At 28.6% G+C, this 105,859-nt stretch overlaps 1 protein-coding gene across 1 annotated transcript; it reads right to left on the bottom strand.

Moving 5' to 3' along the window:
- Nucleotides 1–17,091: 17,091 nt before the first annotated feature.
- On the bottom strand, nt 17,092–99,755 carry LOC129985285 (uncharacterized). The gene is made up of 5 exons (XM_056095261.1): nt 98,723–99,755; nt 94,508–94,676; nt 75,311–75,498; nt 31,742–31,928; nt 17,092–18,967 (listed from the first exon to the last, which is right to left on the bottom strand). Exons 1-5 carry the CDS (start codon nt 99,071–99,073, stop codon nt 18,189–18,191), a joined length of 1,674 nt encoding a protein of 557 aa, XP_055951236.1. The 5' UTR covers nt 99,074–99,755; the 3' UTR covers nt 17,092–18,188.
- Between the last annotated feature and the right edge of the window lie 6,104 nt (nt 99,756–105,859).

Raw genomic sequence — 105,859 nt, 5'->3', positions numbered from 1 at the left:
TCATGTGTGCTATTCCATCGCTTCGATTTGTCAGCAGTGTCTGGAGCAGAACGATCATCAGTTTGAGAACATGCGATAACAAGACAATAGAATGATATTTGTAGAATCTTTTACATGTTGAAAATTATTCGAATTATAATAAACCCCGAATTTACAATTATTTAAAGTGTGTACACATTTTTTTGCGACACCCTGTATTTATATTTTTTTGTCTTGGTTCTTTTACAAACATATTTTTTTAGCATAATTTATATATAAAGTTTTAAAAACCACAAATAAAACATACGATTGTTTAAAAATACACTAAAATTTATTCATGATTATAATTCAGATTTTTTTAAATATCACAAAACTATATCGAGTGAAAATTTTAAGAAAAAAAATAGAAAAGCGATATAAAAATGTAATTGTGAGAAAAGATCTCTTGTCCCTTTCTACAATCCATGAAGTATTCCTTCATCCACACAGGCTAAATTGAGGAACTGAATAGAGCAGGAGAGTAAAATAGCCATCAGAATACAAAAAAAAAAAAAAAAACTATAAAGGAAGGAGAAGATAGCCTTGATTACTTAATGATACAGTTGTTACACTATAATATAATAAAAGATAAAAGTTTGAGGACATCTGAAAACTCTGAATAGGATAAAAAGAAACCCTGAAAGAAAAAATTAATATCAGAAAATTCTTTAAAGAAGATTGAATTTTCTTTCAGAAAAATCCAGCTAAAATTCAGATTCTTTGATTACGTTCACAATGCAATGTATTTTTTAACATTTTTTTTAAATAAAAAGTTAAAGAATTAGCACGATTTTATTAATATCTAAAAAATAGAGAACTCCCTACGAAAAATCTGGCGGTAAAAATGGAATTTTAAAGGACAGAAGAGCTGATGAAAAGACTTTAAATAAATATTCAATTTGGAATTCGTATTCATCAATTTGTCATCGCAATTATAATATTGTAATTTTCCTGAATTCATAGGGACTTTATAGTTTTTATAGTTTAATTTCCTCCTAATATTTGTGATGATTCAAGAATTTATAATTTTGTTTCAACACCTTAAGTTTAAATTAAAAAAAGTTTTTTTTTAGTCTTATTATTTGTAATCAATATTGTGGAATCTTATTATCGATAGTTCTTTAATCCATTACCAGATGTCGCCACTCATATGGATATAAAATTTTAATTAATTAAATAATCCCAATTTAAGCACAGAAATTATAAAAATTTTGTATTGTCTTAAAATTTACTGAATTTCAAAGCTCTACCACATCAAAATATTCATAAAAAATTCATATTATAATAAAATTCCATGTTTAGAAACACGGAACCATTCATTTTGAATAAAAAGCTAGCAGAAACAAAAAGTACTGAATAACTTGAATAAACAGAGCCAGAATTTTGTAGTTTTATTTTTTTTAAAAATTTACCCATGACCTTTTAGTTCAAAATACAAACACGAATTAAAATATATAAGTCTGGCTGAGAAAGCGTCTTTGTTTTGATAATAACTTCAGAAGAATTTAAGAACGAGTTTTTGAATTGTAAATGAATGAATTACCGAGTTGACTATCATTTTTTCTTGTGGTTTTGTGTCTTTCACGCACATCTCAGAAACCAGTTGTTGAGATTTAGTACTGATTTCATTCGAATATATCAGCTCTTACTCGCTATTTCAAAAATGTGATTTTTATTTTGTGTACATTTAAATCAGGTTGCAAGTGGCAAAAAGGTCACATTTTATTGTAAGTTAATATTGCATTCATATTTTCATCTTAAAAAACACTAAAATGAAAGAATTTGAAAACAAAATATTATACGTTTTTGAAATCATTTATTAGTATGCCATTAAAAAAAAGGACTATTTATTGCATATATTTATCTTAAGTTGACATTGAAAATATTCTTCGAATAAGAAATTTTTCATAAAAAGCGAGACAATTGTTTTTAGAACTTGGGTTTTTCGAAATGGCATGATTTTAGCATGACTATTTTAATATAATTCAAATAAATCACATTTCTTCAGATATAGATAATTTTGAAATTCTGGGTAAAGTATGTCAAAACAGATCATATATGCTTTTTCAGCAATATGAATAATAAAACTTTTCTTCAAGATTAATAATATAAAATACACTCTTTCCTGCCTTAATGATTAAACGGACAAAATCTTTCTAATACGAATCTCATATCCGAAACAACTACCCAGATAAATGGGTATGATTTACACCTTATGAAATTTCCACCGATGAGCATCTCAGATATGATGATGAAAGTGGCATGGCGGTTGGTTCTCGCCACTGTACTGTATATAATAACAATGGGAGATTGGCTATTCTCTAACGATGACGGGACAACCATCTTACGGGAGGGTTTATGCAGTGACCGGTAACGGTTCTGAGGACTAAACCATGGCTCCTACAAATGCTTTCACTGTTTCTAAATCAGTCGATTTTTCTACATGCCTTAAGGCAAGGCGGGAGTAGTTAGTTTATGGTTACACCTTATAAAAATAGCTGATGTAATCAATATATTTATAAATGTTAAACTTTTCATTTTTTTAAAATCTAAATTTTAATATACAGTTAAACAATATTGAATATATAATGTTCGCGCCTTAATTTGTATGGCCTGTTTTTGATAAAATAATTGCGATATATTATGTATGGATAAATATTTTTAATTAGATGAACAATAAATCAAGTATTTGTCATGACGTTCTGAAATTTTGATAAATAGAAAATGGTAATTCATATATTGTCATCCTATTTAATTATAAAAGCTTTTATGAATAAAATATCTATAATGACATCAATTGGAATTGAATGTAAAATGTAGTAGCATTTTTAAAACGTTGATACAAAAGAATACTTCCCCTTTCATGATTGCAATATATATTTAAAATCCATGAAAAGTTAAAGAACTAACATGAAATCTGTTTTCAAAGAAAGAAGTCATCTCATCCAAAAATAATTTAATGAGATACACATGTTTAATCAGAAGAATTACAATATGATAGTTTTTCCAAGCTTGTTCTATCTGTCTTATAATATTAAAAAAACATTCACTCGTAGAAATGTAATGTTCAAAACATATATATATATATATATATATATATATATATTTAAGGTTATTTCAAAATATGTGAATATAAATACAGTAACTAAAAGGATAAAAAACGTTGTTAAAAATTATACTTAGAAATTTATCAAACATTTTTCAAATTGCACTGAAATAAAATTGGTCTCATTGCTTATGTGAAATAAACATGTTTATATCTTATATGAAATAAACAGGTGAAAATTGGTACTTAAAATTGGTGGAATAATACTGGCTTTGATATCGAAGATAACTTTTTGAATATTAAAAGGGTTTGGAAATTGTTTTTAAACAATAATATACATTGAAGTTACTGACAAAGATATTCGATTAAATTTCAAATGATAGTCTCATTAAAATCTTGAAAATAATTTTCTTAGTGAGTATTTTTAACTCAAGAAGATTTAATATGCCAAATTTGGTAGCTTAGAACAACGGTCTACCCTCTAAAGCGTTGTGAACTATTTTTGCATTATGCTATTCCCATTACGCATAATCCTATTGTACTTGTAAACCACGAAACGAACGAAAATTGTCTCCCTAAAACTTTTCCCATATTCTCTAATAAGGTGTTAATCCCGAATAAAATTTTTTTTACCCTAGACAAGGCTGTGAAGATCATGAATACTCATATTTGTATTTTCAGTGTTCCAAAGTTGTGTGGTTAGTAGCATAGTAAAGAAAACTGGCGCTTGTGTATTACTTTTATATAGCCTTGGTGTATAATAATTACCAAAAACCAATGTACCGGAGTTCTGGCCGACGGATGTACCGGAGTTCTGGTCTTCCCCGTGATCTAGGCGTTCCGGGTTCGAGTCCCGGTTCGGGCATGGTTGTTCTCTTCCTTGTGTTCTCTTTGTGAGGTGCGTGAAGACCCCCCTTCCTTGTAAAAGAGGGTTGTGCAAGCGAGTGTGTGTGTGTGTGTACTATCTTCATTTGAGATAGAAGTCAGACTTCTGCCCTCGGTTGCTCAGGGGTCTTTGGCATCAGAAGCTACTGCGCAAAAATTTGGTTTAAAATAGTCTCATGACGAAGAAAAAAAAAGATAGGGGTGAATCTAAAATTTTTACTGAATCTATCGTGCGACCATTGGCGAGTCTTTGAGAAAATAATCGTTGTTATGTAATTAATATGATAAATACACAAATACCTGAAAACTGAATATGTATTTTGGATGCCATCTTACCAACCATTTGTAACCAAAATTTGGCATAGAGTTACAACTGTAGTCATAAAATCACAATCCTAATTTAATTTATCTGTCATAATGTTTATAATTTGTCGCATTTTCATGAATGCGAGTGTACAGATTGACAAACATTCAATCCTTCGATAAATTTGATCCGGATGTATATTTTAGATCTAAACCCGTACACCAAATTTCATATATATAGCTCGTTACGTTTTGTAACTTTCATTTTTGAATGACTTTCTTTGAAGAAGAGATCTGAAAATTTGGTGCACAGTTTCATATATCAAATTTCATCCATCTTTTCAAAGTGTTTTTAAGCTATCCTGTTCATGAATAGCAAGACATAATTTCAAAAATGTGCCTTTGTGGACTCAAGGAGTTTTAAATTCGATAAACATGGAGGTTCGTCAAAATCTTGAGTTCGAATTTTTATGACGATTTTAATACTATCTGGAAGACGGAGCTTCTCCGGGTAGTGTTTTTTCTTTGTAAAATCGTGGGGTTTTTTTTTGAAGAAAATATTTCGATACGAATCACATACTGATTATACATGAATATTTTTCAATATTACCTGCATTTGAAATGGTCTTTTAAATAAATATAAAAAAAACACACATGAAACCTCTTAATTTAACATGCTATTCGAAACCATCTGCTATATTACATTATAAGTTTTACAGTTTATCTATATTTTTGAACTTGCACTCAGTTTTACCATTGAGAAATCGGATCCTAGATGGCGCTATATGACATTGTCAGCATGAGAGCGGATAAAAAAAGGCTCTAATATTTAATTATAATTTTTTTTGTGTGCAAAATAGCATATTTTCAAGAAAGATACCTATGTAAATAAACTTAAAAATCAAAAATATTAAATATAAATAATTAAATAAAAAGTAAAGCAAAAAGCTCGACCCGAACCGAAGACCCCCAACACCCGCGCCATTAATGATGTTCCGACCAATACGCAGCACTGCATATATTTCGAAGCGGAAGTTGAATATACTTATTCTAACAATTAGTTAAAAGTTTTTTAATAAAATAGTGTTTTTTTTCAGGGAAGGCACTTATATAAATAAATTTAAAAAACAAAACCTTATCTAAATATAAAATTTGATCCAAATTGTTAGATCCTATTCCCAGATACACGAAATAAAATTTTATTTGTACAGGAATTGCTCGTCTAAATTTATAAGATATAACGAAAAGTGAAAACAAAAATAAAATGCGGTAAATTAAACAGTTGAAATTTAAAAATCACATTCCATCCTTTCTATCATTTTAAAAATATATTCAGACATCCGCATAGCTTTTGCATACTATGTAGTAAAAGATAACGAAAGTCAATTAAATTAAAAAATAGCCGCCACCCAAGAGGTTCATAAAAGTTAAAACCTTTATTATTTTTTTTGTGCAAATTCACTTCCCGTTCAAACAGGCTCACGTGCCGCCACAATGTAAATTCACTGGAAGAAGAAAAATCTTTGCCACGGGGCGATTTAGGGCACTGACATGAACTGGCCCCGGAGAGTTGCTGAAATTCTCTGCTATTTTTTAGCCGACAGTGATCAATTTTGGCAGCAGAGATCGAGAGAGAGTTCAAGGCAGTTGTTCAACAGGTAGCAGGCCCAAGAAAATCTAGAAATCTGGGGAGGCTGAAAAAGGAGTGATGGAATGTGTCAATCGCCGTTGTGTGGCCAAATAAATAAAAATGGCATCACATCTTCTTTTTCATGCTCATGTAGAAATAATGATTATGGATTACCTGAATAATGAGCCAATGCGGTAGATCTAAAATATAGTCGAAGGATCTAGTAGATGAAGCTTATTTTAGTTACTGGAGGTGTTCTTCCCGATGAATGGAGCAGCAAATGATGATATTTTTTTTTATAGATAAAATATATTTTTAGGAAAAAATTACTCTCATTAAAAGACCTATATTAAAACAATATATTGTTTTCACAAAGTTTTATTTAAATGTTTTCAAGTTTGTGAAAAATGTATGAATTTTGCTATCAGATGTAGATTCCTTAGTTAGTGTTTTATTATGGATTACCTGAATAATGAACCAATGCGGTAGATCTGAAATATAGTCGAAGGATCTAGTAGATCAAGCTTATTTTAGTTACTGGAGATGTTCTTCCCGATGAACGGAGCAGCAAATTATGATATTTTTTTAAAAGATTAAATATATTTTTATAAAAAAATTACTCTAATTTAAAGATCCATATTAAAACAATATATTGTTATCACCAAGTTTTATTTAAATGAACTTGTTTCAAGTTTGTGAAAAATGTATGAATTTTGTTATCAGATGTAGATTCCTTAGTTTAGAAGATAGAGTTTTAAAACTTTGAATAATTATGCATTCTGCATGAAAGTATATTATTTTAATATTTTAATTTGTAATTATTAGTTAATTACTTAATTAAATTAATTTTAATTAAGTATTTGTGATACCATTTTGTTATGAACATGGAAATATTGGATTCAACAGTCCGTAATATTAAAAGTTAGCAATGTAAGTTAATTAGTATTATAAGCAATGCAAGTTAAGAAGTATTAAAAGTAAGCAATGTAATCATACAAGCTAAAGGCTAAAAATCAGAAAATAATTAAAACAAATACATTACTTGTTAGCACGATGATAAAAAATTTCTATAAAATTTATTTTTTTAATTTTTTGTGACAAATATGGAATTTATATGAGCCTTGTATCATTTCCTTGAATAAAAGAAAATATGAGAAAAATGCTTAATTTTGCCTATCCTTAAACTCAGTAGTTTTCATTTGTAAGATTTAATTTTCTAAGATTAAGATTCTAGTGTTTAAGATTACGGTGATATTTAAACATCTAATATATATATATTTATTTCTTAATTTGGCTTCACTTTCTTCAGCTATTCAGTTATGTAATACAGACAGTTAAATAATTATTAACAAAGTAATACAGTTTTTGTATTTAAAACTATTACTATTTACTTGCCTTGATTATATTAAAATTAACATTTTATCATTTTATTTCAATTTTTATGCAATATTTGTTAATTACTTCATGCCTTCATGTGACTTGTTTTGTCATTCCTAGCTATTCCCCAGCCACTGAAATCCAAAGGAATTTTATTTCATGCCTTCATGTGACTTGTTTTGTCATTACTAGCTATTCCCCAGCCACTGAAATCCAAAGGAATTTTATTTCATGCCTTCATGTGACTTGTTTTGTCATTCCTTGCTATTCCCCAGCCACTGAAATCCAAAGGAATTTTATTTCATGCCTTCATGTGACTTGTTTTGTCATTACTAGCTATTCCCCAGTCACTGAAATCCAAAGGAATTTTATTTCATGCCTTCAGGTGACTTGTTTTGTCATTCCTTGCTATTCCCCAGCCACTGAAATCTAAAGGAATTTTACTGACTACAGAATATCTTCTATTCACTTCTCTAGATTATATTTTTCTGATATATTATAGTGCTTCTTCTACTGCTGTGAAGGTAAATTAACAATAATGACGCAAGCTACCTTCTAGATATTCATACAGAAAAATGATTATCTAAACTCATTTCAATTAACGATTTAATCGAAGATAGTTTTCTATTAATTTGAAAGTTTATGTCAAAATAAACATATTGTTATAATATATTATATGTACTCAGTTTTAGCGATCTTATTAAAAAGTAATTGTATTACCTTATTAAAAACAACGATGGTCAAAATTTTATATTAACAATTTTAAATTTCAGCTTCAAATATGGGATATTATTTTGATTTCAGTCTAATCCGGTACATGCAAATATTTAATAAATTTATGGTAAAATATTCAGTAGTTGAATTTAATATCCATAACTCATGCGTAAATAACTTTTACATGTGGTCCTTTTTATTTTTATTTTATGAAAGGGGAAGATTGAAGCTAAATTTTGTCGATAATGAAACACAAGAGAAAATTCTTTAAAAGTAGTTACAGTTCAACAAACGTCAATTTTGAAAACTCCACTGACAACAAGACGGTGAAATCGGAGCCGAAACAACAAGAAAAATTTATGAACTCTTATCTATGTGAGTTGGGTATTTAATTGAATTTTAATTATTTTTATGTATTTTTAGATTGTACATAAATAATTTTTACTGTCCAAATTAATTATAACTCTTAAAGTGTTTAGTTAACCAAATACATGTGAGGTTCATAAAAGTTTAATATCGAACGCTAACTTATTGATATGAAAATACATAAACAATCATTTTTATTTTTGTTTATTCACAACCTAATAGTCTTCCATTGTTCACCATGAAATCTTCATAAAAAAAATAACAATTCAATTTATTGACATGAAATTCATTAAAATCTTTCCAATACTTAAAAAACCGTGAGAAACATTTTAATTATGCGTTTTATGCTAGAAAGTAAAAATCTAATTAATTCGACGGGATTCAAAAGCATCATTAAACAAATGATTCTTAACTTATTTATTTAAAATGAAAATTATTATGCTATTAAAAATACTCTAGAGCAGAAAATTATTTTATCGACTGCAGTTTTATTATTAAAATAAACTTTTAATTGGTAAATGATGAAAAGATGTAGTAAAACTTTCCTGTTGCACATACTAATTAGGACATATAGAATATGTTTCTGCATTCTTAAATTTTTTTTAATTAATTAAGTTAATTTTTTAGAAATTTATTTTAGTTATTACTCAAAAATTTATATACGAAAGCAGGCTTACAATTCTCATGTAAGGCATTGGAGTTAGAGATCTATAAAAATAATTCAAACCCCGTTACTTCTAAGGGTTGAATATATATTAGTATATAAATACCTGAGATACATACCCTTAATATTAATTGCTATATAAATATTTAAAGTAAGAAAGTGTGTTGAAACCAAGAATTTAATTTCTAAGACTCTTTAAAAATTAAAATATCTCCAAATGATTTTATGATATCCAGGCCAAGATAGTTTTTACAATTCGTTATTTATAGCTTAAGAAAATTAAGCAAAATATAGTGACTGATATACATTTTTAGTATGGAATATGAAGGCAAGGCAGCCATTTTAAACAATTATTTATAATTCCATTGAAGTATAAAAAAAGAGCAGTCGAGGTTTAAATGAATTAAAAACTGATCATCAAAATAATTTCCCAATTGCAATAACATAAGTTAGACTTTTATTCTTAAACTCTACATATGTATTAAATTTTGGTTTTATATATATGCAGAGTTGGTTATATATATATATATATATGCGTCGTTTTACTCTGAATAAAATTTAACTTGATTGAAATATGATGAAATATTGAAATTGATTGAAGTATAAACATCATAGAGTTTTGATAATAAGGAGAAGTTATGCTATGAAGGGAATCATAGAGGTGTATGGGACATTACTTATTTCATTCTTTTTTTTTTTCCTATAAAACTAATTTACGAACCCTTACTATCTCAAATATTTTTTAAGGTTTTCTATTTTTACTTGTAATTAAGATAAGATTTTACATTTCTTTTCATATGACATTGTAATTCTATGGATGAAAAAAATTATTACCTTATTGTCTTAAACCATAAATTCATATTTATAAATTTATAATAAAGAACTTCAAGGTAAAAGTTTTAATTAATCATTTGCAATAAAATTTGGAACTATTCAAGCTTGATTGAACATTCCATTAAATAAAATGTCTGACTACGGAACTCAGTTTTGAATTTCAAAAGCAAACTTTGAAGAATTTTGAAATTTACCATCGTCGAAAAGATTTGGAATGTCCACTAAAATTTTATATACAATATTTTTAATGTATATCACCCACAATCTTTTAAAAATGAAAGAAATCATAAAAAATTTTTTACTAGCATTATTAAAGGAATTTCACCTTTATAAGCTTTATTTGTTTATTGACTTTTCAATCATAATGATCACAGCATTTTCTGATTTGCGCATACATCAAAACAATAAATGCGTTTCGTGCTGCCATCTTTTGTGAAACCAAAGAACAAATTGTAAATTTCTTTTTTCGAAGAGAAACATCATTATTATTAACTATTAATTTTCTAAATGTAATGTTACATATTTATCATAGGCATTCTTTAAAAACAGTACTAATATTTATTTTTTTAATAAAGGATGGTTTTATTTGGGTATTTAAATGAGTAAATGAATAAGCAATAAATTGATATACATTTGGATTTCCGGTTTGAGATTTTGTTAGTAAATAATGTGTAAGTCCTGTAAAACGAGAATCCCATAATTATATAGTTGTATTATATTGTCAGCTATGTGGCGTTAGAAATAGAAAAAAAATTCTTGGACGAATTACTTACTAGTTTGTTGAACAACTGAATTTAATTTAATTAGAAAAAACATTTAATAATTAAGCATTTATTAACAGTTTTCGAGATTTAGTTTGTGTGTTTTAAAGCTTGAAATTTTAAGAAATTTTTAATTTTAAAATGCTGGTGCATTTAATGTTGTTTTATAAATTGTTTCTTACAGATTTTATAGATTTCTATTATTTTAGCAGTTTCTTAAAAGCTTTCGATGAGAAGAAAGTTATTGCAAACATCATTATTGAATGATTCTTATAAACACTAAACTCCCATTTTATTTGGAAATGATCAAACTGCAGGTCATATTTAAGAAGTTGTACCTTAAAATTATATTCTTTGTCCTCAATTTTGCATACAGTGCAGGATTCTTGTCTCCCAATTTTTACCTACAGAGCAGCATTTTTGTTTACCAATTTTTGTATACAGTGCAGGATTTTTGTATCCCAATTTTTGTATGCAGCGCAGATTCTTGTTTCCCAATTTTCGCCTACAGTGCAGAATTCTCGCTTCCTAATTTTTGCATACAGTGCAGGATTCTTGTTTCCTAATTTTTGCCTACATTTCAGAATTCCCGTTTACCAATTTTTGTACACAGTGCAGGTTATTGTTTGCCAATTTTTGCATACAGTGCACGCTTCTTGTTTCCCAATTTTTGCATATAGTTCATAATTCTTTTTTTTTAATTTTTGTACACAGTGCAGGTTCTTGTTTGTCAGTTTTCGTATACAGTGCAGGATTCTTGTTTACTAGTTTTTGCCTGTAGGATGCTGCAATACTCTCCAAATTGTGTATTCGTTGTTGAAAGATAGGATTTGAAGGCTTGTGTGTGCATTTGGGGAGTTCCAATGAAATGCCTGAGAAATTAATAACTGTATGTAATGTTACTACTGATCATCAGTGATAGTGGAACCTAAATCTCTTATTAGCAATAAACTTTCTTGAAAAGTTTCTCTTTTTAATCCCAATTCTTTCAAATTCCATAATATTTAATCTTTCGAAGGATTAAAAAAAATCAACTTATAAAACGCATGATTGAAGATTAATCCTCTGACAATAAAATATTTTACACCTGAAGAATTTAACCTTTAGTTTTTCCCGCATTAATGTGTGACGATGTATACCTCCAACGACCCTCAAGAGACCTGTGTATTCTCCAAATCAGTTTCAGGACTTGGGTCGCTGTTTGTTAATTCTTGTGTCTTCATTGAGAGCTTAAAATTGCCTTCTTGGCTCATTTTTTAACAAAATGCATGTAAAGAATATTTATATTTAATGGTAATGTAAAGAATTTTCCAGTGAACTCCCAAATGTTACTGTCTTTTTTTAGGTTGATTTCTAGAAAATGATATTTGAATGTCAGTTTTCTATCGAAAGTTATAGTAAGGTATTTTATTTCATTAATCCAGGGCATGTTTTTTCTACATGAGGCTGACGAATGTGGAGGGTAGTATTTCCAGAAAAAAGTAGCTTGATATGTACTTACTTTACTTATATAAGGAATATTTCAAAAAATTAGATTTGTTCTGTTCGTTTTTCTCATGTACTGCACTAGAGTCTGGAACGTTTCAAAAAATAAGAATATCTTTATTTTAATAGTTCTACATAGTTCTACTTAAAATAAATTCAGGTGTGATTTTTTTTAAGCAAATGTTTTTCATTTTTGGAAAACTGTTTTTTTCCTGTAAAATATATTTTTTACTACCCTTTTCAAATTTATATATTATTTATATTTTACATGTATTCATTTTACAATGCTAATGAATGGTAATTCGTAAAAAAATTTGGAAATTCATAAAAGAAAACTTCTTTGAATAAGCTAATTTAAATTAATATTAACATTAAATAAAAATCAAGAACAATTGCCCACGAAATCTCTTGCTGCTCAACAGCAACTGAGGAGTGATGGGACACTTTATCACATTTTTTTCAATTTTAATAATTGTTGAGAAAATTGCATTTTTATAAAATTAATTTGCTTGGAATATATTCAATGAGTATTAAAGATTTCTTTGTATCAAATCTTTAATTAGAGAATTGTTTTCGCGCACTACAAATAATAAGGAATTCCATCATTTGAAGAGGCACGAATTTAAAATTATTTTAAGATATTCGAATTAATTTCTAAGAATATTATTATTTTATTAATATTATTTTATTAAAATTAATTATAATTAATTTATTATAATTTTATTAAATAACAGTTAAATATCCAATGAAACAATCTTATTGTAAAATGATAAGAACAATTTTATATAAAAAATAAGACACATGCTGTCTCACCAATGCTTAAATTATTAATTGATACGTCTTTATCTTTTGAACCAAACATTTAAAAGCTCTCCTCGCTATGCAAGCCCGAACATTTTTATCCTAAACTGATCGTCAACTTGAAGACCAATCAAAATTGGTAAGTTGTAGAGTGATTGGTAGAATGGACATTCATTTGTCCCTTTTCTATCTCTCCAAAGTATTTGGATTGGTCACTACTGTTCTGTGCAGAAATAAAAAGGGTAAAAAAATAAGGCGAGGTCTTGAAAACAGAATGAAGGAAGTTTGACAATAGAATTACTGAGAAAATCGGAAAAAGTATCAGGAAGATAATAAGCAGAATAGAGAATCGGAATAATTGGAAAATGCGCAGATTTGTCTGGTATGGATTGCTATCTGAATAATGAACATCAGACTGCTTATCAGAGCTTTTTTTATTATTATTCCCTGTATTGCTTACTCATTATACTTTGAAAGTCAAATTATTAAGCTGTTTTAGCTATCTCAAACTTTCGATCAAAAAAAAAAAATCAGGAAATTAAAAAAAAAATTCAATTAATTTTAATACATTTTAGCAAATAAAACTTAAAAATTATATATTACTAGTATTTATGTAAAATATATGCATGAAAATTGTATAAAATCCAAAAACTTTAGTGAATTTAATTGATGTGAGATATAAGACTGCATCTCTTAAAACACTATTCCAAATCAGCAACAACAATTTGATGCTTAAACTTTCGCTGCCACTTTAAATGGAATTGAATCCATAAGATTATTGCTTATATAGAGTATCCCAAAAGATCGTTTCCTAGCAATTTTGACATAGAATTACAATTATACAATCATTATAATTATAAAATCACATATCAAAAATCGTTTATTTAAGTCTTCAATTTTTTGTAGTATTATTTCTATATGCCTAAAAATGTAAAGAAGGTTAAATCTTTGAGAGATTTGATTGAAATTTTGATCAAAATCTCAATTTTAGATACAAAACTAAAACAGATTTCATTTGCTTAAATTATTATATATTTGAATGATCACGTTTACATGAATGAAAAGTATAGACTAACAGACAGTCAGCCACTCGTTAGATTTGTTTCAAAATTTGATATGATACATTTTGAGGCCGCGGTGACCTGGTGGTTAGGTCTCGGCTTGTGAGCCATAGGGTATCAGGTTCGAGACCCGATTCCACCGAAGAACCGTCGTGTAAGGAGGTCTGTTGCACGTTAAATCCGTCATGCCAAACGTTCTCCCTCTGGTGTGGTGTGTCGTGGAGAGGGGGGTGCCAGCTCAGGTGTCGTCCTCGTCATATGACCGCGGTTCAAAATTTCGAGGTCCGTCCCAAAATAGTCCTAGTGTTGCCTAACAACAGGACGTTAATATAACTAAACTAAACATCTACATTTTAGATGCTAAACATGTTTGGAAAATTTTAGCTATCTAGATCTTCACATTTTGTAGTTATTGTGACTTTTACCTGGGTAGTTGAAGAAATTGATCTCCTTTGAATGAGTTTTGTTCAAAATCTGGTAGAATTCGTTCAGTATGGTGAATAGACTATACACAAAATTCCATCTGTTGATCTAGCTCAAACCGGTTTTGAGTTATCATGTTCAAAGAAAGACAAACATAATTCCATAAATGTGTTCTTCTAAAATTCAGAGAGGTTTGAAGCGTGGTGATTCATCAAAATCTCGTTTGAAATTTTTGACGATGACAATACTTTTTTTTTTTTTTTTGCATATTTCATATATGAGAAAGTAAAATTACTTGAATGTAGTGTACAATATTAGATAAAGCGTTCATTTCATACTAAATTAGATGTACACTACATTGGATGAAGTATACAACACATATTTAATATGATAAAAATTGAAACAGCAACAAAGTCTGATTGTCCAGGGTGCTTTTAAGGGTCATCATATCAGAAGTTTTTGGCAAAGAATAAGTGGTCCTAAAAAGCAGTGGGTATTTAATCTCACCCTATTGTCAAAAGGCATGAGCTCTGAGATAATAAACATAAATAGCGGCTCTTTGGCTGGTTAGAACTCTGTTAGTATGATAGTTGAGAAATTATTGACTACAGAATTATACGTTGATTAGTCCTCAATAATTATGGACAACATTTTTTTTTCTCACTATTGTGTATTTATTTTTTCTAATTTATTTCTTACATTCCATTTTTACATTGCTTCATTTTTTACTTTCGGATTTTTTGTTTCTTTGTATTGTTTGGCATCCTGAAGTATCTAAAGATTCAGCTGAAGAGGATTGATTTTGCACTTTGGTGACTAAAGATTATTTTTGGTGCTTTCTAATTGAACGGATTCACAGCGACCCGTCTCTTCCTATCTGGCTTCTATTTGAATAGGATTTGGGAGCTGTATGTCTTTTGCGCTTGTGACGCTTTGATCTATGACAAAAACAATTTGTTTTAACATGCATGGACAATTCTTAAAGATCTTTTTCTGGTCAATCCTTTCTAACCCCTTCTATAAATACGTAGACTCAAAGATTCGGAGAATATTAGCTGAACGCTTGAATCGTGATAGACAAATTTTGCGAAGTTATTTCACGCATAATTAATTATCTTTTTAAAGTACGGTGAAATACTGTGTCTTCTCTTTTTACCAACAAAACTTTTCTCTCGTTGATTTTCTTTTATACCTCCAAAGTATGACATTTTTTTTTGTTCAGTCAGCAATATGAAGAAAATTACGGGATTCATATTTGGATCGTCTTTCCGCTAGTCGACTGTGCTCAAATTGATGCAACAATATCACAGAAGTCTATAATCATGTATAAAATTCAATTTAATAAACTTGTTACTCTTTTGAGTTAAGTATTAATATAGATAGCTCATCTGAATAACCAATTGTCATATTCATTAATATTAATCTGATTACTCATCTGAATAGTCAACCGATTGACTCAGTTTTAAGAAATTTGATACACTTTACAACTCTACTTATACAATCATAAGACAAATTTCATTCCTTTTCTTTATTGATTTAAATGAAATCATTTTTTCTATTCACACGGTCGAACAGATTGGCAGATTTTTTACTTATTGGTCTAAAATTTCAGTGTAAAGTTCATAAAAGGAATTGCTTTATAGATTCCAAACAAGCAATTCTGTCAATAGTTTTAAAGCATAGCTTTGTTCCTAATGCTTATCGAATTCATTCCATATCTTTCTATTTGATGGTATCTGAGTATGAAGTTTAGGGACTAATTTACTATCAGGGTTTATTTTAGAAATCACTTTTAAAGCATTCTTTTCTTAGCCAAAGTCTTTCTGTTATTAATGTATTAAGAAAGTAATATGGGTTTAGTTAGTATCTGAGGAAGACTAAAGATGGCAGCACAAGCTCTGACCTTTTTCTATTCTAGATTTAAATGTCCGTGAAGGGGGAAAAATTAAAAGTCAAGGGGAAAAAAATTAATGTTTTATGCTCGGAAAGTATTAGATAATTCAGAAATAGATATAGATATTTTATTAGTGATTTTTGACTATGCTTTTGCTATTAGTTTATATATGGTAATAACGTTGGCAATTGATTCATTAAAGACTATATATTTCATAATTTTTTTTTTATTTTCTTTATTTTTTCTTATGGATAATTCATGTTTGAATATAAATTTTAATTCAATATCTATCTATCTACATCTTAAATTATAGATGTCCAAAATGAATATGAACGAAAAAATTAAAATTACTGCAGAATTGAATTTATAAATAAATTTCGATTCTATTTGATGTTTTTATTTCTTCAAAAATTTCTGATTGGTTACTGATCTTAAATATGTCTCCAATAATTTAATTTAGATCTAATAAAAAGATTGTAATATTGTTAAAGGCTTATAAAAAAACTTATTAAAATTTTTCAAGGAAATCAATGTTTACATGATACACCAGGAATTCCACCATGTTCACATAAACCATGAGCTCCGATGAATTTTATTCAAAATAATTTTCGTATTGTTTATCTGCTGTTTGTTGTATTACGTCATAGCGGAGAACAGGTTGACATTAGATGACAAATATATTTATTTGTGTCATACGATTGTTATGAAAATTGTCTAAACTGTCGATTTATTTCGTTTTCCATCCATTTGTAAGCCACAAATGGATGTAGTGTTAAATGATGACAATTAGCTATTTAGGCAATAAATCACACAAGATATTAACGTCGGTTTCTTTATTATGTAAACAAAAAAGAAAGGTAACATTTTAAAAGATATTTCAAAAATTGTGAACTTGCTTCCATCGGGCAACAAAGAAGAAAAAACATTTAATATTTTTTAACATCTTATTTTCACTCAATCTCAAAGATCTTAGGATTATTTAAACAAATGCAAAGATAATAAATACTTTAATCCAACATCTTCATCGAGTGAGAGAATAATTAAGAATAAGTCCAAATAAAGAATAATTCTTAAAAAGAAATAAAGATAAAAAAAATCTTAACATAGAATATTTTATTCTTTCTTCAATCTTTTTAAATGTCCAAACTATGTAACGACTTGGAAGGAAAATAAAGAGCAATAAATGCACTTGACACCAATCTGAGAAACAAAGAGCTCCGTGGAGGCAAAATATTATTGCATTCATTACAAAACTTAATATGACGATAGAGCACTATAATTCTTTTCAGTGCCACTGTGTCCAATAAGAAAACATGGCAAACATCACGAAAATCAATGGCAATTTGGCTCCCTAACTGAGATGGGGACTGAACATATATGGTCAGGTTAAATCTTAGAGAGTTCATGATAGTATTCTTGTGCAAAGTTCTAACTGTAATCTGAACATTCTTTATTCTTTTTTTGCGAAAGAAAGTTTTCTACGAACAATTTAAAATCTGTTTCAGCCAGAGATTTGTTTTCTAGTATAAATCACATAATTATTTGATCGTTTTATATTCTCATACCCTGTAAAATGAAATTTAAGGCAAGACTATTCAGTTCAAGATTTTATTGTACACAGCCTTTAATATCTTCTAATTCACCTAATGTAAGTACCTCTGCACAAAATAGCATTAACTCCTTATTCATTAGCAGAGTCATGGTCAGATGAATAATTTTCTTTATTCAAAGTGAACCAATAATCTGAAGACTACATTCACAAATAAAGACCACTTCTTCTCATTTTGCTGTTTTATAATGGTAGTATCAAATCCATATTCAACTTCAAACAGCTCCAAGATCTTTTCGTATTCAGCATCAAGATGTGTATGAACATCTCTGATGGACAATTTTTCATTGTTATAGTGTTCGAAAAATGGAATAAAATCACAAGTATTCTGAGTAAATTACTCTTTGCTCAGAAATCACATTATCGGAGCTCGCATCTGTTTCTGAATCCTTATCACACCTGAAGAGCTTCTTTTCCACTCTACTAATGTCGCTGGCAGCCACTCGCCCTCTTTGATCCACCCTCTGACGAATAATCACGCTCTGAACACTATCAGCATCTGATGACTCTGAAGAAGTAGACCTGTCCTCAAAAGACTCCTCCATTGGCTCATTACTTTCTGATGTCACCACGTCATCTCTAGCAACCGAGGATGGATTCTCATAGGCTAGAATGATATTGATCATGTTCTTGCTGATTGTTTCTGACGGTTCCTGCTCTGTCACCAAACTGCAGTTGCAGACACTTCCATCCGTATCCAGACTTTCTGCGAAAGGTGTTGGCGTGTCGCAGCGTCTACCCTCTTGCTGTGTTCTGGAAGGTTCAAAGAGAGCGAGAACGGAGGGTCTACGAAATACAAAATCGTTGACGGCATTCGTGGTGACGGAGTTGAAAGACTGACCAGCTGAAGAGCAGGACGAGAAAGGACTTGAGAAAGATGTGGTGGAAGAGGGAAGGCTGAGTAAGGTCGTGTACCCCGCGCTTCCGTAACCTTTTCGAAGAGAATCCACGTCCAAAGGCTGCAGGGACTGCAGGCTGGGCAGGTTGGCAGGGCTCCATCTTAATCGCTGGGGGAAAGGAGGAATATGATAGGGAGCAAAAGGAGGGAATCCAGCTTTAGTGTTTTCGCCAATTTGCATTCGGAATCCACCATGATCTGTAAAAACACAAGTCTATAATTAGAAGATTAGCACTGATTGAAAAAAGGCTGGATTAATGATTCTTATAGTCAAGGACGCGTTCCAACTTCGAATTAGTTAATGGGGATTCTAATACAAAATAGGAAGAGGAGATATATGGCAAAATTAGCATTCAGAAAAAATTAAAAACTGAAATCAAAGTAAAAAAGACACATTCTGTCGTAACAAAAATAATATCATTACAAAATTAAATATATGCAATTAACACAAAAGGCAATTTTATATTAATTCAAACTATAAAATTCAATACAACATGAAAAACTAATGAAAATGGCTTCAAATTTGACTAAATTTGATAAGAATTTTTTTTTCTAAATTTTATATACTGAAAATTATAGCTTTAGAAAGTCTGAATTTTTTCCCCAACTAAAGCTTAAAATCTAGTTCCAGTTTCAATAATGGATAAAAAATTCCATCTTAAAAAAAATTGGAATGAAAATGTTACCTTATTATACTTTTGTCATGTCGTAGCTCAGTGATAAGTAAATTTCAAGTGGGATTTTTATTTTTGCATTTAAAACATTTCAAAAGAGTCTAAATTATCAACTTATTTTTTAAAAAAAATTTTACAGTTAATGTTTTTATCGGAAAAATTAGTTACATTGCAATTCTCTGAAAATATTTTGACATCTTTTAAATGTCTTGGTACAAAGTCATATTATGAGTACTACATGTAGTAAAAACAGTTGGAGTGATCTCCTGAAAAATTTGTTGCCTATACTTTAATTAACCCAAATTATCGCACCCCCGAATACCGCATTTGGTAAGTATCTGTGCAAGTTTGAGGTTCGAACTCGCAACGTTAGGGCTCATAGCCGAATAAAAAAGCCATTAGACAAAAGTGTACACTCCCTTCCGGACGTTGTTATCTGGCTTATGAATTTACCACCACAAAACTCCCCCACCAGGGAGTCGGTGGAGTTTATCGTGCCAGTTATGGCGAGCGATGAACGTGATTATCGCGCCAAGCGTTATAAATTTCATTCGTCTTGCTCAAAGCGTTTTTGAGTTATTTTTGCCACAGGCAGATTGAAAAATTATAAAAAAAATTGTTTTTCGAATTCAGGGAAATTTAACGAGTGGATATTCGTCAAAATCCCGAAATTTAGAATTTTTTGTTGATGACAATACTTTTTCTACATTCCGTATACCAGAAAATAAAAACTAGCTGGTCTATAGAAAATGAAAAAGAGAAGCGATTCATTAAAAGTTTATGGTTAAAATAAATTAGAGGAAAAATATTAAACGATATTTGAACTTCTAATTTGAAACATTGTACCATGAAAATGTTTTAGTCTTTAATTTTCTATCTTTACTTTGTTAATAAGAGGCTTTTATTCACATTGCAGCTGAAAAGTGTACAAAAAAATTTATTTAATTTAATTGAACGCATATGAATATGAATTTAGTCAGGGAAGTAATGAAAAGTATCATTTTGTATACAATTTACTTTATATTTCCAAATAAATTAATAAGTAAAAATAATAATAATAAAATATACAAAACTGCAGAAAAATTAAAATGAAATCTGCGATCGTAAATTTCAAGTTATCATGTGAGAACATTATTATTTTTTAAGTCATTATTTGTCTTAATTAATTTAAGTCATTAACTAGTTTAAACCGGTCTGAAACAATCACGAGCTGGCAAACAAAGTTTTGGATCTCGACCGATTTTAAGATGAAATAACAGCTGTGATGTCATAGTTCTACGTCAACCTTTTAAAAATGCATCTGCTGTCAAAGAAGCATCGTAATTATAAAGCAATACTGATAAGAGCAGGTCAACCTTTTAAAAACCCATCTGCTTTCAAAGAAGCTTACATAATAATAATGCATTACTGGTAAAAGCAGGTAAAAAAAATATATGCTATTAAAAAATGAAGATGAAAATTGCCATTAATGCTTTATTCATTGCCTACACGATTTTGAGCTTCAAAACTCCCTAACCAGAACAACATCATGTTCTCACATGATAAAATGTATAAAAATTGTAGAAAAAATTGCATGGAGTGAAAATCAATAAAACCACTAAAAGGCTTAGAATATTAAAGTGGTATGTAAATGGATTTTAGTGTAGCAATATATTCCAAAGCTATTGAGGAAAACCATTGCCATTTCGATTGATTCTTAGTTAGAAATATGACTAAAATATTAAACTTTTCTCTTTTTTTTCAAATGATGCTTACAACACAATCAATGACTACTTGTTTGATTAAACAGCTGCAGATCCAATAGAGCATTTTAAATAGCGTTTGTTGCGGATTGTGCATAGATGGCGCTTCCACCATGAGCGTTGAACTTTGTTGTTATCATTAATAAATATAAAAGAATCTCCGAGTTTTGGAAGTCATTCATCAGGCACCTCCAGTGAACACACCTACAATAGTATTCATACATATCGTAATTTACAGATAATGATAAGCCTGACATGATAACTGGGTACTAGTTATAATATACGAAAAATTTCAGATTGCATTTAGAGTTTTTACTAGCATTTTAAAAATTATATTATATTATATTATATTTACGACATTGAATTCACTATGAGTTGATAGTCGCTGGAATAGACATAGACTTTAGCATTATCTCAAACGTCAGTATCTTGCCGTTGCTCACTATTTTCAATAAAACTTATCTTCAACGGAGGCATTTAGAAATTATTTTAATTTGGAAAAAATTAATATTTTTCTATAATTAAATTTTTTAATTTTTTTCTAAAATTAATATTTTTCTATAATATTTATATATAATATTTCCATTATTCTGGTATTATATAGTTTTCTTTGGAAAAACTCATAAAAAAAAGTTTTTAATTATTTGAAGTTTTATATTAATTAATAAAATGTATAATAACGTAATTTAAATTCTATGTTCTAAGAAAATAAAAATTAAAAAAAAACGAAAGCTAAGTAATTCAGAAAAAAATTAATACTCGCCGTGTACTTCGCATGTTAAATAATTCTCAATTAAAATTCAAGACCTGGTCTGAAGTATCATTAACATTAGGCCTCTAAAATTCATGGCATGAATGCAAAGTTTTTGATAAAAAAATTCAAAATTTGTAATCTGCTGAGAAACGATTTAATATGCTTGGAAAACGAGAAACGTGACAAATATAACGTTCCAACCTGCAATTTAACAAGTAGAAAGACAGCAATCTAATACCACCATGCTACAAAATGGTGATTACATTTTAACACTTAAAAAATAATGTCTCAAGATCGGTGAGAAAATTCAAAGTGGTATCATTTTCATTGATTAAGATAATAGTTATAAAAAATTAAAAAATAAAACTGTAATCTTTATTTAAATTCATTATCTTGACACGTTATAGTTAGTATAATATTGGAATAATTTATGTATCTTTCATTCTTTTGATCTGAAATGCTATAGATTAATTTGTCCACATAGAAAATTGTAATTCGCAGAAGGTTAAATAAAAAATGCTCATTTTAATTTTAGATTCCAAATTTTCCAAAGTTAAAGCAAGTATCTAGACTGCTACTCCATCATCAGACATTAAGTTAAAAATTTAAATGGGTTGCGTATCTCTTGTAAATTTTTTAAATCTTAAACTAAGGAATAACAAACAATGAATACTGACTTTTAGTCAAAGGTTTAAATTACCTATTATTATCTCAAGTAATTTCAGATGGTTCAAAACTGGTTGTTTATAAAATTTAAATGAAATTTATACATATATATTTTTATTTTTGAACTAAGGCAGAAAATAAGTGTGGGTAATTGTGTCCTACATCAGATATTTTTATTTTAAAACTTTGTTTAATGCTCTTGGAGCAATGTAATCTTTGGTTTTGAGTGAAAAGTATTTTCATATTGATAAAAAAATACATTTTATTTATTCTTAGTTTTCATTGTTAAGTCTTCCAGAAAGTCACTTTACATATCAATAATGAAATAAGATTAAAAAATCTCTTTTTAAAAGTCCTACACAGATGTATTTCAGGGCTCTGAAACTAATAGTTCAGTAACATGAAGGGAAATACTAGACTTCGACTGAATGTGGGCTAAACTAGAACAGTTACCTAGCGGAAGCGACGTATACTATATCAACTGTGAACAATCAATTTATAGTATAAACAATTCGAATTTTTTAAAAAAATATCCTGAATGCAAAGCATACAAAATGAAAGAATTGTAGTCGTCAAAAAATTCAAACTCCAGATTTATAACAAATCTCCATGTTTCAGAACTTTCTGTGGCCAAAAAATATAGTTAAAGTCCGTTTGTCTTATGAATACCTTGTTTGTTGCCTGTGAAACCAATTATTAAAAAACGTTTTGAACTAAACAGATTAAATTTCGTATACGGTCCCTAAATCAAATTTGTTAATTTTTGACAAAGTTCGGAGGAAATTTAATTTGAAGAAGATGCCGTCCGCTTGTCCGTATTTAAACACAAATAACTAAAATGAAGAGATCAAAATAAATAAAATCTGATGAATTGAATGAAATTTGGTTCAGATTTTTACCATCTAAATGAGTATTCTATTTTGGAAATATTTTCTTATTTTGATTCAAATGAAAATCCATTGAATACTTCACTTATCTATGTATACCATGTAATTTTAATATTGACTTATAATCGTTATGAATTTTTGTTTTTTGCTTACAGCTATCAAAATTCGATAAATCGGTACACGTATGGCATACGGGAAAACAGTCAAGTGGTTAAAAAAAGGATATGGAAGAAAGTTTGGAGAAGACCATTCCCATTGATTTGTTTTTAGAATTAAGTTATATCCGAGGGTCAAAGAAGCCTGTATTTATGATTTTTAAAAGTTAAACATAGATTCATGAATATCAGTCTCACCAAATACCAAATAATCAAAATCAGCATCGGGTAAAACTTTATATAAAAATTAGGTAAAGTATATAAATTTTCAATAACGTATATGAGTCCTTCTTTCTCTTACCCATCTCCAAACCATGCATTTTTTTTGTTGATTTTAATTTAATTTGCATACAAACAATTATTAAATAGTAGGTACTAATACAAAATGGAATAACAAGAGGTTTAATTTTGGGATATCTTCAAAAGAATTAATTTCAGTATATCGCATACAAATAAATATCAGTTTAATTTAAAAGTAAATTTTAAACAAAGTGGGAAAAATTATAAAAACATTTTAAATAATTTAAATATTCTAAAAATAAATAACTAAGACAATTGTCTTGCAAGACAGTCAGCTAACTAAAAAACCACATTTATCTGTTGCAAATTATAAAACATAAAAATACCACAAGAATACTTTTCTGGAATTTTAACTATAGTTTCATTTCAATAAATTCAAACATATATATTATATAAATCAGATGAAAGCATAAAATTAAATTATTCTAATAATATTGCAATAATAGTAATAATAATAATATATTCCAGGCTTCGGAGCGTGACAAAGTTCTTAGGCTTTTAAATTGTTGCTTACGTTGCTATTTGATGTCTGCCCTTAACAAACAAACACGAAACAGAGTTTTACGAAATGTTTGACCAGAATTAAACCAACAACTAAATCCAATGCCTATGGAAAACTGACGATCTTTTAAACAATTGAATAATAGGTTTCTATTAGTGAAGATTATGAACACACAAATTCTACCTGCCCCTTCATTTCTCATACTAAATAATAGCTCCGTTAATTGGCGCTATTGTTCACTGCGGTGGAAAGAAAAGATCCGTGGCAGGACCGCAACTAACACGTCCTTCACATCCCACTAATGACGTGAAAGGAAACGAAACATCCACCCAGATAACCTAATTCTTATCCATTATTTCTAAGAAAGGATGTTAGTGGCTAGACCTTAATCCTGAATCGGTAACTGTCAATGATTGCTTGGATCAAACAGCAATATTTGGGATGCATGTGTGAAACGGTATCCACGATTCGAATTCAGAGTGCACGTCAACAAGATTGAGTATTTTCTTTGCTATCTTATAATCACTTTTTTTTTCAAGAATGACCTGGTTAATTAATTAGGATATGTGACTTGTAGGCAGATGGGGATTCTGTAGGTGGAAAAGAAAATTGGTTCAAAATAAAATAAGTATGGTAGGGATATTAAACATAACAATTGGAATTAATCCATTGCTGTTGATTAGAGAGGCAAACATGATACAAATCAGAGGATTGGAAAACAATAAGGCTATAAACACTATAACAGGAACCAATATGTTATTATCAATTAGATAAAAAATTTGACTACTGGACATTTATCTTTATTTATTTCATCCTCCTCTGAAAAGATGTTTCTTAATGAATTTTTATGCTTATAATGATGAAATTATACTGATGTTTATAATGCTCAGAGCTAAATATCTTACCTCTAAATGGGATGATAGCCTTATTTTTCAACCACAGATGAATTAATGTCAATGGATAAGTTCAATTGATATCAAAAAAATAATTTTGGTTTTACCTCAAGCAAATTTATTGAAAAATTATACTAATTGAATAGTATGAATTTTTTATGTATTCAGTCACATAAAAAATTCAATTTTTAATGACAAAAATTAGGCTGCGCATTTAATTAATTTTAAATTAAAATTAATTTCAAAAAGCTATAAATGTAAGTATTTATGCCGTACTACTACATGATTTTAGATCAGTAAATAATTGTTTTGATTAAATTTTTTATCTGATACAAATTAAAAAGATTGCCAATATCGAAGATATACAATTGTATATATCTATTAATTTTATTAATATTCTTAATAAAGTTTAGCAAAAATTAAAAATAAATCCTCAGCAATAAAAAGTTGTTTTAATAAAGTGATAAAATGGAAAGTGGTTTTAATAAAAATTTTTTTAAAAAATAAGAAATAATGGTAGGGTACATAAATTACTTTTTAAGGAAAATACTTTTAGATATAAATATCCTGTGCGATAATTATAATGTTTTTAGAATGAATTCTTGTTGTGAAATTTTTGAATAAGTATCATTTAATTGTGTTCTTTCAGTTTTACAGGTTTATACGATTTTACTGTTAGTTAAAAAAATGCCATTAAGATATTTTTCACCAAAAAGTGCATTAAAAGAATTTTTATTGAAATTTTCATTTATAGATGAGAATATAGATTCATATATAGATAAGAAGTATAAAAAATAAAAATGTTACATTTTTATGTATTTAAACAAAGCATACTTCCTATAAAATCATTATTTCAAGCATCAAACTATATATATATATATATATATATATATATATATATATATATATATATATATATATATATATATATATATATATATATATATATATATATATATATATATATATATATATTAGCCGCCTTTGGCGACCAGCCGGTTCGCCAATCTTAATGTTCGTTTAAATTTTAATAATTAAATATTTTATGCAATTCCTACTTTAATAGCTTCTTCATCAAAATATTTTAAAACTTCAAATTTTGATATATAATTCACTCATAATATTATAAACGCCTTCAGTCATAACGTAATATGTATCTCTCTAATTTTCTGTTAGTTCCCGTAAAATTTATACTTCAAATTAAAGTGGAAAGGATTAATCTGCAATTAATATAATAATATTTTTTACTGAAACAAAGTATTTTTTTGGAATATGATTACTGAAAACAGTCACTGAGCGTTTAAACTTTATGGGAACTAAAGAATATCTTTCCTAATTTATGTAATATTTCAAGAATTTGTCAACAAAATATTCTCAGATTCATCATGACCAGAACGATTAATTAACAATGTTTAATTTTAAGTGCATCAAACACTAAGGAAATAAAACGAATCGTTTAAAATAATCGGTTGAAAACAGGTTAAAAAAACTACTTAAAAATCGATGTACTTAAAACTATAAGCGTATACAAAAAATATATAACTAACATAAATACAATTTAATTACAAAAACATGCAACTAACCTAAAAATAATTTAAATCATCCGTTGATAATGGTTGTCATGTCAACAATCAGAACACAATGCGCATGCGTGAATTTTCAACGCCAGTTACGGAACGCAAATGCGTGAGTTTTTCTACGCCAGTTGAGGTAACGCTATGCAGATTAGACATTTTTAATTTCCTTTATTCTGTTTTATTTTAATTCAAAAGTACTTAAGAATGAATCCGAAAGATCGATTAATTAACAATGTTTAATTTTAAATGCATCAAACATTAAGAAAATAAATAGAATCGTTTCAAATAATCAGCCGAAAAATCTTAAGCCTAGCCTCATGACTGTTGGGGAAAAAAACTGGGAAAAAACCGCCAAATGAGTTAGTTGGAAACTAACTCATTTGGCGGTGGCTAAAATGAAAAGATCTTTTTGGCGGGAAAGTTAGTTTTTAATTAATAATTAAAATTCTAATTAAAAATTCAAAAAAAGGACTATCCTATCTTTTAAGTTAGATCAAACTGCACAAGGTGTGCAAATTTGATTAAAATCGGTTAAGTAGTTTAGGAGTTCATCGCGGACAAACAACGTGACACGTAATTTATATATATATATATATATATATTAAGATATATATATATATATATATATATATATATATATATATATATATATATATATATATATATATATATATATATATATATATATATATATATATATATATATATATATATATATATATATATATATATATATATATATATATATGCGTTAAAATACTTTATAGCTTTTATGACTGTGAAGTTTTTACTAAAGAAAAGTATTTAAATAAATTTAATATCTGGAATATTTAATCAAATTAAAAATATGTAAAATCTAAGCATGTTTTCTATAGTTCATGTAAGAAAAAATAACATTAGTTTAGATATGATTCATGCAACTGTAGTGAAAAGATCTGGTTCTAGAGTTTTGAAATTACATTTGGAAATCGAAATAACGAAATGACGGCGGGATTTTTTTTTTTTTTTTTTTTTTAAATATTGTGGTAGATTGAAGAAAAAAAAATGCTCCACTTTTCCTTTGTTTCATTTTAGTGGCATGTTTCTCCTATAATTAAAATCTAATTGAAACACTATAATAATGTTTTCTAGAAGATAATCGTGTCAAAAATGCTTTGATTTTGCTGATTTGCTCATTTTTTCACTGGCCTAATTTCAAAGAAAGAATTGATCGAAAATGAAACAATCATTAAAAGATAATTGATTTGAGCTTTTGATGAGCATTTTAGAATCATTCATTCTGTTGTTGTTGTTACTTATGGTGCATGTACAAGCAAGCTAACGAAGACAGCGATTTAAGCCGAGTTTGTACAGTACCTTCTGAGTGTAAAAGCCTCTGAGCACCCGAGGAAGAGGTCTGATTTCTAGCTCATATGATGATACTCACACACTCGCTCTCACAATCCCTTTTTACAGTGGGTATTAAAGACGACGGCGTTAGTATGACATATATTTATTCTTCACAATAAGTAGACGTACAAGCATATAAGTAGTTTTAGAATAACAACAAAACAAGGTGATGCCACTCAAGCTAAAAGTAATTATACAGAATTGTTTGCTTGCTTGCTTGCCGAAACAGTGGGGTTCTTTCACACACCTCACTGATAGAACACAGCAGAAGAACAACCACGCCCGAACCAGGACTCAAACTCGGGACGCCCAAATCACGGGGAAGGCTCGCAATCCCTAGGCCAGGACACCGGCTCATTTGTTCTTTTTATAAAAAACAATAACTGATGGCATTTTTTTTTTTCATTATTTCACATATATTTTACAAAACAGTCATATATTAAAATATTTCAAACGAAAGCTAATGATCAAATGGCATTTAAAATATAATTATATTTAACTCCTTATCATTTAGTAATTATTTAGAATTCATTTTTACAAACTAAGCAGTCAAAAAATATTAAAGTTTAACAGCCATGTCCTTAAGTTTATGGATAATAAAGAATCTGGAACAGTTCTTCAACGAACTGTTTAAAAGCATAACATTAAAAATCATACACATGTGTTATCTTGCTGTCATAACTTTCACTGTATTGTTAAAAAGCATTTAGGAACAGTTTTGCGAAACAATGACAATGATTCGAACTTCCGCTACGAGAAAATGTTTCCACAATCGCATTCCGAGCCGCACCTACAATTTGATAGAAAATGGAAAAATAACCTAGCAATGAAGCAGACGGAAGTTCTGTTACGGCATTGAAAATAAGGAAGTTGTAGATGAATAATGAAAAAAAATGAGTACAATGTCGCCATTTTCTTTATTTATACTGATAAACAGCTAAACGAATTTGGTGACAAAGCTTGAAATTTAAACAAAAGACACTTGAATTTCGAAAAGACGTATTTTTTATGAGACGTATATGTTTGAATGAAAGTGTTTGTTATATTGCCACAAGAAAAAAAAAATATACTAAGTACTTCCAAATTACATTTCAATTTCTTCTAATTTTTCAATTCTTTCCGGTTTAGAATAAAGTTAACTTGTTGTTTACATTAAAAAGTACTTTTGCTAGTTCTAAACGAGTTTTGTATTTTCTAAGAGAAAAAAAGTTAAAACAAATTACCTGCATCGAGTTTAAATTATAAATGAATCAGCAGTTTGTAAAAACAGAACATCAGCAAATCGAAAATTGTGTTAAAGAACTACACGAAACATGGGTTAAGATCTAGAATTCTATTATTAGTTATAAAAAAGAAATGAAGATCACTAAGCATTCAATAAAATGAAACATTATTTACAAATAATTTATTTAAAAAGTAAGAAAAATAAGAAGTTTATTATTTATCACTTTATTTATTATTTTGTAGTTCATAGATTCGGTTTTCTTAATTCAGTTTTTTTCTGTCGATTAATTGAAGAAAAAGTATCTTTATTCATCTCAAATTCCAGCACTAATGAATGATTCTTTTTTCGCAGAAAGTTGATAGCAGTGAATGAAAGCAGAGCGTTTTCGCAGTCGGATGCGATTTCTTTTTCTTTTCTATCATATTTTTGTTATTCTTTTCCGCAGTTGGATTTTTTAAATCGCATTATTTAATTTTATTTCGAAACCTTTTTTTATTTGTATAAAAACACACAAATCTCTTCTTCATTTTTCCTTGCACTCCAATTTTGGTGAAAGCAAAGTCGAATGGCGTATGTTGAAAACTGTGATAAGCTTCCGCATCTGAAGAAAAGACATTATGAGTATTAAGATCTCGGCTTCGGAACCGGAGGGTTTCAGGTTCGTGACCCGATCCCACGTTGTGTTAGGGAGTCTGTTGTACGTTAAATTCGTCATGATTAAACGTCCTCCCGCTGGCGTGGTGTGGTGTGGAGAAGGAGGTGCCAGTTCAGGTGTCGTCCTCGTCATCTGACCGCGGTTCAAAATTATGAGACCCGTCCCAAAATAGCCGTAGTGTTGCCTTCCAACGGGACGTTAATATAATTAAACCAAACCAAATCAAAGCGGGTTAAAGAGAATACATATTATGAAATAAAAGCGAAAGTATGAACCTTATTATGGTGTTAATGATTAGTAAAAGCACGCGATTGAATACTTTGCTGGATGGGTTTGAAATCTTTTGTATCAGTTAGAAACATTATAATAAATTATATTGCAAACTGAATTAAAAATAGTATTAAAATTGACGAAAAAATGGTTGGAAATAGAATTGATGTCATCAGAAAGTTAACTTTTGAAATTTAAGATAATGGAAAGATCATTTTTGTAAAATAATCGTTTTGGAAAATATGAATAATTTTTTTTAGCATGCCATAGCGATTACCCACTTAATGCCAGTTAAACGTAATTTTGCGCTTGAATGCACTTTCTGTTTGAAGCTGCCTTTATTTTTTAAATGTCTTTTATATCATCATTCTTCTGATTGATGAAACCTTTTGGTAACACGGTGATCCCTCTCTAAAACATTTAAAATACGTGCTCTTTTAGCTATCTTCACAGACCTTCATAGAGTGGGAATCAACATAGTCCCGCTTTTATTATTCTTATATCTAGAACCGGAACCCACAATTTCGAGTTCTGAATTCGCTGCATCTATGAACGTAAAGATATTTTATTTTATATATTATTTCAATCCTTCGCAGCAATGAAATTAAAGCGAGGAAAGAATTTCTATTCAAATCTTGATTGAATGCTTGAAATCAATGGGGCTAGTATTTTCAACGATTTATTTTTTATTCAACGATGGCCACTTAAAAGTGCTATCGTGTTGTTGTTGTTGTTTCTTATGGCACTTGCCATGGACAAGCCCGCTGTTACGAAGATAGCGGATTTAAGCGGTTAAGGGAGCGTCTCTTGTTTTTTAAATAGCGCCAACTAGGGTCAAGAGTACGACTTTGCTACTCACGCATCATTCATTCGCTTGCACAACCCCTTTTAACAGGAGGGCACATTCACACATCCCACAGATAGAACAACAATCATACCCAAGCCGGGACTCAAACCCAGGACGCCCAGATCACGGGGAAGACGCGCTACCCCTATGCCAGGACGCCGGTAGTACTATCGTTGTGATGCTGACAGTTTTAAGAAATACATGGGAAGTTTTTTCAAGATAGAAAAATAAATATTTAAAAAAAATCATAAATATCTTGGGAATTTAATGATAAAAATTAAATATTGAAACCTAGAAGGAAAAAAATCAGTAATTTGAGGACTTGGATGATCTAATATGAAGTATATAATAATCTTCCTAACAAAATATTAACATTATAAATTACTAAGTCATTATAGAAGACATTTTTAATAGATGAAAGCAGCGAGATTGTTACCTGAAAGATGCCTGTAAATACGCCCCGACTGTCTGAGCATATTTCTGAGAGCACTTCTGTGAGGCATATCAGCCAGAAGCAGCACACACGGCACCATCAGACCCTGAACAAGCCGTAGCCATACCACACTGTTATCCAGCCATGCGGACCAGAAGGTAGGCACAGCCATTCCAAGTGTCGTCAAGACCTGCGAAATACAAACGAAATAAATTAAAATGTATACATAAATATATACATATTAATCAATTAAATTTATTACTAAACAGGAAGAAAACAAAAACAACCGGAAGTTGAAATCTGTTAATAGGGAGCAAATATAATGGCAATATTTATATAAAAAAATACAATCCTTGCAATTTTAAATCTTCTAAAGAGTATCTTTATCCCATGTATCTTTTTAATTGAATTTGTTTTTAAATTTAAGTATAAATCCTAAATTTAATTAATTAAAATTACGGATCCAAAATAACTTCTATAACTTTTATCTCTATTAGGTAGGTGTTTGTTTCGCTATAATATGGCGTCAAGGTCATGTGGAAACATGCAACATTTTAGCTGTTATCTGCTGAAGACTATAGTTCGATTAGAATCTGTGGTGTGAAAGTCGTTTTGAACCTTTTAGTAATATTTTTGCATCTTTTTCAATTAACCAAGAATTATATCACTTAATTAATCAAAAGTTTCCTTTTTCTATACGATAAAAGAAAGAGAATTTTGTATCACTGGATCGATGAATCTCAAGAATAGACAAATGATATTTAAACATTATTAATAATATGAATATATTTTTTTATAATTATGAATAAGTGTTACCAAAGTCAATTTAAATGAACTAAATAGCAAGAAAAAAAATCCACAAATACCGATACGATATTTTTCAATAGATAGCAAAACATAAAAAAAAGGTTCAACAGGTATATTGTAAAAAATTTGTTCTACAATCTAACACTTATGATTCATTCAGTGTCATTTTACTTTTTATGAATATTAGCCTAGGTGATTTGTGTGGTGGTTATGTGACTTCTTTTTTTAAAAATCAATATATCAAAAACATTTAAATTCAACCCATGATACAGGATGTTTAAATGAAAATTGTATCTTTTCTCTTAGAACAATTCCACTTTTTTACTAATCAGATATCAGCATTCTTGTTAAAATTTGACAATTAAAACTATTCTCTGCAAACAAAAAATTGATGTTTTAGTATTTTATGAGCTAAATTATCAATTAATCAACCAGTTCGATACAGTTTTGATTCATTAAAAAGCATCACTTTATAGTGTATTTAAAATGTAACTGATTTCAAAATAAGATTAACTGATTTTTTAAAACTTGTTTTATTTAATGTTTCACTCCGTTTGAGAAAGCATAAAAAAAATTGGATGAATTTCATATTAATAAAATCATAAAAGTAAATTATGAGTAATAAAGCCTTTTTCACAAAATCAAAACATTATTATTGTTGTACGCTCATAATGTGTTACGATAATGAAGACTGTTACTGTATTTCATTAAACTAAAAGACTGATAAGTGATTAATTAGATTAGAATAAAAAGTTTTAGATCCTTCCATTCTTAATTCATTAATTGTGCCTTAATATGTTTAACCATTAAAGTTGAAAGTAATTAAACCCTAATTAAGAGAGACTCGATAATGACCTCAAAATTGTTGCAGGAGTAAGTATTGAATTTAATTACTCTCATTGTTTGAGAAATAAGAAAGAATATTTAGAAAGATGAATCATAATTATTTTATTAAGTTTATACTTGAATAATTGCACGAGTTATTTTAATGATAACTCTTAAATTAAATAATAAGCTAATTAAATTATCGTAAACAAATTGATTTCAAACTTATTAAGATGATTGTGAGAAGTATGAAAAGTTTATAAAATGCAATTCGAATAAAGGAAGCGAAATAAAGGTAAGAAATGAATATAAATTTCATAAAAGAATAAAATAAATATAAAAACATTCTTAAATAATCATACATATGAAAACTAATTAGCTTTTATTGATAAGCAGAATAAATGACTAATATTGTTGATGATGTCGTGTATGCGTTACCACGGAAAGGGGGTGCAGGAGCTTCCGAGGGTAAAGACCCCTGAGTACCCGAGGGCAGAAGTCTGACTTCTAGCTCACATGAAGATGAAACTCACACATTCGCTTGCACAACCCTTTTTTTCAGGGGGCCACATTCACACTCCTCACAGATAGAACACACATGAAGAACAACCATGCCGGAACTGGGATTAAAACCCGGGACGCCCAGATCACGGGGAAGATGCACTACCCCTATGCAAGGACGCCAGCACTAATATTGTTTTTTAAAAAAAGTGCATGTTTAGGAAAAAAGTGCTTTGTTAATGGAAGAAAAGGCATATCATTCATTTTAATTTAAATCTAAAAGCGGATTATTCTAATGGAAGAAAATGCGTATGATTCATTTTAATTTATTAATAACGTAAGCTGATTAACTAAATATGTTTTGCATTCCAATGCATTCGCACAATTCGTCACTTATAAAAAATTGCAATTTTTGATTTTTGTCCTTGTATTTTATAGAATTAGGAATTCCTTTACAACAGATTAACAAACTTATACAGGCTTATGTAAAAAGACCATATATTCTGAATATTCTGAAATAACCAAAAACCAAAGCTGCATTTATTATGTCAGAAAATCGTATTTTTTACCTTTGAAATTAAAAATAGCATGAATAAGCACATAATCATTAAAATTATTCAGTATTTCTAGCGTCATTCCTAAATTGTCCAAAAAATATCCTAAATTACCTTAAAAGCAGCACAATAAAAAAAAAAGTGAAACGAAAATAGAGACCCCCCCCAAAAGACCCTTCATTTTTGACAAAGAATCGCTATTCAGAACAAATATGAGACATCTCTTCAAAGGGAATCTTCTTCTTTCGAATTTCGGTAAAATAATTGACACACTTTTTCAATTCGATACAAACAGTGGAATATACGGAAAAAATCTGCACCTTTTTACTTTTTCGATACGTAGTATAGAGAAAGTATAGTAATCGTCAAAAAATTCGAACTCGAGATTTTGACGAATCTCCACGTTTTAGGCCTCTATAAGTACAAAAAACACATTTTCAGAAAATATCCTTCTCTCTGTGACAAAGATAACTCAAGAAGGCCTTCGATGTTAAGGCTAATCGAAGGCCCTTCCGGCTGTTCGATTAAAAGTTAACACGATAACTACAAAACTAAGAGAGCTACAGATAAAATTCGATACACAGAATTAAAATCTATAGTTTAGACACCTATCAAATTTTGAGGCAAATTCAACAAGACATTGACCATCAGTCTGGTTGTTCTTTTAGAAACTTGTAAACACGATAACTCAAAGAGAAATGACTTAAATATATCAAATTTGGCATGCGGTGCTGTAATTATAACTAAAATTCTGTCAAATATTTGTTTTAATCAGAAAAACATATCTAAAACAGAAATTCGATTTTCGGATTCTATCAGCCTTATGCTAGGGATTAATCGCCAAATAACACGCCAAGAATGACATGATAGATTCAGTAAAAATGCTAAATTCATATCAAAGGTGAATATTTGTAATTATCGTACTCTAATGCTATGAAAAACATTCTCTGGGATAATACATTGGTAAAAGGGAATTTTAGTGTGCACCTTGCTGCGCCAACAATGCCAAGTCGCCAATAAAGATGGCGGACAAAATAAACAAATACTTCCGTTGAACAGTTACGGTTACCATTTACCGCCATATAATTAGGACTTTTACTGATGAGTATTTTTTTTTAAAGACTGCCCGGTGCCTTCTACAGATGCCGAAGGCACCGGGCAGAATTTTTTTAACTTAAAAAATACATCCTACGGCTTCGCTAGCAGTGGGAGCAGGAACCTATTAGCTTCGATAGGACATTGATCATAAGGACTGTGTGGATAACAGAAACAGTACATAACCAAAAGAAAAGAAAGGACGGAGAAAGAAGCAATCGGAACATTCTCAATACAAAATTTCAAACAAGCATCCTTTCCTAACTTCATCAACTCGTATATATATATATATATATATATATATATATATATATATATATATATATATATATATATTATTCAACCCACCCTTCATCCATTCTACAGGTTCGAAATGCTCCCGACATATTAAATTATGAAGGGAACCAACCGTTAGAATTACGAGAACTGCGAGAATTCTATTCTATTGCAGTTGTCTTTTAAAGTGAGAATGCAGACGATTGTTTAAAGCGCATACTGACAATTAAAAATTTCAGAAGAATAAATATTTTCTGTTCGTATACACATTAAAAAAAAGAAAGAAGAAAATAACTTTTAATTATAAGCCTAACTTTCTTTATTTAATAAACTTTTAATCATAATAAAGAACAAAATTAAAATCTTTAATCGATATTTTTTTAATATTTTTAATTTAACATTTTTCACAATATAGTTTTAGTTTATGTACAACTCAACCATTGCAAAAAGTAGTAAACAAAACAACATTAGGGTTGATAGATGAACGTTCCGATGGGTTACAATATTGGCGATAAACTCGGGGGCACACTATTCTTCACTTTATCCAATACATTTATTAGTGTGTATGCAAGGAATATTTGGGGAGGTCATTCCCGCTGGTTTTAATACGTAGAAAATAATCGAAATATGGAAACGATTTGAAGCTCCTTTTCATTTTTGGAACAATTTTCATTTGGAGAGACAAAGAGTCGAATTTTGGGATTACGCCATCTAATCGGGGATGCCTAATCATTTAAATGATGTCATTAAATAACGACAAAATGACAACGCAACATGGGTTCATTCACTTCCATAATGTTTGTACGACGTTTATTTATCAGAAAATTCCAGGCACAAAAAACATCGGCTTTTCGAGCATTGCTGTGACACTTGTTGATTCGTTGATGGACTCTTAATTCTAATGCAATTCTTTGCACGCATTTTAACAGCAGAAGAAAACTCCTCTCCAAAAATTGTCGCTTTCATTATTCCGAATCGAGCAAAGCAGGGCAGATCAAAATTTACGATATTTCTACTGCCTGGATAAAATAAAAAGAGGTCATTGCCTCGTTTGGAAGTCACTTGCATGAAATAAACCTAAAAAAGCCTCATGCGGTGGAATAAATAAATAAATAATTCATATCATAAAAAGTGACCGCACGAAAAGTGTTTATTTCAGTTTTATTTAAGGAAGTCGTCCGCTCTGAGGTGGAATTATGGATGATCTAGAACTTTTTCTGAATGGAGAGTCTCAGGGTCTGAGGTCAGAAAAAAATGGGCTCTTAAGAGCAAATTATTGCCCATTAAATTTTAAAGGATCAAGAACTGTGTGGCACTTCTCTCGTGCAAAATGTTTTTCGCTTGCCTTTAAACACTGTAAAAATGTTGAGTGAAATTGTAAATTTGTTGTTTACAGGAAAAACTTTCATGTTAGGTTTTGAAAGAAATAAACTGTTATATTTTATGTGGAATGAAGAAACAGGAACATAATAATGCGTTTAGAAACGAATTATTGCTCAACTAATCATGGAAGACTGGAAAAATGCAAATTTTATTCCCTTGTTGAGGATAATTGTGGAAACATTGCATGAAAATTATAACTTTGTTTTTATTCGAAAGGGAAATTTCATATGATTTTAGATTAAATACATTGTTATTATCAGAAATCGTGGAATTGCATAAAAATGATTCATAGAGCAAATTCTAGACCATTAAACTCTGAAGAATAGAGAAATTTGTAGCAAACAATCCCCACTTATTTAAAGTTAGGAAAACATTGATTGAACCCCAACTTTGTTATTGTTTACATAAAAAATCTATAATTTTAAAGAAGAAATCCATTGTTTTTATAATTTAAAATAAAGATAGTAAATATATTGCCTCATAGATTTAATAATAATCCATTAAAAGGAGAGATAGTAAGTTAAGTTTCATTTATAGAGAAAATGTTATTGTCTTTCTATAATAAATAATAAATATTATGAGATAATATAAGGTTTATATTGTTGGTAGAGAAATACTTTATATTAAATTTTGAAGAAACACGGTGTTTGTAAGTTGAAAGAAAGAAGTTGATCGCATAACATTATCATTCGTACAAATATTAAGGAAAATAATTTCATAATAATAATAATGCTTTCGTAAATTCTTGCCTTACTTTATAAATATATATATATATTGGTTTGATGAGTACTGTATGAGTTTTAATGTTTATTTGGATCCTCCACTGTTTCAATTTATGTTTAGATTCCCTTCGTAAAACATATGTATCTCCCATACACACGATATCTAGTAAATAAAACTAAAAATGTGTTTAGATAATATTTTTGCAATACTTTTAAGTTAAAAAATTATAAATCGGGAAAAAATTAAATTACTAGGATTACCTTCTTTAGTATTAAAGACAGGCTTAGATTTCGTTGATTTGATAATTATTTGATGTAAAGTAGAATTCAAAATTTGATTACTTAAAGTAATGAACTCAAATAAATATTATTACATTTTTAAGTATAAATGTTTTCTTTTTCTTTTACATTTCTATTAATAAATTAGATTAGTCACATGATAATATTTATAAGCTAGTTAGTGTCTGTAAATTGTATGACAAAAAATTGTTCAATACATTTTGTAGGCAGATTGTTGGATCTATAGTAGTTGGATATATAGTATTATCAGATTATTTATATATATCTATATATATATATATATCTCTCTCTCTCTCTCTCTCTATATATATATATATATATATATATATATATATATATATAAAGGTTTTCGAAATTGTTGTTAAAATGTTTTTCCGCAATAACAAAAGCTTATAAGAAACATTTTACATCACTTTAAAATTTAAATAAAAATTTAACATTTCACTGAAACTAATTTTATTTAATGAAATATTTTTCAAAATTAGCTTTAAATATAATTTTAAGACAATTTATTTCCTAAATTTTCGGAGAAAAAATTAAATATTATTTTCCATTGTAAGCCTAGTATGTATATATAATATTACTATTGGACTTTGTTTTTCTGCAAATTGTTACGCGCTGAACACATAGAGTAATCAAATCAAGCGATATGAAGGAAAAAAGCAATTAATTACGACTTAAACACGAATAAGATACCTTGGACAAGTCATTGTAATCTCCATTAGTTTATTTTCACTGATATTAATTATTTACAAAATTAATTTAATTTAATTATTTACACAAGGGTTCACAGAAAATTATGTTTATCTGATTTAAAGAAGTGTATTATGAAATAAAAAATAATTTTAATCTGAAAATATAGTTGTAAGACTAATCAAAGGGGGTCTTTATAAAGCGACAACTTTTTTTTACGATCAATTTCCATTAATTTTTAAATGCGTTTTGCGCAAGAATTTAAACTTACATAAATAACAATTTTGAGTTAATTATTTATTTACTATATCTTTGACATGAAAATGAACTTTTTCAATGTAGAACTATTAATTAAATAATTAATTCCTTCAAAATAGTTAATTTTCATTGCGAAATAAATCGGAAAATTAAGTTTTTCTATTATTTTTACATCCATTTTTTATATTTGTTTAGACAGATTTTTATTGCAGGTTACATTTATGAAAAATTTATTGTTCGCATTAAAAGTAAACACAGTGGAAATAAATTTCATAAATATTTGCTCTGAATTATCTTAAATATGAATTAAAGTCGAATTTTTTGCCAAAAATTAAAAAAAAGCATAGTCTTTAATAATAAGCAAATATTTTATACTTAAAAAAATGCTTGTTGTTTAATTTTGTTAAAATTCATTTTCATTGCATGAAAAATTTAAAGAAAAAAATCTTATTTTGAAAACTACAGATTAAACTGACAAAATCTTAAAAATGTTTTTAAATTATATGAATTTATTATGCACGCTTATTTGGCGATTGTATTTTCATAAATATGAATGATTGTAAGAGAAAAGAAATACGAATCAACGGGAGTAGTTTTTTTCAAAACTTTCTAATAAATTTATTATGATAGGAAACGCGATATCGTGTTATCCTTGGCGAGTTATTTGGGCATTGATCTTTGGCATATCCAAAAATCGAATTTGTATTTCAGACACGTTTTTCTGAACCGACTGAAACAAAAACTTGGCACAAAACTGCTCTTGTAGTGGCAAAATCCCATACAAAATTTGATATACTTCAGTCATTGAGTTTTTGAGTTATCGCTTTTACATGTTTCTGAGAGTACCTACCAAGAGGCAATGATTAATTCCTTATTGGATTTGTCTCAAAATCTCACAGGTGTCTATATTGTGGACATTAAATCTGTGTACCAAATCTGATCTATCCAGTTCTCTTCATTTTTGTTGTTATCGAGTTAACTTATATTCGTGCAGCCATACAGACGGACTTCCTCTAGACAGATTTTACTCAAAATTTGAGAGAAATCTGCGAATTGGGTGTAAAGACCGTATACCAAATTCTAAAAGTCTAGCTCAAATCATTTTTGAGTTGTGTTTGTCACAAACAGACAGATAGACGGATATTTTCCAAAAATGTGTTTTTCGAACTCTTGGAAATCTAAAACGTGGCGATTCGTCGATACTTCGAGTTCGAATTTATTTGACGATTACAATACTATCTCCATACTATGTATAGGAGAAAGTAAAAAAGGTCAAGTTGAAATGCATATAATTTTATAAAATTCTGTTATGTAATACGACAAGCAACAAATGACAAATGCTTAATACTTTCCAAAAACTAATTAATTGAGAGTATTTAATGCGAAAAAAGGATATGGTTTCATTTACTTTTTGTTTACTCATAATTTTGATCAGCTTTTTTTTATTTTTGTTACTTATCATATTTATCTTGTTTTCGAATTCGCTTTTTTAATCATTTTATTGGAATGCGAGAAATTAGTATTCCTTTCTTCTACAAATCGGTTCTGAAAATTCTAAGTAAATTCCACGTGAACTTCATTTAATTTATTTAAATCATGCAGATTTAGATTCCAAATCATAAGTTAATCTTTTAAAAAAGGAAAATTTGCTTCTGGGCTACTTGCAAGAATTCGCTTTCAATCTGACAATTATCTTTATAAAGAACAAGAATGAAGTAATGTTTGCTTGCTATAAAAAAAAAAAAAATATATTTTGGATTTTGTGAATTCCAACGTACTTAAGGACTGAAAACAAAATAAACAATTGTATATTTAATTTAGATTTTACTTTTTTAAATCTTAATTGGCACTGCGACTTTTAAATGCTTTAAAAATATTCAACATAATACCTCCCAGGCAATTATAGGGTTTCATTTAATCTAACTCAGATGGCAATTCATTTTTCTAGGCAGCAATTATAAGTCACTAACCTGAAGAACTTACTTTAAATCTTCTAACCATATCCTGATCAATCATACAAATGATCAGTATTAGAACTCTTCACGTTAGGATGTATTATCCATCATCATTTTTACCTGTTGAATTTTTCCAATAACTTTTTTGTCATTGTTTGTCAAAGGTCTTTGACCAGTTACAAATGAAGTTATGAGTTAATTTAATTGTTGTCCAGCAGTTAGAAGGACTTTTTTAATCCATTCAATCAAATCAGGAAATATTTTGAAGTCTTTATATAAGGAAAAAATATTAAAATACCTAAGGCAAAACTAACCAGTTGGCATTTATATTTAAAAAGAAAAACCGATATTTTATGACTGTAGTAAAGTACACACACACACATTTATGTAGATAAAAATTGAAAAATTGGTAAGAGATATGTTAGTTTACATCGCGATACAAGAGCAGAAGAGACATATATTTTTCCCTTCAATCATTTTACTATAGATGATCAGATGAGGAAATAGGTGATCATTTTAGAATGAAATTAGCATAAGCTAATTTAAGATAAAAATTTGGAATTTTTTAAGATTCAAATTAGATTAAGAGATATTATTATATATGTGTTCCAATACATATTAATTCCAATGAAAATTAATTGAAGGAAATAATATGTTAATCGATTTCCATGATTAATTGAGTTATGTAATCATTTTCCATATTAATCTTCACATCAGGGATAATTTCCCCCTCTGTTTACAATCTTCTAATGTATTAATGAAATTACCGTATGAAAAACAAAAAGCATGAATTTATTTGCAAACAAATTTGAATTTTCTTAGTATTTTAAAAAAAGGAATATTAAATAAAAAAAAGGATCTATTTCGGTTAAAATATTTAACTTCTCACAAATAATACGACTCTCTCTGCATCAAACTTCTCAAATCAGAACTTGATATGTAATTAAAACATTGGCTATATGTTATATCTTTTTAGGAACTAGAGAGTCTTACTAAAATGAACCCAATAAAATGAGTTATATATATAATGTATTAGTTGATGAAAATAGAATAGCAAATAAGATTTAACTATCCACTTCAAGCTATTTTGCCTTAGGAAATTCATATCTTATGCATTTTTATTGAATTAAACAAATGAATAAATAAATAAATGTAAAAAATTATTTTGATTTAAACTTATTTATTACATACCGATATTTGAGATTTTTTTTCCACCACCATTGGTTGCTACATTTTTCTTTATTTGCTAGTAATAAATAAATAAATTTTTAAAAAAATTCTTTTTATATAAACAATTCTTGTTGATATTGTTTATAGTTAAAACCAAGTTCCGATTGAAATAATTTCTAGGAAATCTGCTCTAAATGATCCACCTAAGACTGGACTTTTTACATGACAAATTTATTTACCACAAAGAGAAAAATGAAGAAGACTAATTGGTGGTGTTATCAATAGTACAATTTTTTAGAGAAATTATTTAAAAAATTATTAAATATGAAACAAAATTTTAGATGTATTTTCTTTTTGATTCAAATAAAGCCAAAATCATAATTATAAAATTTTTTAATGAAATAAAAAATATTCTTAGTTCTTTTTAATTTTTTCGTAAAATAACCTGTATAGTAATCGTCTCAACTTTCTTAGTGTTTTCCATAAACCTGCTCATAAAAACGCAGGGCATTCTAATTTTATTCCATTTTTAAATCGATACATATTTATTTAATGTGAATATACAGATTCGAGACCGGCTTATGCAGATCTGTTGTTCAGTATGAATGAATATGACTACTGAGTCAACTATTTACATCATTCATTAATTTTAAGCGGTATATAATTATATAATTGCCTTTAAGCCTCATACTTTGCTAAAAGCATAGAAAAACAATTTGATCATTTGGATTTTAAATTTTAACTTTAATTGCATCACATGAAGCATCTGCCACATTATTTTTCAGTTTGCAAACAACTTAAAAAGTCAAATATCTTCTTATGGTAGAGATATTGATGAACTATCATGAAAATAATTTTCCTTTTTTAAGTCATTCGAAAATAAAATATTTTTCGCTTTCAACGGCCCAGTGCTTTAATTTTTTTCACATATTCTATTAATAATAAAGCTAATAACCATATATGTGGTGATGGAACGGGACAAAACTGAAATATAGAAAGTGATTACAGTCCCCTTTCCAAGTAGATTAACATTCATAATGAGATGAAGCTATATTGACTTAACTTATAATAGTCTTCACACTGGGTAAAAAACTTTCAGATTCAGCTCGTAAGGAAAAGTTAAACTTCATATAGAACTCCAAAATAGAGAGTGATTACAAAGTCCTCTTTCCAAATAGATTATTTTCATAAGGTGATGAAGCTAATGGCTTAACTTATAATAGCTTCCATACAGAAAATAATTTCAGATCCAGCTCGTAAGGAAAAGTTAAACTCCATATAAAACTCCAAAATAAAGAGTTATTACAAAGTCTTTTTTCCAAATAGATTGTTTTCATTAGGTGATGAAGCAAATGGCTGAACTTATAATAGTCTACGCATAAAAAAAAAAACTTTCAGATCCTGCTCGTAAAAATACTTAAGCTCCAAAAGTTAACTCTAAAATAGAGAGTGATTGCAAAGTCCCCTTTCCAAATAGATTATTTTTGTAAGGTGATGAAGCTAATGACTTAACTTATAATAGCCTGCGAGCAGAAAAAAAAATCTATCAGATCTAAACTCGTAAGGAAAAGTTAAACTCCACGTAGAGCTTCAAAGGTTAACTCCCAAATAGAGCGTGATTACAAAGTCCCCTTTCCAAATAGATTATTTTTATAAGGTGATGAAGCTAATGACTTAACTTATAATAGCTTACATACAGAAAATAATTTCAGATCCAGCTCGTAAGGAAAAGTTAAACTCCATATAAAACTCCAAAATAAAGAGTTATTACAAAGTCTTTTTTCCAAATAGATTGTTTTCATTAGGTGATGAAGCAAATGGCTGAACTTATAATAGTCTACGCATAAAAAAAAACTTTCAGCTCCTGCTCGTAAAAATACTTAAGCTCCAAAAGTTAACTCTAAAATAGAGAGTGATTTCAAAGTCCCCTTTCCAAAAAGATTATTTTCGTAAGGTGATGAAGCTAATGACTTAACTTATAATAGCCTGCGAGCAGAAAAAAAATCTATCAGATCTAAACTCGTAAGGAAAAGTTAAACTCCACATAGAGCTTCAAAGGTTAACTCCCAAATAGAGCGTGATTACAAAATCCCTTTAACAAATATATTACTTTCATAATGAGATGAAGCTAATGGCTTAACTTATGATAGCTTACATACAGAAAAAAAACTTTCAGATCCAGCTCGTAAGGAAAAGTTAAACTCCATCAGACAAATTTTTGGCTTGAAAAATGTCACTCATGATCTCGATGCAATTGAATTCTCCTATTCGAGGTATGCTCAAAAGTGAATAGGCTTTTTTATTCCCCAGATACTTGTTAAATGAATGGATATCCAAAACATAGAGAGCTGGATCATTCATTCTTGCAAGAAACAATCTTATACAATGAAAGAATGAATAACAATCCTTCGCTCGAAAGAAAACGTGAGGAAAAAAGGATATCCTTGCCTTGGGTTGAACAAAATGTTTGTTTTGTTCCGGTTGGGTGATCCGTCAGCCTTTGGATGTAATAGGAAACCCGAGTGAAGAAACAGCAGACGCATACCTTCGAGTGATACTTTCCAGTACAATCTGCCGTGAAGTGAGGACAAGGACGTAGAGAGGCCAATCAAAGGACATAAAGGCTTTCACTTTTCAATAGCACTTTTTTGTGATAAGGCGATAAAGGTGATAAATTGAAACATTTATCGCTTTTTCTACTCCATACAGCGAAATAGTTGGAGAAGCGAACCATGAACAGTATATACATCCGTCTAATTAAATAAATTTTCTTGGAACAGAAAAGAAGAAATACAACTCGATGTGTGAAAGAGAGCCTTATGTTTGAATATTAACCTTTCGTTTCAATTTGGAACGAACATAAAATATTTTGGAATTGCTCCGTCACTTAGAAAATGGGCGTTGCTTTATATTAATTCTTTTCTGGATTTAGAGATATATATGTATCTATATATGTGTGTGCTTGTGTATGTGTAATGGCATTTTTAAATCTAATTTAAATCTTAATTAATTTCCAAATTTTTATCTTAATTTAGCTCAGATTAACTTCATTCTAAAATGATTCCTATTTCCAGATTTGATTTCTCAATTTTTATTTAATTCTTCACACGTTTTATAAAACTGCTGACTTCAGCATTTTCTCACGCTTCAAGTGAAGGAATATCAATCTCTAATGCTTGCAACACCCTTTTAAAGATACCTAAAATTCCCTTTCCTAAATCGACACGTGTCAAAGAAATCCCTATCAAAATCTGATATTAAAATGATAATGATGCTTTTCCCGCGTTACCACGAAAAAAGAGGGGAGGGGTGCAGTAGCTTCTGAGGATAAATACTCCTAAACACCCGAGGGCAGAAGTCTGACTTCTAGCTCATATGAAGATGACACTCACATCCTCGCTTGCACAACCCCTTTTTACAAGGGGAGGGGGGGGGGGCTCTTTCACATACCTCACAGATAGAGCACAGGGTGAAGAGCAGCTATGCCCGAGCCAGAGCTCTAACAAGTACATGCATGCTAACAAGTACATTACTAACAAGTATATGCATATCTATCAATATTCTCTATTTCATCTTTTTTTACAGCTTACTCCTGAGATTATCCCTGGGGGATTCCCTAGCAAGTCTAGAAACACTGTTTTAAATTATTTTTAAAGAGCCTATATCTGCTAAAACAGAAAATTCTTCTTAATTAATGAAATAAAGTCAATTCTGTTAGACTATAAACTTAACTACTAATGTTTAATTTCATTTTGTATTGCATCATGATATCGTGCCCTTTTTTTATAAGATGGGTATTTAATAATAAATTGAAACACGCTGTGCACTTTTTACATGAAATCACTTGAACATGATTTGGTTATCTGTTTTCTGGTCGATTGGTTAAATTACTGCAAAATTTAATTCACTTTAAAAATTCTATTTGAGTTTGATATTAACATAAAATGTAAGATATTAACAAAAATTTGCTAGATATATTTTCTAGCAGAGAGCATAAAATTAATATTTTTTACCAATAAAATTCTATTAATTTAATTTATTATTAACTATACAAATGAAAATTATTCATTTTTCATATTTCTTTTAAAACAGATTAAGAAACAATTCAAATCTATTCCAAGATAATGGATCCCCATTTCTCACTCTTTTTTTTTTTTTTTTTAAACATTACCATCAATAACTGTACTTAAATCTCTTCACCTTTGAGAATCTGAACTAAAAAGCAAACTAATAACTGGATTAAGCATTTGAAAAAGATTTTTAAATACTTTGAAGAAATATATTAAGTACATTACTAACCAAAAGATTCTAAACCTAAATGAAGTGTAAGATTTTGTTTATTTTTTTACAACACAATCGAAATTTCTTTAGAAAATATAACAATCGTGCATTTAAACATGCTTCCTTTTAAAATTTCAAATATAAATATTTAAGTTTTATTAAAAATATTGATATAATAAATAATGATTATATTTAATTTCCTATTAAAATAAAAATAATAATTTTAAAAGTAATGAAAAGAATGATGTGTTTTAAATAAATTTAATATTAATGAAAAAACGTAACTTTTAGTAAAACAGCCTTTCTAATTTTTAAAATTAATTTGTTAAATTATATGTTAAGTTAATTAGTAAAATAATTAAGGTAGTAAAAATGATATCATTATATTTTTTTCAAAAAAGAAATGAAAGAAATAATAAGTAAAAAATTCTAATAGAATACTTGAATGAATTCAACATGGTATATCATAAAAAAAAAATCCAGCCTTGCAGAGCTGTTTTCAAAACTTTTTAAAAGAAGATAAAAACTGCTTGAGCGCACAATTTTCTTCTTTCAAATCTATAGATTTCCTTAAATTAAAATCTTTCTTTTCTTTAAACCCGAAAAAAATAATACCCCGAGGTCTGTCTGGACGATGAATTTCTTCAGAAGGGAGAAGGAAAAGAAATCTTTAAAATAAAAATAAAAAATCAAGGAAAACATCAAAATAATCTTATTTAACTGTCATTGTTAGCAGAAAATTTTCAAAACCCGAAAAGAGGGAAACAGTCTGAAAACTGTTTACCTAAATTTCATTACTTTAAACCGCAAAAAGAAGAATTAAGAGAAATTTCCTTACAAAAATACTCTATTTTAGAAAGAAAAAAAAATCTAATTATTTTGAGCTCCAGTTCATTCACTTTTTTTTGTTGTTGTATGAAAGAAAAGCAAACGCAATCTGCTTGTCGTGAATTTAGTTGGACTTTTGCTTCATTTAACCTGTAAATATATTCCGGGATGTTGTGGAAATGAAATGAAATGAAAAGAAAAGAAAGCGGCTTGCACCACAAATTGTTATTCCAACTTCTACTAGCAATTATTTTCATTTACAAGCAAGTGAAGCGGAACTGGATAAACGACTTTTGAAAACAACGCATGCATAGCATATACTTTTCTGGCATGTCAACTTCAGAGATAGCCCTCCTTCAATCTGCCAAATGTGCAACCGAATCGAAAAATTTAAACTAAATAAACTTAAAAATTCATTTGGAGACAGGCATTATATTTTGTTAAGCGGATACGAAAATAAGGTGTGTCTATTTCGCCAGATGTTTAAGGATTTAATATGCGACTAAGATTTCATTTTAAATCTTTTAGTTGCATCTTTTAATACTGCCATGTTATTTAACTTTTTCAAGGGGATTTTTGAAATATTTCGAAATTTTTTTTGAAGCATATCAATTTAGGGCAATAAAAATTATGGGCAAAAAATGTTTTTGTTATTACTTTTGGCGCTTGTACAGACGAAGACAAGCCGAGTTTGCGCAATAGCTTCTGAGGATAAAGGCCCCTGAGCACCCCAGGGCAGAAGTCTGACTTCTAGTTCATAAGAAGATGACACACAACCCCTTTTTACAGGGTTACCCCTTTTTACCCCCAACCCCTTTTTACAGCGCTCAGATCAAGGGGAAGACGCGCTATCCCCTAGGTCAGGACGCCGACATGGGAAAAAAATGTAGCTATATATCAATTTAAATGATTTATAACTGAAGTTATATTTCTAAAGACGATATCTATAATATTCAGAGAGTAAAAATATCTAAGACAGTATCTATAAATATCTATAATATCTATTAAATTAGATGTAAAATCCACCTGTTCATTGCGCCATGAAGGAAAATTGAATTTTCATCAAAACGATTTATGTTGGTGGTAAACATATTAGACAATTTTTAAAGCACTGACTAAGAAAAAAGAATTTTTTTTAAAAGACAAGATTGCAAAGAACTGTTTTCTCTTACGTTAGAGCTGTTTAGATTATATGACTTAAACAGACTTCAATTACCATTATCTATCAAATATTTGCATTTATATTTAATATCAAGACCAGATGCCAAATTTTATTTATCTACTACTCTGTATTCTCTAGTTTTCGTGTTAAGAGTAAGTCAGTGGATGGACAGAGGAATACATTGATAAATTTCTACGAATAAGTTTAAAAAAAATCACATGTTAAATTATATCTACCCAGCACCATTTATTCCTGAGAAACTACTTTCTCATGAATATGGCCAGTATTTTGCATACCCTTTTCAATTTTCTAGAGTCATAAGCGTATCTATCATCTTAACGTATTGATTGGCGCAGTTTGGCCTATCTTGGCGCATAAAACAATAACTTACTCACTCATGCAAATGGCCAGGTGGACACACAGATTTATTTTTGAAGAATTTCATTAGAAATTTGAAACAAATTTTTAATTTTGTCTAGAGGATCAATTAAAGAATTTTGTACTGCCCTCTTGTTCCATTTTCGATGGACTAACTCCCACATTATAAATAAGTACATTACAAACAAGTCCACATTATAAACAAGTTCACATTATAAACAAGCATGATTCCCCAAAAACTGATTTTTTTTTTCTCGAATTCGATGTAATCTAAAGCATCGAAATTTATCAACATTTCGAGATTGCTCTTTTTTTATCATTAAATTGCTTTCTTTTCGAATATTTCATGATCAAAAAGCAAAAAAGGGAAATCATTTATTTTTCATAAATTATGATAAATGTATAGTTTATACTCAGATAGTTTTCGGCAGACGATTGTATAATAACTAATACTTTCCACTAAGGAATTTATTTTAAATTTTTTAAAAGAGTAAATGTTTACAGCTAATCAAATTAACTCACTTAATTATCGTTTCTTAAGTTCTCTATTTAATGATAGAAATAATTCATCTAATTTTAGAATGAACATCTAATATTAAACCGTAATATTTTGATTTACATCTATGTACAACAGAGAATTAATGATAAGTTTTTCGTTAACTAATGACCTATAACATGATTATCAATTTGCATTGATTTTCCCTGATTGCTGCAACATTTGCTTCTAGTAACAATACTATCTAAATAATTAAATTTTATTTTCACTACTGCCAGAAGTAACATTAATTTTGTAATAAATTATCACTGTAATTGGAGGTTTGTAGATATCGGCTCATTGATCAGATTAATGAGGCCATGTAATTTATCTTAACATTTTGTTTAGATAAATTCGTAATTTATCTTAACATTTTGCTTAGATAAATTCGTAATTTATCTTAACATTTTGCTTAGATATATTCGTAATTACTCTTAACATTTTGTTTTATCTTTAGTATTGCTTAGCAAAAATAATCAATTCAAATGAAAAAAATAATGAAAACGGCTGCATTATAGATTTCTAGAACGAGTACTACTTTCGAAATAATATTTTTAAATGCAAATTTTGTTCCAAAATAAGAATTATTCAGTTCTGAGTAAGATTAATTGTAATTCTAACTTTATTCGACTTTTAGTATTTACTTTGTTAATCAAACATTATTTGTTATTAAAATTTGTTATTCAAATAATTTTAACTATTAATAATATATTCATTGACGTCGACACAGTGTTTATTAACAGTCATGTTGATTTCCATAAGCAATCGTAAATTGTTATCATTCACATTTCGTTCCATTATTGAATAAAGATTGAACTCAGAATATTACAATATTCTAACTGATAATTTTTTTATCGTGATAATATTTACAAGCCGGATTATATCTGTAAATGCGACATTTTGAATACAAAACAACCTAGATCTAACAAATTTAACTATCTATTAGTAGGATTTTTTTTTGTAAGAAAGAGATTTTCAAATATTTGATGAGAGTTTTTGTTAAAAATTAATCGAAACTTTGTTTATTTTTTCTACAATAACATATTATTTTAAACAGCTATAACTTTAAAAAAAATAACTTTTTAATAACACCAACTATATTTCAGTGGAATTTCTTTTTAGAATTTAAATATTTTTTTTAATATTTTAAGTATATTTTACAACAATAATATTCATTTCTTTAATGATTGAATATAGACTTATGCTTGTTGCTAAAATATTAATACTTTTTTTTATGTTGCGAGTATGCTGTAGTTGCCACAATTCATATTTCTTGTTAAAAAGCACAAAAACAAACAAATCGATTTTAAAACATTATCATGTGATGATGTTTTAGATGAAAAGTTCGAATTTCTTTTATGTCTTTATTTATTCTTTTTAATTGGGAATGTTTTCATTTAAAATTTCTCAAATAGTTCCCCTTAATAATGCTTATTGTGCAATACAAAAAAAATAATGAAAATGATATTGGGAATGGGTTATAAATTCATGGAATTCAAAAAGCACCAATAAAATGACTATAAAAATTACACAAATTTATTAAAAGATGATTTGTCGTTATTATTTTGCAATTTTTTTTTCATGTTTTTCGGCAATAAATTAGGAAACCAGAAAACTGAAGAAAATAATATTTTTGTCATTATTAAATGTAAACAATTATTTGTTTAATGCGATTCATTACTCATTTCGATATAAATAGCCTTTCTACCTTGTCTCTTACTTTCATAGTTAAAAAGACCTTGTTTGTTCATCTTCTTGTGTCTTTATGAAGATGTTAACTTATATTTGAATTTATATTCAGAAACATATTTATCATGATAATGTTTTAGACTTGATTCTCCCGTAACAGGTTTGTCAACATTAACAAAATACACCAAACGATTTTTCCATTGCACAATTTGCTGATAATAACTAACCTAAACTCATTACCGTGTTAAAAAATTTGTAATTATGTGCCTAAAATTTTAATTCAGTAGAGTGTCAGTGCATAATTAAATAAATATAGTTAATGAAAATGCTAGAAATATTTTCATTCAGCACAAACGGCTAACCGCATTTTAAATATTTTGTGAATGAAGTACTTTATGTTCTAAGAATGATAACAGGTATTATAAATGCACGGTAGAAATAAACAAATTCAGTCTAAATTTTGATACAAACCCATCATTTTAGTGTAAGGATGACATGTCGAACTTTTGTCTTTAGTTTGTTCATTTAATTTTCTTTTTCATCTTTCATTTTCTTTATCATCTTTATTCATCTTTAATTTCGAATTATGACAAAATTTTGGACCTGATTCGTCTGCCTTGATTGCCTCAGCATGCATTTAACGAGTCACAATTTTCTCATCATGCTGTTTGCACTTTAATTGAGTTATATTAGCGACCCATTTCAATGTAATATAAGTGCTATTTCGAGCCGGACCTCGTTGTAAGTTTGAGCCCCGGCCTAAAGGCTAAGTCAACTTGGAAGTGGCATCGTCCTATCTCCAAACTTTTGGGCCACAACAACGAGAAAATATTGATCCGAACTGTCAAATTTAATGCAAAAAAAGTCACATATACGATAGATATTTAGTGGATTCGAACTTTGAATTTAAATTTCTTACCACTAGTCAATAATGGCCTCTCTAACTATTTATAGAGGGAAAGCTAGTCTAAAAATATCATAATGCTATAAAAGCATCATTTTGACACATTTTATAGTTTTGCTAATAATAAACTGAAAATCCTTTGCTTAGCCTTTTTGAAAAGCCTTTTTTGTTTAGTTGCGCGAAAAGTTTCAAAATATACATAATGAATATTTTCAATCCTGCTATTTTGCTGCTCTTGCGTTTAAAAGATAAGTATCATTGCAGATTTTAAATTAATTTTTAAAAAATTTTTAAAGTTAGAGAAAAGAATTTCACTGAAATAAAAATGGCATCACGAAAAAAAGAATAACATTTTGAATTTTGAAGTGATGTAAAAATGGTATTTGTATGGAATGGGCTCACAAAATAATTAAATAAAAAGCGTTAAAATTTCCATTACTTTTTAATAAAGTTTAGAAAATCGTAAATTTATATAAATTTTGAGAAACCTCTCTTAAAATACTAGGATTCAAGATGTAATTATATATCAAATTTGGTAGATTTAGGCCCAAAAAATAACTCTGTATGGCAATTTGAACGATATCTGCCTCTTTTATCATTTACAGAATATTAGAGTATCAACATTACCATTGCCCCCCCTCCCCTCCATAGAAACCATTCATAACTCAGGACGATTTAAAGCGTAAAAATTCATCAAAATCTCGAGTATACATTTTTTGTCAATTACTATACATTCTCTCATGATGTAATCGTTTTACACAAGGAAAAAGTAAATATAAATATCTTTACTTTATCGAAATACTTCTTAAATAGAATTTTTTAACACAAACAAAAGTTCAAGCCAAGTCGTTCGGAAAATTTTTGATAACCTCTGCAATGCTGGAAGAAGGATCACTGCGAAACCGCTTCGTTAATAATCAAAAGAGCCGTTCACCTCACCTCACACAATAAAGAAGCCGCATCTCATCGTGTATGTATTTATATTCTTATCAAAGCATCTGGAATTGCAAATGGATAAACAAGCAATGACTACGCATAATAAATTCATTTTACCTGCATTAATGTAACGGATAACCCGTCCTTGCAACTTCATTCTGGGATAAATCACTTGAAGGTCAAGTCAACTTATTTTTAATGATAAGAATGTTGATGTTTTCAAATACATCAACGCTCCTACCATGAATGGAAAACGTTTTTCGTTTTCTTTTTTCTGAATGCATTAATATATCTTTCGATTCTTGAGTAATAAATTATAATGAATGAAGTTGTAGATGCTTCTATTTTAAATTTTTTTAAAAGTAAGTTATGAATTATCTTAAAAATCAATTTTATAAATTATAAAATATTCGATTGCCCTATAATTAATGAATGGAATAGAAACATTCAGCCAACTTATTTTGAAATCAGTTTATTTCTTTATTAGCTCCACCCAAAAATACTTTCTCATATATGAAGTATATAAAGAGAAACCGGCTTTCTGGCCTAGGGGAGGCGCATCTTCCCCGTGATTTGGGCGTCCCGAGTTCGAGTCCTGTTCGGATATGGTTCTTTTACCTGTGTTCTATCTGTGAGGTGTGTGAAAGAACCCCCCCCTTGTAAAAAGTTGTTGTGCAAGCGAGTGTCATCTTCATATGAGTTAAAGTCAGACTCCTGTCCTCGGGTATTCCGGGATCTTTACCTTCTGAAGCTGCTGCACCCTTCTGTCCCTTGGACTTATAAGCAACAACATATAAAGAGATCGTTTTATGATCAGCGAAAAGTCGAGATTTTGGCTAATCTTTACATTTCAGATCTTCCTATGTCTGAAAAACAAAGTATGACTGTCTGTTTCTGAACACAATAAATCAAAACGGTTTGAGTTAAACGCATGAAATTTGATATGTGTTCTCTTTCTCAAATTTGTAGATGTTTATGTCTGTCAGTCTATGCATGTAAACGCGATAATTTAAAAATACATCGACTTAAAATCATTATACTGTAAGTGTTGATTTGTGATTACAATTATATTTCAGTGACAAAAATCGATTTTTGTCAAACGAACAAAAGGCGTAAAAAATGTACATAAATTCGGTGCTCTATTGCATTTGTATTAACTGCATCGCAGTAATGAATCGCCAAAAAATCACACACTAGCATACTATTTCTTAACTATCATTCGCCAAATGGCATTGGGTAATAGTAAATAAATAAGTAAATTTATGAGAGATTGTGCGATTAAATACCCGGAAGACCACTTCCGATGTTTATAATGGCATGTATGAAATTCTTTAAACCTTTTCGGGTCTATTTTTAAAATGATGCTTCAGTTTATAGTTTGATTTTTCTACAAAAAAGTAAAATAATTAGATTTTAAATGTTATCAAAATAACGAATATACTTTATTAAAGATTATAAACATATACATATACATTATTTAACTCCATTAAAAAATATTTCACTGTGTATTTATCAATAAATACTATAGCATTGAGAATCAATAGAAAATGTGAAATGTTTAAATTAAATTTATAGAAAACAAATGATATGTTACAGCCTTGATATAAATTGCATATGATTGAATCTATAGTCATATTAAATCAGAAAAAGATCATTTATAAAATACATTCTTTTTTTTTTCTTTTCTGTATTTCATTTACAAGAATGTCTGAATTTTTAAATAATCTATTCTCAGAAAATCATGATTTTTTCATGCATTGGGAACATGATTTTTATATACATTGGATTTTCTAACATACATGAGGAAATAGCATTAAGAGAAATAAAAATTTGTTCTCATCATTTTTCTCAAAAAATTGTTTTATTAAAAAGAGTAAGCAAATTGAGAACTGGGTTTTGCATAAGAAAATCAATGAAAAAAACAACACAATGAATAAATTTCAAATTTATCACATGTCTTAGATTAAAATAATAATAAATATAACCATTGATTGTGATATAAAACAATTCAGAAAGCATAACTGACAAAACAAGTTTACGATTTCTTTTAGATTTGTTTATAAGAATATATTTAGTTCAGTAGATTTTACATAAACATTAAATCGATTGCTTTCTTTTAATACAAATTCTAACCTCAAAAATGTAACCTCAAAGAAATCTCTGATTGCTCTTTTGATTATTTCCCTTATTTCAAATGTTATTCAGTTACGTCATTTAGATAGCTATCTCTATTAAACATATAAAACAATTATCAATCTCTCGGAATGTGTTATAAACACAAAATTCTTAGGTTAAAAGAATAAAATTTCCATGTAATAAATTTTAACGCACGTTGAATTTTAATTTCTTGATAAAATCAATCTAATCTGTATTTTTATTCCAAAGAAAATTTGAATTTTAAAAATTCTGTATCAGAAACCATTTCCCATTTTCTTATTGACTAGATTGTTCAAATCTATTCGTGCTGATTTGCTTATTAGATCAAATTTTAACTTGAATCTAGATTTAATAAAAAAATAATTATAAAAACGATTGTTAAATAGATCCTCCTTTTTCAATGTCTCAATAATTTTTCGATTTTTGTTTTTATCCCTATTTATGATGAAGGAGAATGTGTGTGAGCTGGGTAATATTAATCTAACCATCTTATCTAAATTTAAAATCTAAAGAAATAAACAGTTTTATTATCTTTAAAACCAGTTAATATACCACAAACAAACTGTAGTAAAGTAGCAATTATAAATATGCGTTATCTCTAAGCCTTTTTTATAAATTATATCTACCACAATAAAGTGGCCACAATAAATATACCCCTTAATACAATCAATATAAAGTGGCCGCAATAATACAATAAAGTGGTCGTTTTTACATATGACTAACTAACTTTGGTAAATTTCGTTTTAATTTTACTTAAATACTACCGATAATCGAAAAAGATTTGATTATAAAAATAAGTTGTGTTCTATAATGAAATCGAAAAGAATAAAATAAAGCGATAACATATCTAGTTGTTCTCCAATGCTTAATTTTATTTTTTTAACTCCAACTCCATAATCAACCTAGCTGTAATAAAATTCCGCATTCATCTGACAGCACCTCTAATGGCATGCATCAAACGTTTATTTCAGGAACACCTACCGGCATAAACTGCAGGTTCAGATAACAGCATGGCATTTCGCATCGATATTATGACCAGATGATTCCTGTATCGTATTCATCAAGTGAAAGTCGATCCTGACAGCAATGCTATCTAAATCCCTTCACAACGTACCATGATCTTTTACACCGTATAAGTACCCATACCTCATTCTGTATGCTTCACTTACTTGATGGATCTTCTGAGTACTCGCATCTGTTTCAGTCCATCTGCCACTTTCTCTTGAACTCTATTTAACCTACGTCTTTTTTGGATCTATTTATCAATTATAGGAGCCAGCCATGCGTCTCAGAGATCCACCTTTCGTGTTCGAATCTTCGATTTGGGGAGCATCCCATAACGTGAAGGCCCCAAGGCATTGAAAAAAGAAGCTAGAGCCCGAGCAGCATTTATAAGGAGAGACAATAGAGAGAGATACAATCGGCATCCAATTGTTTCTTGGAAAAACTGACCGGAAACCACGGTTGAGCGCGAGAATTGCTCGTTTTCTGCATCCGCCATTGAAGGATTGATTGGGTTCCACGTTCTGTCATTTCGATTTGCACTACATTTGCCACACGCAAGTCGTGACCGAAACGCTAAGTCTGAGAAGCTGTAGCCTCATTTTTTGTTTTTAGTTCATAACTGCTGTCCAATAATATCCAAAGAACAGAAAATTCGGACATGATTTGCATTAATTTGAAGGCGCAGTTATTTGTCTTCCCTTTAATACCCTGGAATATGTTACAATGTAACATTAAGAACTTGTAGCAGTTAAAAAAAAAAAAAAAAAACTGAAGTTAATCTAAAAATTTGTATATTATTTGATTGGATATTTTTTTTTTATTTATTTTTGTTTTGAAGGTTTGGGTTATAGAAACAATGTTTCATTACGAAATTCTATTTAAAGTGTCTTATTTTTTTCAATGTTTCAAGAACAAAAGGGCGTAGCTTATTCGAACAAATTAAAGTCACAATCCAATCTATGCATTTTTATAGCCATCGAAATTGCCTACAATTTCAAAAGTCACGCCCTCCCCGTTGACGAAAAAAGAGACTTTTCTCTCTGAATTTTATTTATTTATTTTTTATTATTTTGCTTTCGACATTAAACTTTAGCATTTAAATGTAATTAAGGCATAATTTTTATTTGGTATAAAACTATTGAGCCATTTAAAGATAGCTTGAATGAAATACAAATCTGAGAAGCAGAATTGATCAATTTCTAAAAAGCATAGTTTCTATTTTTATATAGACATTTTAGTTAACATTTGTCTAAGTCGGGTGCATTGAATTAAATTTAATTAAAACAATATTATTAATTTTATTTTACGCAGAATTCCCAAAAAATCATTTTTGGTGACTTCTGTTTAATTTATTAGATGCAAAATGGGATAACATCCAGAACACATATCAATGAATTAATAATGAAACCACACTTACACTTCGTTCACACAGAAATGAAAAAGGCCAATAAGCAATCAACTATTGATGGTTTTAATCTAAAATTTGGCTCATGACTACATTTCTGCTATATCACTGTATTTGAATTATTATATTCGTATAACACATAAAGAAAAGACTGACGCATTATCCTTTATTCAAAATTTGATAAAAGTCTACAGTTTTGGTGTAATGACTGTATACCAAATTTCATTCATCCAGCTCATTCTGATTGCCTTTTCTTATCGTAGTGACAACCAAACAAGACTCCAAAAAACAATTTTTCCGCTTCTTTTTTCAGCGCAATTTTTTTCCTTTTAATTTCTTATATATAAGAAAGTTATAATTTTGCTTCTTGTAGAATTCATATGTTAGGATATACATAAAAAGAAATATTTTACCAAAATTTTATGCATTTTACGTTATACACTTATTTTTGTTGAACGTTTCCTCCAAATTATGCATTGAACTAATTCCAAAAAAAAAAAAAAAATGTTACACAATTTTTAAGAACGCCATCAATTATTCAAGAGATTCACAGAAATTAGCTCTCTTCATTATGTATTTAATTCGAAAAGTGCCTTTGAAAAAAATTGACGAATGAGGTCATGACCGAAGAAGGTTCGATAAAGTCCTCAATTAAAATAATAAAGCAGACGATTAAATAATAAGCGGCACGCAAGCAGACGACTTTTTCTTCCCCACTCCTCAATCAAATGTCGGGACTGTCACGAAGATAGAGTGAAACAACCTTGAACTTGAAACTGGATTGGAGACACCGAATTTCGAGCACCGCATTCGTGAAATGGAGATCCCCCTTCGCTTTCTTGATTCGTAGATTCAATGATAACCGGGGTTGATAATACCGAGATAATATTGAGGTGTATTATTACGCGCAGTTAAGAAAAATTGAATTTGATTCAAATATATAACAAGGCAATTAAGATATTTGAAAAAAAAATACATTTCGAATACCAGAAATTTATGCTGCATGTAACGAAAATAAATTTTTAGAAAATTATTTATATTTTTGGAGTTTTTTTTTTATATCAATTTGTCGTGTTCGAAAATTATTACATCATTCAATGATGGAATGGCTACGTTTAGCTTTCTGCGTGCTATGAATTAAATTGTCAATGACGATAATCAGAGAATATTCAATGGGCACTAGTATGTTTTAAGAAAGAAGACAGTAATTTCAAAAAATGATTTTTTGATATATTCGAATTGCTGTGTATTAAACTTCAAAGTTCTTAGGGAAAAAAAATTGATATAGATAAACATACATTTCAAATTGTCCTATTATACACATGTTTATGTCTTGTTCTTGTATTTTCAGCTACCTCATTACTTTTCCGTCTATATTATCAAATTTTAAAGATTTAAACGGTTTCTTTTGAGTACAAAGTATTATTACCAGAATCTTGATTTTTCAAAATTATTGATATGACACTGATCGAAATTCGATAATCTTTTTTATTCCTCATTTTATATATTTTATTGGATTAAAATTCTTTTTTAGACTTCAATATAGAGTGTTCTGAAAATTTTTTTAAAAAAATACTAAATAACTTGTATTTAATACTTGTGCTTGTACTAAAATTAATAAATATAATAATACTTAATGTTATAATACTTAATACTTGTGCTAAAAATTTTAAAAGAATCTTACACAAAATTAAGAGAAAGATAAAAAAAAAATGTAATTGGGAAATAGCATACAATACTCTGGCATCTAACTGCTTTTTTGTGAGCTATATTAAAATATATTTGGAAACAGTTTTTTCACATACTTTTTCATTTATATATATTCCATTTTACGAAAGACACACTTGGACATTTCTTGCCTGCAATAAGTACGCATAATACTTTAATGGAAAAATGTTTATTCAATATATATACAAATTCTATTTGATACATGGAACTGCCTATTAAAATTTAATTTCAAGTTTTCTGAAAAAGTTCGATATAAAGAGATTTTTCTATGTGTGTAAATTCGATATATGAGGTTCGACTTCATTTCAAAACTAAAAACTTAATGTTCAAAATTATTATTGCCACCGTTAATTAAGCACAATATTTTCATTCATTAATACATTAAATGACCTGATATTAAACAGAAATAATATTTAATTGAGTCATTACTATATATAATCAATAATTATATTAATTATTCTCTGTTAATTAATAATTATGAAACAAAAACTGTAAAGAACTAATGTTTTGCTTTATGAAGTAATTTAAATTAACAAATATATTTTCGGCAAATGACAAATCAAACATCGGCAATTGCAAATATTAAATTTGCTTTTAATCTAAATATTTGTTCCATGAGTTTGTCGATTTTATCTTTACGTTGATCTTAACATTGTTTAAAAAATATAAATGCGTTTTAGAGAAACCAAATAATGCTTCATAATATATGGTAAGCAGATTAATTACTAATCTGCCTACCAATTACTTATTAAATAATGGTTTCTAGATTTCCTTAACTATATTTGTTTTATCGTTATCTTCCCTTAACTATAAATTTCTTATTCTATTTCACATCAAGTATGTAATATATTATAATCATTACGGTTTCCATGTAAATTCATTCTAATTCCACGTGCTAACTGTAAGGAGAGACACTGAGGTGGAACCGGCTTTTCGATGTTGATTGACGATTCATAATAATAATATCATAAAATTAAAGGTAAAGGAAGTATCATAACTCATCAGGTTGACAGTAATGCTCAAAATTATTGCTGAAAACAATAATGCCCATTTGGCAGAAGAAACTCATTGTTAGACGTTCTCTCTAAGAATAATAAATGGAGAATTAATTTTGATGGTTCAAACATCCTCACGCAAACCAGAGGCTACTAAAGTGTTGATTACTCATGACGATTTATTCAGAAAACCGAGGTGCCAAAGAGTTTTCATAAATATTTAGAGAATTTTTATTCCGTTTGCTGTTTCTTGTTTTTGTGAAGCTGGATTATCGACAGCAGTTGCCATATAACTAAAGTGAAAAAAGATTTATATTTTCTCAGTTTCAGAAAAGGTGTTGGTTCATCCATTCCACTGATTATTTTTTTTTATTAAAGTCTATTCAATAAATTTTATATCATCTAAAATATGTTTTATTTATTTAAAATATGTTATTATGTTTATTACATTGTTTATTTCTTACTTATATATAAAAAAGAATGATTGTTTAAAAAAATTATATTTGCTTGAGTTAAAAAAATTTTGGGAAACTATTTGCTTCAGTTAAACAATTTTGGAAAAATTGTATTTGCATGGATTGAACAATTTCGATAAATTGTATTTGCTTGAGTTAAACCCTTTGCATTCAGCAAAAGTGCCGTGAACGTAAAATCTTTGAAGATTACTTTAAAAAAATCATAATTTTTATAGCTACTTAAGCGAAGTAAATAGCAATTAATGCTGTTTAATAAACACATTTGAATCACATATCTTCTTATTTTGAATTGCTTTTCAGTCCATAAATATTATGTTCCTTTATTTCTTATTTGAGTAAATAGGAAATGTATAATTTTCTATTTTCAGTAAATATGGATTACTTTGTTTTAATTTCTCCTTTAACTCTACGTCCTTAGAGTATCTTAATCACTATTTAAATGCTCCATAGATACAAATATTTTTGCAAAAAAATGAATAATTATTTATACATATCATAATCTCTGCATAATATAATTGAATCCGTAATATATGGCATAACTGACACAAGATCTCAACACCTCGATGCAAAAAAATGTTTTTTTTAATTCTAATTATTTTCATTACTTTATATATAAACCATTCATTCATTTCAAATTCTAAAAAAATAATAATAATAAATTATGTAATTTATAAATTGATGAAATAATAAACGAACAAAATTAAAAAATTTTCTAGACGATCTATCAAAGAAAAAAAGTAGAAAAAAACCCCATAATAATTGCCACGCGAAGACAAAACGTTAGCCCACACAATGTAACAGTTTTCACCCTATCTTCGATATTAACTAGTTCTTTTGTATCTTCTATTTTTTTTAACTTGCGATTTTGCTTGAAATAAATGATCCTCTAATAAGAAATAATGAAAAAGAAGGGCAAGAACGGATAAGTCCTACTTGCAGCTAACAAGCCTCTGTAGATTGAATCAATTAGATACGATACATCACTTAAAGGAGAGAGGATTTCCATGGTAAAAAAACAATTCTCATTTCCCCAGCTACTTATGGAAAAAGAAGGATTAAAATTTTTCATCTGCGACCTCGAGATTCCAGAGAAACAAGTCGTTTCGGTCGAATAATTTTTCTGAAAGAAAATATCTCGTCTAAAATGGGGTTAAATATTTCGTTGTTGTATTGTACATATAATTTTGTCAGTCCTTACAAAATTCTGTCTCATTCATCGCTGTCTTAACCTCGTTTGATATATTTCTCTCCGTTTATGAGATCAGCATCGTTAACGATAGAAAGTGAAGAGATCTATAATAGGGAATAACTTATACATTTTGTGCAATTGGTGCTGGCATCTTTAATTTATTTTTCAATAATAATCAATTAGATTCTGCAAAATGCCTTCTATTTGACCTGAATTTTACTAATATTGGCTGAAAGAATTAATTAATGAGTCTTAATTTCGAGTTCATTATCGAATAAAATTCTAAATTATTTACTATCGTTTTTTTCAGGGGAATTGAAAGACATTGAGTGTTATAAAGCTTTTAAGCCAAAATATTTTTTTTTTTAAATTTCTAAGAGCAAGTTTTCTAAAAAAAGTAGTCACAGTCATTAAAAAGCTCAAAATTTAAGAATCCAATGCATCTGTACGCTTCAGACGTTTCGGAATCCACCAAAAAATATATATTGAACTACATCTAACTCTTTATTGATATTTCTATTTGATTTTGATTTACTGATTTTGACGATTTCCAAAATCGTAAAAAATTAGAATGCCAAAATTTAGAATTTGATGGCAACCAGATGAAGAAGATTGATCTCGGGAAATGCCGCGAATGTCTTCCATAGTATTAGCATACAATAGTTATGAAATATAAATCTTTGGCTTGAATCTAAACATTTTACTGACTCTATCGTGCGAATATGTATTATATACGATAGTTTATATGTATTGTATGCATATGTATGATATGTATTGTATGTATATGTATGATATGTATTATACGTATACGTATGATATGTACTATATGTATATGTATGATATGTATTGTATGTATATGTATGATATGTGTTGTATGTATATGTGTGATATGTATTGTACGTATACGTATGATATGTATTGTATGTATATGTATGATATGTGTTGTATGTATATGTGTGATATGTATTGTACGTATACGTATGATATGTATTGTATGTATATGTATGATATGTATTGCATAATATAGATCTGCTTTTGCAGATCCACTGAAAACAAAACTTCATTGGAATTACAGTTGCAGTCATATAATCATATTGATTTTATTGATTTAGTCATTGCAGTTTCATGCATGCGAAAGTACAGGCCGACAGACGGTCAATACGTTAACAGATTTAGTTCAGAATGCGATAAGAATTTTTAATTTAGATACTAAACCAGTATACAAAATTTCAGACAGACGTCCTTTGAATGTATTTCATTCAAAATTTGACACAAATGTACAAATTTGGTGTTATGCCCACATATGTTTACCTGAAAGTCTTTATGAGTTATCGAGTTCACAGACAGACAGATATAATTCTAAAAATGCGTTTCTCGAACTCGGAGACGTTATAAATGTGTAGATTTGTCGAAACCTCCAGTTTTTCTCCAGTCAAAATCTCCAATCCATTTTTTCACTATTATAATACTTTCCCTATACATCGCATGCGAGAAAGAAAGAGTTATAGATTTCTTTCTAATTTTTCACAAAATCCATCATTGAAAATCTCTCATTCCTTCTGTTAGCATTTTGCGGTAATTTTTTTTAAAAAAAAGTTGTTGTTTGTTGTTTCTTATGGCACTTGCCACGGACAAGCCCACTGTTACGAAGACAGCGATTTAAACCGGAGGGGGAGCGTCACTTGTTTTTATAGTAGCGCCAACTAGGGCCAAGAGTACGACTTTGCTGCTCACGCATCACTCATTCGCTTGCACAACCCCTTTTTACAGGAGGGCACATTCACACATCGAACGACGGAAGAACAACCCTGCCCAAACCGGAACTCGAATCCCGGGCGCCCAGATCACGGGGAAGACACGCTACCCCTATGTTAGGAAGTAGTTTTTTTTAAATAGTAAAATGCAAATTGTATAAAATTGGGCTTCATCAGCAAAATTGTGAACGAACATCAAATTATGGATGAAATCTATCAAAACTGTCTGCTTTTCTATTGGAAAATATGAGAAAGTTTTATCTTCAAAATATTATAAGCTCAATAAATAAAATTTGGAATATAGTCTTGTAATTACAAATTTTTAGTAATTTTGAATCGAGGGAATCATTTCTGCTAATATTTTTAATCATTCATGGAAAATCCACTTCGGTTTAGCTTTTGTTCAATAATTTTTTTTTTTACATATTCCACAGAGAAAATTTTCTAAATTTGTTTCCATTTGTAATGTAATTGAAATTTTGAAAGTTGTATGTCTCTACAGACTGATTTATATTTTGTAAATTTTCTATAAACATGCATATCTTTAAAATTAATACTGCTGTTCTTATTATTCTTGAGATAAAAGTTGATTCTTGAGATAAATATTGCGTATATTTATATTGGAAGTTTTATATGTTTTCTTAAGTTTTAGATTATTTAAATAAGAAATTATTGAGTATATTAATAAAGACCTGAGAAAGAAATTCACCATGAGGAAAATTGACACATAACTCCAAGTTAAAGAAGCACCATGCTGACATATATAGAAAATCACCAATAAAACAAGAGCGATCAAATATCTGTAACCCTTCACTTGGTAAACAAAATTTAGAATATGTAACAAAGTTATCGCAATTCTATATACAGTAAAACATAAAATAACTGTAGTAAAACCATTTTTCGGACATCATTCCCCATTAGAGTTTCAAATTAAAGGATATTTGAGTCACACAAATTATATGCTATTTTCAGAAAGTTTTTATTTGCTTTTCTTCATGATGTAAAAGAAAAAAACAAAAAAAACTGAGTCCGGAAATTTCCATTACTGAAGCAATGTACTTTTACTTAAATATCCGCACTTGATTTTATCTCGGATAAAATGTCTCAATCGCAATAAATTACAATAAAAATCAAGCTTCCAGGCGATTTCTTAATATAAAAACACGATTTTTATTTTCCCCAGCTATTTTAGTCATCCGAAGAGTATTCAAAATCAGGTTAACTCGATCGTTTAAAATTAGAATCTTAAGAGGAACTATCTGAGCGATCGCGTTTTTATCTTCGATTAAAATATTCGTCTTACCGCATATTTAACGGCGGTTTTTACTATTGAAGGAAAAGTTGTGCAGCTTACAACCAATTTCGAAAAGGAAGGCTTTCAAAACACGGCTTGTAAGGAAACGATTTGAGTGAAGCTTCTCCCCTCCAATTTACTTTCTCTTCCTGGCTGATCTTCTTAAGTGTTTCCTAACAGCTTTATTTTCATTCGAGGCGTTGAACTTTTTTTTGTTTGCAGATAGATGGATTGTGGTAAGAAAAACAAAGTGATCTACGAAATTGCGCTTCTGTTTTCACTGTGGTCCGTTTCCTGATAAATATGCAAGATATTTAACTAGCCGCCCTTGGCTACCAATTTGTCCGCTCAGATTATTGACTTTTTGAGTTGTTCAATTGTAAAGGGGAATGCTTTTTTTTAAAATCATCTTTTTATTTGATAAAGATCTAAAAACATGAATTTAATTGAATAAGTTAAAACAAATTTTAATGCGTGCAAATTGAAAAGTGTATATACTACGGAATAAAGGCGATAATCGATATTCAAAAAAAGCATTTTTTGAAACTTCATTTTGACATTGGTGAAAGCAGGTGAATGAACGTTTTGTTAGATGAGTTTAAATTTCATAACATTAAAAATTATTACAAATTTTGTGTTACATTAAAAATATTTATTAAAAATAAAGAAACTTTTTTGGAAGATATGATAATCAATTTCTATTGATTCATCAAAGCAATTACCTATTCGGCAATAGTTGAGTCTATTGTAGTGCCCGATGTAGCTTTGCTTGAAGCTGATTTCTTGATTACTTTTACACCTTCTTTCTTTTGAATAAATAGAGTTTCTTCTGAGACTTATCTAGAGCACTTCTAATAATATTTTTCATCTTCCCTAATGAACTAAGTGTTGAATTACAAGCAGTTGTAAAAAAAAAGTTCAATGAAGCAATCTGAAACGCCCGTATAGTTATTTGTTTACATTTGAATGTTGCCATTCGACAATATGCAATGAAAGCGATTTCTGTATTAATATTTCATGTATATAAATATGTCCCCCTTCCTAATCTGCTATAAGGAAATTAAATGAAAAATAATTGCAATAAAATAAAAGAGCAATAAAAAATTGTTAGAGCCAAAATAAAAAAAAATTCGTTCCAAAGATTTCTTTTTCATTATAACATTCCAGATTTTTTTTTTTAAATATGTATTTTTTAACAACTCGTTTAAAACATTATGAATTACCAAATAAGATATTAATGTCAAACTGTTCTAACAAAAATACATACAACTAATTGTGAAAGTTAAAATTAATAAATTTATGAACATAAGAATACATATTGAATTTGATATCGTTTTCTATGTGGATATAAAAATATAAATTCTATAAGAAGTTGAACTGCAATCGTACAAATTTCCTAAAGAAAATAGTTGTACGAATTGAACTGAATCTCATATTTGTATTATAGTAAATAATGTTATATCGGTAAATTGGCTTGAAACGGAAGCAAACTGGAGGTGGAAAACATATTATGTTCCATTTTATGTTCTTCAACATTTCCTGATCATTATAAATGGTACTTTTGTGCTCTTCCAAAAGAGTGACATCCAGATTCTTGCCATCTCCCTTTATGCTACCTTTGTTACTTTTAAACATGCTACCTTTAGATCCTAATGTTTGCTTTCCAATCCAATTTATCTTTGCTTTTAATTTATTTATTCTTGCATTGTTTATAAGATTTTTCAGAAATATCGGTCATTAAACAACATAAGTTTGTCTAACTTTTTAGAACGGAAAATTCAGGCGTTGAAATTTAACAAAGACAAAGAAAAAGAATCAACAATCACTAAAGAACGTTTATAAAAGAGTACCAAGAGTGTATAAAAAAATATAACGTAAATTATTATTTCTTGGATTTCTTCTTTTCGATCCAAATTTATAGAATGATTTGAGGGAGTTAAATAATAATTAAATTAAATTTATTTTCGGTTTAATATTTTTCAAAAGGCAACAGTTTTGATATATTTTATACGATTCCTTTTTATTCCCAGGTATGTAGCCATAAATACAGAATTATTACACTGTTAAAGTTAAGACACTGACCACGAGTTATTTTTCCAACTTCCTTGTAAACAAAGATATAAAAAACAGCTGAAATAATGCGTAGGAGAGCTTAGAGTTTGTCTGCATTTATTACAATTGCCCTATATTATTATTTCTGGTGATTGGGGAAACATTTATGAAGTAGTCCATTTCTCTACCATATGAAATATTCTTTATGCGTATCTTAAAAAGAATCTTTTAGCAAGGGAAGCATAAAAAAAAGTCACATGATCAATTACAAAATAAATAAAAATAAAAACGAAAGCAAAAGAAGTAATTATCACCATATAGAAAGATACATATCTTTCTATCCCCATCTTTACTAATAATTAGTCACCTTCGATGACCAGAAAATTCACACTGAATATTCGTTCTGTTTGCTTTCAGTTAAATTCTCTTATATAAAATTTAAGTTTATGATTTCTGCAAGAAATGATTTGTAAACATCAAATTGTGATATTCATTAAAACAATGTTGTTGTAATAACATTATATGTATGTGAACAATCCTAATTCAGTGAATATTCGTTATATTACAGTCCTAATAAAAACGTAATCTCCAATGTAATCTATCGTGTAATTTTCATAATACTATAACTAAACTTTTATATTCATCATGTAAATTACCCAAATATCGAATCAAATCCTTCTTCTTTTGCTTTCAACACTATAAGAAATTCATGGAATTTGATATTTGATGAAAGAGAGAAAGCGGTTTGAATTTTAAAGCAGAAATATAATATTTTGTTAGAAATTAGGCAACGATGATTTTTAAAAAAATTGCTAAAATTCAGGAAACTTTGCTCTATTATTAAATTGATATTATTTCAGGGATAATTTTTTATATTCTGAAGTGTTTAAAAATTCATTTTTGTGCAATAATATTTTTGGAAGTTACAGCGGCAAAACGGCAAAATTCAGTTTCATATTTAATTAATTAAAAAATTTTTAACTCACTCCGACGCGCATACTCCCACTCTCCAAGGTACATATGCACCAAATTTAGTAATTGTTGGTCAAAAGGTAGAGCCTGTGGAGAGCTAATAAACACAAGCATTCATCTTCATTATTAATAGAGATAAAAGAGTACGTGCGTGTATGGGTGCCCTCTACAGACAAGACCGCTTACCTAGAACTACAAAAATCTGCACATATATACTCTATTGGTATTTTCATGAATTAAAAATTAAGCGAAATCTTCATGCCTTTCAGCAAAAACTTCCCAAAATATTGCAACACAAAAATTATTCTTACATCAATTCGAAAAATATTTTTTTAAATATTAATTCAATGTAAGGAATTCAGCGTATCAATCTGTGGACTCAGGGAATTGTGTTTAAATAATAATTTAATTTTTAATAAAATAGTTATTTTAACTAGACAAGTTTTATTTTTAAATATAATCATTAATTTGATAGTGCATCTATCAGCTCCTTAATGCTCTCGATTTAGACTGGCAGTATTTATAATATTCTCTACTTAGCTTCACAATCGAAATCTCAATTAATTTCTCTTATTTGTACCAATTATTCAGAACCAAGAAATTAATTATAGTTTTATTTACAACTTACCCTATCTGAAAATACAGTATACATTTAAAAATGTTTTCAAAATTAACAAATTGTATCAAATTGAATTAAGTAGTTTATTAATCAAGTAGCCCAATTTGTTTCTTCCTGTAGCAGCTAAATACTTCCTGATAACATGAAAAAAGCATTTGGATTTGATTAGATCATAATTTTTTGAATGAATTTTTTATTAAATATAAAATGAAATAATAGTTACATTTAACTTCATTGATTAATAAAGAAAGAATAATGATTAGCTAACGAAGCAATTAACTGAAATTCCCATCAAATTTCTAATGCTAGATTTCTTCCTATCAGATATCGATGAGACACAACATCAATGTAATCCCGATAAGACACAACATCGGTGAGACACAACATCAATGTAATCTCGATAAGACACAACATCGATGAGACACAACATCAATGTGAGGTACATTTACAACGAAATTAATTTGTTTTTGTCATATCATCGTAGATAAGGCCCAATCCTCCTTCGAATAATATATACTTTATATAAAATTAGTAAACTGAATCTATTCAACTTGTGTAACAATAACATGTTAATGTATACCATATACCAGGGTAAAATTTATTTTGAAAAGTGTACTATATTTTCGGGTTGAAGAAGTAGATGATACTACTTTTTTATTATACGACGGACTTTATAACTGTTAGTAAGATTACCATTCAGTGAATACTTAATTGTAAAAATCAATTAAACGTGTATAACTAATTTTTGCACACTTACAATAAGCACTTAGAATTTATACGGTAGAGAATATAATTATTAAATCGCGTCTAAAAGATGCGTCAGACAAGGGCTAGTTATTCGCGGCCGAATTTTGACATAATAATTTTTAATTGCTATAGTACTTGCTATAAATTGCGAAATGCGTGATGAAAAAAAGAAAAAAAAACGCCCCAAAACTATGAATTTATGGCGACCAAATTTGATAAGCATTTATTTCTTTAGTAATAGGTGATCATTTTTTTTTAGATTTTTAATCAAGAATCAATTGCAATTTTAACATATCCCCTCAATCAGTCCGATATAAATTATTTCACAAAAACCATTAACAAACAGTATTAGAATTCAAATAAGTCTTTCAATTCAAATAAGAATAGAAATAGAATAGAATTCAAATAGAATTCAAATAAGAATATAAATAAGTATAAGTCTTTTAAAAAATTTTGCTCGTTTTGTTTTTCTATAATTTTAATAATGTTTTAAAATATATTTTGCTATAAATTTTCTCATGTTACTCGATTAACATTCACTCCATATCACAAAGATATTATTAAAAATTTTTGCATGCATATTGTCACTGCTTCATGATCAAGAGCAGGTTTTAAAAATAAAAATGTAGGCAAACGGATCAAGCCTAAAATATTAGCCTGCTCTGATGCTACAGACTAAATATTGAAGACTCCTTAATTTTTTTTTTATTTATTAACAAAAGCTTTGATCAGATTTCAATCAACTCACGTTAATAATTTGTTTTTGTTTCCTGAAATATAATATGTGATCTTCTTTTATACGGCATAATGTTGTCTGTTCATTTATTTTTTTAGAATCGATTGTTTTTTTTTAACCCTTTCTAGGGCCGTGGGAAGTATGCTTCCAACCAAATTTATCAATCTTTGTATGAATTTATGTAGGTTGGCATGAGTTCTGGTAAATTTTTTTAGAAAGACAGAAACTTAGATGTTTTAGTTCTTTATTTCACACAAAATGATGTGTCTTGATTTGTTACTTAATCATTAATTAACCAAATTAATGAATTAATCAAATTAAATTTATCTAATAAACTAAATGAATCCCTTTTCTTATTCTAATTTCAAGCCTAAAAATATTTTAACATAATATGACTAGAAAAAAAAATGTCCCTTTAAAGGGTTAAAGCACTAATAAGAAAGTCAATGTATTTAATTCTTTGATACAGCATCAACCTTTCCTCTGAAAAACGTGGAAATCATACAAACTCTATAAGGACTCTGCAACAGTAGGCAGATCTGAACTTAATGAACGAAAACACCGAAGCTGAATTCCTTCGAAGTTACCTAACCTTTAAAATCCGAAGTCACCTGCCCTCTTGGCCAGAAGTATGAAGACCAGTTCGTCCGATCAGCGACATCCAGCAGAATCGAACGGACAGGGTGAACTGCACCCCTATACGAAATGGAGGTCACGTCCACTAGAACCCAGAGGCCACAGCCTCAAACGAGACCTGTTAAACAACCTGAACTCTTCCAAATTGTTGAGCACAAACCTTTGATTAGCTGCGGCACTTGCAGACAGTTTTATTTTGCCTATCGGGAGGGGGAACATACATGCTGATGTGATATGCTTTCTATTTTGAAAGTTATTAAATCGGCTCATTTTCTGAGAAATTTTGTGTAAAATGCCTCAAGGTGTCACTTGATATCTAACTATGGCTTCCCCCCTTTTTTTTATCTGCTTGTTTTTGAATGAAAAAAAAAATTAAAATTTATTTCGCTTTCTACGAAAGATGCCTCAAAGGGAAGTGAAATGTTACTTTTGTTGAATGATAGGCAATTGATTCTATGATTTAAATGCCGTGAAGCCCTTTTCGTGATCCAAAATAAAAATTTGAAACGTGATGGATCGGTGTTTTTCGTATCAAAGGTTAATAACTTCATGCTATTATCTTTTGATCCTTCTTAGTGAATCGAATACCAAGTAAAATATTTTGTGAATTTTGCAATTCTAAGTTCTACCTTAGGTCAACGAATATACTATGATTTTTTTTCTAAGCAAGAACATACACAACACAAAATTATAGTTGCCAAATATTCAAAAAATATTGCCAAATATGCAAAATATGCAAAATCAGCCTAAACTTTCTCGCATATTCTCTAATAAATATTTTATCCTATTGAACCCTTTGCATTCTATTGGAGTACAGTAGTTACGAAATATTAAACTTTGGTGGGCGTTTAGCATTTTTACTGAATCTATTGTATCATCTTTGGCGAGATATTTGGCAATTAATAATATCCAAAAATCGATTTTGTGCTTTAGACGCATTTTTTCCAGCCATTTAAAACAAAAATTTGATCCAAAACTATAATTGTAATTACAAAATACCATGCCAATTTTTTATAAGTCATTACACTTTTGAGTTATCACTTTTACATGTTTCGGAATATACAGGTAGACAAATGGTCACCCCTTGTTGGATTTATATTAAAGATGTTAAATCTGTGCACTGAATTTCCTCTATCTAACTCTTTCTATTTTGTAATTATCCGGCTAAATTATATTCGAACAGCAGGACAATCACACTTCGGAACGGATATTGCTCAAAATTTGAGAGAAATCTTCAAATTTGATCCAAAGATCATATAGTAAATTTCATCTGTCTAGCTGAAAGAGTTTTTGAATTATCTTTATCACAGAGAGATGGACATTTCCTAAAAAGAAATTTTTCGAATTCAGGAAGTTCTAAAACGTGGAGATTCGTCAAAATCTCGATTTCGAATTTTTAGCCGATTACTATATTCTCTCTATACTTCATATACGAGAAATTTAAAGTCATAAAGAATGAATAGAAAATCAAATTAAAAGCATACGATTTTCTTATAAATGATGATGTCGTGTTCGCGTTGCCACGGAAAGTGGGCACAGTAGCTTCTGAGGGTAAAGACCCCTGAGCACCCGAGGGCAGAAGTCTGACATCTAGCTCATATGAAGATGAAACTCACACATTCGCTTGCACAACCCCTTTTTACAGGGGGGCACATTCACACACCTCACAGATAAAACACAGATGAAGAACAACCATGTCCAAAACGGGATTCGAACCCGGGACGCCCAGATCACGGGGAAGCTGCGCTACCCTTATGCCATGACGCCGACTTTTCTTATAAATGTTTGCATAATTTAAAAAGAAAATCACAATTAAAACATCAAATAAATAATATAATAACTTCAAAACGAAATTCGTATCTTTACTTTAAAGAATAATTTTAACATAAAATTAACAAAAGAATAAAAAAAATAACTAGGGGAAAAAGCATCTCAAAATTTGGAACCTTTATTCAATAATTATTTGTTTTGATTAAAAAAGAAATCAAACATCAACTATCTTACTAATTTTTTTAAAAACACTTTAAAATCATTTTGATAATAGTAATACTTTTAACGATAAAATTGCTAATATATATCTTTTTGAATCCTTCACTGAAAATTTGAAATTAAGAAATTAATGAAAGCAACAAAAAATATTCTATATCAAAAGTGAATACTTATTCTCTATTCACAATGGAAAGTAATTTCGCATAATTTTATTTCAATTCAAATATTGCATTGTTTTTCTTAGACTTCCTTCTTAGATAGGACAAGTCAAATTTTCTATATTCCAAACAGGAAAAGTGCTTTGCTATATTGTAGGGTCTTTTATTATATTACTTATTGTATTGTATACTACTATGTAATATATTATTATTGTGTAACAGAATTATATAATATATAATACTGAATAATAACAGACAAATTTGTAAAATATTTATATGTTGCTGAGAAACTGTTGTTTAGAAATGATTATTTGGCGTAATTTTCGAATGCACTTGCATTAGAAGAAATAGACTATACATTATTTACTTCTGAATTTCGTTTAAGATATATTTGATTAACATGGACATTTCAGCTATACGAAGATTAATTTACCACAAACCTCATGATTTCAACTGCCGCCAGATAACAGTAAAAAAAAAATATGAGACACTACGATATTCTGGTATGCCCTATATCACATTAAAGCGGTAACATTTAACCATTAAAAGATTTAATGGACATCAAACCTAAATATATGACGGAATTTTCTTGGAATTGCGTCTCATATCTGTTAGCTTCCAACCCTAAAGCGAGTCTGTCATCAATCTCCCATAATTCAGATTCTAAATGGATGCAACATTATATAATTATTACATCGAGACAGACTTTCTTTATTAAATCTTACGCACACTATGTTTCGATTTAATAGATGTTAATTTTAAGGATGTCTTTTCTTGAAAATACTAAACCCTAATTGTGCTCTTCAGTATATGATAATATCATCTATATTTTTCTCTTCAAAACTAGCAAGTGATTAATTTGAAAAACATGAATGCTCTAATGAATATCATAAATAAGAACTAATTAAATGCATAATAAATTTATAAAAGCATCAATATGATTTAATTATATTGTTAGATTAATTTAGATTGTATTTCATGAATGCAAGCTCATAAAATCACTTGATGTGACTTTGCGAACGATATTACTAACAAAATTATAAAAGTCATTGCGCGTATAACTGCAAGTATGCAGCATATAAATGAAGCACTGAAGGAGTAAGTGAGCATAGGATACCATTCAACATCTTATGCCTTTATCGTTGTTTAAATTAAGTATTTTTTTCATCAAAAAATAGATATTATTCAATCTTTAGTTTTCATAAAGCAAAAGTGAAAGACGATTGGCATGCGGAAAAGTTTCCAAAGCTCTCTAAATAATCCTGAGTTATATGAGCTTGGAACCGCAAAAATTCGTAAGAGAATTTTTTTAAGATCTACGATATATTGATTATTTTATTCTTTAAAACACACACAAAAAACATTTCTAGTTCTCTAGTGAATATATTTATGGATTCAAGTGTAAAAAAATAAAGATTCTTATTAATATTATAGAAGCTAAAAATATACATAATAAATTCATAAAAACATCAATGCATTTTAATAATTAGACTAATTATTTTATGCAGGTGATTATAAGGTGATAATATATTATATTAACTGCACAAAAAGAAATAATATATAAATTGGATAAAGTTTCTGAATCAACAAAACCGACAGAAAACTCAATTAAAAATCTAATGTATGAAGGTATATTATAAAAGAAAAATGAGATGATCGCTTAAATTAGAAAAAAAGAAGAAAAAATTGGATCTCTAATACAAATAAGGTTTTAAGTTTGATTCCCCCATCTTTATTTTATTTCTAAAAATTTAGAATATAATGAGCATACAGAAAAATATATTCAATATCACCACAATGCAGATATGAATGAATTCATTAACTAAAATAAAAAAAGCGTTGATGGGAAAATATATGGAAAAATATTTTTTTGAATTTATTTAAGTCAAAGATAAAATTGTGGGAACAAAAAGTGGTATCACTAAAAACATTTTTCTAATGTTAAAGTGCTGTAAAAATTGTTTTTCGTGTCCAATATGTTTCCGAGTTCAGACAACCCGAGCTTCCAAGAAATGATGGCCAGCGAAATTTGGAACCTGAGGATACAATTATTTGTCCTGTAGGACGTTTTGAATGGTTTCCTTTTTTATTTTATATGTTATATCTCTCATATTGTATTTTATGCGTATGTATTGTCATGTAATGTATGCTATATCTTGTCACACATATACAGAAATTTATATTTAGTATGCCACCTATAAACATTAAAATTGCCCTAACAGTTAGCTATAAGAAGTTGCTACGCGATGCGAAGCCGATTTAAGTTTTCAATTCATGCATATTAGTTTACGCTTATCATGTGATAATAAACATATTTTTTTTTTGTTCATAATCTTTAAAAATACAATAATATATAGGCTGAAAATATAACTAAAATTATTTCGGCTGAATAGATGCTGAGTACTTACAAGGTAGGGGCCATGGTTGACCATATAGGACAACCAGCAAATGCTGGCCACAACCGCCCATTCCAAGTCTCTAGTTTCGTCGCAGGAGCCGCTGCTGTTGGTGGTTCCTGAGTTCCTGGAACAGGACGTCCGGTAGCTGCTTCTGGAACGAAAACGTCCAGCCTGGACGGCAAAGCAGCATCCGAAGCCTGAAAATAAATGATAAGCATTGAATTATTTAATTACTGATTTCATATTCGTGAAAAGCTTTTATGATACGCTTATAAGGTTTTTTTATTTGATAAAAATGTTTCTCTGAAGGAAATGACAAAATTTAGGAAGCTATGGGAACATTTGTTATATTTAGATGAATTAGTTACTACGTATGTGACGAGTTTCATAAAAATATACAGCATTCGGAACATAATATACAAAATATCTATTATTTGTATATCATCATCTGCCGAGTTGGAGGTAGTTTTTTTAAATTTGAATTTGATGATAGGGTAAAAAAATAACAGGGAATGGCAGGAATATATATATCACAACCACTTCCACATCATGATTTGGAATTGAGGGTTTAATTTTTATATTATCGAATCTAAAAAATTCTGTTTCGTTCTAATTTAAGAGATAGTGTATTATTATTATTAAGTAAGATGTGTTCGTTAAAAACTGTTGATAAATGTAATTGCTTGAGGAAAATAAAGTATTTAATGGTAATTCAATGGTTTTGTCTTCAAATTTAAGAGATTTATTTGATATTATATTAAAAACTTTATGAATTTTCGGAAATTAAGCTGTTTACTAACACATTGTAACTATCTAGGACCGAAACACAAAATTATGAATAATCTAAATAGGCAACGGTTGAATGGAATTTATGGACAAGAAATTATAAACATTGTCCGATACATCTTTTGGTTTTTTTTTCTTCTAGCTGAGAATAGTAAAATCATATGCTGGTTTATGTAATAATTCTTGCGGATTTAGGGCAGTTTTTCGAAGAACTTTCGAAAGCTTTATACAATGCCCAGAACACCAATCTTGCTGTGACGTATGGGAACAAAAATATAATTTGTGTGTTTTTAGGTACTTCGATTGATCACATGGACTTTTATAACGCTAAGTTTATAAATCGTGCTTCCACTGACAAACAAATCTAGAGTTCTTGATTGATTTAGATTGCGAATTTTTTCCTCATTATACATTTCCTTGTAGCAATCGTGAACCCAGAACAAGATCACATAACTTTCAAGTGTATATATATTTAATTAGAAAAATAACAATCTTTTAAGAGAAATCACATTTTTTTTCTTTTTTATGAATGGTTGTGTTAGTCTGAATAAGAGATAGCTCGAGAATAAAATGATTATTGCTTATCAAATGGATAACAACGCAATCATATGCTTTAATGATAATAAAAATATTCTTGTTGAAAAAAGAAGGTTGTTGAAGATAGATATACATTGTGACTAAAATTAATAGAAATTTCAGAAAAAAAATTAGAGGTCATATAAATGTTAAATCTTTATATTAAGTATTCATAAAATGGAAAAAATAATGAATTCGAGCAAATAAAATAATTTCAGAAAGAAAAAAACATTTGATAAAAATTACTTCTTTTTACCTAAATATTCAACACCAACTTAAATACCTCATTCCCTAATATTCATTAATTAAATTGGCACTTAGGTGTTTGTGACCTTTTATAGTGCCTACTGAACTCCTACAGTATTTACAGATATTAATTAATATGCATCACGATTATGAAAGAATTATTATTCGATGACAGTTACACTTCACCTGTATTCCTTTTTCATTCATGTTTGGAACTTCATCATGCTACTTGTTTACCAGTTTTCTGACATGTGTACCATCGATATTCGATTTCTGATGACTTTTTTGCTTCTATTAAATGTTCTAAATAACGATACTTCATTTTTAATTAGCAATTTTCTCATATGTATGCCAGTGATATTTGATTTCTGATAACTTGTTTTTCCCTCTTTGTTACTTTGAAAAAAGATACTTTAATTTTAATCACCATTTTCTGTTGTATGCTTTATCGATATTGGAGGAAATTATCAGTAGTTGGAAAGTATCAGCTACAGTGATTGAGCCAATCATTGTTGCTGATAATTTTCTTTGTATATGTTAACTTAGCAAAAATTTTACCCTTATAAAATAGCCTTCATATCCGGAAACATCCTACTCATTTGATTAAAAAAAATTAAAATAAAAACAGGCAGTATCTATTAAAATAAAAAATAAAGTTTTTAAAATTTTATGAGGACATGTGTAAACGATTGTAAAGACCTGCAATCGAAATATTATTTTATTTCTAATTAAATTTAAATACGGAATTTTAATTGGTTGCGTGCGGTTGCTCGTTCATTGAGCTCGATTTTATTGGAATTTTATTCTGGTTACTTGTCAACAGGGCATTAGTTTTATTTTTGTACAATCGAACTTTCACTTTCTTCTTTTAACCAGTTGGATTGCTGTTTTTGACAGTCGACTGTAGTTCTACCGAGCATTTTGGTAGTATTTTTATTTGTTCCTGACATTTTCATCTCTGATTCACTGATAAATACTAGTTAGTTACGGATGAAAATTTTTAACTAACTTTTTTATTTCTTATTATAGTGGAGTGCAGCAGAGAAAGGAAATCAGTGAAGCTTCCTTGCTTTGACTATGAATTCATTAAATTGCTATCAAAAGATTTCTCATTTGATTTTAACTTAAATTTATTTATTTGCTTATTTTAAGGAATTATGAAACTTTGATAAAAATATGCGAAATAATATTATCATGGGTAAAAATTCATGTTTCAAATTCAAAGCCTACGATTTTTTTTTCAGATAGATACATAGAAAAGTCCAAACTGTGATGAAAGCCGAGCACCATAGTGAAAAGGAAAGCAAAAAGGAGGGAAAATAACAATTGTCATAAAATATTCTGAGCTTATATAATTTTAGATAGGAAATTGTCAATTCAGAGCTTTGATTTGGTGGGAAAGAGAATAACCTGCGCAACTTGGAAGTTAAAGTTACAGACAAGCCACTGAAAAAATGTGTGTTTTGGGTTTTTTTCTTATGTCAATTTTAAAACAAATCATTTAAATTGTATAATTTAATATATTTTATCTTATTTGGCAAAAAAATTAATGTAGATTTTTTTTTATCCTAATAAAATTATCTAAAACCAGAATTTAAATTTTCTTGGGGAAAAAGAAAACAATATTATTTATAACATCTTTTGTTTTACTCAAAATAATTTCATATTTCTGGTATCATTAATTAGAATTCTAACAACACTTTTTTATCCGTATCATTAGTGCATGATATCAATATGATGTTTCTCATTTAACCTTCTTTTTGTTTTAATATTTGCAACAATTTCCTCATCCCCAAAGCTAGTTTTCTTAGCAAAACATTTAAGAACAATTTTAAAAGTAGAATTAGCAGACCACATTCATTCATTTATCAAAGAATACGCTTCCTCATTCCTTTGATTTCCAGAGAACCATTTATTTAAAATAAAATATTTTTTAAGAAATTTTATGCAATTTGAATAACTAATTGAAGAACAACGTGTTTCTGTCAAGGTCTGCACGTGAATTAAATAAGAGTTCAGTAGTTGTTTAACGGCATACCTTGAAGATTTAGCAAAGGATCTCGTTTCTCTGATTAAACTTCGAATTCCAGGCTGTTTTTGGTGTTTTCTTATGATCATCAGTTCAAATAAAAATAATTCCATTTTTTATGATTCTAAGATTAAAATTTTAGCAAAACTAGGTAATTTTATGTTAGAGAAGCAAATTTATGTGGAAATTTCCATTTCATTTGATAGTTTGAGATTGGAATAGTGCTCTACTTTTCATTAAAGACATAATGAGCAATCAAATATAAAATAATATATTCGATTTTAAGAGGATCTTTAATAATATAATAAATTTTAATAATTAAATACTGATTGCAGAATTAATTAAAGACTAAAATCAAAGTATTTACAATTATTTTAAATAACTTTATATTTCATTTGTTGGATTAAAATATTTCTAAATAAATATATTTTTAAATTCAACTGTGAAAAAGTGAATTAATACTTGTGAAAGTAGATAAGTTAAAACTTATTTGTTATACAACTACTCATAATTTTGATGTCAATTTTCAAATGAATCGAAATAATTTAATTGTTTAACTTATTTTACTAAACTTTACTTACTTATTACTTGTATTAATAAATTATACTTTATATGAATATTGCAGCTACAGTATTATTTTGTTTAACAGTTTAGAAGAAAAAAAAGGATAAAAACGATGATAATTTTTATGAGAGCTTGAAGATTAAAACTGGCAAGGAATTAAAATTTGTTCCAGACTTATTTAAAAGACTTTCAGTGATTTTTTGCTGATATATTTATTACTGAATAAAGTAAAAATACATTCAAAGATAACTAAAAAAAGGCGTATTAATTAAGATAAAACAACCTTCTATTTCAAATTTTACATCCTGAAATTAATTAAGATTTAAATAAGATTTAAAAATATTACATGTATATATGTTATAATTAAAAATAATTATATTGTTATATTATCATAATTGATAATGATGTATAATATTACAACGTGTATATATTTATATTTAAATTCATAGAATGCTGAAATCTGTATATTTTTACTGTTGTGAACACTGATTTTTGTCTTTCAGTTTTATTCTGAAGAAGATTCACTAGATAGCAGGTGTTCTTTACGGTATCAACAAGTTTAATTTGCGAGTCACGCAACCTTAGATTCATTTTACATCGGGACGCAAGCCACGTCGTGTTATAAAGTGGATGTGCAGTTTAAGCAAAACCTGATTCATTCAGCAAACCTGATCGCTCGAAATCATGTTTAATAGTTATTTGCTTTATGAACAATAAAACTTCTGGTTTGGTCAGAAATTACATGGCTACTTAATTTGTATTTTGCATATAAAAAAACCCGTGTCAAGCAACCATTTTTTTTTCCGTATATATATTGGAAGACTTTTTGATTATCAGCATCTTACGAAGATTTCCTCTCTAGGAATTCCCTTTGGCTGTAATAAAAATAATAAAAAAAAATCCTCTTCATTGCAAGACTTATAAATGCAATTAAGTTTGATACAAGCCTTTATCAGAGTTACGATTATATATCTGGTAAGTAATTAGTACAGGAAAGTACATGGAAAAATATAAAGCTCGTATTAAACTGGCATCGTTAAACTTGCACTGCCCGCTTGAAAAACTAAAACAAAAACACAACAACCGAAATAAAAAAAAGAGCAAAGATTTCGACTTCTCTGCTATTATTACATATAGAAACTTCCGTCATTATTTGGGTAGTTAACTGCTCCGCCTAAAGACAATCGAGTTGCATTTACTTCCTCCTCTGATGTAACAGATTATGAAGAAACTCAATAAGAGGAAATGACATAAAATTTGTATTGTCGCGGAAGAGAATACCTTTGTACTGTTATAACCTTAATTTTTTTTAAGTTTTATTAGTTATAAATGAATGTTTATGGCTTTAATATTTTATTTTTTTGCACTTGAATACTTTCTTGAGTTCATTTTTTATAGAAATCACATGTACTAACAATGAAATGAAAAGAAAAGTGAGAAAGCTTCTCGGAATCCATCTGTTTCTCCCAAATAGAAAGTTGGAATTATTTGTCAAGATATAGAATAAAAAACCCGCATTGTTAGTTATAAACATGTAAAATGCTTTTAAATCAATGAGAGTTGTTTCCTTAAAACTTTCTCGCATACTCTCTAATAAACTTGTCATGTCAGAGAATGCCCTACAAGGCATTGGCATACAATATTTACGAAATATTAACTTTTGGCATGGATTTAACATTTTTACTGAATCTATTGCTTCAACCTTGGCGAGTTATTTGGCGATTAATCCCTGGCATGTGTTAATAGTCTCCATAAGCCCAATTATGTTTCAGATTTCAGACAAGTTTTTCCCGACCAATTGAAATAAAAAAATTCGACGCAAAACTGCACTTGCAGTTACAAAAACTTTAAAAAAATTTGATATATTTAGGTGAATATGTTTTTGAATTATCGCGTTTGCATGTTTCTGAAAATACAAACCAACAGACAGTCACACCTTTTCTGGATTTGGCTTAAAATTTAACAGGTATCTGTACTGTATATGTTAAATATTTATGTAGAATTTTATCTATCTAACTCTCTTCGTTTTGTAGTTATTGTGTTAACTTATATTCGAACAACCAGGCAAATTGTTCTCTTAAAAATGGAAATTTGGCTTTAAGGTTGCATACCAAATTTCCTCTATCTAGCTCAAAGCGGTTTTGAGTTATCTTTGTCATAGACAGACATTTTCCAAAAATGTGATTTTCGAACTCGTTGAGGTCTGAATCGTGGAGATTCGTCGAAATCTCGAGTATGAATCTTTTGACGATTACTATACTTTCGCTATACTACTTATACGAGAAAGTAATAATTCAAACAGATTCAATCGAAAAAACAGGTAATCAAGGATTTATCGTATAAATTTTGTGCTGTACTTTAAAAGTAGTTATCATAATGTAGCGAAATCTCAAGGCAGCAGTAACCCTCTGTCTATTCTAAATCTGCTGTTCTTAAGGTTTTTCGTTTTTGATATATAAAATGCTTATTAAACCATTCCTAATTCCTTATTTTAATTTAAAAACCTATCTATAAAAAATCTTTTATCGGTTTTTAGGAGAGCTGTAATTCAGCATTTTTTTTTTAATTTTTCGAAAGTAAATTATTTTTAGTTCAGTTTTGTTTTTCTAATAAGAAAAAATTCTTCATCTTCTTGTTAATAGTCAGCAAGACATAGACAGTAATATGATCCATTTTTTTAAAAAAAATATTTTGAACTAATGATTATTATTTTTGTTTATTTGCGTTGTGTCGGAATCAAAAAATCTAACAAAGAACTTTACAATTAATATACTGTTTGATTATCACTTTACAATTTTTATACTGATTATTATACTGTTTGATTATCACTTTACAATTATTATACTGACTAACTTTTACCCACGACTTCGTACTCGTGGAAATTGTGATGTGTATGTGTGAGAACTGACGGTCTGGTCACAATGTAAAATGTTATTAAACCCTATCATCATGGTGCTGTTGAAAGCAGAGTCTGATATGATATAATCAAGAAACTTGTAAATCGCTGAAAGATCAACGGAAAAATTTCAAAATTTATTTTTATTCCAATACAGTTTGTATACAACATTAAATTATTTATTATTTTCTGTCAGCACCAAGTTTTGAGCACTTGAAACACGTGAACAACCAACATATAATTGCCCTTGTGAGAAGCATGGAGTGCTCAAATGAATGCCTGCCACTTTTAAGGTTTGGCCCTGGGATTTGTTAATCGTCATTGTAAAAGCCAATTTTAAGGGAAATTGCCACCTCTTGAAACAAAAGGGCAAGTTGTTTGGAATAAAAGGTAAGCGGGGAATTAAAACGCTGTCTCCTTTAACAGCTCCTGTAATAATGGTAGCTTTTATAATATTATTGCAAAGCTGCATGATACGAAGCATGATACCGTTACACAGTCTGGGTGCATCAAGATTTCGCATCAGCAGAGCTGGAACGCCAAATTTTAGCTCCAGCTTATGGGAAGGTACACCTGTTAACTATAGAGAGTTGAGAAATTCAACGGGGTAAGCAGTACTATCGTCATTAGCCATCACAGTGTCTATGGATGTGTATAATCTTGAATTTCCGACGATCATGTCTAAAAGCTTTGATATATAGTCATTTTCGTTAAAAAAAAAGTTTGTCGCCAAATTTTAGCGAAATGATCGAATGTGGAGCGTACGGCAGCAATAGCGTTTCCAATCGTAAGATTTCGATGAACTCTGTATCATATTAACGGAAATATAGAAAAAAAATCAATAAATTTAGAAAAATGGAATGCATGCAAAAAAAATGTAATCGAAGATAATGAAAGACGGCAGAAGGAACATGTACAGAAGGAAAACATCAAGGGAAATAAGCGGGAAAGATCGAATTACAGTAACATAAAAAAATGACGGCAATGTAAACCCAAACAAAGCGCTACCGAAAAATTACCAACCTCGCAAAGCACCAAATGGTTGTATATCAAAGCTTAGCTCACACAGCTAATCTAAAACCAATTTATTTACAGCGTGTACCTGAAATAAAACAAAACATCAAACCAATTATTCAATTGTTTTGCCGATTAGTCTGACCGAAACAAAATTAAATCCGTATCGGTTAAAAATACAGTTGTCGACAATCAAAACACACTGCGCATGCGTGAATTTTCAAAATCCATTGGGACAACGCAAATGCGTAAATTTTCTACGCCAATTGGGGTAACGCAATACATATTAAAAAAAATTTAATTTCCTTTATTCAGTTTTATTTTAAATCAAAAGTACTTTAAAATGAATCCGAAAGACCGATTAATTAATAACGTTTAATTTTAAATGCATCAAACACTAAGAAAATAAAAAGTATCGTTTGAAATAATCGGTCGTAAACATGTTTATCCTATCCTCATTAACGTGGGATAAAAAAAAAATAAAAAAAAACTGAAACCTTATTCATTTGGCGGTGGAGAAATGAAAAGACTTTTGGCGGGAAAGTTAGTTTTTAATTAATAAAAAAATAGCCATTCAATTAACCGAAATGAATAGTAGCCTATGTCCTATTCCATACTATAATCTATATCTATGCTAAATTTCATCCAAGTCCGTTCAGCCGTTCTGGAGTCATTGACTAACAAACATCCATCCAAACTTTCACATTTATAATAGTAGTATAGATTATTATACTGTTTGATTATCGCTTTGCAATTATTATACTGTTTGATTATCACTTTACAATTATTATAATGTTGTAATACTCCTACACGTTTATACAGATTTAGAAAAAGCATACCTGGACCTCATTCAAAAGTTAGACTCATAAGCAAACGACTTTTTACTTGTCTATAGTAGCCACGGTTGTTTGGCTATGGATAAACAAGCCCTACCGAGTGTGAAGTTTACTTTTATTTCTGCTTGGAAAATGCACGATTAGGATCAATTTGTTTCCTGTCGTGTTTTTTCAATACATTTGTGCACATTTTTTTTTTTCATTTCCTTTTCTTGCTGTCAGTAAAAAAGCCAAGTTCAATGAATGATTTTCATTGAAATTTAATAGACGACCGCTCTTATGCTAGCAGAAGTTGCAATCACAGTTTTCATTTGTTGATTTAATGCTATGCCTTCTATGGACGTTCTATATGAGCGTTGTGAGGAGTGGTTATTTGGAAAAAATGTGGACAAATTGAGAAAAAGAGATGAAACATATTAAAAAATTTATTTTTAGTGTCCTTTCACCACTTTCTGCCTGTTATTAGTATTATTTTGCAATTTATAATTGTAAATGTATTTAAATTTTTGCAAATATTTTTTGTTTTTTTGTTTTTCTTTTATCTCTTTCAATTAGAGTTCCTAATTACACATCCGCATCTAAAATTTTCCCGATTGTCGTTCAAACCAACTGGAATGATCTCGCAAAAACTTTCTCTCATACTCTCTAATAAAAATGTTTTCCTCCTGCGTCACCTGTATGAAATTATGGAACTTGGACAAGTCTATCAGAGACTTGAATGCTCAGATTTTTATTTTCAGTCTTACACAGGAAAATTGAATGCTATGTAACAAAATAAAGAAAAAAGGTACTTGTTTATTAACCACATACTACTAATGAACAATAATTGCGAAAATTCGACCTTTGATATGAATCTTGCATAAGATCTTTGAATGATTTCTTTTGGTGATTAGTCGTTGATATGCAATTCATACACAAGTACCAGATAAACGTATATGTATTTTGGGTGTCTTTGTTCACACAGATTGTAGCTAAAATTTCCATAAAATTACTGTTGTAGTCAAAATATCTCATATCCAATTTTATTTATTAAAAATCATTGCATTTTTTTAGTTAATCGCATTTACATGCATGAGAAACTACAGGCCTATAGGCGTCAATTCTTTGACTGATTTGGTTCCAAATTTTATGGGTATCTACTCCTTAGATTTTAAATCTATGTCTCAAATTTTATCTCTCTACATCTCTTCATTTTGCAATTATCGTGTAAACTTAAATTCGGAAAACTAGACAGTCAGATTTTCTCTGAAAGGATTTCGTTCAAAATATGATAGAAATCTAGGAGTTTAGCGAAAAGATCGTATAATCCGTTTAGTTCAAAGTGTTTTTATTATAGCGTGTTCACAGACAGATAGGCATAACTCCAAAAATGTATTTATCGAATTCAGAAAAGTATAAAAGATGAAGAATCGTCTGAAATTTCAAATTTGAATTTTGGGATGATTGCAATATTTCCTCTTTGTATGTTTCGTATAAAAGAAAGTAAAAATTTGAGCAATTTAGAAAAGAATTACACAAGTGATTTTTAAATGTATTTGAAAGCGTAAAATTCGAAACGTCGTTTACATTGATAAGACTAAAGTTTTTAAAATTTAATCCATTTTATTCTTTACAGTATAAAATGATGTTCTTTATGGTTGTCTTTCTTATATCATATCGTAAGTGACATATAATTTCCTTAAATTCTGTTATTGTTTATTCGTTCATTTATTTACAGATGAAACTTTATTTAATACATAACTTTTTATACAGAAAATTACAATGTTAATATGTAAAATTGCAATGATTTTTCGTATGAGCATAGAATTTCAACAGGAATTTTGATATAAAAATCACCACTAAGTATCATCGAAAGGAAAACTGCAAGCAAAATGCGATTACACACACACACACACAAATCTCGTCAAGCAGGAAGGGAAAAGAAGATTCCTTTACATCTAAGTTACTATCTGGTACCATAAATTGCTGATGTGAGAAACAGTCAAAATTAGGACTTGAAAATCACCTTTCAGCCCCTAATTTCTAAGATATTGATGTTATCGTAAAACTTTTAAGGCAAAATTTATTCGTCTTAATGAGGTGCTAATTTCTCTAATTTAATTTATTTTTCTATCTCCAATGTTAAGGAAGTTATTACGAAATGAAAGTTTCAACGCCGCCCCGCCGTTTCCACGTTCTTTTATACATACATACACACACACATACACACATATATTATTTTTTTATAAATATACTTGCTACGAAATATATTACTATAGATATATTCGTTATAAATAATTTCATACTTATAAAATAAATTTATTTTACTTAAGCCAGGTTAATATTCAGTTTTATGGAAATATGACTGCTGTTTTGGATTGGACTTCTGTTTCTTGAATCTTGAATAACTGACTATGACAATAATAAAGCAGACAATTCTTCTCCAATTTTCCACATCAGTATAAAGAAATTTTCTCTTTTTTTTTTTTTTTTTTTTTTTTGTCAAATTTCGATCTTATTTTATCCATACGCATGACGGATCGTCGATGAAAATGAGACTCGAATTTACAGACTTCCAAAACCAAAACTGAAAACAACAGTGTGACGTTTCCCTCAATCTGAAGACAAAAAAATCGAACATAAGATAAACGAAGTGAAAGAGATAAAAAAAATAATGAAAGATTAGGCAAGTAAATTTACAACACAGTTCAAATCTTTTTTGTGAAATTGAAATTCCTCCGATAGTTTTCGAAGGGTCATTACCTTAACGCTATGCTACCCGACTCTCATACATAAAAAAAATATATTGGATTTTTTAAAGTTCTTTCAGAAGTATTTGAAAAATTCTTTGAATTAACCATCATTAACCAAATGGAGTTCAGTTCAGTGATATTAAAATCCCATTTTAAAAAAAACACTAGAGCTAAACACTATTATGGGACGGATTTCGTAATTTTGAATCGCGGTCAGATGATAAGGACGACACCTGAGCTGGCTTTATTTTCGTAGCATTAACAGGTAAGAGTAAAATTCTACACGGTCAAATTACATTAAAATTAAACAAAATAATGCCTTGTCACATTTTTAACAATTATTGAGAAAATATGCTGAGAAAAAAAAAAGATTTGGAGAAAAATATAATTCTCTCTTTTTTTTTCAAACTTTTTTAAAATTTACTTCAAATTTGAAAATGTGAAAAAGGAATCTAATAAGCAAGTTTAATAAAAATCAGAACGATTAATTCATAATATTTCCAAATGAAATATCATATTATATATCATTACTTATAACCGCTTCATTTTGTTAAGAAATATGACTGAGTTATGCAGCCGGAGGGGAGTCGCTGCAAAACAAATATAATTCACGCGGTGCTTGGAATTAATGTACGACGAATCGTGTTTGACCCATACTGTTATCACTCTGCGAAAAAGGAAATGCGTAAATAACGCAAAAGTAATTACGATTCTCATTATTTAAATTTTATAATTAGATAACAAATCTAAGCAAATTTTGTTAAAAACAGAGCACTAGGTTAAAACTAATATAACAATTGAATCTGTAATATTTATGCGTTAAGAACAGGCTGCGTTCAACAGAAAAAAAAAACCTCAAAATTTTCCGTCTTGATTAACCCAAATAAATAATATCAATCATCCGATTCAACTGAATTTTATCTTCTTTCAGATTTCATAATGACCAGTTTTCACACATTACCTTCCTTTCAAGTATAATTTGTTGCAGCCGCTTGTTTTGGTGAGAGAGATTTAATGGGACAAGATCCAGATATGATCACGCTGATCTAAATACAGGTGAGCTTTGGAAACCGCTCAAATATATCGTTACTGACAGTATTAATTTAAACTCCAGAAAATTTTTCAGAAAGTCATTTCCTTTGCGATGATGAAACTGTTAAAAATAATTTCAATATTTGTATTCTTCGCTCACTCATTGAAATCAAAGAAAAACTTCAAACAAGTTCTTTTTTATTTAATTATTAACCCTCTCCAGAGTCCGCGTCCTTGATCTGGATTCTCCTTCGCAGATTGATACGACCTACATACATCTTCTATCTGAGCTTTCTCTTTTCAAAATTCACATGGGGGAAGAGGTTAATTTGCAGTTACAGCCGAATGCGTTTTGAATGAAAGCAGAACCTCATTCTTTGGACTTCTCGAGTTGTATTTTAAAACGGGTCTTGAATCTTAATGATAAATAAAAATTAATTACATATTTACGCTCTAACAAAATGAGAAATATTTTCTGGAGCGCTCTCAAGTTTTTAAGTCATTAGAGAATTTTTATTTCTTTTATTTCTTTCTGGATTTATTGATCTAAACAAGAAAGCCACTCCTTAGGAACCATAATTTACTCTTATGTAATTCCTTGTAACAACATTTATTAAACAGAGTTTTGTAAACGATAACAAACTTTCAACACAATAAAAACATAAATAATCATACTTAATAACGTTATGTAAGCTTTGTAATACAATGAATAATTTACTACCAATTTTGGAGACATCGCGTAGCTATTTTTCACGTTATGGTACCATTTATTAAAATATTAAAAGCCACAGAAACTGATGCTGGTTAGATTTTAAAAGTAGGCCTAGAGTTTCTTACGGACTTAGATTAACTCTTGATTTGTTAGATGGACAATGTTTCTAAGAGCAAGCAGAAATATGTTTATTTATATTCTATGGTCATACAATAGAATAATATAAATAATCCTCTCATTCTTAGAATTATATCATAGATGATTATAATAAGTATTGAAATATAATATGGAGTATTAAAATAATTGCTTTAAAAATTCCCAAATTCATCTACAGTAATCCAAACATCTAATTGCGGATAATCAACTCTAAGGATATTATTTATATAGATTCTATCAATAACTGTAACTGTATGTTGAGACATGGACAGCAAGATGAATCACTTCCAGCAAAAATGCGTCAAATCGGAACTATCGGATTAGTGAACATTTTACATTTATTATAAAATGTCTCGTGAATTTATTAGCTTTACTTTAATTCATTTCATTGATTGAGATAAATCATTTCATATTCTGTCGTGATTTTATCTTAAGTCATTCTGAATTTTTTGCAGTCAAAATTACTATTTAAAAGAACAAAATTTACAATATCTTTAAAAAAGATCGGACCTATCATTAAGGTTTATTCTGGATAGTGAAGCCGAAATTTAAGAAAGAAAGTTGAAGAAAAAGAGGTGTAGAGTGTTCGAGTTTCATTAAATGAGCCATTCAATCGAATTACTGTACTTGAAATAAGATTCTAACCATAGGCTATATAAGAAGAAAGAATCAAAATAATACTTCATCAACTTATATTCAATCTATACTTTTCATAGCACGAGCAAGCATAAACTTTTATGCATTAGCATATAAAAAAACAATAGATTTCCAACTTAAATTTCATGAAAATGCAGATCACGACTGACATAATCTATTACAGAATTGTCGAAATGAAATAATAAATAAACCAAGTGCTGAACGAACATCTACATTATCCATTAAATAAAAGTAAAATCTACTTTGCGCTTTCTTTTCTTCTTAAATACTTTGGGCTATTTTTTGGCTATTTTGCGTTAGTAATTTTTAACTTAATAATATTTATAGACTGGTATAATGTCCATAAATTGAGTCCTATGATTCATGATAAAAAAAATGTTGAAAACATTTAATAATGTTGAGTGTTAGATCTGACTGTCATATCTGAAAGCTTCTTCTTAGTAGGTGGTCATAAAAAAGAGTGATTTACAAACTTTTAATTGGAAATTAAATGTTTACAACCTTAATAACTTCAAAGACATTATAACATGAAATTTTATAAGAATTTAAAATTTTAAAAATAAGCTCCTTAATAGTACCAATCTTATTTCTATAAGATTGTTTCAACACTTTAATAATTTTTTTAAATGATATTTTGCACACAATACATTTCATTCTTTGGAAACATTATTTATTTTATGGATTTATACTCACTTGTGTTACAATGATAACAAATAAATAAATAAATGTTAATAAATAATTAATTTTTGGTATGGTTAAAAATAAATTTTAAAAAATAAGAAGAATTAACCCTAATTATTTTGAAATGTTCCAGGGGGAAAAATCGTGTTTCCTCAGCTGGTTCTTTTTTCTCCTTTTTTCGTTTATTTATTTTTCAGCAATGGCAAAAATAAATAAATCAAAAAATAAAATCAAAATCAAAAACTTCTAAACATATTTAATAAGGAGATTAAAGAAAAGGGACAAAGGATTAAACTGACAAAAAATGTAATGATTAAATTGCTGTATCGCATATATTTATCGATTACACGAAATAAACTTCCTAGATTAAAGATGATGGGAAAGTTAAAATCTTTTTTTTAGAAAATTGTGGAATGCTTGAGTAAATATGTTGCAATTCTTGCGATAATAAAAGGAATAAAGCTTCATTCTAAAATAAATTACTTTATCTATCATTTCTAAATATATGTAACGATTTAAAACATTCGTAAATTTCCTGAATTGAAAAAATCTTTTGGCATTAGTTATTAAAAATAGTTTTTAAAGAATAGCCAGAAAATTAACAGAATTATCAAATACATTCAGTTAAATTTTATCTTTCATAACCTTGATAAAAAAAAGAATTATTTTTCTCTTTCTTCCATTTCTAAATATTTTCATCCAAAATAAAGATATGCAACAACAATGTTAAGCAATGAATGTTATGTAACGGAAACCGTAATTTTATTCTGCTTATTATTCAAGGCAAATCATAACTTTCTTTTTTGACGGTAAAAGATATCTTCCTCATATGCGGAATAATGCTTTTTATATAATAATAATTAAATTACTCAAGAATAAAAGAAAAAAATAATTTATAACTTAGAATGAGTTTACAAAAAATTATCTTTAAGATATAAAAACTCATGGAAGATAAATTGTGGAATAAAAGCTTTCGGAATTTTTAAACTACTGCAAACGATTACGATTACGATTAAAAAAATATCTATCAGATGCCAATATGGAAATTCTTGAACTATAAAAATCAAAAATCTTACAGTGTTTGATGAAAGAAACTTTATCACAAAACTAACTTTACATTACATCCATTTCAATAATAACATAATAAAAGAATCATATTTTCGATAACAACTTCTTACAACACGATCAACATAAAACCAAAAATCGAATTCATGAATATATTAGGTGATAATTCCTGATTTAAATGGAACGGTTTTTCTAATTTTATTTTTAAAGAAAGAAAAAGAATCTGAATCATGCTAGTTAAGTGAACTGGTACAAAAGGAAGAGATTAAACTTGTCTGTCACTAATCAGTAAACAAATATGTAAATGGAGTTATCTATTCATACCTTTGACAGTAACTAAAAGCAAAATGGTTACTTTGTGCATAGATAATAATAATTAGCGCATTCCATTTATTGACATAAATATTTGAAATTATTTACCGTTATTTGACACGTTCAGCGCTTTTTTAATACTTGTTGGTTTGTGCTTTCATATATTTATATATATAGCATTCATTTGTTCTGTTCTAAAACTTAAGCATAAAACATCATATTGTATAATTATATGTATAGATATATTTATACATACAATTAAAAAGCATATATGCTTAAAGAGAACTAGAAAAGTTTGTAAAAACAGATTTTTTTTTTTTTTTTCAAATTTTAGGCCATAAAACAGGAAGTATTTAACCGATTATGAAATAATACAGATAGATTTGAAAAATTGGAAGTTCATAAATCCACATTTAAAAAGGTAATTAATAGAACTTTCATAAAAGGATAAAGATTTTTATTGCACATTTCTCCAAACATCTTTCTTTTTTAAATGTCAGTATTAACAGATAAAATTATTTTCAATAGATTGATATGAAATTTGACACTATAGTTTTTACAATAATCATTCTCTGTTTTTCTAATTTCTGGGTAGAAATATATTTTTAATGAGTTATTATTTTTACTAAAAAATATCTTGAATTTTCATTATTTTCGAATTGCGAGGAATTCAGTATTTTTAAAATTTTATTTTAAGTATATTAAAATGAGAATAAATTATATTTTTATACTCATGAAAATAAATGCAGTATAGTTTTGACTTTACATATAAGGTTAAATTTGAATGAATTTAATTTTTTCTAAGTTTGCTAAATTAATAATTATTATAACATCTAATCGCATTTTCAGTTTACTATTGAAGAACAGATATTTAAAAGAAACAGTATTATTTTATTTTTTATAATAAAATAGCTTAGTATTTTTGTATATTAAATCTTACATCAGATATATCATTTGATAGGCAAAATTAGAATTTAATTAGGCAAATTTAGAAATCAAATTAAGTGATTTTCAATATCGAGAACTTTCGAAACATTTAAAAATTTATAATAATAGTTATTATACACCACCTTACGCTTTTAAAACGAGGTTTTAACTTTAATAAGCTGAATAATTTTGTCAAGTTAGGATTTCGGTATCTGAAAAAGCAGATCAAAGATTTAGCAATTCAGTTATTTTATTTAAAAATATTTCTTATCGAATCGATTGCTATACATGATAAGCAATGATTAAACAAAGTTTTGTTTCAAGATTTAATTAATAATGCTCATTACTTAAAATGAATTATTTCATTTCTTTTAAAGTAAGTATACAAATAATTAATTATGTGCAAAAAAAAATTGAGTTAGATGATTTTTAATGCATTTTTATTATTTTTATTTTTAAAAAAAAGAATACGAAAGATTACACAAAGGATCAGTTTTTCAATATTGGGAAAAGATAGTTAGCATATTATTGTTAGATAAATATTAACTAGGAGAATCAAGTGTGGTAAAATCCCAAATAAATATATTTTTCCTAAAATTCGGCATTGTGTATTTTCTCTTAAAAATTAATTAAATTTTTTTTAATATTCAACCTGTACTGGCATTTAGCATACGAAGAGTGCTTTCTTTTTCATTTATTTCAATTTTCAATAATTTTTAACTGGTCAAAATCTTCAATGAATAGATTCATAACCGAACAAAATCAATGAATAGATCCATAGTCACTGGACAAATATGACTACGCATGCCATTAAGAATTTCATTATAAGATGTCTTAGTTTGTGCTATAACGTCAAATACTTTTTCTTCCAGCAAAATGCAAGATCAGCACTAATTTTCATAATGAACTTGTAACACAATACTCGAACATGAGTATGATTTGACTTTATTTTATGTAATGAAATACATTACTACAGAAATGAGTACATTCACATTTAAAAAGGTAATTAATTCATTTTTCAACAAGTAAGTTCAATTATTTACTTGTTGAAAAATGGTTGTGGAGATATATAATATTAGTAAGGTTTAAAAAAAATTAAGGTATTAAAAAAATAATGGTTTTTAGCACTAGGTTGATGACAAATGTGATCCAGCAGGAAAATAAATTCATTCTTCGTAGAGAAAATCAAGTATTTTAATTTGCATTTCCCTTGAAAGTTTGATAAAACAGTAAACTTCATGTATTTATTTCCAAATCCGAGACTTCAATTGATTACTTGTAATATTTTTGTCAAAACAGAAAAGTTTTTGTATTGATCATAAACTAGCACCCTACCCTAAATTGTAAAAATTTTAATATCGGCAATTTAAATTCGAAGGGCGGTAATTAAAAATAATTGTTTCTGTACTTAGACGTATTTGAAAAATGAACGAGAACTCCTTTAACCAAATATAAAACAGCAATTATTTTGCAATATCTTACGAATCTTAAATTTCAAACAATAGAGTTTTTCTTTCAAAGCAAATTTTAGATGCGAAATTCAAATACTTAATTCAAAATTCAGAATTTCTACATCCAATAGCAATTCAAATAATATACATGTGTAATCTCGTCTAATAAAAAAAAACCCTGAAGGTAGCCACCGATGTATTTAAAAGTATATTTAAATAAATTTATTGATAAATCTCATCAATTATTATTCTGCGTTATAGTGCACTACATTTAAATTGAAAATTATTTAATAGCATGGGGCTTATTATGTAACCCTAATTGTGAAAACATGTGTGATAGTATTCATCAGAAAAGTTATCAACCAAATTCCCCCATGTGGTTTCAACTAAAATTATAACTTTTTGGGATCTTTTTGAACTAGATCTATGGAGTTCCTTCATTTATTAACCACCCAATATTTATAATAATATAATAACTTTGTGAAAAGAATTATTTATGAATTCCACATAAATTGCAATAATGAACGGTCCTACCTGTGATCAGGAGTAGGGCATAGACGCAGCTGAGGAATGCTGAGAATTTAATATCCCAGTCGAGGGGGTGCAGAGAGCAGGTGTTCGCGGCAGATGGCAGACGAGCGAACACTGAGGTCACCCCCACGAAGATGGAGATGATGGCCAGCACGATCACGTGATACCTCACCTAAAATATAAACACACATCAAGAATTAAATTCATGTATTTTTTTAGAATGCTTTGTTAAAAATTACAGTTTTAAAGAAATGTTCAGAATCAGCCATTAAAACAAAATAGGTTAATCTGCTTAAATAAGTTTGTTCCAGGAAGTTTATAATTTCTTCAATCCGTTTAACGCTCTGAAGGAAAGAGAAAAATGTAATAAGTGTAAAGTATTTTTATACTTTTCAATATAATGAAAAGATAAAAGCTATTTAGATATTATTAAGATATTTATGAAGATATGTATATACTATAAAGATATTTATTTTAATAATAATTATTTAATCAAATTTAATTTAACTAATTTGCTCGGCATATTATTATTTTATTCATCTTATAAAGATATTAGAGACAAATGAAAATAAATAAACAACTATATAAAAAATTTGTCATAGCATCAAATATATCGAGTTATGCTCCGCTAGAAAATATTCTTCATAAATCTCTTATCAGCAAAAAACTAATTGTTTAAATAATTGTCCCAAAATTTCCATCTTCCTTATACTTCAGAATTTGTAATTAAACATATAATCTAAATTATTATGATTTGACAAAAGTTATTGTTCTTAAAATCTATTAATGACTACGTGAAGAAAATGTCACATGGGAAAAAATAAAAATATATAATATTCGAAGGAATATTTAAGCGAAAGTCTATAAAATCTTTTTTGATAAGCATATAAAATATTTTAAGATAAAAAGTAATTTGATACTAAATATTATAATGTATAAAATCCTATATTAGCAATTCCTTTTTTTAATAATATGAAAAAAGTATATAAAATGTGTGAATTGAATCAAACGATTTTTAAAAATTACCAAATCTTATTTTTATTAATTTTTGAAGCAAATAATTTTTTTAAAAATTGATAAGAAGTTTAATTAAATATTTCAAACAGTAATTCGAAGACAATTAAATATTTTTTTTAAATATCTATAATATTTCAGCTAATAAGAATGGGAATACTTAAGATTGAATAACACTTTCTGTACATGGAATCGTAATTTTTAATAAGCAAACAATTAATTATTAAATAAATTGCTGTAAAACCTCTATTGAGAAATTTTTATGATTTATTAATTCAAAGAAGTTTATTGAATAGCTGGGGTTTCTATAAAGTACAAACCAATAATGTGTTCCATTTTTATCCATAATGATCTAATTTATTGTGACTTGCACCTCCTCAATGTCTCTTTATTGGATTAAAAATTATTTTTACTTTAAAATTGTATTCATGTTTCAAAAATGTATTACTTACATTATTTTTGTGTTGCTATATAAATTTATGAAAGAATAGTAGGGAAAAAGTCATACAAAAAAGAACCCTCCCCCAGAAAAAAAAAAAAAAAACTGCAGAAAAATTGAAAAGGGGATGAATGTCCCTGGCAACATATATTGGAATGAAAGCTGCACAGTGAAAGAAAAATAAATCGTCCGTTTATTGGATGTTTTAAAAGCAAATTTGTCAAGTGGGAGAGAAACATATTTTTTACAGGGCGACATTTATCTTTTTATGCATTTGACAACGTAAGCAGCGAAAGTTCTCTATGCCTATGCGATGTTTGTACAATATTCGAAATATCGAATATCGTAAAAGGATCGCGCAATTTCTGCGCTTATAGAAACCATGCATATATGCTTTGCGCTCGATATTATCTAATATTCAAGCTGTCATATTTTGCTATACGTCATTTAGATAGTAACTTGAGTAAATTGAGATGATCAATTATTCAAAAGCAAATAAATAATAAACCATTGGCAGTACATCGATACTATAAAATGTCATTCGATATTATTCGATATTCAAAATATCGTATCAAACAATAGTCATGTAATAACTTATTAAATTTGAGATATTCTTTAAAATCTTTTTTTTTTTTAAGTAAATAGTTTGAAAACAATATCGACTATATACTATCTAGAGATAAATCTATCCAACTTCTGGAGTTCGCCAAGAAAATTTTATAGGAACAAAAAGAGAAATTCACATTTAATTAAGAAAAACACTTGCTATATCATCGACTGGTTGGTACCAAAACCATGCAAGTGAAAAAATGAAAATTTTTGTAAGTGATATTAATAACTTTAAAAAGCCCACTGAAAGAACCAATCAAGGTTTTAAACATACCCATTAGCACCACTAATACTATAAAGTGTCTTACAAGCGTTTTAAAATAATATTTATCGATTATTTGTTTTTTATTAGAAACCAAGTAATTCGTATTTTCATAAAAGTTGGACTTAAGAGATTTTGATACAAGCTGACAATGTGATTGTAGAATGTTACAATAAATTGCACGTTCCATTTTCTGACATTTTGTATAACATTTAGCAAAAGGCCTTTAAACATTTCCTATGTCCCATATACAGATATAATTATTGGTTATACGGGAGGCCTTTTTTAAAATTAAAAATGATCGTGCCCATTTTTTAAATGTCTTTTTTCTTCAATTTTCCTATTTTAAAATTAAATTATTCAAAGTACAGCCTTATTTGTCTAAATTTTTTTTCTACTTTTGTAAAGTTGTCTGAAGATATTAAACATCTGAAAAATTAACTATATCCACTCTATAAACATATCAATTTGTAAAAATGACATGTTCCCTTTGGATAAAAAAGTCCTCAAATCTAAAAAAAAAGGGGCGGAGGGGAGAAATCTGCATGCTATGAGGCGAAAATCCTTAATAAATTTATTGTTTGCGTCGCACTCCTTATTTATTTATTTTTGTAATGTATTTTATTAAATTAATGTTTTGCAACGAAGCTACTTGAGAACTATTAATTATAAATAAAAATTCCTCTCTTGAGTTTGGTAGGCAAAAGTCCGCCTTCAACTATTTCACCATCATGGATTAATTGCACGGCTATTTTCATAAGGATTCTCGAGATCAAAGAGGTTGCAATTGATAATAGAGTTCTAACAGATGCCGCATGCTTAGGTTTGGTTTGGTTTGGTTTGGTTATATTAACGTCCCGTTTGAAGCAACACTAGGGCTATTTTGGGACGGACCTCGTAATTTTGAACCACGGTCAGATGACGAGGACGACACCTGATCTGGCACCCCCCTCTCCACACCACACCACACCAACGGGAGGACGTTTGGCATGACGGATTTAACGTGCAACAGACCCCCTTACACGACGCCGCATGCTTAGGAGTTTACAACTAAGGATTCAAAATCAGTATTCACCTCCCATCTTCTAAGGAATGCAGCTACCGAAACTTTTTCATGTATTCTTCAGAGCATGAGAATTTTCAAGCATTTTCCACACATATTTTGTTAAAAAATTTTTTTCATTTCCTTTTGTTAAAGTTACTTCATTTATTAGCGAAAAAAATAATTCATTTTATTTGGTTCAGTTTATAGAGAAGACTTCTAATAATTATTAAATATTTACGGGCTTAATCAATATACTTGGTTAAATAACATAATATGGCACAAAATTAATTTCTTAATTATGAAAAAAATTTCTACAACAGAAAATAATGAAGATCGTTAGAAAAGGAAAACAACTACAATGAGAATATTGAGAATACTGAAAACGTGTCGAAATTTGTCTTTATTATTGCAAATAAATAAATAAATATACATTTGACAAGAAAATAACTTCATAAAATTAAAAATAACAATCAATAAATGCTTATTTTTGGAAGTTCGATTTTAAGCGTTCTTTTAAGAAAAAAACACAGGAAATATAAAGAAAAAATACCAAGAGATTGTAATTTATTTAGAATTCACGTTTATTTGCTTTTTAATCTTCATTAACTTTAACTTATTCGACAGACAAATAAACTGTGAAATATTCTTTTTTTTGTATAAGATATATAAAAAAATATTCATATTCAATACCAGAAAACATTAATATTTTCTAGAATATCAAAAATAATGATATATCGTACACTATCTTCAGCGAGCAAAGAAATTCAAAGAATTTTAGATTAACTTTGACGGTTCATTTACGTGTGAATTATCAGAGCGCAGAAAAAAAAGACAAATTCATCTACATACCTGGCTGTGTCGAACACTCGATCTGTAGGTATTTGGCCACTTTGACGCGAGTGCCCTGTCCAGCAGCAAAGATGTCACAGCAGATAAGTGAAAAACACGTGTTGCCGTCAGTCCCCATATAATGAACCGACAGGGGGCTTCCAGAGCTGGACGAATAGCTTCAAGTATCGAATATCCGAAGCTAAAAAGAGCCGAAGCTACTTCCATACAGACCAAAGCATAAAGAAAAATATCCAGAAGTCTCCAGTCCGGTCTGTAACTTCGAAAAACTGCAAGTGTCCAGCATGATAGAATGACCACAAAGGGGGCAACAGCCGCAGCTGCTAGCCAGCTGTACAAGACTGAATCCATTTATTTTATTGCATAATATTTAATTTAAAAATAAATTTTATTAATCTGCAGGAATGCTGGAAATGTAGGTATATGAGCACTGCTCATGATAATGATTATGATTCCGAATTGAAATTAATTGCTCTATAAGTTCTTCTTATAACAAATCATTACTTCATTTCAATTTGATGCAAATTTGTCGGTAATCACATTGTTACAATCTCGATAATATCTATTTATATCGATTCCACTTTTTTTTTTTTTTTTTTAAAGCAGACGATAATTTTTCACTTGGTAGAAAATATCGTTTGGCTCATCGGCTATGATAAAATTTCAATTAAAATTCCACATCAGATGATTTTGAAAAAAATATTGTTTGGTTTATTCTCTTTTAGCACTACGGCAAACAATATGATTGTTAATTTAATTTAATGAAACACATAAATCACACGAACAATTTGTAGGTAATAAAAAATGTCGGAATTAAACCAATAAGTAGAAGTTTTATCGAAAAAACAACAAAATATATAAATGAATAAATCTTATCGAAGACTTTTCAGTGCCCGCGCTTTCACTTCAAAACCAAGCTCCGAAGTTCCAAACCGACACAAACAAACCGTCACCCAGAAATGCAATAAATCAGAATCCTTTAGTCCATCCGTAACGCGGGAACATTTTCTCTTAATTCGCGGTATTCTTTCTTCTCCGGAAACACAACCACTTCTGGGGAAGTGTTAAGTCGGCGCGAACTTGGAAACGGGTTCCACGTCACGTGACACGAGGAATTAAAAACGTACGAGCCTGGAAGCTATGAAACGGGTTGTTCGGTTTCGAAATTGGTTTCCAGCGCGACCGAACAGTTTCGAAAACATTTTGGAACGAACGGCGGAGCGGAATCTTAATCTAATAATTCGTGTTCGTTAAGTTCCCTCTCGAAATCTCTGTTCTTTTCCGGTCGTAAAGGCTGTGGATTACAACAATGTCCCCGAGGTGCCGTTATGTCAATGCCGTCTGAAATTAAAGCATTGTTTCAGTGGAAAATGGCATCCTGACTAGATAGGATTCAGACAATGAAACAGATTTCGGATTTTAAAATTGAGAAGTCACTTGAATAAACAAATGTTATGCAATACAAGATTTATTTTTTCAAAAAGAAATGGAAATTAAAAATTTGTCCAAAACCTTAGCAAAGTTGTCCATTCAAAATAGAATTATAACTAATGTTTAAATTATTTGGGGTGTCTGAAATATTTATTTAAATTTAATTTGATTTTAATAGGAAAAAAAAGGAAGACAAATTGAGCTTTTCAAATGTTTGTAAAGTTGAGCAAATGTTTTGTAACACTATATTTATCCCCCCCCCAAAAAAAATCAAATAAAAAATTTATCCAAAACTTGAACAGAGTTGTCCATTCAAAGTAGAATTAAAATTAACGTTAAATTACTTTGAGGTTAAAATATTTATTTAAATTTAATTTGAATTTTATATAAAAAATGGATGAAAAGTTGAGCTTAAATTTTACAGATATTTACATTAAATATAAGATTATATACAAAATTTATGGAACGTAAAGAAATGAAATAAAAAAAAAACATTCAAAGAATTTTAGATCTAGCAATACAAACAAATGTTTTGCAACACTAGATTTATTTCCAAAAAAAGTCAAATTAAAAATTTATCCAAAACTTAAACAGAGTTGTCCATTAAAAGTAGACCTAACATTAACGTTAAATTAATTTGGGGTTAAAATATATATTTATATTTAATTTGAATTTAATAGAAAAAAATGGACGAAAAATTCAGCTTAAATCTTACAGATACTTTTATTAAATATAAGTTTATATACAAAATTTGTGGAAAGTAAAGAAATTAAATTTGAAAAAAATATCCAAAGAATTTTAGATGCTATCGTTACAAACAAATGTTTTGTAACACTAGATTTATTTCCAAAAAAAAAAAAAAATCAAATAAAAAATTTATCCGAAACTTGAACAGAATTATCCATTCAATCTATCTATCGTTACAAACAAATGTTTTGTAACACTAGATTTATTTCCAAAAAAAAAAAAAAAAATCAAATAAAAAATTTATCCGAAACTTGAACAGAATTATCTATTCAAAGTAGACTTATATATTTTATTAAATATTTATTTAAATTTAATTTGAATTTAATAGAGAAAAATGGACGAAAAATTCAGCTTAAATCTTACAGATACTTATATTAAATATAAGTTTATATACAAAATTTGTGGGAAGTAAAGAAATTAAATTTAAAAAAAATATCCAAAGAATTTTAGATCTAGCGTTACAAACAAATGTTTTGAAACACTAGATTTATTTCCAAAAAAAAAAAAAAAAAAAATCAAATTAAAAATTTATCCGAAACTTGAACAGAATTATCCATTCAAAGTAGACTTATATATTTTATTAAATATTTATTTAAATTTAATTTGAATTTAATAGAGAAAAATGGAAGAAAAGATTGAGCTTCAATTTTATAGATATTTATATGAAATACAAGATTATAACAAAAATTGAGGGGAAATAATCAATGAAATAGAAGAAAAAAAAAATATTCAAATCGACAATAGTTGAAATACTTTCATATAATTTTATGTTTATATTGTACCATTTATTAAAGCAACTCTTCTCTATAAATCAATCAATTTCAATCGTTAGCCAAAATTACATAAAAATTTAAAATATGAATACAAAGAGAATTAAAAAACAATTCCACGAAGAAATGTGTTACATGATTTTATATTTATCATGCATATTGTAGAATAATAAAAAAGTATTCGTGACAAATAAGTAGCCTCTATTCAGTCAGTTTTTACGTGCATATTTCTAAATTCCTGTGAATTTCTTTCAAAAGATCGCGGCTATCATTGACCATATACTTTCGTTCTTTGACAGAAATACCGTCTTTATTTCACGCTCTTATCTTTTGTTGATATGGTATGAGAATATAGAAAAAAACCGTTTCAAGTCGTGGTTCGTCATCTGACCTCGACTAAAAATTACAGATTTTTTTTTGAAAATTACAATAGTATTTCTTCAAAATAAGATATTAATTTAACTAAATCAGCGGGACTGGTCACCAAGAAATTTTCTTGCTTACTTGCTAATAAAGTTTTTAAATACAACCTTCCCCCCTCCTATCCCCTTGCTTATAAGGATTTTGATATTTTAGGTCAGAACATCACGAGTACACAGATTCATATATTCATGTATACGAAAGCTGCATGCTTCTCAGCATATTCAAACCGAAGAGTTAAAGAAAATCACCAATTATCTATTAATTGCATGCCAATAGCGAAAAATATTTACAAAAAAATCCGATCTTTGTCAATTGTTTGTTTTCACTAAGTCTAACGTGACGCTTTTATCGGTTTATCGCTGACTGAAATACCAGAAGACCGAATATGGGTTTTCGGTGACTTTTCTTCCGACCGACTGAACCAAAATTTGATATAAAACTAGAATTGTATCATAAGATCATAAACCAAATTTCATTTTATTTAAGTCATTGCATTTTTTAGCTATCGCATTTACATGCTTGAGAGATTACAGGCTGATGTATTGTCAAACGCTTGACGGATATAGTTCCAAATTCGATAACGATCAACACTTAAGATGATAAAGAGGTGAGTCAAATTTTAGTTACACAGCTCTTTGTGTTTTGTGTGTTATGTTTATAGAGTCAACTTATATTCGAACTGCTGTACAAATAGATTTCACCTGAATGGATTTCGTTTAAAATTTGATATGAATTTACAAACTTGATATAAAATCTCTATACCAAATTTCCTTCGTTCATCTCACAGCTTTTTTGAGCTATCATTAAGGCACAAGTGTATATAAATTCAGAAATGCGGTTTTCAGACTCAAAAAGGTCTAAAACGTCAAGATTCCTCAAAATTTGTTGATTTTTTTTAGTTATTTTATATTATTATTTGTATTTGGATATTATGACCCAACACGCTTTCTCTAAATGTATTATGTCTATAATTGCATGGATATCTACACACAAATTAGATGTTAAGACAATATACCAAATTTCATTTTTTTAGTTTAAAGTCTTTGGGTAATCGTGCTCACAGACAGATATAGTGACCAAAATAATTTTAAAAATTTCTTATTCGGATTCAAGGTATGTCACATAAAAACTAGTCAAAATCTGCAGTTTTTTGAAGATTCTAATATTTTATATAGTATATTTCTTACAGGAGAAATTAAAACAAAATCCAATTATTATCTTTGTTATATACTACCTCTTCTGTTTAATTGATGATGGCCCAAAGTAAACTCTTTCAAAAATGTAAAAAAGAAATTTAAAGCGCATAAGCATTAATAGAATTTTTTTTAATGAAACGAAACCTAACTTGTTTTACTTTCTTGATGACTGAATGTTTGGGTCTAAATGGGTGGGCATTCTTTTATAGTTAAGCCAAAAGTTGTGTCAGAACTTCATGGTCAAACTATGATAGCGAGGTGGTCGCTCTCTCTAGATGAAGATTCGACGAGTGTCTCTCTGTGTGGTAAATTTCGACTCATCACTGAAAAGAACACGCCCCCATTTTTACTGTGTCCAAGACTGATGTGTTCGGCACCACAACAACCGGGCTTTTCTGTTGGATGCAGTCAAAGGGACGCACTCAACTGGTCGCCGGGCATAAAGGGCCCTCTGCTAGACGTCTGTATACTGTTTGTCTGGAAATTCTTATTCCAGACGAAGCAGCAAGGTCATGAGCAAGTTGAGGAGCCGTTGTCAGCCTATGCCGTCGTGCGCTTAATGCCAAATAGCGATCCTGTGCAGGCGTCATTGCTCTGTGACGGCCTTGGCCGGCCTTCCTGGTTACAGTACCACTTGTTTGGAATTGATTCCCCTTTCGGTACCACTTTCGGTGCCACTTGTAACCATCGAGCCACCTCCGCTTGAGACTGCCCAGCCTCAAGCCTGCCAACGGCTTTCCAATTCTTGGAATCGTCTAAACGATTATGAGAACTTATTCTCACTGGAAACAGGTTAAATGTTTTGTTTTAATGCAATATTCACAAAATTGCTGGCAAAAATCCCAGATGCCTAAACGGTCGAATTTTAGTAGTTTCTCATAAACTAATGCTAAACAACATTTTTTCCCACAACAAAGGTTAATATCGTGTTGCCGGTCCTTCACAATATATAAAATATAGTTTGTTTAAATTTTACTGGTAACCATTTAGAATTACTTTGAAAAACATTTTTGGGACCTTAATTTTGGACATGAGTGTAGTATTAATGCATAAATTTAATCGATCTTTTCTAGATAGTAAAAGATTAATAGATAAAAAAAATTGCTAAATTTGAAAATGGAATTAAAAAAATAGAAATAATAATTTAACATTTTTAACAAAGTCTTGTTTCAGATTTTTATTTCTTTTACAATCCTTTAATAACATCATAGATTTTTCTAAAATTGAGAATACTTTATGCGTTTCCAAAAACATTTCAATTTTGCTCAAAAATATCAGTTTTCTGATAAATATTTGATGACTTGGATACATTCAACTTTATGTCAATTCTTCCTTATAAAGTAAGAATAATCATACATAACAAAACTAAACAAAGCTTACCAACAGTTACAAATTAGATGTTTTGATAGCATTAAAATAAATTCTTCACTTTATTAAATTTTACTATATTTTATAAAGGTAACTATATTTGAAAATAATAAATGTTTATGGACTGCCTTCAATCTGTGAATTGGATGTGTATAAACACCGTGCACAATATATTATCGGTGATAATAAATTGTTAATAATGATAATAAATTTGCATGTAGTTACTTCTTAAATAATAGATACTTATTAATAAAGAATTTTTCAATCTTTTAATGAGATTTTTGATTGAAAACTGCTTGAAATTTTTTTATCATTTTTTTCAATGATTTTAGATCCTATTATTTCAAAAAAATTACAGTTCTTTAAAAATTTGCAGAATAAATTTTACAATAATATCAATTTTTGTAAACCGTTTCAATTAATTGAAAAAAAATTTCAAAATAATTTGAAATATATTTTATAATAAAAGTTTTCATTATTGATGTGAGCTAGTTGTGTTTAAACAAATACGCATTTGTGCTGATAATAAATATAAGAGAAATTTTTATAAATAATATAAAATCATACTTAAAATATTATCGAACTGTGATGGCTGTAAACTAGAGCTTCTAAGTTTCCTTAATTTTTATTTTATCATTTACGTAATAAAAATAAAGTATTGTTAACTCTTAATAAAGTAACGTTCATCGATATTTAACGATCGATAAGGAAATGTAAAATATTTTTATTTATAAGTTTAAGGAGAAAGAAAAGGAATATGCTCCTAGTTGTCAAAGTATGAAAAAAAAAGTAATAACTGTATTAATATCTTTTATCTTTCAGATATGACTTAAAAATGATTTTACAGTGATGATTTCAGACATATTTTTCCTAAGAGGAAATTTTTCTACATTTTTAAATAGTTTATAGGGATTATAATCGGTTTTCTTACTTTTAGTTTTTATATCATATTCATTTTAATGAATAATTAGTTTAAAATTTTCCAGAATTAAATATTGTTTTCAGAGGCTTAAAAATAAATGTTTTAGCATCACGACACGTTACGGTGCTTTTAAAAAGGAAACATCAATTATTTAGAAATAATCACTCTCGGCATGAGTTAAAATGAAATCTTTTTAATTACTTTCTAATTTATGTCTAGATTCGGTGTACTAAAAATACAAAATTTAATTTTTTTTAACTTTAAAAATAGTGTGTCATGG

The sequence above is a fragment of the Argiope bruennichi genome, chromosome 9, assembly GCF_947563725.1.
Source record: "Argiope bruennichi chromosome 9, qqArgBrue1.1, whole genome shotgun sequence".
In the NCBI taxonomy this organism is placed as follows: Eukaryota; Metazoa; Arthropoda; class Arachnida; order Araneae; family Araneidae; genus Argiope; species Argiope bruennichi.
The sequence above is the reverse complement of the archived record's forward strand: the minus strand, read 5'-3'. Positions and strand labels throughout refer to the sequence as shown.

Bases quoted from the DNA above. Each gene is read 5' to 3' on its own strand.
- LOC129985285 (XM_056095261.1), bottom strand. From the start codon at position 99,073: ATGGATTCAGTCTTGTACAGCTGGCTAGCAGCTGCGGCTGTTGCCCCC. The intron at 94,677-98,722 runs GTATGTAGATGA...TTTATATTTTAG, and splicing joins CGAGTGTTCGACACAGCCAG to GTGAGGTATCACGTGATCGT. The intron at 31,929-75,310 runs GTAAGTACTCAG...TGTATTTCGCAG, and splicing joins TCAACCATGGCCCCTACCTT to GTCTTGACGACACTTGGAAT.